General features: G+C 43.7%; 3 protein-coding genes across 8 annotated transcripts in view; 2 read left to right on the top strand and 1 right to left on the bottom strand.

The window, feature by feature from the left end:
- FUT10 (fucosyltransferase 10) overlaps positions 1-15,446 on the bottom strand; it is a 20,330-nt gene extending 4,884 nt beyond the window's left edge. For all 3 annotated transcript variants that reach the window (XR_012159234.1, XR_012159235.1, XM_073346324.1), the window contains exons 1-4: positions 15,359-15,446; positions 10,199-10,547; positions 7,820-8,111; positions 1-16 (exon numbers count right to left, since the gene is read on the bottom strand). The exon at positions 1-16 is cut by the window's left edge and continues 820 nt beyond it. Coding sequence is in view for 1 of the 3 variants with exons in the window: in XM_073346324.1 (XP_073202425.1) it covers positions 1-16; positions 7,820-8,111; positions 10,199-10,279 (389 nt within the window). In the remaining 2 variants the exon portion in view is untranslated. The remainder of the gene's footprint in view (positions 17-7,819; positions 8,112-10,198; positions 10,548-15,358) is intronic.
- A 7,330-nt stretch (positions 15,447-22,776) lies between these two features.
- On the top strand, positions 22,777-40,034 carry FNTA (farnesyltransferase, CAAX box, subunit alpha). Of its 3 annotated transcripts, none has more exons than XM_073345916.1 (10): positions 22,837-22,926; positions 23,460-23,571; positions 23,663-23,748; positions 24,899-25,013; positions 25,865-25,969; positions 29,334-29,460; positions 30,649-30,797; positions 35,303-35,365; positions 36,555-36,726; positions 39,327-40,034. In XM_073345916.1, the coding sequence occupies exons 2-10, from the start codon at positions 23,501-23,503 to the stop codon at positions 39,453-39,455; spliced, it is 1,017 nt and encodes a 338-aa protein (XP_073202017.1). In that variant the 5' UTR covers positions 22,837-22,926; positions 23,460-23,500; the 3' UTR covers positions 39,456-40,034. The 3 variants fall into 3 exon arrangements, with proteins under 3 accessions (XP_073202015.1, XP_073202017.1, XP_073202016.1); XM_073345915.1 differs by having other exon boundaries at positions 22,839-22,926; positions 23,387-23,571; XM_073345914.1 differs by lacking the exon at positions 23,460-23,571 and having other exon boundaries at positions 22,777-22,926.
- An 11,310-nt stretch (positions 40,035-51,344) lies between these two features.
- KCMF1 (potassium channel modulatory factor 1) lies at positions 51,345-119,429 on the top strand. 2 transcript variants are annotated; one of them, XM_073345911.1, is made up of 7 exons: positions 51,347-51,666; positions 79,521-79,688; positions 96,214-96,353; positions 105,654-105,755; positions 108,483-108,657; positions 111,739-112,021; positions 118,797-119,429. In XM_073345911.1, the coding sequence occupies exons 1-7, from the start codon at positions 51,651-51,653 to the stop codon at positions 119,056-119,058; spliced, it is 1,146 nt and encodes a 381-aa protein (XP_073202012.1). In that variant the 5' UTR covers positions 51,347-51,650; the 3' UTR covers positions 119,059-119,429. The 2 variants fall into 2 exon arrangements, with proteins under 2 accessions (XP_073202013.1, XP_073202012.1); XM_073345912.1 differs by lacking the exon at positions 108,483-108,657 and having other exon boundaries at positions 51,345-51,666; positions 105,654-105,783.
- The last annotated feature ends 1,058 nt before the right edge of the window (positions 119,430-120,487 follow it).

Here is a 120,487-nt window from a genome sequence, read left to right as displayed (position 1 = left end):
ATATTAAAGTCAGTACCTAGACAAACACAAATAATGTTACTAGCCAAATCCTTAATCATAGAATCATAGAATCTCAGGGTTGGAAGGGACCCCTGAAGGTCATCTAGTCCAACCCCCTGCTCAAAGCAGGACCAATTCCCAGTTAAATCATCCCAGCCAGGGCTTTGTCAAGCCTGACCTTAAAAACCTCTAAGGAAGGAGATTCTACCACCTCCCTAGGTAACGCATTCCAGTGTTTCACCACCCTCTTAGTGAAAAAGTTTTTCCTAATATCCAATCTAAACCTCCCCCACTTCCTATATTCAATATATTGAACTAGGAAAAATATGACAGGTTTCAGAGTAACAGCCGTGTTAGTCTGTATTCGCAAAAAGAAAAGGAGGACTTGTGGCACCTTAGAGACTAACCAATTTATTTGAGCATGAGCTTTCGTGAGCTACAGCTCACTTCATCGGCTGTAGCTCACGAAAGCTCATGCTCAAATAAATTGGTTAGTCTCTAAGGTGCCACAAGTACTCCTTTTCTTTTTAGGAAAAATATATATATTTAAATCACTGTAAAAGGCCCTTGTTATTTACTTCGGGCCTACCTGTGCCACTCTTACTCACAATGAATACGATTGTATGTGTAGTAAGGTTCTGTTGACTGCAAAAGGACTAGTCCTGTAGTAAGGTACTACTCACCATAAGTAAAGGTGGCACAACTGGCCTCTTAATATTTCCAGTAAACTCTGTAATGGAATAGCAGTGTTTTAGCTTACAGTTAGGCCAAAAAGGGTTGTGTTAATTTTGCGTTTTAGTGGACTCATTATTATTTTTAATTGTTGTAAGACACTTTGAAATAACAGGATTGCTTCCTTCTCTGGAACGAAGGGCCACAGAGTCAAAATAAAATTCCAGATACAATAGTCATAATTATTAAACCAATAATTACCGCACAACAATAAACACCAGTGTGGGGATGTGGGGATCTGTACCACACGTTCTCGTGTAACCAAATTCTCAGATTATGGGCCTTGGAGAATATGAGTTACCATTAAGATGAATCATGTGTGATGGATCTGCAAAGCTAGGGGCTTCAACTCCCATGAGCCTCCTCCTCACTGTGCATCCCCTTCCCCTGGCCAGGTAAGGTCCTGAACGAGGATGTGCCAGGGCCCTGTTTGGGACTTAGGAGTGGGAGCCACTTAGCAGCAGGAAGCTGGAGAGAAGCCTCGGGAACTGTGCTGCAAATGGACAGGCTGTGACTGCTGGACATCATAGCTGGGTGCAGGTCTCTGTGGGGCTTTTGGGCAAGCAGCAACAGCTGGGCAGGGAGCCTGTGCAAAGGGGACCCCCAATGAGAGACACTAACTGAGCCTGGCTTGGAAGCCTGCAGATGCTTATTTGCTTGAGTACAGATTGGACTGGAGAGGGCACCCCAGGCACTAGGCCTGAAGTGCCCTGCCTCTCGATTGGACTGCCCCAGGGGCCCAAACGAGAACCACTATTGCTCACTTCGAACTGTAACTAAGCTTCTGTATCCAGGGTATCGGCGACCTTTCTCCTTTCCTGCCAGCCCTAGTAGCCATGTGTCTGATTGGCTATTGGGACCCACCAGGGCTAGCGCCTACAAGACCTACCTGCTGTGCCTGCCTTCAAAATGGGGTACATTAGGCATGCTAGTGGCACCCCTAGAGGTTTGGGGTACACAGTAACCCCAATAATTACACATGCTTATCGGAGCTTGGGCCCATTTACCTTTAAAGTAACCTTACTTCCACTCCCCTCCCCCGGATAAGAAGAAGAAAGACATTATTCCAAAAAGCTTTAGTAACCAAATATCAAGGTGTTATAACAGGTAAGAGAATTAAACCAGACAAATGGATATTTGGTATGGATTCACTCAGACCACTCCAGCAATGCAAAGTGGCCATAAACTTGGCCATTCAACTGTCCCCTTAGACTGGGTTTTTGGCTGCTTTGCATCACTAGAATGGCCCAAAGCAGCCAGAGCGTGGTGGTAAATCATACACTGTAGCTCAGTGGTTCTCAAACTAGGGCCACCACTTGTTCAGGGAAAGCCCCCAGCGGGCCGGGCTGGTTTGTTTACCTGCCGTGTCCGTAGGTTCCGCTGATCGTGGCTCCCACTGGCCGCAGTTCACCGCTCCAGGCCAATGGGGGCTGCAGGAAGGGCGGCCAGCACATCCCTCGGCCCACGCCACTTCCCACAGCCCCCATTGGCCTGGATCGGCGAGGGAGGGATAACTGGGGGGAGGGATAGCTCAGTGGTTTGAACATTGGCCTGCTAAACCCAGAGTTGTGAGTTCAATCCTTGAGGGGGCCATTTAGGGATCTGGGGCAAAAATTGGGGGGTTGGTCCTGCTTTGAGCAGGGGGTTGGACTAGATGACCTCCTGAGGTCCCTTCCAACCCTGATATTCTGTGATTCTACGAACCTGCAGACGCGGCAGGTAAACAAACCGGCCCGGCCGGCGAGGGGCTTTCCCTGAACAAGCAGCGGCCCTAGTTTGAGAACCACTGCTGTATCTCCAGTACTTTTTGCGTGAAGTTCATTTGATTAGTCTGTGATTTGTGTCTTGGGATTAACTGCAAAGTGCTTAAAAAAATTATATCAGGACAATTTATTGGCTGGGGACTACGGTATATATTATTTGATTGTAGTTTAAGTACTAGTACAGTACTTTGGATGTGATATTTTAATCATTATTCTCAATCAAGGGGATCTGGCCATGAAACAAACTTTCAGAGGTCATCGGGCGAAGCCAAAGTCTGACCATCTTTAGGAAATGCAGCAAGACCTAATTCTTTGGAAAAGACTTCCCATCATAAGAATGACACTCCCTTCAATCCAACCAGCTCCTACAATGATGGGTGGAGGTATAAAATCCTAATACCACTACTGCAAGAGTCATAAAGGACACGGATGGTATTTGGGGGAGTTAAAGCATTCTGTATCCTCTTCTTTTTACATGTGATTCTGTGTGGTGACTGTATGTTCCCATGATGAGGCATCATACCGCATATAGGAAAATGACCCTTGTTTTTTCTGTTTTCGCTGTGTTATTGCGATGTGAGCTGCTAGCAGTGGAGGTGAATTATTAGAACAGTAGCTCATGAGGGCTATTTTCTTTTTAAAACATGCTTTTAAGTGGTGTTAGGAAGAGATAAAGAGTAGAGGATAGTGAAATACCATAGACTTCAGAGTAACCTTGACTTTTACATGTACACTTCCTCTTGGAGGAGGTGTCAAGAAAAATGAGACTACAGAGAGGATGCAAGAAAGCAGAGTGAGATGAGGGACTGTAAATGGGAGTGTAAAACTGACTAACTGAGAAGAGGAGGATTGGGCAAAGGGAAGCCTGTAGAAATACGCAGTCGAGGTAAAAGCCCTAAAATGATTCCAATACCACACACATAATCTTGGTCTAGCTGGTAGACAAAGATCTTTTAAGGATTAAAGAGATGATGACAGTACCTGCCACTGTGGAACAAAGGGGAATTAATAAGATTATGATGAGATAAAGAAGGTGGAACAAGATTCATAGATTCATAGATATTAAGGTCAGAAGGGACCATTATGATCATCTAGTCTGACCTCCCACACAATGCAGGCCACTGAATCTCACCCACCCACTCCTGCAATAAACCTCTCACCTATGTCTGAGCTATTGAAATCCTCAAATCATGGTTTAAAGACTTCAAGGTGCAGAGAATCCTCCAGCAAGTGACCCGTGCCCCATGCTGCAGAGGAAGGTGAAAAACCCCCAGGGCCTCTTCCAATCTGCCCTGGAGGAAAATTCCTTCCCGACCCCAAATTTGGCGATCAGCTGAACCCTGAGCATGTGGGCAAGATTCACCAGCCAGATACCCAGGAAAGAATTCTCTGTAATAACTCAGATCCCACCCCATTTAACATTCCATCACAGGCCATTAGGCCTATTTACCATGAATAGTTAAAGATCAATTAATTGCCAAAATCGTGTTATCCCATCATACCTTCTCCTCCATAAATTTATCGAGTTTAATCTTGAAGCCAGATAGGTCTTTTGCCCCCACTGTTTCCCTTGGAAGGCTGTTCCAGAACTTCACTCCTTGAGTGGTTAGAAACCTTCATCTAATTTCAAGTCTAAACTTCCTGATGGCCAGTTTATATCCATTTGTTCTTGTGTCCACATTGGTACTGAGCTTAAATAATTCCTCTCCCTCTCCGGTATTTATCCCTCTGATATATTTATAGAGAGCAATCATATCTCCCCTCAGCCTTCTTTTGGTTAGGCTAAACAAGCCAGGCTCCTTGAGTCTCCTTTCATAAGACAGGTTTTTCATTCCTCGGATCATCCTAGTAGCCCTTCTCTGTACCTGTTCCAGTTTGCATTCATCTTTCTTAAACATGGGAGACCAGAACTGCACACAGTATTCCAGATGAGGTCTCACCAGTGCCTTGTATAACGGTACTAATACCTCCTTATCTCTACTGGAAATACCTCGCCTGATGCATCCCAAGACCGCATTAGCTTTTTTCATGGCCATATCACATTGGCGGCTCATAGTCAACCTGTGATGCACCAATACTCCAAAGTCCTTCTCCTCCTCCGTTACTTCTAATTGATGCGTCCCCAGCTTATAACTAAAATTCTTGTTATTAATCCCTACATGCATGACCTTACACTTCTCACTATTAAATTTCATCTTATTACTATTACTCCAGTTTACAAGGTCATCCAAATCCTCCTGTACGATATCCCGGTCCTTCTCTAAATTGGCAATACCTCCCAGCTTTGTATCATCCGCAAACTTTATTAGCACACTCCAACTTTTTGATGGAAAGCACTCATAATTATAGTCTCCAAAGTATTAATTAGGAAACCTGTGATACGTGGCAAAGTACAGAGGGGAATGGGGGATGTGAAAAGGCTCTGCTCCTTTGAAAGCACCTTGCACGCAGGGTCTCATCTCCCAGGGGTAGAGAGGGTAGAACTCCCCTGGCTCTTAAGGTATGTGTACACTGCAGTCACAGGGTGCGATTTCAGCTTGTGCAGACATACCCGAGCTAGATTTCATCTGCCTAGCTCAGCTACTAGAGCAGCGAAGCTGCATGGCCAGCTTATACTGAGCATGCACTGCCTGGTTTCTCTGCTCCAGTGTTCAAGCCAGCTGGATTAAAGCTGGTTTGGGCATGTCCACATCATAGAATCATAGAAGATCAGGGTTGGAAGAGACCTCAGGAGGTCATCTAGTCCAACCCCCTGCTTAAAGCAGAACCAACACCAGCTAAATCATCCCAGCCAGGGTTTTGTCAAGCCGGGCTTTGCATCAGCTGCAATCACACTCCATGACTGCCGTGTAGACATACCCTTCAAATTCTCATGTCTGCAGCTTTGATAGTTGGGACACCATCCCCTGCCAAGAGGTTCACTTCTAGCAGCTGCTGCCTTGGCTCCTGGCAGAACCTTCTGAGGGTTTGGCTCCACTGCAATCCGGGGTGTGATGGAAGCTAAGAGAGATATACCTGAGCTAGCTTTCTAGTGTGGCTAAAAATAGCAATGTAAATGCAACAGCACGGGTTTCAGCACAGATGGGACCCTAGGTACATAGTCACATTACTAGCCCATGCTGGGGTCCGTGCCCCCACATCTATACCGCTATTTTTGTCATTCTAGCTAGATTAAAGCTAGGCAGAATGGCTACCCTAGCTTCAATCACATCTCTGACTGCAGTGGAGACATACATTCCTAAATCCAGAGGAAGCAGGAGCTCTCCCTGCAAATGTAAACGCTGTGATCCCAGTTTTTAAAAAGGAACTGCCTGGAAACCTTCCCAAGGGCAGGAGCAAAATCCACTGTTGGAGGCAACACTTCACCTTTGAACAGAACCCTGAACTCTGAGGAGAGGATGGGCCTCTGGTGATACTTTTCAAAGAAGAAAAATTACAGGTCAGCAGTGCCTCTGTAGAGACATCACCCACACAGAATGCCTGGGAGAGTAAACAGGGATGATTCACCGTAAACAAAAGCAAGTATTGCTAGTAAAACAATCCCACCGAAAAGCACCTTCTTCTTTTACTTTAAGGCACGAAACCTTCTGAATATCCATAGGCAAAAATTTCAGAGGCAGAGCAGGGAAGCTTCTCCCTTGGGGATGCAATTCCCTGGCAGGAATCTAGGGCAGTGGTTCTCAACCTATTTACCATTGTGGGCCGCATCCAATACTACCCATATGTCCCTGAGGATGTCACGTGGGCCACAGCTCTGTGCTGATTGGGCTGCAAGCGGCCCACAGGTTGAGATCTTGAGATGCAAACACCCAGATCTCCACCCATAAGACAATGGCAGGTGCAAACTTCACAGGAGCAAACTGCACTCTCCAGGAGATGGCTGACCTTCTGAAAAGCTTATCCATAATGTACAATAAAGGCAAGTTAATGCTAATATGAGAGCTTGCTTTATGAATTCCTTAACTTTGCTGTGTTTAAATATGTAACAGCCTTGCATTAATATAGGGTTTCTTTTTCGCATTTAATATAATATACGAGCTTTGAGTCTGCCTTTACTGGCAGTGATAAATCATTCCCTGCTATTGTAAAAACTAACATTTTTGACTTTGCCTTTCAAAAAGTTTCAAAATGTGCACTGTCATTGTGATTAAAAAAAAGTACTTGGAGGGTCTTTTTGCTAATATATGCATTCCAGTTTAATTAAGTATATTTAATCATTTCCTCAAGCTTGGTACAATGAGCAAATTGTACTTCTGCTAGAGCTGGGGGTGGCAAACAGAAGCACTGTCATAGGCCAGAAATATCACAGACTTTATAGTATCCATGTGATGTAAGCTTTGGTTTCCTTTTATTTAAAATGGGTCAGCTTTTTATTCCTTTGCTATTTTTTCTTCCCATTCATGCTTCAGCACAGGCTCACCAATAAACTAAACTGACCCACTTACCCTTTGGAATTGGGTGTAATTTAGAGCTCTCAGAATGGAAGAGGTGGGAAGTTTGCAGTTCAGTGTTAAATAAAGCTCACTGATTATCAAAAGCCATTTGTTTTCTGTGGTTCACATTTTGTTTAAAAAAAAAATAAACCACATGTGCCCCTCTGAGCTAATGAATCAAGGTGCTGAACCCAGAAATAATCTTCTAATATCAGACATTTTAGTTGATGGCTGCTTACAGTCAGAGAATAAAAAAATCTTCCTCGCACTGAATGCATAAAATGCAGTTTTTCTCTAAAAAGAAACTGTGTAAAAATTGCAGCTTCTTAACTGATGCACTTCGAGTTATATCTGCTTACTTTAGTGACAAAAATTGTTTCTGCTTTTTACTTCTGCTACCCTGCAAAGCCAACACTGCTCAGAGAGAGAGGTAGATTCTACTCTTTGGGCATCGTCAATGGCAACTGTTTACTGAGTTCCACTCACAGTCAACTAGTTACCCCTTTGGCATGGAAGGGAATGGGGCTGTTATCACATAAGGCAAATTGGCGAGGCTAGGAAAGAAACAAGCTTGACTCTCAGATCTGAGGCTGGCTTTTCAGGGTGGGCAGGGAGAAGAATGTCCATGTCACATGTAAACCAAGCACATTTGATCTAGAAGTCAGCCAGAGACAATGCACAAGTAATTCCATAATGCCATTTCCCAGGATCACTTTTCAGAGTAGAACTACACTTTATGTGCAAGTAGAGATACTTGCTGGTGCACTTTGTCACCAGACAGACTTTAACAACTTCTGCTGTGGAGGGTTACAGTTGCTCTGTACTTGATCTATAACAGAGAAATAGCAGAGGGGAGGGAACTCACTCATTTAAAATGACTCAGTTCCTTACCATAGAAGAGAAAGGCTTTTGTCATGTGATTATGCTGGTAGGTCCTCTTGATAGTAAAGAAACAGACATCCTGTCCACACTGACCTAACCTCCCAGTCTCGCCAGTCAGCGGGGACCACCAGAGCAGGATAGGGTATCTGGCCGCATCTAAAACTCTCCTGGTATAGCTGTAGAGTTCCTGTTTATTAAAAAACTGATATGCATGTTTCCGCTGCTCCTCCAGTTTTAATGAACCATCTTGTAAACTGGAGACTTTTATCTTCCTTTCAGACTTGCCCAGTTCAAGAACCACCTTTGGAGAAAAACACATACATCATAACTTGCATGGCCAGGGACATACAGTTTAGCTAGCAGATGCTAATTTCCTTGTGTTTGTCAGTGAAATGCAGCCATCTCTTGGGAGACTTTGGCAGCTGTTTAGTAGCATTAAGCAGCACTTCATGGCTGTTTTAGTATAGAAGTGAAAAATACTATACCCATTTGAAACTGTAAAGGGAATTTAAGTAGACAAAGTAATTTATTCACCTTGAAACTGGTGAGGGCACCGTAGTTTATAATATACCTTCTGCTGTCTGTCTCATAAAGACTTACAAAATGGAGGAAGGCCCATTTTTAAAATTAGCCCTGCCTAGGGTTACCAGATAGCAACTGTGAAAAAACGGGGCGGGGGATGGGGGGTAATTGGCACCTATATAAGAAAAAGTCCCAAAAAACGGGACTGTCCCTTTAAAAACAGGACATCTGGTCATCCAAGCCCTGCCTGTTACAGGCATGCTCTAGAAAAGGGAGGTGTCAGTAAACAGTGAAAATACAAGAGAAGAGGCGCTCAAGAATACACAAAATTGCCCCGGGTTTTGTAGGATCACTAAAACCTTCTTGTTACGTTGCACACTGTAAATGGTTCTTTGTGTGCAGGGCGAAGGATGAGTGCTTAATAGTTGGGGGCAGGGGGGAGGGTTACACTCTGATATCTATGATTATATCATCCAACTCTTGGCCGGACCAAATGAACCCGCTTAGCTTGTGAGAGCTATTGAGATTGCAGTCTAGAGGAGTCTGTCAGCAAGCCAAGACTGACTTACATGAGCCATGGTTGCTATCTATTAATAAAGGCCAGTCTGGTCTAAAACAGCAGCAAATTAAGATACCTCCAAGCTGGTTTAGCTGTGCTGGCTGGCATGCTGTGGGGCAGAGCCGAGTCCCACTGCTTTCCTCCCAGCTGCTCTGGGTGGAAGTAAGTGGGCACATAGCAGACAGAGAGAGACCCTGGGGGCTGGGGAGGAGGGGCTCAGACTTCAGGAGAAGAAGATCAGCAAAATGCAGGACAAAGGACAATTCTGGGGTGGGAAAGGGGAAATGAAGCCCCAGCCTCCTCCAGGGGAAGAGGAGAAACTGCCCTGAAGATACCGCAGGAGGAATGGGCCTGTTTTCTTCTGCCCAAAGATATGCTAATTAAATATACTCTGCAATGGGTATGCTTATTTATATATTATGGAAAAAGATGAACATATTTATCTTTCATATCAGACTTTTTTGCTGGCCTGACGCTGTGCTTCCTACCACCATAAATGGCCATTGGGTCAGTACAGACTTGGAAGGAAGAATGCCACTTACTGAGTCACCATCACCATTCGTGGCAGCACCTAGGTTTCCCTGGTGGTCTATACTTTCCCAAGTATTGAACAGGTGGCCAGACAAGTCCCGGGCTACTATGGAATGGCTGCAGGTCCAAACAGCTGGGATTTAGGAGTTTTGTGATATTATGATCAAAGGACAATGCGTTGGAGACAATGCTCCAGGAGACACCCAGCTCTGAGAACACTTTCTCAACTCTGTCAACTGTCTCAGGGCTTCCTGGCCATAGTTTGCAGTCAGTAGCTCAGTCCAAAATTATTAATGATTTTAGACATCTTTAAACATGCATCAAAATTTCATTTGTCTGGAAGAGAAGGGCTACTGATGAATGCCTATAAATAATAATTTTAAAAAAGGAGAAAGATCAGACTTTGAAGTAATTGTGGACTTTTGTTTTCATTTTTTATATATGATTAGTATTACTAAAAGTTTTCTAAGCCCTTATTACCCACATTGATTTTTTGCCTTTGGGTTTTGTCTTTTCTCCTTATTTTGTAAGGAAGTTATTAATTCATTTACCTTTCCCCTCTAGCCCTGTGCTCTCAGTGAAGTACACAACTAATAGAAATTCTTTACAAAGATTCTTCTTAAAGTGTTATTTATTAATGAAAATATTTAGGGCCTTTAATGACATCTTTGTCCTGCCGGAATTGTGTAACAGTTGGAGTGCAACCACGTGCATCTCTTTTCCCTCCCTTCCACGACTAGAACTCTTCAGCTACCCAATCCGAGGATTAACTGTACCTGGAGTGTAACAAGAAGAAAAAAGAAGGCCGTAAAGCAGAATAAAGATGCCCAAAGTTTCTTCCTTCCAATTCTAATCATGCTGTGCTGCCAGGCCCACAGAGTGCCAAGTGGTGGTCAAGGCCTGTTATCAGGGATACCAGCTCCTCCTACAGCTTCAGTCATTCCTGCTGTGCTTTCCCATTCTGTCATTGTTTTTCTCAATGGCCACAGCTGCTCAGAAGGAGACTCCATCAAGGACTGTATTCCAAGCTCAGTGTTTGGTTCAATGTCTAGACAGGACTGTGTTCTTCTGTAGACATCAGAGCAACGTTTTGAACCAAAGATACCTTGGAGGTGGATGGACTGACTAAATCAAACACAGAGTGAAGGGGCAAATATTAGAAACATATGTGCTGTCAACAAAAGTGCAGTTAAAATTAGTACCAAGTGGAACACTGAGATGCACTTAGCAGATACCGTTACTACATACGTTCCAGATAGACGCCAGGCCTGCTAAGCACACTAACAACCTAGACAGGGCCTCATTCTCCACTGACATGAACCTCCTAGGCATTGACCCTTGTGAAAAATGGGTATAAAATACCTGTAAAAACACCTGTGTCGCTGAGCGGAGGATTCTGATTTGCACTCACTGTACACAGGTGTAAATGATCAGAGCCTGACAATTTACCTAACACTTATGAGTCTGAGAACTCAGTCTAATAACAAGAGTGAGAAATACCTCTATCCGCCCCATCAGAAACCATTTATTATTACTCGTCCTTGCTATCAAGACAGTGCCTAGAGACCCCCTTGTGGACATCACCAGCTGGAGAGGATTAGAGCACCCACTAGGTTGCTCTAATCTATGCCTGGCTGGCCTCAAACTGGCCTTAGAACCGTGGAGCTGCGACCGGCTCCTTTGTGATTCCCCCTCTCAACTGTGCCCCACAGAAGCTAGTTGCAGCAGCAGCAAATGTTGCCCAATGAGTTTGCCACCATGTTCTACATCTGTGCAGCATAGGGCTGAAATATTAGCCTGCTGGTGTGGGTGTGTTTTACATGCCCTTTGCGTGGTATAATGGGCTGCACACATCAGCATGGGAAGTAGGGGTGTGGGGGTTGCTGTAGCACTCCCAGGTTGTATGCGGGGCCACTGACCCCACACCCAGGGATCCACTCCCTGGCTCCGGTCCCGGGGGCTAGCCCCATGCCCCGCTCCCCAGCCACTGGCTCCATGTATAAAACTGGGGGTGCTTCCCATGCCTATGCCCTGCTCCCGGCCCTCCGCCCGCACTCCACCCCTCAACCCCTCATCTGGGACTCGGGTCCTGGCTGCCAGCCCCACTCCTGGCCCCGCGCCCAGGGCTCTGTTCCTGCAGCCCCACTCCCTGGCTGCTGGCCCTGTGCCTGGCCCCGCCCCACCCCCCACTCCCAGGTCTCCTCTCCCGAGGCCCGCCCTGCACCTGGTCCCCTGCTCCCAGGGCTCCACTCCCAGAGCCCCACGGCTGGCCCCACAGCTGGGGCTCTGCTCTTGGTCCCGCACGTGGTGTCCTGGCTGCTGGCCCCTGCCCGAGGCTCTGCTCCTGGCCCCACGCCCACCCCTAGCTGTGGCCTTGGCCCCCTTACCCCTTATCCGGGTCCCCCACTTCCAGAGACACAGCCCTGCTCCCAGCCTCAGCTCAGGGAGGCCGGGGGGGGGCAGAAAGGTGTAAGGGGGCTGGCTTTCAGCACCCCAATTACTAAAAACTTTCCAGCGCCACTAGCTACACAAGGTGCAAGGCAGGAGGTGTAAGGCCTGTATTTTGTAACTCCCAATAAGATCTGAAATACAGGGCCAAACTAACAGTTCAGTCCCAGTTGCTTTGCCTGGATCCAGCGTGTCTGCAAGTCTGGCCTGGAATGAATTATGGAAGATATATGGAAAGTAGCTACGAAGCATGCACAAAAATAACCCCACTGTCCAGACTTAAACATTTGTTTAAATTGAAAAGAGAAGTCCCCTTTCACTTACAATGCATTGCCCCAGTCCAAATAATACACATCTGGGTCCCAAGGCTATATTGGGCCATGGCCTCTTATTACCACATGACACAGGACCAGGATTTGGCCTATGCGTCTTTAAGAAATGAACTATGGAAACAGTTAAGTCATCCCTGTCCCTGTTTCAATGGCAGTGAGAGATGCCATTTTGCTAATGCTGGATCTCCTGCATGGTACCAGACTGAGCCAGAGGACACACATCTCCGCATTGTGATGAATGGGAAACTAGAAGGTTTCAAAGCTGTTGGAGGCAAATTACACCAGGAGTTCCGCTGGTAGACCCTATCAACATAAGTCTGTAGTGTAGATCAAGCCTTACGTATTTCATATACTAAGATTAATATTTAAGTGGTCCAATAATTTTATATTTAAGATATGAGACGGAAAGCAAAATGTCTTCAACCATATCTGCTTACAAGGGTACCATACCTGCTTACTCTTGAGTGCGTTAGACTTTTTGTACCTTTCTGTTAACAAAACACATTCAAATGAATTCCTCATTAATATTTTCATTGTGCACAACAGTTAATATTAATATAAAACATCCAAAAACACTACATTCAAAGCATATTAACATTACAAAGTTCAGCACTCTAAAGTTAGGAAATGCCAGAATTAAGGCTGCCTGTGCAAACTTAATGCAGCCCCCTTACTTGCATGTATTTTATGAAACAGTCTTTAATTACATGATCACATGCTATTTTTCCACGGGACCCGGCCGCCTTCAGTGAATAGGTAGTTATTCAATAACTCTATTATCATCATTCAATATGTGGCCTTAGCCCTTATTTACCACACACCATTCAAACCCAGCACTGAATACAAAATTTCCTCCTGAGTCGGGGGATTTTAACTACCTGACCAAGGCCTCTGACACAATGAATCACTAGGGCCTATGGAAACTCCTTCATACATTTAGTGGCCTGGAGAAGATGATTGCTGTTATCCACTTATTCCACGGTGGCCAGGGTGATGGAGTGTGTTGACTCATCAGAAGCCTTCGCTCTCACCAACAGCACCAAGCAAGGAGGTGTAATGGCTCCGGCCCATGCAGGACTTTGATGGAGGTGTACGCATCTAGTTCAGGTTGGATGGGGGCCTATTGAATCTACAGCGACTCAGGGTCCAAACCAACAGGGGCAGTACTGGGGGGGCCTTGTGGGGCTATAGTCACCCCAAAATTTGCCTTAGCCCCCCTATAGCCACCCTTCCCCAATCAGGAAGGGCTCCCGCCACCGGGCTGCTCATGTTCCCACAGGCGCTGCTCGCTGTCCCCTGCCATGCTGCTCGCACCGCTGTTTTCAGTTCTCAGACTGGGGGGCACAGAATGTATTTGGGGTGGGGTGAGCTCTGAAGGAAGAGCAGAGAGAAGCAGCTGCTGGCTGCGCACCCAGCTCTGAAGGCAGCGCCGCCTAGCCACAGTGGAGCAGTAAGGGTGGCATGGTAAGACTGCCAGGTGAGTACCCTAACCACGGGGTTAAATGTTATAAGGGTTTGTCATCACTGTGAACTTGCCTCAGAGACCTGATCCAGTAGGCAGCCCTGGTTTGTGAATCTCTCGGAGGGTTAGATGGGAGCTAAGCACCCAGACACCCACAAGGAGGCAGCAACGCACATGCTCAGAGGCAGAAACATAAGTGCCTAAGGAACTGAGGAGCTGAGGGAGGTTAGGCACCTATAGCATTTTAGCTGGAGTTGTTTGCATGTCAGTGGTGCCCGAAACTGGGACCTGGATGCCTAACTCCTTTGGGGCATTCACAGCTCTGTGCTTCATCTCACAATAGTAAGGGCCAGATTGTCAGAAGAGCTAAGCTCCCATTTAGGTACCTAAATGAACCAGCCTTTTTCAAATGTGCTCAGTGCCTCAACAGCTCCTGTTATTCTGTGTGAGCTGCTGGCTGCTGAGCGCTCTTGGAAATCTGGCACTGTGTTCCCTTGAGAAGGGAGGGGAAAGCAGTTAAATATGCTATGCCATGACTTTTTAAAAATGGATGGCGAGAGTTGGCAACACTGGATTTTTATTACATGCCTTGTGGATTTGACATTTTTATTAAAGCCGCAGCTCCCGATGTCACATGAATACATGCCAATCTCAGCTTCTGTTTTTAAAAACTTAGGTTTCAAATAATCTTTATCACTGCGGAGAAGATTTTGAAAACATGAGTCCACTCTGAAAGCTGAGAAACCAGAAGACAAAGAACACAAAATGTATTTTTTTAGGCCTGTCTCATGAGTTTTGAATGCTTTGGGGTTGGCAATACGGCCTAGGTGCTCAGCACTTTTGGAAATCAAGCCACGTGTTCTGGTGGTTCACTGCAGTGCTTGAAGTGCACAGGAAACATAGTGCACATATATAGTGGACCAAATTCTACCTTCTGTTAGACTGGTGTAAACCCAGAATATCTACATTCAGAGCACAACAGAACTCAGTTCAGTGCCTTTAATACAATGGACCATTTCTTTTCCTGCTTAGATCAAAACTAAGAATCTGACTGAGTAAAAATTTCCAGCCAGAAATTAGACTAGAGTTGCTAATTTTGGAGGATGGGGGTGACATTTACTTTCTTCACATATTGGCATGTTGTGTCTGCCGTCGGTGATGATATTACAGGATCATGTGCTGATGCACTGCCAGCATACTGAATTTGCAATGCCCAAAGTAAGTTCAGAACTTTCAAATAGTGGTAACAGTAAATATTTGTTTTATGGTAGCACCCCTAGTTATTTTGAAAGCTTAGCTGGCCACCTATGACTATCAGGACTGTCCATGAATTTCAAAATGGGTGGAGATGTTTGGGATTTGAGCAATGATTGGAATACATTACAAACTTTTAGTCTCTTATGGAGCGAAACAACCTCATTTAAATTCACACAAATGCATTTTGGAAACCTCATCTATTCAAAATGCCAGATTGTACAGCCCAGCAACACACAGATTATTTGTTTTCCAACATCGAACTACATCTGCTTAAACAGTTCATAACAGCAATCAAAGGCTCTAGGGTTTGCTGATCCCGTTCTCCATCTCAGCCCTTTACGGGTTGCAGACAGCTCTTTGCATCTTTCTCAGCATCACTGCATCCTATGCTGTTAGATAACCAAGAAATCCACACCAGTGATGATTTTTCCCCTTACCTCAGGAAAACTGCAGGGCTCTTAGGCCATTGTTGCTATGCTCTTTTTACTTTCAGTTTGTGCAGCTGTTCGAGATCAGGATAAAAACCTGGAGCTCAGAATATTTCTCTTAGCAAAATAAATATGCAGAGAATCCCTCTGAGTTCCTGGGAATCCAGTATCCATAGTTTCACGAATCCTATTGCCAAGCAGAGCTTCAGCCAGGATTGGAATCCAATCTTTCCTAGGTCCTGAATGTTCTGCAAAGGAAAACTAACTACATTAATTGTGCTATCATTTTTGTGAAGATTGCGCTTCCTGGAAGTCCCTGACAAGGAGATCTCAGCAAAAATCTGTTCTCTGTGCTGACTTCTTTTTTTTTATAACAGTGCAGTTATTGTAGCCAGTCCTGCTCTCCTAACGGGACTTAGATTCACTGTGTTCTGGCAGTGGAGTGCTGTTCAGTTGTAAAAAGAAATGCGTCATAAAAGTTTGGAGTGTGCAGTGAGCTCTGTGCTTCTCTAGCCAAGGGCCGGCTAAAATGCATCCACTTGGCGAAGTCTGTGATCAGATGTGTCACTTGGAAATAAAGTTGACATGTGGAGTATAAAAATGGCGAGGCTGATTCTCTCTTGCCTGCTGCATCACTCTGCGTGGGCATCTCTCTACTCCTGTGCAAAGTGAATGTAAAGCAGGACCATTCCAAGCGGCTAGCACTCTGTGTAGGTGGAAGTGCCACACACAGGCAAAGTGGACTCAGGCCCTCTGGGTCGAAGAAGCTTATGGAAGCTGCTTCCATTATTTGGATTAAAGATGTGCTTGTTTTTGAAAGCAGGTTACTTTGGCCCGAGTCAGGTTTCTTTTGTATAAATTAGAAAAATCTCATGTTTTATGCCTGGAACATCAAAGGGGCAAGTGGATTGTGTTTGGGGGGAAATTAGAATTCTCTGCTCCCCCAGAATATAGGTGTCTTGTTCTGCAACTGATGGCCCAAGATGAGCCCAGCCTGCGTGTGATGTAATTAATGTGGGGGAGAGGGGGTCAATGATGGAGGAGAATGGAGAAACGGGTAGTAGTGGAAGGGAAGATTCATGGGCTATGGTGGAGGAGACTGGAATGGCAGAGCAGTGTAAAAGTGTGCAGAAGAGTTTGGGTGGGACTTGGGGGGGGCTGGTGGTGTTGGGGAGGTGGGAGGGATAGTAGGGGAACATGGATGGTTTGGGAAAGGAAGGTGGGGATGGAGACAGGGAGACAGGGTCACTATAAGAGGGGAATGGAAGGGTATAAATGACAGCTTACCCCAGCAGAGGCATTTTTAAGGACTGGCTATAGAACTGTATGAATAGACATGGACATTGTTGTAGGGCAGAGCATTAACTTATGAAATCTAATGTTAATTGGATGGTGCATGCTCCTGACCCCACCTGGTTTTAGATAGAGCTTGTGGCGATATGGTGTAGCAAACAGTGCCAGCATCATTTATAATGTTCCTGTCAGTCATCTACTGCATGGCATAGAGCATGCAATAACCACAAGATATATGTAGATTCTTAGATGGGGTCTAGTGGCTAGAGCACTGGACTAGGAACCAGGAAGCCTATAGTCTATTCCCAGCTCTGCCTCTGACCAGCTATGTGGCCTTCAAAAATTCACTTCCTCTCTCTCTGCCTCTTTTTCCCCTTCTACCCTTTGTCTTATCTGTTTTGACTGTAAGCTCTCTGGGTCAGGGCTTGTCTTGCTACGTGTATGGATAGTTCCTACCACAATGGAGCTCTGTCTTCTCTTGGGGCTTCTGGGTGCCACTATTATGCACACCATAATTGCCACCGGACTATTAGGACATATTTTAAGAGTCTGAATAACATCAGTGCACCTCTCCATTGATTGTTCCCAGTCTATGGTGCTACCTTTCACAAATTTATCACGTGTCTGAAATACTTGGTGTTTTTCTTAAGGGCCCTGCTCCCGGAGTCCTATTATTGGCTGGAAATCTCAGCTTTCATGGTTTTTTTCAGTAAGTTTCTAGCCTTCATGGTTGCGGAGACTGAAAATATGATCCGAGTGCACCCTAAATGCTCAGGAACAGAAGACAAAATGAACTCAAAATTTGTTTTAAATCTCATGATTTTTAAGTCTCTCGTGATTTTTGAATACGATGAGTAGTCCAGGGTGCAGCAGACAGAATTAGAATTTAGGGGCGGATTCAAAGTCCACTGAAGTCAATGAAGGTCACATTGATTTCAAGGGCTTTAGATTAGGCCCTCATTATGCAGCTAGATGGTCATGAGACTGTCAGTGTTTTGCTTCTTAAATAACACCTCCCCATATTTTCTAGTCTGACAACGGGGAGGGATAGCTCAGTGGTTTGAGCACTGGCCTGCTAAACCCAGGGTTGTTGTGAGTTCAATCACTGAGGGGGCCATTTAGGGATCTGGGGCAAAAATTGGGGATTGGTCCTGCTTTGAGCAGGGGGTTGGACGAGATGACCTCCTGAGGTCCCTTCCAACCCTGATATTCTATGACAACATTCATTCTGGACAGAGTATCCCTTGTAGTTAATGCTGATAGTGATATGGTATCACACCATTATAGAGTCTGGAAAGAGAAAGTGGGTATGTGGGTAGTCCAGCTGTGCCATCCAGAGGAATTAAGCTGCTACTGCAGCCTGTCAGCTGACCAGTTTGCACAACATAAAACATTTAGCAATGATTGTATAGACATGAGCAAAGTATGCATTATATACAACACGCTCAGCATTAGGGGGGGTTAATTCTGCTGGAAGCAGAATGATCAAGAAAGAATAAACATCATGGTTAGACGCTATATCCCTCAATTCCCAGTAAAAACCTGCAGTGGTAGATTCAAACTAATGTGAGAGATGAGGGTATAACTGAGTGTGAGGGTGTTAGGATATAGATATTCAGGCCTGTCTGCAAAGGTCTATACTTTAAGAATTTAGGTGTATTCTTATCACTTAGATAGTTATAGAGGTACAAAACAAGAATCAAAATCACAGTCTGCTTGTTTATAGGCCTTCTCTCACTGTGATAGTCTAAGGCTGTGTTCTTAGGTTAAGACCTTTGGCTAAGCAGCAGGGACAGCCATAAGCTGGGAAGTGGAGGGTCACATACATCCTTACATTCCAAACTAGTCACATTGAAATAAGGTGCTATTGGGCTGTTAGGCATTATCAGGACAGGATTGTATTCCTATCACCTCAAGAGAAAGGGAAGAGCCTAGAAGATATAAAGAAAACTTGGTTTGATAGCATCCCGTCTGGCAAGAACTCACTTATCAATAGCTGGGATGTGAAATCCTCATTTCTTTGTTGTTCTATCATTGTAGTCTCCACTTCCCTATTGTTTGTCTGTATAATCTCTGTCTGGTTCTGTGATTGTTTCTGTCTGCTGTATAATTAATTTTGTTGGGTGTAAACCAATTAAGGTGGTGGGATATAATTGGTTAAATAATCGTGGTACAATATGTTAGGATTGGTTAGTTAAATTTCAGGAAAATGATTGGTTAAGGTATAGCTAAGTAGAACTCAAGTTTTACTATACAGTCTGCAGTCAATCAGGAAGTAAGAGGGGGAATGGGAACAGGGAATGGGGGTGGGGGAATTGGAATTATGTTTTGCTAAAGGGGGGAATGGGAATGGGGAATGGGAACAGGGACACAGGTAAGGCTCTGTGGTGTCAGAGCTGGGAAGGGGGACACTAAGGAAGGAAATTGGAATCATCGCTTGCTGAAAGTTCACCCCAATAAACACTGAATTGTTTGCACCTTCGGACTTCGGGGATTGTTGCTCTCTGTTCATGCGAGAAGGACCAGGGAAGTAAGCAGGTGAAGAAATAAGCTATCTAACAGAGGGGTGCAATTAAGAAAAAGAAAATGTGGTCCAAGCATCCTGAAAAGCCTGACAAAGTGGTACATGAGGCTGTAGAATAGTCTCCCCAGGGAAGTGGTGGAAACCCTTTTGCTTAGGACTTCTAAAATAGGAAACATACTGTAGGAAGCACTGGTATTGGCAGAGAAAAACTGGATGATGTAGTAATATTCTAATTTAATTTCTATGGTTCCATATCCATATCCTCCTTATATTTTCCGCTGCCTTTCCCTCAGTGTAGGATCTATTACCTTTATCTTCTTCACGTCATTCATTTTTGATCTTGAAATGTCATTGAATGTGTCATCTTTCGTTATCCCAAAGTGTAATGAGCCAGATCCTCAGCTGGTGTAAAGCAGCATAGCTCAGGATCTGGCCCAATAACATCATTGCATGATACAATATCTCTACTTCTATTTTGCTTTATATTTTCTTTATATTTCTCTGGTTAAGTTTTGTCTAAAAACCAAGAATTATTTTGCTTGTGCTCATTTTTCCCCTTCTGCATTTCTATGTGCTTTTGTATGCTTCCCCCTGGTTATGTTCCATTTCTCTTGACTGTGTCATGTCAGTTGCATGATGGAAATTTTTCTCCATCCCTTGTATCACTCTCTTCCAGTGTATGTTACATTTTCTCAGTGCTGTCTATAACTTTTATCTCTTGTTTTTCTGGAGTTCATGTTTTATTATTTTATATGCTGCATTTTGTAACAATTATTTTAGCTATTTCAGGTTATCCGGCTCTCCCATTTTGTATGCTGTTCTGTTTTCTTTGTGTGTCTATTCATAATCCTATAGTTCAGAACAGCCTTTCTTTACATTACACTGGTTAGTCCCTTACTACATTATATTATTTGTATTACAGTCATGCCTATAGGCACCTACTGAGATGAGCACTCCATTGTTCTATGAGCTGTACAAACCCAGTGTGAGAGAGAATCTATGGCCAGAGCACTTGCAGCCTAAATAGACAAGACAGATGAAGAATGGGAGGGGAAACAAAGGCACAAGTAATCTGACCAAGGATGTGCATTAGTTCAGTGGCAGAGCTTGGAATGGAACCAAGGGCCCAGAGTCTCCATTGCGCTACGCCTTGTATTGTCATTTATATCAGTGCAAAGTGAAGTAGCATTTTACAGCCACCTCACTTTGCACTGGTGTAAATGACCACACAAGGTGCATGGCAATGGAGAATCAGGCCCTGCTGTCCCTGGCTCCCAGTTGGGTACCCTACACTATGCTTTGGCCTTCATATGGAATATACTTAAATGCCTCTTCTCCCCAGTGCTCAAGCATTTATCTCCCTTCTGTAGGTTGAATTCACTATAAAATAATATTTGGCATTTCTGTAACACTTTTCACTGAGGGACCTCAAAACGCTTTACAAACATTAGAATTAACCCTTTGAACCCCTTCTGAATGAACAGTGTCCCACTCCACTGGTGACGCAGCACAGACACACCCAACCCTTGGCATGCTTCGCACCCCAGCAATCCACACACGCTAGCCAGTGAACACCACCAGTGAACAACAACCCCCAGACATCACAGCCCACCCCTGCCTGGACTACATCTAATGCCCTACACATCCAGCTACCCCAGAACTCCACCCCACCAGGCACCATCATCTGCCACCTAGAACCCCCAATCCAGAGGCCTGGCTCCACCCCCACTATCAACATCACTGCCAAGCTGCTATGGAGCCTTGTAAGGAGGGACATGGGGCTGCTGCTGCTGGGGAGCTCCTAAGGCCTGGCTCCGCCCCGGGAAGTGATAGACTACAGGGGGTATCTGTGTGCTATACTGGCTGCCACTGGGGTTTTGCTGTTGTTGGGGGTCACTTGCTACCTCATCCCTGTCTTCCTGGGGCCACTGAAATGCTGCTGTCCTTACTTCCCTGCCCAGGCTTCTGGGTAGTGGGAGGGATTTAAAAACCACTTGCTCCTCACAAATCTTGGGAGACAGGCCAGTCCTTGCCTACAGACAGCCCCGCAACCTGAAGCAAATACTCACCAACAACCACATACCATACAACAGAACCACTAACCCAGGAACTTATCCTTGCAACAAAGCCCGTTGCCAACTGTGCCCACATATCTATTCAGGGGACACCATCACAGGGCCTAATAACATCAGCCACACTATCAGAGGCTCGTTCACCTGCACATCCACCAATGTGATATATGCCATCATGTGCCAGCAATGCCCCTCTGCCATGTACATTGGTCAAACTGGACAGTCTCTACGTAAAAGAATAAATGGACACAAATCAGATGTCAAGAATTATAACATTCATAAACCAGTCGGAGATCACTACAATCTCTCTGGTCACGCAATCACAGACATGAAGGTCGCTATCTTAAAACAAAAAAACTTCAAATCCAGACTCCAGCGAGAAACTGCTGAATTGGAATTCATTTGCAAATTGGATACTATTAATTTAGGCTTAAATAGAGACTGGGAGTGGCTAAGTCATTATGCAAGGTAGCCTGTGTCCTCTTGTTTTTTCCTACCCCCCCCCCCAGATGTTCTGGTTTAACTTGGATTTAAACTTGGAGAGTGGTCAGTTTGGATGAGCTATTACCAGCAGGAGAGTGAGTTTGTGTGTGTATGGGGGTGGGGGGATGTAAGAAAACCTGGATTTGTGCAGGAAATAGCCCAACTTGATTGTCATGCACATTGTGTAAAGAGTTGTCACTTTGGATGGGCTATCACCAGCAGGAGAGTGAATTTGTGGGGGGGGAGGGGGGGGGAGGGTGAGAAAACCAGGATTTGTGCTGGAAATGGCCCACCTGATGATCACTTTAGATAAGCTATTACCAGCAGGACAGTGGGGTGGGAGGGGGTATTGGTTCATATTCTCTGTGTATATATAAAGTCTGCTGCAGTTTCCACTGAATGCATCCGATGAAGGGAGCTGTAGCTCACGAAAGCTCATGCTCAAATAAATTGGTTAGTCTCTAAGGTGCCACAAGTCCTCCTTTTCTTTTTGGGGAAAGCCGTGATCTATCACCTGACACGGCCCCCATCGCTGAAGCGTCCGGCCATCGCGAGGGAAGTTGGGCATCATCACACCCCTGTGAGGCAGGGCACTGCTCTTATCCCCATGTTACAGATGGGGAACAGGGGCACAGGCAGACTATGCAACTGTCCTAAAATCACCCAAAAATGGAACTCGCGTCTCCCCATTTATCACAAGACCAGCACCCTTCCTCCCCAGGTCGTTGGGGCTCCCCTCCCTTTGGGACACTGGGAATAGCTTCTCTGAGGCGCCATTGGAAGGCTGTTCCGCGCGTATGTAACACGATTTTATCGCCTTTTCTGCCCTGAGGCCTCCGTTTCCTTGTGGTTGCTGCAAGAGCCCACGTTTTATACCCGAACAGCAGCGGCGGCCGCCCCGAGCCGGGCTCTTCCCGCGCCCAGCAGCCGAGCGGCCCCGCGCTGCCCGGGGAGCGGCCCCGCCCCCGCTCTGTGACGCGGGGGGGGACCGGAAGGGCCGAGTCTCGGCGCACCGCCTGGAGGAGACTCTCTAGCTGGCCCCGGTCTCCTCTCTATGGTGTGCGGAGCTGTCCCCGGAAGCGTCCCTGCCCTCTCCCGGCTGCTGCGGCGATGGCGGAGGTGGAGGGCCCGGAGGCGCGGGACGGGGAGCCCCAGGAGCCGGAGGACGGGGAGCCCCTGGAGCCGGGCGGCTACCTCCTGTACAGGTAGCGGTCCCCCTCCGGCCGGGTCGCCCCGCTGCCTTCCCCCGGAGATCGGAGCAGCTCCGCGGGGGCCCGGTCCGCCCGCCAGGGCCGGGGGCCTCCCGCCGCCGCGCGGCGCGCCCAGCGGGACGGGGCAAGGGGCCCGCTGGGCCTGGCCGGGTCTCGGCGCTGGGGGTCAGGGGAGAGCGCTCGGCAGGGGCGGCCCAGCCAGGGGGGGGACCCTAGGGGGAAGGGGAGAGCCTCAGGCGGGGAGGGAGGCACGGGGCGCTCCGCGGCTGGGCGCTGACGGCGCGCCGCAAGAGCCGTTCGCGGCGGCGGCTGCCAACGCACCTGGCCGGCGTCGGGGTTCCGGGTGGCCGGCCGAGTCACCCGCCTTGGCCCAAACGCTGAGCTGCGTTGAGAGCTCGGCCTTTGAGTTGGCGCAGCTTGTGGCCGAAAAAGCTTGTCTCTGTCTCACCCATAGAAGTTGGTCAATAGACGGTGTTATCTCAGCCACCTTGTTCCTCCTATTACCTCACCCACCTTGTTCCTCCAAGATCAAGGAACATAGTCCTAGGCTAGAACATGACCCGCGGATATGGCTTACCCTGTGACTTATGTCTGTATCCTGCAACTCTGTGGCAAAGATCATGACCACCATGAAGAATGGTACAACTGAATACATGTGGGGGTTTTTTTCGGGGGGGGCTTGGGTCGTTTTTCCTAATAAAACACTGAAAAGAAAATGTAAATTTTACAGGCACAGAAAAGAATGGGCTGACATTGAACCAGTACCTCAAAATGACGGGCCAAATCCTGTGGTTCAGATCATCTATAGTGAAAAATGTAAGTTTAAAAAAAAAAAGATTTTAAGTATAATTAAACCTTGGTAAGGTGAAAACATCTGTGTAATATGTCAGTGGCTCCATTGAAGCTAGAGTTTAGTTTTCAATAATATACGCTTTTGTGTTGGGTGTCACTGCTAGTAACTATATAAAAACATGTTTTAAGGTTCCTGTAGTCCTCTAGAAGTGAATTTTAAATGTTGAGAATTTAATATTAAAATGGTAAATACACCAGGTAAAATTACCATACACATTTGTTTTTTGACAGGTTTCAGAGTAACAGCCGTGTTAGTCTGTATTCACAAAAAGAAAAGGAGTACTTGTGGCACCTTAGAGACTAACCAATTTATTTGAGCATAAGCTTTTGTGAGCTACAGCTCACTTCCTCAGATGCATATCCATGTTTTTTGAGAATTTATTTGTAAACCAACTTGAGCCTAGAACAAAGCTTAAGTATTTCACTTTGTCAAAATTACTGGGTATTATTGAAACTAAAAAAACTGAAGCATGGAAATGGCCTTAATACTGTCCCTGTTTTTAAAGGAACAATTCCATAAACTTGCATTTTTCTAGAGACTGGAGAATCTTGAGTTTCTCAAAGTTCCAAGGATAATGTTTGCCTGCTTTACAACCTTCACATCCTGGAGTGCCCACGCTTTTAAAAACAAAAACAAAACCCTCCTGTTTCTTTTCAGATTTTTAGAAATGATCTTTTAAAAATTATAGAATTAAGTCTGTTAAATAAAGGAAGTATTAAAACTCCTTGGTAGACGGCCACATTCCAGGTAATGCAAGCAATTAGGATGGTGTGGCTAGGCCTAGAGAAAAATGCAATAATGGATGTCAAGAATGTAGAGAAATAGCATGACTCCTAGTGCTCTCATAACTATTTTGGACATTATCTAGATGATGTGTTGAAAGATGTTTTGGGAGTTTTCTAGTATGAGAGATGTAAAGCATCCCACCACAATGATTCTAGTAAACAGTGCTGTTGTATCAGTATGCAGACTGTTAGGCCCAAACACCTTCAAACAGGGTTTTAGGGAACAGTATTTTACACACACAAAGTAGCATCCATGGGTTGCCAGTCTTAAATCCTCTATTCGGGATTTCTTCTAGTTGTTTTGAGTAACACACTGTCATCTATCCAGTCAGAGATGTCTACGATTACTTTCGGGCTGTTCTGCAGCGGGATGAAAGGAGTGAAAGAGCTTTTCAGTTAACCGGGGATGCCATTGAACTGAATGCTGCAAATTACACAGTGTGGTAAGTAATGGTAATTAAAATTAGCTGATTAGATTACCTGGTTTCTCTTTCAACTATTCTGGCAGAGTATTATTCAAAATATGACTGGCCTTGCTTGCTTTCTGGGAGGCTGGGGATTATTGGAAAGCTGCAGCAGGCTCATAAATTAAGATTTTAATGCAGTATCGCTAATTTCTGGGAAATGCTATCTGATAGTCTAAACTTTCCAACAAGATTAGCCTAGCCATTAAAAACCACCACTGATTAAGATGACATGACAAATCATATTGAAAGTGTCTCTCTGATGACACACATTCCTAGTGAAAAGACTGGAACTATTTCCTGCTTGTTTCAAAGGAAGTTCTTATCATAGCTAAATATATTAGCTGATAGTTTTTTTGTAGTAAATATTACTGAAGTAATTCTATAATCCCCTTTGCAATACCCGCCAGTTTAATTTTCAAGTAAATACTAAACTTGTAAGGCCTTCTGAATTCACAGAATTAGATTTCTCAACCAATAGGTACTGTCAAATACTTCCCTGTGTATTTTTCCTATTAATATGATTGCATTGATTTATACCAGTTATTTTCATATCAGGAAGACTATGTTCGGTGAAATTGCAACAGATGTGGGGTATACAAGTCTTCAGTAGAAACTTAAAGTTGCTAAGATCTTGGATAGCAATATGTTTGTAACCTTACCTATTTTGGTTACTACCAGCTACCCAATAATGAATACGTCTTCAGAATTAGTTGTGTTCTTAAAAATTGGTTTAATTCTTAAAGTATTTTTAACTGAATTTACTCCAGCTTTTTTTTAAAAAAAAAACAACCTCCTAAATGGTGTGTGTGTTTTTTATTTTTCTTTAGGCATTTCCGGAGAGTCCTCCTGCATTCATTGAAAAAGGACCTACATGAGGAAATTAACTATATTACAGCTATCATTGAAGACCAGCCAAAGAATTACCAAGTCTGGTAAAAATCTTTTTGATTTCTAGAGACAAACTGTCTTACCTTTTACCACCTCAGAAATGGACATGGCTGCCAGTTCTAAAAGTGGGACGGTAAGGATTCACCCTTACTCCTTGGATGGAGCCAGTTTCAGAGGTGTTAAACAGGACTGCCCCCAGGCAGAGTTCTCCATAACTCTCTACTCCAATGCTAGGAGTACTGAGTAATGTAGTTAGGCATTTGAAAAGTTTTAAAACTACCAGACTTATTCTGACGCAACAAAAATAAAGAAAATACAACTGAAGAATTTTTAGCTTTCAGCAGCTCTTGGATGTTGCTTTTTTTGTTGTAGAAATCCTCCCAAATGAAATAATGGAGAGGGATGACTGTGTTCTCTAAAGGCTCTGGCTATGAATTCTAACAGGGAGTGGATGTATCTGGTAGTAGTGTATACAGAAATATGTCTGCCAAAGATAAATTACATATCACAGCAGTTTCCAACCATGTAAAATAAATATACAAAAGTGTCTCATCTAAAAAGTGTCTCAGCTTTCCACTATCTGGAAGCCTGGAGAGAGAACCTACAGAACAGTTATGTTGCTGGTCTGCAGATCTTCCAGTCTAGGGCAGAGCCATTGTCAGCACGTTGCAGAACAAACCAGGGGACAAGCTGGCTGACCCTCCCAGAGGCTTTGAATGCTTCAGATATGCTGGCCTTCAGCTATTCTAGTCTCATGAGACTTCATCCAAGGTGAAAAGCACCAAACAGGGCAGGAGATTAGCAATATGTTTTATTCATGTTCATAGGGCCTTGAATTTAACTTGTAACTTTATTCTTAGTGGAAATTTTGGATTAGAACAAAAAATGTCAGGTTAGCCCCTAGATTTTATACTAGAGGCTCATTTGGGCAAAATCTGCAAAACTCTGTGGAAAAATACAATAGAAAGGGCTTCCAGCACTCAATACCTTCCTGGACAGAGTGATTACTAAAATGGATACTTTAATAGAGGAAATACAAGGAATCCACAGGCCTGAAGGGATTACTCTTTAGCTCACAAAAGACCAAACTGAGTTTTCTTCTTGGGTATTTCATACATTTGGGTGGGCTGGCCAACTGCTTTGAGAATTATTGATATGAACATGAGTGAAACCTATTGTGTTCAGGGAACTGAGGACACATCTTATTGCTGTAGGATGAGTTTCTAAGGGCTGAGCCAGACCTATAGCCTTGGTTTTATTTATAGGGAGTATCTGTGATGTATTCCAGCTTTATATAGGGTGTCCAAATTTTCAGTGTAGAACTGTGCAGATCATCCCCAGAACCTAGGACTTTGTGGCACGGTAGAGTGCTTCCTGGACCTCTGTATCTTGACCAGCTTAGGGATATTTCGATTGAGGGCAAGTCTACGCTACAGTGCTATATATTCACACCCTTGAGTGATGTAAGTTATATCAACTTAGGCTGTAGCATAGACCTGCCCAAAGAGAGAGACTTTGTGGCGAGCCTTAGCCACAAAGGAAAGAAGAGGGAAAATACAGGTGAGGTGCCTTGGCCAGTGTTAAGACAAGGAACCCACTGCTCTTAGTTTTTTGTGCTTGCATCTTGGAAAATTAACCATGAGTCTTTGCATTGAGCTTTAATGCAAATGAATCAAACTTTGGGACTCCCCATAGGACTACTAACATGTGAGCACATGTTTGAGATCCTACACCACCTAGTAAGGTTGTCCAGGTTTAGTGATACTTTGATGTGAACCTCCTCAAGTGAGTGAAAGAAGATGCAGCTGAGCCTACTGAAAAGGAAACAGGTCATGTTTGTGGAGACGAGTTTCTGGTGCCTCCCTTTTCAGATGTGCTGTGGTCAAGGAGTTGTCTGGTATGACTAGAAGATGTTTCTGGAGTGGCCTCTGGAAAAGAGCAAAGGTAATTAATGAATCCTGCTCCTCAGCCCAGGAAGACTTTGGGTGGAAGTGTCTGAGCTGACTGGAAAAAGAGCCAAGAATAGCTGGAGAGATGTATAAAGGAAGACAGCTAGCCAGTCCCTTGGAAACAGGAGTTGAAACCCATGGTCGTTTTATTTGTCCACTCTTTTCCTGAGATTTTCTGGTAGTCTGCACATGCTGCTTCCCTCCATTTGGGTGGTGTGGGAAGGAGAAGCTTGTATGCTGCTCGAATAGCATATTTGTTATGGAGGAAGTCCATCTGCCCATTCTTTTTAGCCTCTGAAACTGACAGCTGACAAGGATTGGATAAATTAGGGTCTCACTGGCACCTCTGTCCTCAGATACAGAGGAGGACAGGTTGCAGGAGCAAGCAGAACGTTTGCAAGCTTTTGTGCTCTCATCTTTAGCTGGAGACAGACCAACAATATGAATGCCTGAGCAAGCAGCAAGAAACTAATTGGGTGTCACCTCTGCCAACCCTGACCCAAAGGGTTCATGGCAACCCAAATGTTGCCATGAAGAGGCCTCTGAAATCTAAACGCTGGCTCCCAAGAAAAGGAAAAGCCATATTAGAGCTACAGCGTAATAGGAGTATCTGAAATGTTGTTCGCTGCCTGACAGAGGCCAAAGAATTGAACTGAAGAATTTATGCTGCAGATCGTTGCAAAGGTTCTGACTGGCTCTGCTTTCTGACATTTGAGAAACTTTGATTTGAAATTAGTACTTGTGTCCTTGCTCCAGTTTCCTAGAAATGAAGTGGTGGGACAAATAAGGCATTAATAGAATGTTTACAACACTTACTTTAGAAGTTGGGAGTGACAATGGGCAGGTTTTCATGTGTACTGGAACACACTGAATCTGAAAGCTTAGGAAGGCATTCTAAATTCAGTGACAAATGACAATGTAAAAGAGATGGGGAAAATATTTTGAAAAAAATAAGTGATAGAGAACTTCAGTGTTCATAGGGGAAAAATTGTTAGGTTTTTAGGGGGGTTTCTATTCAAACGATGGGTCTAACCGTGAAAATCACTTGTTGGCGATCTGGCAAGTTTCTAAGTGTGATACTGTCTCAAGCATGACCCAACTTGTGTACTCAAACTCAGTTCTATTTAAATGATTATACCCTCATTCTGTGTGGCTTTTCTCACCCACTTCTCAAGCATGTCAGACATAGCAATGATCCTTCTTTAAGAGGTTATGTACTAATATGTAGATACATTTCTGGCATTTTCTTGTTGCAAGTTTACACTATAGCAATCCCTAGAAAAGCTAGGTGAAATGTTTCATGGTTCTTTTAAAAAGTACTACTCTGGTGATGGGTTGGTGTCTTGGTGTTTTTTGTTTGTCCTGGTAAGTATTGTAATCAGGTGGTATTTTAATAAAGTCTAATGGTCAAGCAAATATTGGAAGGAAAATTTTTTAAATTCTTGTACTTTATCTTTAGGCACCACAGACGGGTGTTGGTAGAGTGGCTGAAGGATCCATCTCAAGAGCTTGAGTTTATAGCTGAAATTCTTAACCAGGATGCCAAGAATTACCATGCTTGGCAGCACAGACAGTGGGTTATTCAGGTATTGTATCCAGGTCTGCTGCTTTCTCTGTAAGGAGAATCCTCCCAAAATCGTAGAGGTTTGTTTCTTAAATGGAACTTTACACATTGACTTGTGTAGATGGAGTGAAAACAATTAAGTGGGTGTGAACTCAGAATTAACCAGTTCAAAATTTGCCTTTGTGCCTTTTGTTACAGGAAGCACTAGTAGCACCCTCTATATCAGCGTTTCTCAAATGCGGCCACCAGCTGCTTTTCTTGCAGCCACAGCCTCCTGGGCTGTGATTGGGGGGATGGGGTAAAAGCAGTAGCCCCTCCCCCTACGTGTTGCTCCTGGATGCACCACCGTGGTGTTGTCTGCTGCCCCTCTGGACACAGCTGGGGCACAAAGCTGGAGGAGCAGGCAGCCAGTGAGTTTCCCAGCTTCCCTGGGGCGGTGGAGCAGCAGGCTGTGGTCACACAGCTTCAGGCTCCATCCCCATCTCCCAGCCACGAGGCTTCGGGCTCTGGCTATGAGGCTTCGGGCTCTGGCTATGAGGCTTCGGGCTCTGGCTATGAGGCTTCAGGCCACCATTGTCTCCCCCTGGACTGCCCTCAATTGCCCCGGCTCCTACTGCCTGTCCTGCCCCCAGGGCTGGCTCCAAGCACCAGCGTTCAAGCAGATGCTTGGGGCAGCAGTCAGAAAGGGCAGAAGAGTTTCCATGGCAGTGGCAATTCGGCGGCAGCTTCTCCATTCCTCCAGCCGTGGCGGCAATTTGGCAGCAGCTTCTCTCTCTCCTGCTGGCCGTGGCAGCAATTCAGCGGCGACTTGGTAGCTAGCAATAAATAAATTACAATGATCTGAATCTGTATAGGTGCATATTTATTTGTTTTTCCTAAAGCTAGCTAAGTATTTTAGGAAAAAGTGTGAGAGTGACCACCAGCAAGAGTTCATGGCTTCACTTTGAGGCCACCAAAAAGTTTGTCCTGAGAACTCCTTCTATATAATGAGGGTTGCCTAACACTTGCCATTATACCTCCTGTTTTTCCCCAAAATTAACTAATTTCACAATTTACTACATTGATTTCTTCAACTCGGTCTAATCTTGGGGTCCAGTGTGAGAGAAGTTAGGTTGGAATTCTTCAAATGAAGAAGGAAGTAACTAGAATTTGTTAAAACGTGTTTAAATGTGAGGTTTTTTATTTTGTTTTTTTCTTCTCACCATTGTAGGAGTTCAAACTGTGGGATAATGAACTGGAGTATGTAGACCAGCTTCTGAAAGAGGATGTGAGAAACAACTCTGTCTGGAACCAAAGATACTTTGTAATTTCCAACACCACAGGCTACAACGATCCTGCTGTTCTAGAGAGAGAAGTCCAGTTAGTAATGCTGTGCACAATTACATTTGGTGCCCTCCATTTCTCATAGGCAAAAGAAGTGAGGCATGCTCTTGAATGCTTCAGAGGCTTCAGCTCCCCTTGACCTTTCCCTGGGTACAGAATAAAAGCTACACTGCTGGCATTGGTAGAAGATTTTGAACCATAATCAGGAGATCAAACATCCATGCTCATGTTAGATCTATCAGATGCCTTTTGATACCATTGATAATGAGGTGATGACTTGTCTGCAAGCTACGTTTGAGTTGGAGAAGCCGATCTTGAGTAGCTCTCTTACTTGCTGAGCATTCTGAAAGGTTGATAGTGGGTAACTTCTTTTCCTCCCCCAGAGCACTTATGAAGGGTTCTATCTTGTGTCCCCTCTTGTTGAATGTATATCTGGATCTATTGGGAGGGTTAGTGTAGAGATATGGATTGCAGTATCCTAAGTATGTGGATGACACTCAGCTTTGCCTCCATTTCCTCTGACCAGAGTAAAGCGGTCAATGGATGCACCTAGTGCTTGGTTGAGATTGGGGCATGAATGAGAACTAGGTAGCTAAGGCTCAGGCGAGGTGAGGTTGGTCATGAGAAAAAAGCAGAAAAATGGATGGTGATATCTGTCCTTTTGGGTTTTGTTTGTTCAAGTTTGCAATTTAGGGGACTTATTAGATTCTCAGCTGCCACTGGCTGATCAGAGATCAGCAATAGCCAGGATGGCTTTTGTGGGAGTCCAACAGGTAGAACCTGTTTCTTGATGCAGACCTTACTACTGCTTTCCGTGCTTTTGTCACCTCCAGGTTACCTTACTGCCGGGCAGTTTATATGAAACTATGTATTGGAACTATGTATTGAACCCATCTGGAAACAGAAGTTGATACAATATTTGGCAGCCTGCTAGTTTAAGCTAAATATCCTGCTGCGAGCATATTCTGACAGTGCTCCATGATCTGCGCTGGCTGCCTATTGATTTCTGGGTAGAATTTAAGGTTTTGGTACTGACCTATAAAGCACATTATTAGCTAGGGCCCCATCTCCTTGAGAAAACACATCTCTCTCCATGCAGTACTGCCATGAGATTGATCAGCACGGATGCTTGGGGCTGGAGCCCCTAGTATAAAGCAGTGAGTTTCTGGATATGAGGGCCCCTCAACTTTGGAATCTCTTCAGAAATAGCACTGGTGTAACTGAGGGCCTGCTTTGGTTTTCAGAAATGCTTATTACTGAAGATGATGCAAGAAGGAAAGCAACAGCTTGACTTTCAGATCCCAAGGGAGAAGACTGGGCTAACAGTTATTTAAAAAAAAAAAAAAAGTTCTTTCTGCCTAAACTAAGCACATTACAATAAGGAAATATTTTGGATAAAAATCTGGGTGTTTTTAAAAACAAAAAAATCCCAGATTTTTATTTTAAATAGGTTTATTTTTTAAAAGAAAAAATATTTGAAATTGACATCCTACACTAAGGTCTAGACTTAGTATAATCTATTAAAATCATTTACATCGATTAAACAAAAAATTCAAGTAGAATGTTTGCTGCTGAAGTTTTAAAGAAAGTCAGACCACTGAACTGAGAGAAGTCGCTGACTGAGCACCTGAAACCGGCGTTTGAGGCCTAAAGCAGCCTTTGGTAGAAATAGCTACTTCTGCAAGTGCACAGGGAATATTGTCTTTTCACTTTTTTCAACTAGTTCAGCTCAATGACTAGCTCATTTAGAAAAGCGACTGGGCGTTGAAAAAGCAGGAAAGCTCTTCTGGTCTATGAACAAAAACTAGGGGTGAGAGGAGGAGATGTACTAGTTCTAAAATCATAGAATCATAGAATATCAGGGTTGGAAGGGACCCCAGAAGGTCATCTAGTCCAACCCCCTGCTCAAAGCAGGACCAATTCCCAGTTAAATCATCCCAGCCAGGGCTTTGTCAAGCCTGACCTTAAAAACCTCTAAGGAAGGAGATTCTACCACCTCCCTAGGTAACACATTCCAGTGTTTCACCACCCTCTTAGTGAAAAAGTTTTTCCTAATATCCAATCTAAACCTCCCCCACTGCAACTTGAGACCATTACTCCTCGTTCTGTCATCTGCTACCATTGAGAACAGTCTAGAGCCATCCTCTTTGGAACCCCCTTTCAGGTAGTTGAAAGCAGCTATCAAATCCCCCCTCATTCTTCTCTTCTGCAGGCTAAACAATCCCAGCTCCCTCAGCCTCTCCTCATAACTCATGTGTTCCAGTCTCCTAATCATTTTTGTTGCCCTTCGCTGGACTCGCTCCAATTTATCCACATCCTTCTTGAAGTGTGGGGCCCAAAACTGGACACAGTACTCCAGATGAGGCCTCACCAATGTCGAATAGAGGGGAACGATCACGTCCCTCGATCTGCTCGCTATGCCCCTACTTATACATCCCAAAATGCCATTGGCCTTCTTGGCAACAAGGGCACACTGCTGACTCATATCCAGCTTCTCGTCCACTGTCACCCTTAGGTCCTTTTCCGCAGAACTGCTGCCTAGCCATTCGGTCCCTAGTCTGTAGCTGTGCATTGGGTTCTTCCGTCCTAAGTGCAGGACCCTGCACTTACCCTTATTGAACCTCATCAGATTCCTTTTGGCCCAATCTTCCAATTGGTCTAGGTCCTTCTGTATCCTATCCCTCCCCTCCAGCGTATCTACCACTCCTCCCAGGACAGGTTAAAGGACAGGTTGACCAGAAACAATCAGTTCGATTGACTAACTATAGAGAATACTTCCTTTGGTTAATAAATTAGTTCACTTTAAATACAAAACAAGTTTTGATAAACTTAACTTTTTTATTATGTATCTAGCACATTTAAGGTAATTATATTTAATTAGTGGAAAAACAATTCTAAAAGAATTCCTATTGCCATCCAAATAGAGCTTGACACACACCATGAGTAAAAAATTAGTAAATAAGAAGTTAGTCGTTCACCATGTTCTAACATAAAAAAATAAAAATTACCCATATGAATAAATGTATGTTAAGTTGTATAATTAAGTGTGTATAGATACAGTGTATCCTCCTGGTTAGCAAAAACAAATATCAAATCTAGTGCAAAGGCTATAGTTAGCTGCAAATCCAATATTTTTTAATGGTTACTAACCAATGAGAATCAACCCCTCTTTAAGGAAATAAGTAAAAAGTACAAATGCAAAACAAAATTAAAATGAAGGTTTCCTTCTTTCTGATTTAATTCATAATTAAAATTGGTGATAGAAATAATGTTGATTTCAATCCGTTCACTCTGCGTGGAATGACCCAGTGCCTCTTCAGAGCACATCCTAAGCCCTTGAAGCAGTCCAACTGGGTGCTCATCAAGAGGGTTGAAAGACTTTAAATGAAAGCAATAAGAAAAAAACATTCATTTTTGTTTTCTCACAGATACCTCTTTCTTGAATGTTACTGAATCTATACCACTTCTATGCCTGTGAGACTAGGCATTTCCAGATTAATTCTCCAGAGCTAGGGATTGGACACCTTCTTAGATTTATTTGTGAAGGATGACCCTGTGTTCAGAACTCAAATTGACATAAATTTAATCTGACTCCTACTCCAGAACCAGATTTGAAGGGTTAATCTTTCTAGATTTCAGCATAGACCTTAGCCTACCCGCTGTTGCCAAAATTTCTTATGGCGGTGGTAAGCTCTGTTCCTCTGCTAGTGACTGTAAAAAGGCTGCTCCAGAAGGGCGAGAAGGTTCAAATATTTTGAGATTGAAAACTGGTTGCAAAACTGCTCATTGCTCTCACCCGTTTCTGGAAATGAGTCTCACTGCTTGGGGATTTAGTGGAGGGAGAGGAACGTGAAGGCTTTTTTGGTAGAGCTGGAAACATGACATTTTCTTTAATACTCTGCTTGGTGGATGACCCTCCTGACCATGTGCTTGAAGAAGCTGCTTCTCTTCACTTTAACTCTGCCACTGAACTAGGAAGGAACAGCCCATGTCCTCATTGGCACCGGTGCTATATGCCTCCAGTGAGTTTGCACAGGTGCAACTGATTGACCTTGTAAGTGGAGTTTTGCAAACAGTGCTGTGGATGCGCACAAAGAAATGGAATCCAGCATCTGTGGATTCTGCAGTCCTAGCACGTGCCCCTCTTCAACATACCATCAAATTGCATATTCTGTTATAGGTTTATTATGTCATACTGTGTGGGAGAGTTACCCTCTCCTGAAATAAACTACAAAATAATTGTAGGAATTCATATATTGTAAATTGAAGGTAAGTGCTTCCGGGCACATAACCGCTATCCTGCAGTGGCTTGTCCTGTCATGACAACTGCAGTTAAGTTGCATGGCAGTTGTATTTTATGCCACCATCTGAGATGATCAGCAAAATGTCTGCTTTAGTCTGTATTTTAAAAAGAGGAGGGCTGAGACCAGTGAGATGGGGAGGAGGCTGCAAAGGAGATCTGAGTCTGGGTAAAGAAAACATGTTTCTCTTTTTGGCTCGTTGACCTCTGACAGAAGTGTAACCTGTGTTTTCCCTCACAGGTACACTCTAGAAATGATCAAGACAGTGCCACATAATGAAAGTGCATGGAACTATCTAAAAGGGTGAGACTTGTATTTCATATCTGTGGGGTGAGGGCTTCTGGTAAGGGGGATTGTTGCAGGTTGGTGTTACTTGCAGGCCATTTCACATTGAATGTTTCATGCCTAGACGTGTTTACAGCTCTGAGGGAACAACTGAAAAGCAATGATCCAGATAAGCCTGAGGTTATACCCACTTTAAGGGCTAATATAGTAACCTAATCTCCTGGCCCACTTTCCGTATAATTACTGATTCGGTAGCTTTGGCAGGGGATCATCAATACTGGTCACATTTGAAAATGCACAGCAGGTTGCTTCTATTTACTGGATCCAAAAAAAAAGTCTTAAGTATTTAGAATACCATATACATTATTTTTATTCATGGAGTCCTGACAGTGTGCTAGCCCCTCTGCAAAACACAAGATGGTGCTTTGTAGAGAAATGAAAAGTCTTTGATAGTACAGAACTCGGGAAGAGAAATGAAAGCCCCATTAGTTCATTGACTGGAGTCAAGATGCAGTAAAGAGAAAAGGACTTTCCCCTGACTTTGAAGGGTTAAGAGTTCTGCATTATATAGTGCCACCCTGCTCCTATCATCTCTCTCACACACTTTCCACCTCTCCTTCCTAGCTGTGCTGAAACATTCAGTTTAAGAAACTGAGTTCAGAGTCCCAACAACTTAAAATATTTTCATAATAGTAGAGGAAAGCAGTTTATAACCTTTTTGCTTGATCTTGCTCATCTCGCTGTGAGCCATACTTAATAATGGAAGGATATGTGGCATAAAACCACCAAAAGTTGACTTTAAAAAAGGGGGGGTGGGAAATAAATGTATTAGGCTACACCAGCTATGCATTAGGAGGTTGTTGGTTAAATGCACCCTGCCTCATGTCTCACTGTGCACTTGAGATGTTCATCAATAGCTTACTACAGCAGTGGTTTTCAACTTGTGGGCTACAGGGGTCTGCAGGCTGCCTAAGATTTCCAAAGGGGTCTGCATCTCTATTCTAGGAGTCTGCAAATGAAAAAAGGTTGAAAACCACTGCTACAGCAATGCTGACTTGTTGCTATATTGAACTACATCTATTACCCTCTGCCTCTTTTATATTTATAGCTCCTGTTAGATTAAAATCTTCAGATCAATCTATCAAAGCCAGAACTTGCTTAATTCTTTGTCAAAGCTGCCAGCAGTACTTACTAATCTCTGTTTTAGGATTCTGCAGGATCATGGTGTTTCCAAATATCAAAATCTATTAGAGCAACTGCTGGATTTACAGCCAAGCCACAGTTCTCCCTATCTGATTGCCTTCCTTGTGGATATATATGAAGACATGCTAGAAAACCAGTGTGAGGACAAGGAAGAAACACTAAACAAAGCATTAGAGGTGAGTTGAGAACTCACTTTCTCTACCTCAGGGAGTTTGTCTAGCTGAATCTGTTGCCACACAGAGCAAAGACTGGATTATTTTAATGGAAAAGCTCTCTTGTAAAACAGAGTTGTACATTAATTGCACAGTTATTGGAGATGACGGCATTAAGTAGTTGTTTCCGTTACTGTGCACTGTGGTTAATAAATTGTTAGTGTGCACTATCAGTCTACTACTTCTCATTATACTGAAGAGAAATCCTCTGAGCCACTCAGAAGTTCAGGGATGTTGGTGAGTTGTTTTTTCCCTGCACTCAGAAGGCATTTGACTTCCATTAGCAGTGTCCTGTTCTTAATAATCGTACAGTATGTGAATCCTTGGCCTTTTAGTGTCAATCAGTCTGTATGCAAGAATTTCCATAGTAGCTTGCCAACAACAGAGGCCACCTCTGCTTCACTTGACAGAAGTGAAAAGCAGAAAGATCCCAAACATTACACACAAGAAAAGGAGGAAATGCCAATAAGTAAAGAAAATAAATGAGCTTTCAAATTGCTGAAAGAACAGATTTTTTTTGTTTTTTAAAAACACCTTTGTGTAAGTTCCTAACATGCTCTTACTTCCTTCTACCTAGTTTAGCAGAGGGCTCTTGTCCTCAAAATAACTGATATGTATAGGGAGAATCCTTTAGCTTCTTGGTCCACAAGACTGGTAGAGCAGAACTCAACATGGTTCTTAAAGAGCTTTTTTTAAAACCTCTGAGGGTAACAGTAATGGAATTTAGCATGAGGTAGATTGAGGGACCTGTCCTGCATGAATTTATCCGGTTCTTTTTTGAACCGTTATAATCTTGGCCTTCACAGCATCCTCTGGCAATGAGTTCCAAAGGTTGACTGTGCATTGTGTGAAGAAATCCTTCCTTTTATTGGTTTTAAACTTGCTGCCTATTTTCATTTGGTGACCGCTTGTTCTTCATAGAATCATAGAATAGAATCATAGAATATCAGGGTTGGAAGGGACCTCAGTAGGTCATCTAGTCCAACCCCCTGCTCAAAGCAGGGCCAATCCCCAATTTTTGGCCCAGATCCCTAAATGGCCCCCTCAATGATTGAACTCATAACAACCCTGGGTTTAGCAGGCCAATGTTCAAACCACTGAGCTATCCCTCCCTCCCCCCCCCCACTTGTTCTTGTGTTAGGAGGAGGAGTAAATAACACTTCCTTATTTACTTTCTCCACACCAGTCATGATTTTATAGACCTCTGTCATATCCCCCCTTAGTCGTCTCTTTTCCAAGCTGAAAAGTCCCAGTCTTATTATTCTCTCCTCATATGTAAGCTGTTCCATACCCCTAATCCTTTTTGTTGCCCTTTTCTAAGCCTTTTCCAATTCTAATGTACTTTTTTTTGAGATGGGGCAACCAGATCTGCATGTAGTATTCAAGATGTGGGCATACCATGGCTTTATACCATTCATCCTTCACAGTCCACCAGCACCAAAATTTGCCTTGATGCCTTAAAATTTCATGCCTCTTAAGTGTCAGCACTGTTCTGCTAAGCATTGGTTCTTTAATATACGTGGGGCTTGAAGTTGGTGGTACTGAGCTCTGGCTCATCAAACAAGAGGCAGTGTTCTGCTTAACAAAAAGAACTGAATGGAACATTTGAAGGGCAATATTTATACCCCGGGGATGGAGCAAAATATCCAGATATCCTGTAAGGTGGTCAGGGGAAGATTTAACCTAGGACTGGAGAGTCACAGGAGACAAACTTCTGTTTGGCATCCAGGGCCGGACTAATGCAGGGGCTTTAGGGGCTGCAGCCCAGGGCCTCGGGCTAAGGGGGGCCCCGCAGGCCAGGTGCAGCCCGCTGCTTTTCATCTGGCCCCTGAGCCTTGCGCGCTTCCCCCCTGCCCCCGGTGAGGCTGGAGCCACGAGCACCGGGTCACCGGCATGCCGCTGCGGCCCCTAGGCGACGGGTGTTCAAGGAATCTCTGCGCACTGCCCCCAGGGCCGGCTGTGCAGCTCCCATTGGCTGGGAGCTGTGGGGACAGCACCTGCAGGCACTGCACAGAGCAGCCTGGCCCCTCCATCTAGGGGCTGGACATGCTGGGGAGCAGAGCAGAGAAGATCCTGCCTTAGCTCTGCTGCACCGCTGACCAGGAGCCGCCCAAGGTAAGCGCCTCCGGGCTGGAGCCTGCACCCCAACCCCCCACACCCAAACTCCCACCCAGAGCCTGCACCCTGGACCTCCTGCCACACCCAACCCCCCTGTCCCATCTCTGGCCCCACCCCCCAGCTAAAGCTGCACCCCCTCTCACACCCCAAACCCCTGCCCCAGCCCTGAGGCCCTTCCTGTACTCCAAACCCCCAGGCACCCCACAAAATCTAATAGCCCCGGGCCCACAGGACAGTTAATCCGGCCCTGTTGGCATAAACTATAGAGATAATTGATTTGCTTTTAGGAAGATGCATTTACCAGAAGTCTGGATACTAGTGCAAAACTTGTGCATGAAAAACCATGCTTTGCTTGCTGAAGAGAAGGCCGTGCTTAATGTGTGTTTTTTAAAGACTGTTAAGCTTTTGGTTTAATATATGACAACTTTGTAATTTTTCCTTCTTAGTTATGTGACATTCTGGCTAATGAAAAAGACACAATCCGAAAGGAATACTGGAAGTATATTGGAAGGTCCCTTCAGAACAAGCACAGCACAGGCACTGAACAAGACTTGCGGACAGATCAGCAGCAGTAACTGCAAGTGGCAGAAGATGGTGTCAAGCTCTAAGATACTTATAAAGGAACTCCAAGTAGAGGGGCACAAGCCAGTAGTATAAGCTTAGATGTACTATTCCCCTCTGCCTGAGTGTGATGTAACTTTATGTGCACTGCACAGGTGTTGCTTTTAACAGGAACTGAGTGCGAAGTGTTCAATATAACACAATCCCCTTGGGTCACTGCTGCTACTGACAATAGCTATAGGTAGATCCAAAATGAATTTAAGACTTAATTACTTGAAGTATGCCAAAATAAAGGACTTATTTCTTAATAGGAAATACATAATGCTCTGCTATTTAAGGCACTGAATCAATTTCTCACACTCTAGCCTAATCCACTCCACGCCCCCCCTTTTCCTAATGCAGTACTTATAAGATTCATTGCAGATCACTTGTATGTAATGGTTATAAAGCAACTTAATTTTAATTACTTTAAGCAGCGAATGTAATTGTTGCCATAGGCCAGAACAGCTCTGCAGCAGCAACAAAACTGCTATTATTGTACCCAACTAATGCCAACAACCTGGTTTTGTAATAAAAGCGTAGATATATTTCAAGTGCTCGTATGTGTTTTAGCACGTTTCTCTCTTCTTTTCACAATGTCTTGTAGCACCAAGACAATGCTTCCTATCATTAACATCTCTTACCATAAATTAAAAGACATGCCTCGGACAGGTACACACTCCAGGACACACATGCTTTTTAGTATTGGGATAGCCGTGTTAGTCTGTCCACAAAAGCAACAAGGAGGCTGGTGGCACCTTAAAGACTAACAGATTTATTTGGGCATAAGCTTTCGTGGGTTAAAAAAAAACCCCACTTCTTCAGATGCATCTGTAATTTTCACTCCAGGCATCTGAAGAAGTGGGTTTTTTACCCACGAAAGCTTATGCCCAAATAAATCTGTTAGTCTTTAAGGTGCTTTTTAGGTGTCAGTCCCTGGGTTAGGAGTTTTAAACTCCCATATTGCTTTAATGCATCTTGTGCCTTGGAGCATTCTGATCCGGACAGCAGCGGGGAGCTTTCATCATACTTGACGTAAAGAGCAGCCTTGAGTTATTTGTATGGGACGGCAACAGTGGTGAGTACCTTGAACTCAGAGAGCCAGCCTCTCAGTGGAACATCCAGACCCGTCTTCATTTCAAAATGTCTGGGGTTTTTTCCTCCAGCTTCACCCAACCTCAGCTTTGTGGCAAATGGAGAAGCAATTTTGCATCAGACAGATCAAAACAAATGTAGTCAACATAGTGTAGCTCTTACCTTAACTAGATCTGGATGGGCTGAAGAAACGTTCTTGTTGGTGGCCTTCCTGCAGAAAAATACCCAGACCTGTTCGTCCTTTACCCTTCCTCCACACTTACGATTCAGCCCTACAAAACAACCATTCCCCTACCAGCTGAAAAAATACAATGCAACTGAAGTGCAGAACAGCTAAAGATTTGTGTAGTAGTTTAGAGGAATCTAAAATCTGTCTTACCTTTCACTAATTGTTCTGTTGTTTGCAATAGTAAAACAATGGAGTTAACACCAGATGTATATCAGATGGAGGCCTTGTGTGCCATGAAATCAGTGAAACACATACTGTACTTTACAGATAGGCACAAGTATCCAAATAACTATTGGTATTTCTCCTATAACTTAAACAATTTTTAGCATGCAAGACAAAATTTGTTCTATGATTTTATTAAATTTATAGTCTCCAAATTTGAGAGCTTTTTAGGGGGCAATAAACTTGTATTTAAATTTTATTTTAATAAATGCTTTTTAATGTATTTTTCCCCTCTGTTGAAAAATAAGTTTAATAGAAATCTGAGAGGGTCCCTGAAATCAAATTTATTCTGAAAAACTACAGTGTCATCAGAGAGACTTTATATGCAAGTATTTCCATTGAGCTTGATGTTCCATCACAGATTTAAAACTTTTACCTTCTACTGGCAGTTAAACAATTTCCAACCATAATTAAACTACAGAATAAATGCAGAAAATTACCAGGACATGAGTAAGTCCAGGCTCTTCAAGGCAAGTCATGTATTTGTCTATCAATTCAGGAAAACAAATACTTCTGTACACATACATGAGCTATTGTCTAATGCAATCCTTGGCTGTATGAACAGCTGCATAGCACATGTGAGCACAGAAGTGATATTATTTCTGTATGGTACTGATGAGCACTCTCCCGGACTATTGTGTCCAGTTTTGAGGTTTACACTTCACAGGGTGTGTTGAAAAACTGGAGGGAGTTCAGAAAAGAGATACAAGAATGATTAAAGGTCTGGAAAACTTGCCTTAAGCCAAATAGACTGAACTGCCTATCAAGGAGAAGGTAAGAGGTGACTGGATCAGCCAAGAACACTATCCATACAAAGTGCTCCTATGTGGCCTGTTGAAACCCTCCCATGTTCAGGAAGGTGCTCTCAGTGAGGGTACCCTACCTGAGACAGCTGGGAGTCAGTCAGTCTTTCCCTTCCTGGATGACTGACTCCTTTGAATTTCATAAGATAGACCTATAGACAGCAATAAACAAAGCTCTGCACTTGTTCAAGGGACTGAGGCTAACACATCTTGAACTCGTTACTTCTTTTAACATGGGCAAAACAATGTATTTTTCCCTAATCTTGTTCTCATAAACTGCTTAATTTTAACTGAAACTTAAAAAATCAGCCTGAAACAGATACCTGCCCTAGGTAATTTCAACCCCAACAATTAGCTTGACAAAGTGATAAGCAACTAAAATAGGGTCTTACCATGCATGGGGTAACCTTTGCTATATGTGTTGCTACCCCCTCTGCCTATAATCAAATGAAACAGGAAACTGATCAGCCACTCAGGGCTTTACTACAGAGAGAAATTTACCGTGAGCCTAATTATACTGGTATAACTTCCCATATGGTCATTCTGATTCTAGTATAAACTAAACTGGAAAAAGATACTCTTTCTAGAATAAGTGTCTATACAGGGAGTTATACCAGTATAAACTATAGAGGTATAATTATACTGGTAAATTTCCCCTATAGACAAGCAACCAGTGTCTGAGCGGGAAAAATCAATATAACATCTTCATTTACTAGACTTGTTTTTCCCATGGGAGTGCACAGGTGCAGTGGTGACTACATATAGATGAGGATGAGCCAAGTTAGGTGCTTTGCAGCAATGTGCAGAAAAAATGGGGTTAAAGAGATGTAGAATTTATTCTTTCTAGGTTCTGACAGTGGTGACAAAGTGGATTAGCGAATCAGTCGTCCATGGTTAATGAACTGGTCAGATTCAAAATATACAGGGGAGCAGCTGCAACTGTTATTTTAGTCTACATATAAAAGTCTGTTATCAGCCTGAGGTAAACTCCCAAAATGTTATCCTGGATAGTTGGGGTGTAGGGCGGGACAGGGAAAGAAGGGGAAGGGAATGAACTGAAACATTTGCCATGGAAATGCTGCTTTTCAGCATAGATTAATAGGAGTTCTGAGCACCCATCAATTTAAAGTCAACAGGCGCTGGTGGCCACATGTGAAAATCAGGTCACTTATTTAGGAACTTAACAAGATCTTAAGGTTTCTTGTCATATGTTTAGATGTAGGCTCTTTGGGGCAGGGACTGTCCTCTTCTTGCCTCCCTGATTGGGGCCTCCAGCTGCTACTATAATGTAAATCAAAACAATGCTGTTAAACTCCCATTCTTGAATCTTTGCCTCAATCCCAGATCTGTAAAGGTGATTAGGTGTTGTTGCACTCAGCATTGTAACACCTGACTGATTTAGGAGCCACACTGCACTTTTAAAAGGGATTTAGGAGTTTAAATTTCATCAATTATAGGATTTAGACTCCCAAGTGCTTAAATCCCTTCTGACAATGAGATTAGGCTCCAAAGTTTCAACTATGACTGCAGCAGATTTTAAAATCTGGCCCATAGTGTTTAATTGCAATTTTCCTTGCTGAAAAATCTTTTGTATCATCTCTGCATTAATGGAAACTAGTGTGTGGGGAGGGGGAGCAGGCAGGGATTTATTGTTTAAAGTTCCCTGCCATATATTACAAAAACACTAGTTAGCAGTCTGAAAATCACCATTCCTTCATTCATGCCTGGGCAAATACAATATACAAAAGGCATTAGTTCATCTGGTCCCCATTCTAACCAGCTGGTTTCACACTTGCTAGCTAAATTGCAAAGAGCAGCTGCCTGTGAGTCAGTGCATACCTCAACATAACCTATATGCAAAGTCCCTGGCAGAGTCTTTATGCGGAGTAATCTTAGTTGGAAACTAACAATGGTAAGCAGAAGCGCAGTTTTTAGCTAATGGATTAAAACTTTGATGCATATCCTGGCACTTCTGAAAATCCCAAAAGCCCCAGCACCTCCAAAAATTCCAAAACCACAAGTCCCTGACACCTCAGAAGATCCCCAAAGCCCTGGCACTTCTGAAAATCGCATAAGTCCCAGCATCTCCAAAAATCCTGATATATCTGGCGCCTCCAAAAACAAAAAAAAGACTTGGCTCCTCTGAAAAATTGTGAGCCCACCTCTGAAAACCCAGAAGCATCGGCACTTCCAAAACTTCAAGTACCTCCAAAAATCCCAAAAGCCCCAGCACCTGTCAGAACCCCAAAAGCCTCTGTATCTCTGAAAAAGCCAAAAGTCATAGCACCTTCAAAAATCCTGAAACCTCAAAAGCCATGGCACCTCTGAAAATCCTCAAACCCCCCAAAACCCCAGCACCTCCAAAAATCCCCAAACCACAAAAGCACCAGCACCTCTGCAAAATAAAAAAAAAAAAAAACCCTCACTCCTCCGAAAATACCAAATTCCAAGGCACCTCCCAAAATCCTGAAAATCCCAAAAGTCCTGGCAATTCCAAAAATCCCAAAAGCCCAGGTACTCTGAAAATCCCCAAAGCTCCGGCAACTCCCAAAATCCAAAACCCTCAAAATGCACGAAACCTCTGAAAACCTCTAAAGCGCTGGCACCTCTGAAAATCCCCAATCCCAAGCACCTCTGGAAATCCCAAAACACAAAAATCCCTGACACCTGTGAAAATTCTGAAAATCAAAAAAAACCCAAAAAACCCAGCACCTTCAAAAATCCTTAAAAATTCCAAAAGACCCAATGTCTCCAAAAACCACCAAATCTCCAACGCATCTGAAAATCCCCAAATCCCAGGCACATCCCCAAAACTCTGGAACCTCCAAAAACACCCTAAACCCTAACACTTAAAAAAAAAACCTAAAGCACCAGCACTTCCAAAAAAAACCCAAACCCTGTCATTTCTGAAAAGCACAAACCCCAGCACCTCTGGAAACTCCAAAAGCCCCTGTATATCCAAAAAACCCACCAAAGTCCCACACCTCCAAAAAACCTGAAAGCCTCAGAATCTGAGCAAATCCTCAAAAGGCCAGGCACCTCAGGAAATCCCAAAAGCCTCATGTGATGGGATGTTCACCCCACACAAGAGTGGAAGGGACTAATGAAGGCCTCATGGGCCCACTACACCTCATTACAGAAAGGAGCAGTGGAGTGGAGGTGAGTCCTCCAAGTGGCCTAGAGAGTCTGTGCGGCATGCAGCCAACTGGCCAAGAGGCTGCACGGAGCAGCCAATCAGGGCCCAGCAGGCTAATACAAAAGGAGCTGCAGGGCAGAGCAGAGTTAGTAACTGTGGGGGAGCTGATAGAAGTGGGGACTTTGTTTTTAGCAGGTTGCAGAAAGGGTAGCACCTTGGACTGTGCGGTTACTGGCAAGGAGCAAGAGGGAGCTTCTGGCTGACTGTTAGGACTCACTGGCTGAATACCCTGTGAAGAAGGTGCTGGGGCCTCAGGAAAGTGGCCTAGAGAATTGATGCCACATTGAGTTTAAAGAGACACAGTAGGAGCCTGCTGTCTACAGAGTCCTTTAGTTAGGATCTAGAGTAGTGAGCAGGCCTGGGACACCCCCTTGCCTCATTCACTACTGGGAAACTGGCCAGAATAATGGACTGAACCCCAGAAGCAGGGAAATATGGACAATGACAAAACCAGAGGTTGGAGTCATGAAGAGGACAGTGTGGTTCCTAGACTGAGGTGGGTCTGCAGGTGGAGAGGATGGTAGGAGAGGCACCAGCTAGAGAGGGTGTACAGGCTGGCAGAGCTAATCCCCAGGATGGCCTGCAGGAGGCACCACTGTGGTGAGTAGACCCCAGCATATCTAAAAATCTGAAGCCCCAAAAGCCACAGAACACTTTCTAGGAAATACCTGATACCCCAAAAGCCCTAGTACCTCTAAAAATCCTGAAACCCCAAAAACCCAGGAACCTCTAAAAATAATGAAAATTGGAGGGTGTTAGGATTTTTGGGAAAGAAGTAAGACTTGTACCTATGATTAATAATATCAAACTCCTTCTCTCTTCTTCCCACCACCAGTATAGACGTCCAACTATGCTTATGTTGGAGGGAGTCCCTTGGCACGACACTGCTCTCCAGCCCCAGCCATGGTGAGTATGGCCTGCCAAGGCCAAGGAGGGGCTTTCAGTCCCTATGCCGTGTGTAGGGCAATACAGTACTGGTGCTATTTTCCACAGGTGGTGGTGGTTTGAGCTGATGTCTCACTCCTGAGGGTAAAGGCCTAAAGAAGTCAGTTGCTACTGGCATCCCAAAGCTGCCCTGGCCTCTATACCACTAGCCTATCTACTGAAATGGCTCCTGTTGAACTCACAGCAGAGTAGTGTGGGAAAATGCCCTACCATGGAGGAAGAAATAAGGCAGCCATCCCTGGAAACCTGCGGGAGAGGATTTCCGAGGATCTCCGTGAATGTCCTGAGATCTCTCAGGAGGGTATAAGGTACAGCTCTCTGGACATAAACTGCTGTGCATGCCCCACTTCCCACCTAACCCAACAGGGGAATGAAAAGCAGATGCCAACTCTGCCTGTGTTTGTACCTCTTCTTGAATGAGTAAAACAATGAGAAGTTGATACCTTTGTCTTGTTAGCTTGGGGTGGGGCTGGGTGCTATCTTTACATTTAAACTTTGTATGGAAAAATGCATTTACACATTTACCAGAGTTCCTTTCCCCTTCATCAGGTTTATCCATGCCCAGCTGGCAGGACTGGCTAGACTGGCAGAGTCTCAAACAGATCCTGGTTCTCAGCATAACTGGAGTCGTGTCCTGTCCCCGCCCCCCCCCCCCATGTCTCCCTACTTCTTCTCTTCCACTTACTCCTCATTGTTCATGGCAGGGATCTGTCTTGGGCTCCTCCAAGGTATACACAATGATCTGTGAGGTGCTGACAAGTATGGCATGCAGTTTCTTGTAGAAACGGCATGTTTGCAGGACAGCACCAGATCTATTGTGCTCCCTGGCCTTGTGGTATCCCTGGCAAAGTTTCTTTGCTTTCATGTGTCACTGCGGCTGATCCCTGTTGTACCACTTTGCCTATGGCCCCTGTGTAAACTGTTTATAGATGCCCTCGTTTCTACACATGGTCTGTAACTGTGATTACCCAGTCTCTTCTCCCACACAGGCCCAGGAGATCAATACCTCCTGTCCACTCCAGGCCAGAGTGAATGGTGTGTGTGTGTGGAGCCACCATGTTTCGTTGGGAAGTTGCACACAACAAGGGAGAGCTGCTAGGTGTGCTCGCTAATGAGAAAGATATTTGAAAAACATGCAGAGGGCTTAAGGGGGAGGGCTTCTCTGACCTGTGGGCCGCGTGAAGTTTAAAATTGTGACCAGAGGGGTCACTGTTGCAGGGAATGCGGCATTGTAGGACAGCATCTGGAAAACTGTTAGGGTTGACACAGATAATGCCTTGTCTACGCTCATACTGCATTGACCTTGGTAGGTTGGCTGTGAATCTACACCATTCAGGGAGGTGAAACCAAGCACTTACGTCCGCTGGAGACACATATGAGTGCAGATAAAAACACAGGATGACACAAGACTCTACCTAACTTTGTAGCCTAGAGCAGGCCTTGGTGACTTAGGAGCACTGCAAACCCAAATTGAATAGTATAGCCTAGTGGAAGCATTTTGGCTTTCTTGATTTGTGGATGTTCAATATAGCTAACAGTGGTGTTGGCTGCAAATATAGCGCAGGCTAATTCCTGATTTTTGTTTTTGTGGCGTTCTCATAGCAAGGATGTTAATGAACTCCTGAACCTGTCTTTGGGGATCTAATGCTCTAAATGTGAAACCTCTTAGTACAGAAAGTCTCTGTGTAAGAGCTGACATTCTACTGACCATTAGAGCTAGTTCCCCTCTCCTTTGGGAGAGGAGATTGTAGCAGAGCATTCTGTGTGGGGCCCTCTGCTCTGGAACAGTCTTCCCCTCCTGGTTCAAAATTGTTCAAGTCTATTGACCATCAGAACAAGATGCACTTTTCTATGTGATTTGCTGCAGGGAGTGCTTTGAGTGGTATTAGAGGTGCAGGTCAGAAGGAAATGTGGAGTTCTGTGAACAACTTAATTTTGTCTTCATAATTTATGGCAGGGGCCTCTTGAGCCTTGTGCAGGCATGCCTCTTGATTTGTTCTTAATAGTTATACAATTAGAAAAGTGAAGAGACAAGTACAAAACAGCCCCTTTAGCAATTTAAGAAACTAATGAACTAGCAACATACAATATTTTTATTTCAGTTGATTTGCAATATAAATGAAATATTTAGCCCTCTGCCTAAAATAGCAAAGATACTGCTATGAGGGCAGGAAAGTGTTTTAACAGTATCTAACAATACTAAACTGAACTAACTACTGGAAATAGTTTTAATTTCAGAATCTTCTACAGGGAGTGGGGTGGACATCACCGAGACCTGGTTTATGCTAGAAAATTAACTTTGTTTAAATACGTTGGTTAGGGGTGTGGAAAAATCCACACCCTTGAGCAGAGTAGTTAAACTGACCTAAATCTCTGCATATAAAGTGCTAGGTGTTGCTGTAGCGTTTTAAGCATAGATGAGCCCTGAGTTCTGATGCAGGTGGTGAGAGGGAACTGAATATTGGGTGGGGCTGCACTTTCCTTACCCCCCTGGGTGGGGTGTGAGGACAGCTCCACTGGACATTGCTGGCCAAAAAGTTTCTGGACCCACATATGAGGGGTGTGTGTATATATATATATACCATGAGTGGGATCCACATGATTAGTATTCAAAGAAACTGGAAGGATTATTAATCTCCATTTTACAGATGAGGAATTGAGGCCTAGAGAGATTAAATGACCTTTCCTAAGGTCACCTAGTGAACCTGTGGCAGAGTCAAGAACTGAACCCAAATCTCCTGAGGCCCAGTGCGATGTCTCGGCCACAAGACTATGTTAGAGATACACAGAGCAGCTCCTTCAGGTGGCCGATGTGTTGACAAAATGTAGGACAAAACACCATTTGATGTAAAATTGACACATGGGTCCTGGAATCCTGGTTTTAAGGGACATCTGGTTACCCCTGAGCCATCAACTCTCATTTGGCTCACCTTTTGTGTTTGTGGTTTTGTGTGTGTGTGTGTGAGAGAGAGAGAGAGAAGTTCATAACTTTCTTCAGGGTCCTGGCAGATTTTTGCATTTGACAGGGACCACCACCTCCCATCATTTCAAAGAGCACTGAAGCCTGAGGCTGCCCTCAGTCAAAATGGCCACCATTTCCCTTGAGCTTCTGCATGTGGCTGAGGATGCCCGATGGGCACCATTCTGTCCCTCTCCCCCCCCCCATTGTTTTCAGTGAGACTGAAGCTAAGCTACCTTTAGGGAGGATGGCCAGTAGGGTGATGGAGAATACAGGAGGGAGTGCAGGAGAATAAATGAGGAGGAAAGGGGAAGTAGGGCATATTGATGGGCATTGCTGGACAATGTGGGGTGTAGGGGTATTTAGGGCAGGAAGTAAACAGAAGGAACAGGAGAATGTGAGGTTGACTGGGGTGCCAGAGAATGTGGGGTACAGAAGGGAGACTGACTCAAAAGTATGAGGGGAAAGGAGCAAAGGAGACTTTGGGGGAGATGGCTATAGGTATAGTGGGTGGGAGATATTCAGGGATGGGCCAGAACAGAGAGACAGGACTGTGCTAAAATACTCAATGGGGAGGCTTTGCATTTCTGGTTGTATTTTTAAAAGGTTAATTGTATGTCAAAGTTTGGAAATGAGATGATCATGCAAATTAAGTGTAGGTGCCTCCTTCTAAAGACAAAGTGATCATTATAATGTAATTCTTTGCAAGCCAATTATTTTGGGCATCTGACTCATGACTTAATGTTTGGGGTTGGCAATATATATTTAATTTATAAATATTTGGGATATTCAGCTTAATGCATAGTGGTACATGACCATGGAGGACAAGAAACAGTTAAAAATGGTTTTGTTTTTGGAGATGGTTGACAGAAAGATTTTGCTCACTTCTCCCCCTACCACTATGGCTGGCCCTGTGTCCTTGACCAAGTGTGATTAAAAATTGGTTGGAATGAATAATAAAATTAACTGATTAAAAAAAATCAGTTTTCAGCATGCTCAGTAGTATTTGCTAGGTTTTTTTAAACTGAGATTAATGATTCCCCACCCTCTTTATGACATCACTGCATATTTCACTGCTCAAGAGCCAAGAAAGAAGACTGGTAGACTAGGCACAAGGACACAGCTACTATCAGGCTGTTTTGGGTGTACCACTGAGATGTACAATCATCCAAACATAATGCCTTACTAGCAGAGAAAGAAGGATGTCACAGATGTGAAAAAAAACTGTGCGTCTAACACTTTGGGGGTTTATTTTTAACTTTTCCAGCATTCTGCAACGTCTAAATTTTTTTATTTAAAAAAAAAAAGCGCCTTGTTTTCGGTTCCCAAGATTGGAAACCACCTCAGTGTAAAGGGATGTGTTGTTGCCCTGTTAACTCTGCTTTGCAGAAAACTGTCTGCAAGTCCAAATCTGAACCCACCCTCCCATTAACAAAAGGTCACTTTGAATGATTGATGCTACTATTAATCAGAGGCGTTTTCCTTTTCTCTGAAAAATGCAAAGTTAAAGGCAAAAGCTACGTTAATGTTACATTAAAGCTACTCAGCAGCGTTTATTTTATTTTATTTTTTAAATATCAGAACATGCCCCAGTTAAGGTTGCTGCGGCATCAGCCTGTGTAGTTGCCAACGTACGCCTAACAACCAGCAATACTGAGCTCCCTAGCTGAGAAACACCACAGCAAGGGGCTTTTGCTATGTGCATCATAGCACAGGGACCAGGAGCCTTAACTTCCCCCTTTCTGGCTTGTTAAAGGTTAACGTTACATTGCATCAGCCCAGCCGCTGGGTTATAAGAAAGAGGAAAGTTTCAGGCAGGGAGCCATGTGGGTCGGGGGGGGGGCTCCGTGTTCTCCACTCCACCTGCACTTCCGGAGGTGCACCCGGGCTTCTCAGGCTTCCCGCAGGCTGGTGTATCACATGGCTGGGCCCAACGATCATGGAAAGTACAAGACCCCCTCCCCCTCCCTCCCCAAAGCCTGGCTGCCGCCGGGTTTCGCACTTTGCTTGAAGGGGCTTTCATCCCAGCCCCCCTCGAGCCCTGGCCGCCTGGCGGGGGGGCTCTGCAGCGCGGGCTCTGGCTGGGCCCTTCTCCAGCCCGGGCCCCCCCTGCTTGCGGCCAGCCCCAGCCCCGTTGCTCCCGCCGCGCAAGGCGACTGTGTCCTGGCCCCGGCGGGGGAGTCAGGGGAGCCCAGGCTGGGCTCGAGGCTGCCGCAGCCCGGCCGCCGCCCTGGGGCAGGGGCGGAAGCTGGCCGCGGGCGGGGAGCTCGGGCTGCGCGGGGCGGTGCCGGCGCTCCCGGCCCCCCTCGCTGCCGTGCATTTCCTCTTCCTCCCTGCATGCAGCGGCCGCCGGGCGGGCGGGGGGAGGGAGGGGGCTGGGCGGAGGCGGCGGCGGCGGCGGCGCTGTGGCCGGGAGCGGGAGCGGGAGGCGCCCAGACCCAGCCCGGGGACGCGAGCGGCCGCGGCGCAGCGGAAGCGGGGGCCAGGGGAAGGAGGCGGGGGGCGGCGCTAGGAGCCGGCGGGGCCCGACGAGAGTCACCGTGTCACGGCGCCCGGGAAGCTGCTGGATCCGCCCCCTGGAGAGGCCGGGGCCGCCGCAACCGACCCCCCGCGCCCGCCGCCCCCTGCCCGCGCCGGGCTTAGCGCGCGGGGCCCAGGCCGAGCGGCGCCGAGCAGCCAGGGGAGCCCGGGACGGGCCTGGGCCGCCGCCTCTGAACTAGGATGTCCCGACATGAAGGTGAGGGCCGGGGCCTGCCGGCTGCGGGCACCCGCCGGCCAGCGGGATCGTCATGGCGGCGCCGCCGAGAGCGGGGGGGCCGGCGGCGGCGGAGGCCCCGGGGCGGCCGGGGCCAGGGCGGCGGCCGGGCAGCTTTGCAGTGTCATGGGGGAGGGGGCCGTGGCCGTTACGGGCAGGCCCCGGCCGCCGGCGGCTCCCGGCCCCGCACAGGGCAGGCGGAGGGGCCTGCCGCGGCCTAGCGCCGCCCGGCCCGGCCGCCAGGAACGGGGCTGGGGCTGGTTACCCCGCTGCTGAGCGCAGCGGCCTGGGGCCTGATGGGGCGAAAACTCCCTGCCTGGGGTTTGGTCCCGGCCTCCTTCCTCGCTGTGCCGGGACGGGGCGGGGGCTGCAGCCGCCTGGCGGCGGGGGGCCCAGGCCGGGCAGGGAGAGGGGACGTAGGGGCGGGGGCATCCGGGGCTGGGGACGGGGGCCAGGCGTGTCCGTGGGGGTGGAGGGCTGGGAGGGCGCGGGTGGAGCTTGGGGGGGCGGCGTGTTGGGGTCGGTAGGTCCCTGTGGGGGAGGGGAATGTGGGGGTGTGGATGTCAGAGGGCTGGTGGGACTGGGTGTGGGGGGGGGGTTGTAGGTAAAGGCAGGGGAAGGAGAGTCACACATGGCGTGTGGCGGGGAGACAGAGCTGTTCGTGCCTATGTCACAGTGGGAAGGGTCCAGGCAGAGGAGAGGGGGTGTGTTGTAGGTGGCTCAGAGGAGGGGAGCAATGTGTCAGGGCCGGGACTGTGTGGCGGCAGGAGGGTGGCAGGCTTCTGTGAGGAGGATGCAGGCGTGTTTTGGAGATGTTTGGAGAGTGGTTTCTTGCGACTGTGAGGGGTGGAAGATGAAGAACAGGTTCAAGCGAATGTTTGGTTCAGGGAGAGGTCTTCATGTCTTTTTCTGCATTGGGACTAGTGTTTGGGGATATGATTAGTAGCTGTGGTCTTGCTTCGGGACGAGCTGACGTTTTGGCAACTTTGGCAGGTTATGAACTTTTAATATTTGAATCTTTAGTGTAGAAAAGGAAATGAATGCAGCTGTATTAACAAATCACTGCAAACATTTTGAAAGGTTAAGAAAAGTTACGTACGTAAGTAGAGAAAATGCTTTAGATATGTACTCTTGTCATTCTGTATTTTTTATTGTTGTAAGGGAGGTAAGTGGATAGTTAAGGATTAATCAAAAATAGCAATGAGAAGGAAGGAGACAAGAACACAGGCAAAACGGAATGTATCTGGGAAGAAAAGAAAAATGTAATAGCGTGTATGTCTGTATGGAGAGGTTTTTTCTCACTTTGGCAAGTGAATAGTTGGTTTAGAATGTAAGATCTTGAAGAAGCTCCTTGTAATAAGAGATTTCATCCAGGTTATTGTTTCTTGAGGGGATAACCTCAGCACCTAACCTGGCAAAAAGTTATCTTCTATCTCCCTTTGCTTAAAGAGGGATGATCTTTGTTGTCCCAGTGATATAGAAGTAATCTTTTTAAATTAGGCAGATCTCTGAAGATATACTGGAATAGAGGTGTCTACATCCAGTCTTGACAGACATAGACAACACAGTAGGAAAGTTCAGAATTTGGGGAATAATGTTACAGGCTTCCAGCCAGAGGGTAGGTAACTTTGATGCAGGACTAGAGTATGTGGGATGGAGACTGGTGTCCACACTCCTCACTCTGCCTTAAGGTTTGCTAATTTAGCTGAGTTGTCTTATAGGAGTCCATTAGTATTGAGATTTTTTTTATTTTGAGTAAGAGGACGGATTGTTAAACACTGGAACAAGTTTCCTAGGGAGGTTGTGGAATCTCTGTCTTTGGAGGTTTTTAAGAACAAGTCAGACACCTGTCAGGAATAGTCTAGTTATTATGTGGTCCTGCATTGGGTGCAGGCAGGACTAGATGACCTCTCAAGGTCCCTTCCAATCCTACACTTCTATGATTCTATGACTGTTGCCAAACTTTTAGTCTGTCACACCAGATCCTAGCTCAGTCTCCTCATGTGATACAATAAATTCTTCTTATCTTTCTCTAGATTTGGGTGGGTTTGTATAGAAGTAATTAAGCAAACAGCAAAATGAGGGTTAATCTCACAGTTGCTTTGTGTATTGTATTTGTTGGAGGATATATTCTGTAAATTGGTTCTCAAACTGTGGTGCACGTACCACATGACGGTATGCGGGTTTAAACTATAGTATCAGGGTAAGAACTCATAACTGCACTGATTAACATTGCAAAGGTGGTATGCTAACTGCTTTTGAATTCTATTTGTTACACACTAAGTCTTAAAGTGAGAAATATTGTAAATGTTTGTAATATTTGATAAAAAAGGTATTTCACTCTTGAAGTTAGTATTTTACTGGGAGACAGGAATCTTAGAAACTGAATTTTTATAAGCATGTCTCTCGTGGTGTATATTGTGAAATTCCTAAGCTGGAAAGAACATGTATGGAAGAACATGTTTTTTTCAATGTGGGATTTTGGTGATGAGTAGGGAGAATTATTTTAACTAAACAAGGTTAATATTTGGGTTGTCAGATTTTAAGAAAATGTTCCTTCTTTCAAGTTATAATGGGTTAGTTTTGAAAATGGAAATTCACCTTTTCCTGTTAGGTTGCAGGGTGATGTGAAGTTTGGTAACTTCACATTATGGATGTATTCTTTCCAAAGTAAAAACAACAAGATAGAACAGGGGTTCTCAACCTTTTTCTTTCTGAGCCCCTCTTCCCCCCCCCCCCCCCCCCCCCAACATGCTTTAAAAATTTCACAGCCCACCAGTGTCACAACTGTTTTTCTGCATATAAAAGCCAGGGCCAGCATTAGGGGGTAGCAGACAAGGCAATTGCCCAGAGCCCCATGCCACAGGGGTCCCCACAAAGCTAAGTTGCTCAGGCTTCGGCTTCAGCCCCCAGTGGCAGGGCTGGGAGCCCTGGGCTTCAGCCCTACACTGCGAGGCTTCAGCTTTCTTGCCCTGAGCCCCAGCAAGTCTAACACTGGCCCTGCTTTGCGCCCCCCCAAAACCTGCTTGCGGCCCCCTAAAGGACCCCAGAACCCTGGTTGAGAACCAGCTTGAGATAGAAAATGCTGCTGCTGCAACTTGGTATGATACATTTTATAGGAACCTGGTTAGTCTTTCTATTGGTTGTCTCTTTATCCAGGACTTCGCACCATGTATTCAAATTGTTTTATTATATTGATAGTCCAAATTCGAAATTAGTTGTAGGATTGAAAATAGTGGATTTCTTTTCACTGTATTACAGACTGAGACTTGGTTTCCATTATAAGCCTGATGTGACAGTACCACCCCCTCTAAAATCCTCAAAATATGTCATTCCCACTTCAGATCTTCCATGTGTGGTCTGTGGTCAGCAAACAATTTTTGGCCCAAATGTGCGTTGATTGAAAGAAGTTGTTTTTGAGTTATAAGACTCAGGAAAAAACAACAACCCAGGCTTTAATCATGTTTAGAAAATTATATCTTTGCTGTTTTCTCTTCAGAATCATTTTGTACTAGAAATTTCAAATGAGATTTATTTGAGAGCTCTTGGTAAAATCTAGAACACTGGGCTAATTCTGAAATGGGGAAGGGCATGTTTGGGAACTAGCTGCTGTAGAACTTAGAATGGTTCCCAGTGCATTCATAAACAATGTAAATACATAAATCCAAGACACACCAACTTTGTTGAGGTTAAGGACATACCAATAACTTAAAGGTAAACAAATACATTGAAAAAAAGGCACTATGTAGCTTTTTATGTGTGTGTATGTATGTGTATATATATATATATATATATATATATATTAAAAACACTTAGAAATTGAGGAAATGTTAAGATTAAACATACATTTGAAAATCTCATAAGGCATAGGTAAATCATCACCAGAACAACCTTAACTGGTCTGGGACAACCAGAAACGTTGAGACAGTTAGGTGAGAATGATATAAAAGCATAAATAGATTTGATCTCTTCTGTTGGAGATGATAAGAACTGGAATGGTTTCCCTTTACGTGTACAATGGCTGTGCCATACACAATCCACAAAAAGACTTTACAATTCCTGACTAGACAAATAGCACATTGGAGGCAGTCGTTCTCTGCTCTGTATTAAGATTTCATGTGCCATCAATTATACAAATCTCATTAAACACAGAATTAGTGTACCTTTGTATGCAAATCTCTGAGACCCAGATAAGGAATCTATAGCAGTTTATATGAATAAGGCAAAGCTAGTGTGTTGAAGCATCAATTTACTAACAGAAATATGTATGCATGAAACCAATTGTAAAATCAGTACTTTGTGGTGCACATTTTCAATTCTTCATGTACCTCTTCCTCAAATATAAGGTTGTTATTCCAGAAGTACATCTTCCCAAAATTAGCCATATAGCCTGCAAATTTCTTAAAACCCTTTTGTAGGAAAATTTAAGAGATGAGGGTAGTAGTTATACAGCCTACTGTATTAGCACAGTGACTTTTCTGAATTTAATGGTAATGCTTTGATTTGTATATCTCAAAATACTTGATATTGGTGGGTTCATATTACTCAGTGAGAACATGTTTAGGCCTATAATCAAAGTTAAGTGCAGTATCTGAAAATGGGTCACCGTTGTAGTTCAGGTAATGAGAATTATGGTTGGGGCAGAGGCAATGTAGTGCTAAACCTAAATAACTACAAAATTAATTAGAAATATGGGAAACAGAATAAGCTTTTGTATAATAAAAATGTTTGCGTTCAGTGGAAAACTGAATCCGCTTTGGGAATATACATTTGACAAATGCACTTGCCAATAATATTTTCATTGGCAAGTGGGCCTTACCTATTAGGTTAGCAGAATTTTTTTTTTTTAAATCTACATTTTTGGCCCTTTGGCTGTCACAGAAAACTTCTGAATGTGAACCAGTGCAGTGTGGTCTTCCTGAGTCTGCAGAAAGGGACTTAAAATAACAGAAGGCTGTGAGAAGACTTTCTTTCAGATCTGGGATGAGAAACAAAGTGTTGTTATGGATCAAAAACTGGCGAGGAGACAGAAAACAAAGAATAGGATTAAATCAGCAACCCCCTCTTATAAATTAAAAACACTTTTTTATATATTTAACACCATTATAAATGCTGGAGGCAAAGTGGGGTTTGGGGTGGAGGCTGACAGCTCGTGACCCCCCATGTAATAACCACGTGACCCCCTGAAGGGTCCAGACCCCCAGTTTAAGACCCGTGGATTAAATGGTCAATTTTCATGCAGGCAAAAGGTTAACAGCAGAATGTCTCAATGTTCGGTACTAGGTCCAGTGTTGTTTAATATGCTTATGAATGATCAGGGAAGGGGAATAGGTACTGAGGTGGCAAAATTTTCAGATGAGACATTATTTAGATGAGTTAAGAATGGAGCTGTCCCAGAAGAACTTCATTGAGACCTAAAGAAGCTGATATAATGCTGTGCATTCAGGCAAATGAAGTTCCTTACCAATAAATGAAAAGAATGCACAATGAAGGGGAAAAGTTAAGCTACTAACACACTTTCCAAGGTTCTAAATTAGTTGTATCAACTCAAGAAAGGGACCTGGCTTTCATTGTAGATAGCTCAGTGAAGACGTTTGCTGTGTGGCTGTGGTCAAAAAAGCAAGTGATGCACAAGGAATGGGATGGAGAATAATATGGAAAATATTACACACAAATACAGAGAAATCATTAAAGTAGCAAAGTCAGCACTCAGAAGTTAGGAACTGCCAGATTTTAAGTTAACTGTGCAAGCTTGTCATCTTCTTTGTGTAAATTAATTAAGATAGTCTTTAATTACATGATGACATTCTACTTTTTCCCCAGGACCCCTGCCTCATTGAATGCACTGGATAGATGGTACTCACTGAATGAGCAGCTATCGAGTATTTTATCCTCGTTCAGTGTGTGAAATCATACTCTATTTAGTGCACCCCATCCAAACCCTGCTCTGACTACAGATTCATTTCCTCGTTGGCTTTCTCTGTGGCACTCATTACTAAAGTATCTGGGTGCTTTACGAACATTAATGAATTTATTTTCACAGCACCCATATGAGACAAGGTGGTGGTATTATCCCCATTTTACAGATAGTGTCTGAGGCACAGAGAAATTAAGGCCAAAAGTTCTTATGTGAAGAGCAGTGAAAAGATTGGGATTGTTTACCTTAGCAGTGAAATAAATAAGAGGGGGCATGAAACAGTATGTTAGAATGGAATAGAGAAGGTAGATTAGGAGCTTCTGTTTTTCCTCTCTCATAACGTAAGAACAAAGGAAACATTCAATGAAATTAAAAAGTGGCCGTTTCAAAACTGATAAAAGGAAATATTTTATTCACACAACATGTACTTAAACTATGGAACTCATTGCCCCCGGTGGTCACTGATGCCAAGAATTTAGCAAGATTCATAAAGGGATTGGGCATTTTATATGGACCAGGATGAGTCCTAATTGGCAGCAGACTATCCTGCCTCTGCCTAATGTGGAGGTGCAAATCAAGGTTTTGGTTTTGACCTGCTGTATAAAGCTTTAAATGACTTGGTTTCTAGCTACTTCGTCAGTTGACTTCACCTAGTTGTGATGTTCAGGCTGACAGCCTCCTAGTTCAGATGGCAACTGAAGTGCCTTTGAGTCCAGTAATATTTTATATCATTTATATAGTATATCTATAGATCTCAAAATACCTTTTTAAGGGTGAGTACACATTATTGTCCTCATTGGATAGATGAGAAGCTGAGGCCCAGAGTGTGTGTTCATTTTGTTTATGCTCAGTAGGGAGCCCAAATCTGTTGGGCCCTTCAGGGTACTCTGCAAAGCTCACCTAGTTTCCCAGGCTTTCTCTGAGGGACGTAGGTAAAGTTGCTCTGGGGAGGAGGTTCACATTTGGCTTTTGGGGGGCAAGGGGGTTATGTTGATATGTCTTCCAGTTAAATTCTTTAGTTTGTATATTTTAAAAATTAAATTGTGCCTAGACTGTATCTTGGCTAGGCATGTTGTATAAACTCTCATTCGTCTCAGTGTAGTAGTTTTTACTGCCTTATTCATCTCAATGTGGTGGTTTTTACTTCCTTATTCATCTTATTGGGATGGTTTTTATGTGTATGTCTGAACTGTTTCCCTCAAAACTGCTTTGTTTAGAACTTCCAGGACTTCTTCCTCTTCTCCATAAAACTTTCTCCTACTTCTTGAGCTCTGGTGGACAGCAGGGTAAATCTTTTATTATTTGCATTGTGGTAGTGCCTAGAGGTTGTAACAGACATTTGGGCTACCATTACGGTAATCACTGTACATATGCATAGTAAGACTCATTCCCTGTCCCAAACAGCTTGCTGTGTAACCAGACAAGACAGACTGAGGATTGGAGAAAGGAAGCATTATTATTCCCATACCCTTTTATTTTTGTTTTAACGGATGGAGAATTGAGGCACAGAGAAATTAAGTCACTTGACTGAGGTCACACAAGGGAATTGGTGACAGAGCTAGGAATTGAACCCAGATCTGTCAAATCGCAGTACAGTGCCTTATAATCACAAGCCCATGCTTCCAATCTCCTTTTTTCTAATTTCAGTTATATCATGCAAATCTACATTACTATTTAGTATTTTAGATTTGGAATCTACTTTTAGTAATAACTTGAGCTTCAAATTTTGGTGAAAATAGTGTTATGTGACTGCATTCGGTTTTGATCACCATACTCACGATCATAAATAAATAAAAATGAGGGCGGACACGTAATTTCAGAAATTTGTCAGAGTGAGTGCATCCTACCAGTAACAGAGTAGATGACGACACTTGGTCTGGGTTGTAATTTCATTTTTTTTCTTACCTCAGGTCAGATTTGGTCCTCCCCCATCACTTTCACCATTTCCTGGTGCCTGAATTGTCTTTTTGGGAGGCAGTGTTTCTTGTCTTGAGTGACGAGAGGTGCTGTCTCTGGTATGATAAATTGTCATCTTTCTCTGATATTTTCTCTCGCCTCTTGTTTTCCCCAAATTCTCTTTGCCACTATCTCTTTTTTCCTTCCTCTCCTTTGCTGTGCTTCCCCTTCTTCTCCTTCATCCCCACAAGGTCTTCTAAGGTGGGGTTTTCAAAGGAGCCTAAGGGTTTTAGGCACCTAAGTCCCATTGAAATTCAACTAGGCCCCTTTGAATAGCTCTGCTGGAAGCACAACTAAACCTGGTGAATATTAGGAAATGTTGCACAAAATTTTCCTAAGGTTCCCTTGCCCCTTTGTTTATAAAATGGTTTAAATACTAGTATGGCGTAGAGAAAATGGTGTTAGGGTTGAAAACTGTCTTGTCCATTCTGCACTACCACTGAAACAATCTTAAATACTAGTTTGTGGGAATTATTTTGATGAAAACCATTTTCTGCAATAGATATACTTCCTAGCATAGACAAGGCTCCTGGGGCCTCACCAACGTTAGCCTAATGAGAGTAACACCAATAACATTCTTGGCTAAGCCTCCGTTGGCCAACTATCTTAGACTTTGTCTCTGTTCGGAAATGGAACGGGTGGGACAGAAACGGTCTAGGCACAAAAAGTTCAGTATGCCTGATTAGCGTCCTGAACCATTTTAGTTTTGTCCTACATCTATACTAGTGCTCTTCTAAAGAGTTTCAGTTGTAACCTTCTGTGGGTGCCTATCCCATATTTACCAGTACAGCTTCCAGAAGCAATGGGTTCTTGGAGATTTCAAAGTCCATAGATGTATTGAGAGATACTAATGGAAGGACTGGTGCACTGTTTGTGCTATTATGCCAGTAACTTCTGTCTACACTGGCAAAGAAATGGCTGTGATGGAAACAGTATTCAGATTTGCTGGCTATTTTTGAGAAATTAAAAAAAAAACAAACCCAAATCCTCTGACTGGTTTTAACACCTGTTCATCTGAATTGGTATTAAAACTGCTGGGAGCCCTAGCGTAGACAAGGCATCAGTGGTTGGATCTGTTTTTGTCACCTTTTTAGTGAAATCTTCTGGAAAGCAATTCTAATGATAGCTGTGGTTAAAAACTGGTCTTGCTGCTTGAACCTGTCTACACTAGGGTTTCCAGCAGTTTTATCTCCAGCTCAACAAAGCTGGTATTAGAATTGTTGAGACTCTTTAGTAAACTTTCCCAGCGTAGACCAGCCAGGCTAATCTAAACACTATTTGGCACATGTCTACATTTTTTTAAGTACTTGTATGTGGATGCATGTGGTGTTTTACCAGCATGTTGGAGTAACAGGGTTTTTTTAGAGGAGTTGTAAATATATCTATTGTATGCAAGATCTTAATGAGAGGGGGGACAGACTTCTGGCTTATTGGAGGCTGGCAGAAATCAGGTCTATAATTCACCAGTAAAGTTGTTCCAGTGGTACCTGTGGTGGAATCTATGTAAACAGGGCACAGGTGTGTTATTGTCATGATGTAAAACCCTCTCTCCCCCTTCTCCCACATACTTATAGACAGGGTCAGTGAGCATTTGTTGTTTTTTCCCGTACCCCCAGTGTACTGATTCCCATACCTCCCTAAATGTACTCATGGATTGATTACGGTAGGTACGGGATTCAGTATGCAGAGAAATATGGAAAGAAATTTTAAAGGAATTGTTAGAGGGTATAATTCAAGACCAAAAATAAATTTTTAAGATGTAAATAAGTATTGATGACTTAAGGACAGTGAAGCTTTATAAAAGAAAACGTTAGAGCAGTAGTGATCAACCTTCCAGACTACTGTATCCTTTGCGGGAGTCTGATTTGTCTTGTGTACCCCAAGTTTCACCTCACTTAAAACTACTTGCTTAAAAATCAGACCTAAAAATACAAAAATGTCAGTCACACTATTACTGAAAAATAGCTGACTTTCTCATTTTTACCATGTAATTATAAAATAAATCAATTGGAATATAAATATTGTACTTATATTTTAGTGTATAGTATATAGAGCAGTATAAACAAGTCACACTTTAGATAAGCTATTACCAACAGGAGAGTGGGTTTGTGTGTGTGGGAAAAAAAAAGGGGGGGGGGGGGAAGAAATCCTGGATTTGTGCTGGAAATGGCCCACCTTGATTATCATACACATTGTAAGGAGAGTGATCACTTTAGATAAGCTATTATCAGCAGGAGAGTGGGGTGGGGGGAGAGAGAACCTTTTGTAGTGGTAAACACCCATTTTTTCATGGTTTGTATGTATAAGAACATCTTCTGTATTTTCCACAGTATGCATCCGATGAAGTGAGCTGTAGCTCACGAAAGCTTGTGCTCAAATAAATTGGTTAGTCTCTAAGGTGCCACAAGCACTCCTTTTCTTTTTGCGAATACAGACTAACACGGCTGTTACTCTGAAACAAGTCACAGTATGACATTTTAGTTTGTACTGACTTTGCTAGTGCTTTTTATGTAGCCTGTTGTAAAACTAGGCAAATATCTAGATTAGTTGATGTACCCCCTGGTAGATCTCTGCATACCCCTGGTTGAGAGCCACAGCTTTAGAAAGCCATGAAATTCTCTGTTACATCTTAAAATTTTTGAAAAGTGTGGAAATGCAATTATGATACCTCAAACAATGCTAACTTGGCCACTGTCCACTGCTATTGTGGGCATTGTGTAAGATGAAAATACCTATGCTAAGTTGATACCTCAACACTATATATCTGGGTGATTTTGGTCACAATCTATCGCAGCTGCTATTGACTAACCATCTCTTCCTCTGTTTTAAGAAGTTTGTATTTGTAAACATCTTCAGTTAGTTCCATTGTGGACTGAAGTTGCATGATGTATGTAGTTGAATTGCAAGCTGACTGGTCCCTGGTATAGGTCACTCACCAGGACTTTAGGTATATTTTCCAGCACCCTGCTCTTAATTCTTTGGTATCTGCAGCTTTAGAACAATCCGAGTGAAAACGCTTCTTGGTCTGCGCCAGTGGATAGAGAAAGCAGAAGAATGAGTGCTCTGGGCTGCAAAGTATACTCTTCCAGGTCTCTTGAGATGCGAGTACCAAATTACCAAATTGTTATGGCACAGTATCAATATGGCCTGTAGGGTGCTGTTTTCCCCCATCCTAGATGCCTTGCATGAGGAGCAGGAAAAGGCTGCTCAGGACTTTGTTATATAGAGGATTGTTTGTAGCAAAGGGTGCCCTTAGAGCATCTGATGCTTCTGATTCATGGGCCAGGCCAGTAAGGATAGGTATTGTTATAAAATACTATTCCTACATTCTCGACTGTCCTCTGAAGCTCAGTCAGAAATAGAGGATTTACCTTTTAAGGAGATGCCTCTTCTCTTGAAGACTGAGTGAAACTGAAAATTACCAATGCCACTGTTTGCTCCTGGGGACTTAGAGTCTGCTACAACACAAGAGAGTTCGCCTGTCCTGCTTTTAGGTATTAGAGGTAGTTACCAAATACATCAGAGGTTCTCCTTCTACTATGGACCTCAGACACAGCCTTGTCATCCATATCCCACCAAGAAGGAGGGATAATCCAAGCAGGACCACTGGAGATTTAGCTCAGGAGCTCATCAGCTTCTAGAGCTCAGATCTGATGGGATTATTGAGAATCCTGTGCCAGAGTCTTGTTAATATTGCACCTCTTCTACTACTGTGTCCCTTCCCTTTTCAAGTTTCGTTTCTCAGCATTAGGGTTTCTGGCATGCAATTACTTAAGGTCAATGAGTGTTGAATATTGTTTGCAGTGGTTACATTCAATTTAACACCAAATCTCCTTCAGAACCCACTTCTTCATTCCTCTTCATGGATCCTCCTCACAAGACAGCTTTTGGAGAAAACTGAATGTCTCCTTAACAAAGGAGCTGTATAGGATGGTGCCACAGCGCCACCAGATCTTTCTAAAAGATTTTCAAACCTGTTGGATACCACCTGAGTTAACCGAAGTCACTTCATATTTAGAGACTATGGCTAAAAGGGAGGTGTGGACCCTCACAACTGCCTCAATTTCTTCCAGCAAACCCAGGAGCTTTACGAGAAGTGCCAGGAATGTGAGGAAGTGGGGAAGGTGAGTGTGAATGTGCAGAAGCAGCACCCTAGAAGGGCCAAATATATATATTCTGTGCCAAAGCAGAAGTTAAAACCATGGGAGGCTAGAAGAGCCAGATATGAGAAATGGTGTTTGGAAACCTTTTGTTATGCTGTATGTAGATAGGTCATGGTGCAGCAGTTTTAGTGCTATGTCACATTTGTATCCCATTTTTCTTGACCATTTAAGGCAGGATTGCAACTGTTGGAGTAAACCATTGACATAGTTAGGGTGCTGGCATGAGCTGCTGGGCTGTTGACTGTTGCATTGCTCTGTGAAGAAATACTGGCAGCACAGTAAGGTGACAGGCCACGCTGGCACATGCATGGAGGATCCTGGGAAGAGAAGAATTTGGGTGTACCATTTCCTGCAGACACCGACTATTTGGAATGTCTGCTGGCATATGCAGGTGGGCAGTGTAGGCTGATCAAATGTGGGCACATTGTCCACTGATGATTATTGTTCTGTTGGAAAGGCTGTTTTGTCTGACAGAATCTGATCCCATAAACCAGTACTGCTTATTCTATAAACGTAGCTAAATGTATTGTCAAACCATCTGTGTGGATGTTGACTTTTTTCTTAGAAAAGAAACTGTACCTGTTAATATGAGTATAATGAGCCCATGCAGTGTTGGTAGAAGTACTTAATGATTGTTGCCCCTCTTTTTTTTTCTTTAAACAAGTCAGTGTCTTGCTTGCTTTGCACCAAGATCAGCCCCATTATCAAGCGTTACTTAATTAAACTAACCCAAAATTTTATTTTGGGCCCTCAGTCAGTTAGTGTTGTCAATGTATATTTCTTTGCTAATGTTATTCGGAGCAGCATGGGCAGTCTTCTCCTTTGCATTCTTTGCTTGTGTGATGGGTTGTACAAACCCCACACTGGACACTAAGGGGTTAAGGAACTGCTCTGCGTCCAGGCAGCCCCACCAAACCTGTAGCAAGTGCACCAACATGAGGAGGAGGAGTTAAAAGGCAGGGGAGCAGGTCATTTGGTGTCTGCTCAGAGAAGAGAGCAGACCTGCGACCTGCAGCTCCAGGAGCAAAAAGCTGAGGAAAGGCGGACTCCCTCCCTAAACAGCTGCCCAGTAGTCCCTCCCTGAGGTGAAGGGAGGACCTGCTGCAGAGACAGCCTGAGAGGGAAGCATTCCCCTCTCCCTTTCATATAAACTCTGGACTTAGTTAATCCCCCTTTATTTTTGTTCAGATTACCCCAGCAGGGGAAAGCCCTTGGCCTAAACTGGCCCAGGAGGCTGGGCCATACTGCTAGAGGAGGCAATTGCTGCCCGCGAGAAAAGAGAGCGACCTCGCTACACTCAGGTGCCAGAAGGTGCCTTTTGGTGAGCAGACATCCCTTACGCTGCCTAAACCCAGACGGTGACTTTCGGACAATTGCAGGGAGGTAGTAGGAAATGGCGCAGGGAGAACGGGCAGTCCCGGCTGTCAGAGCACTGATAGTTCTCAAAGGGCCCTGGGTCAGAGCCAGGTGGAGTAAAGGAGCCTGGGCTCCCATACCAACAACCCCCCTTGCAAGTCAGGGGCCTAAGCCCTGACCATTAGGCTATGCTCCCTTAACAACCACCCCAAGTGAGGACTGTCACAGCTTGCTTGTAAAGTATATAGCTATGGTAGTATTTCTGTGTACAAGTGGTACACAAACTTTTCCAGCTGCTGCCCCCCCCCCATTAAAGAAATCTGTCTCTTCTCTCCCCCCCTTACTGCAAAGTCACGGCTTCCTCAGCAGCAGAGGTTGGGTTGAAGGCAGAGCTGGGGATGGAATTGAGGATGAGGAAGAGCTGGGGCTAGAGGTGGAGCTGGACTGGGCTACGGGGAGAGGGAATGAGGGCTGGGCTGGGGTGGAGCAGGAGTGGGGGCTGAATGGGGATGAGAGAAGAGCGAGGCTGGGGGTGGAGCAGGGCTGGAAGTGTGGTGCTCCCTTCCCACCCTCTGTGGGGCCTAGCATGAGCCCTGTCGTGACCCCCCCTCCGACTGTGGGGTGCACCCCCTGCAGGTGTGTGGAGGAACAGTTTGGGGACCGTTGCTATATATGTTCCAGAGAGCTTTGGGAGTAAATGGCTCTTTTCCCCTAATGTGAATTACAGTTAATATCTTTCTCAATAAGAAGAAAAAAATTCAGATTAAAGGATCCTATCAGTAGAAAAAGGGGAGTCCTGTTAGGAAATGTATTCTGAGTGCCATGCTAATTTCCACAGCTGTTCCTTCATTTTATTCAGATTAGTAGTTTTGAATGATATTGTCCAAGACTCCTTCAAGTGTGCTGCTAAAATCATAGAATATCAGGGTTGGAAGGGACCTCAGGAGGTCATCTAGTCCAACCCCCTGCTCAAAACAGGACCAATCCCCAATTAAATCATCCCAGCCAGGGCTTTGTCAAGCCTGACCTTAAAAACTTCTAAGGAAGGAGATTCTACCACCTCCCTAGGTAACGCATTCCAGTGTTTCACCACCCTCCTAGTGAAAAAGTTTTTCCTAATATCCAACCTAACCTCCCTCACTGCAACTTGAGACCATTACTCCTTGTCCTGTCCTCTTCTACCACTGAGAATAGTCTAGAACCATCCTCTCTGGAACCACCTCTCAGGTAGTTGAAAGCAGCTATCAGATCCCCCCCTCATTCTTCTCTTCTGCAGACTAAACAATCCCAGTTCCCTCAGCCTCTCCTCATAACTCATGTGTTCCAGACCCCTAATCATTTTTGTTGCCCTTCGCTGGACTCGCTCCAATTTATCCACATCCTTCTTGTAGTGTGGGGCCCAAAACTGGACACAGTCCTGCAGATGAGGCCTCACCAATGTCGAATAGAGGGGGATGATCACGTCCCTCGATCTCCTGGCAATGCCCCTACTTATACATCCCGAAATGCCATTGGCCTTCTTGGCAACAAGGGCACACTGCTGACTCATATCCAGCTTCTCGTCCACTGTCACCCCTAGTTCCTATTCCGCAGAACTGCTGCCTAGCCATTCGGTCCCTAGTCTGTAGCTGTGCATTGGGTTCTTCTGTCCTAAGTGCAGGACCCTGCACTTATCCTTATTGAACCTCATCAGATTTCTTTTGGCCCAATCCTCCAATTTGTCTAGGTCCCTCTGTATCCTATCCCTGCCCTCCAGCGTATCTACCACTCCTCCTAGTTTAGTATCATCCACAAATTTGCTGAGAGTGCAATCCACACCATCCTCCAGATCATTTATGAAGATATTGAACAAAACCGACCCTGGGGCACTCCACTTGACACCGGCTGCCAACTAGACATGGAGCCATTGATCACTACCCGTTGAGCCCGACAATCTAGCCAACTTTCTACCCACCTTATAGTCCATTCATCCAGCCCATACTTCTTTAACTTGCTGACAAGAATACTGTGGGAGACCGTGTCAAAAGCTTTGCTAAAGTCAAGAAACAATACATCCACTGCTTTCCCTTCATCCACAGAACCAGTAATCTCATCATAAAAGGCGATTAGATTAGTCAGGCATGACCTTCCCTTGGTGAATCCATGCTGACTGTTCCTGATCACTTTCCTCTCATGTAAGTGCTTCAGGATTGATTCTTTGAGGACCTGCTCCATGATTTTTCCGGGGACTTAGGTGAGGCTGACTGGCCTGTAGTTCCCAGGATCCTCCTTCTTCCCTTTTTTAAAGATTGGCACTACATTAACCTTTTTCTAGTCATCCGGGACTTCCCCCGTTCGCCACGAGTTTTCAGAGATAATGGCCAATGGCTCTGCAATCACAGCCGCCAATTCCTTTAGCACTCTTGGATGCAAGGCGTCTGGCCCCATGGACTTGTGCACGTCCAGCTTTTCTAAATAGTCCCTAACCACCTCTTTCTGCACAGAGGGCTGGCCATCTACTCCCCATGCTGTGATGCCCAGTGCAGCAGTCTGGGAGCTGACCTTGTTAGTGAAGACAGAGGCAAAAAAAGCATTGAGTACATTAGCTTTTTCCACATCCTCTGTCACTAGGTTGCCTCCCTCATTCATTAAGGGGCCCACACTTTTCTTGGCTTTCTTCTTGTTGCCAGCATACCTGAAGAAACCCTTCTTGTTACTCTTGACATCTCTTGCTAGCTGCAGCTCCAGGTGTGATTTGGCCCTCCTGATTTCATTCCTACATGCCCAAGCAATATTTTTATACTCTTCCCTGGTCATATGTCCAACCTACCAGTTCTTGTAAGCTTCTTTTTTATGTTTAAGGTCTGCTAGGATTTCACCATTAAGCCAAGCTGGTCGTCTGCCATATTTACTATTCATTCGACACATCGGGATGGTTTGTCCCTGTAACCTCAAGAGGGATTCCTTGAAATACAGCCAGCTCTCCTGGACTCCTTTCCCGTTCATGTTAGTCCTCCAGGGGATCCTACCCATCCCTTCCCTGAGGGAGTTGAAGTCTGCTTTCCTGAAGTCCAGGGTCCGTATCCTGCTGCTTACCTTTCTTCCCTCAGCTCCTACAAACTTGCTCGTTGAACTTTCTGGATTTGCCAATGAGGGTGTGATATTTTATCTGATAGCTCTTCTCTTCAGAATGGATGTAGTATTTTTTCTTTTATTTTTTTCAATAGAGTTGAATCTGGGGTTCTCAATCTGATTTGTCAGGAAATGTAGTTATGTAGGATTATAGGCCATATAACGATCCATGATCAAACGCAGAGGTTTATTTCAGTAAAAAGAGACTGTCAGTACTTTTTGGCTTATTAACTGTCTAGGAAGCATTTTAGAAACTGGAAGCTTCCTGACTGAGATAATTGAATAAGACCAAAACTATCAGAAGTGGACATTAATTTTGTGTGCCTCGTTTTTTGAGAGCCCAACTGGAGGATCCTCTGCCTGATTTTCAGCTACAGACCCACAGCTACAGTTAAGGAGCTGAACATTTCTGAAGATTTGGCTGTAAATCAATAATAAAGAAATGATTGTGCTTCCCCTTCCTGGCACACCGTAGGAAAATTAAATGTTGATAAATACTAATCAGAATTAGACTCATGTAGTGTGTGAATGTAGAACGTACTTTCTTCTGAATTCACTTGGGAGTAAACAGATAAAATGTTAAATACTTCTGTAGGTGACAGTTAAGTAATATGGTGACTTATGGTTTGGTTCCTATGATAATGAACAGCACAACATCAGCAGTTTAGCACCTAGATCTTTGGATTGGGCACAATTGAACTGAAACGAGCCTTGGTTTTTGGGTTTTTTTCTTTTAAATGTCACCTGCTTTGTCACAAAATAACTGTATTTCCTATAGATTACAAGTGGACACAATATATCAGGGGTTCTCAAACTGGGGGTCAGGACTCCTCAGGGAGTCACAAGGTTATTACAGTGGGGGTCGCAAGCTGTCAGCCTCCACCCCAACCCCTGCTTTGTCTCCAGCATTTATAATGGTGTTAACTACATAAAAACATGTTTTTAATTTATAAGGGGGGTCTCACTCAGAGCCTTTTTATGTGAAAGGGGTCAGTCACCAGTACAGAAGTTTGAGAACCACTGCAGTATATCATTCAGCTACACAGTACCAATAAAATGCCATCTTCCTCAGCTGACAAACCGTTCATGATTAGGGAGCTAGTGAAACAGTGTCGTGTTTCTAAGAACGTTTTTTAAAAAAGTATAAAATCTTGGTGATTTTCATTAATGGTGGTGGAGAGGCCCAGAGTGTGCTTTAGCATGTTTTAGAGGTGGACTTTGTGTTTGTGATGTCATGCCCCTTGCTAGCCAGTCTGGCAGGTGCTATATTAGGCATAGGTTCTGCATGTTACACTGGTTAAGTCCCTGAAACATAGCTGCTTTGAAGATCTTTGGATGAAAACTTCTGTAGAAGTGCAGAGTTACTATGTTTTTATGATTGTTTTTGTTGTTACTGGATTGAGTTCATTGGTGCTCCAGAGAAGAATGGTTGGGCCAGGCTATCCAACTCTTCTCACTTCTGCTGCCCCAGTGGAAAGTCTTGAGTTAGAAGAATATGTAAGATTCAAGTGAGCCTTTAAAGAGGTTCCCCTGTTATGTTGCATTACTCTCTCAGGTGGTTCTAGGGAGAGCAGCTACCATTGCTTTGGCAGTGTTGAGGCCTGCTACTGGAGTAAATTAGATGAATGTCTTCAGGCTGTGCTTTGGGGGGGGGGGGGAGAGAAAAGAAGAAACAGACTGAAAACAACTGAAGAAAAGAGACCCCATGATCTGCATTAGGAAAGAAAATCAGAGTTAAGCTGGGAAGGTACAAAAATGAGAGCCGTCATAAGTAGAATTGGTAAAAAGTACACAGTGAATGCGTTACTTGATTTTATTTGACAAATACTGTTTTTTGTATTATTTAAACAACTATAGAGCCAGTCGTGGCCTTTGGCAAACACATTGTTGGATAAAATACATATGTAATTAATCTAATGTATTTTAATGTTTTTCTGCTGTTTGGGCAGCCCTAGTAGGTACATTGTCAGACGGCTTCCATTTAATTACACACAAAAACGCTGTTAAAAACATTAAGGTTGCAGACCCAAGCACTCCAAAATTAGGAAATGCCAGCATTAAGGTTGCCTGTACAAGCTTACTTTGTTTTCCTTCAGTGTATGCATTATGATACTGTCTTTAATTACATGATCACAGATAATTTTTCCATAGGACCCATGCTTCATTTAGCGCACAGGATGGATAGTGCTCACTTAGTGAGCAGCTATTCAATATTTTTGTTTTCTCATTGTTCAGTGTGTGGCCCCAGGCCACAGCGCACTATTCAAAACCTGCTCTGAAGAAAGAATTATGAATTTCCTCATGGGCTTTTCTGTGATGCTCATCACTATAGTATTTGATTGCTTCACAACAATAATGCATTTATTTTCGTAACACTCCTGTGAGCTGAGCGGGATGATAGCCTCATTTTACAGATGGGTAACTGGGGCACAGAGAGATTATGGCCAAAAGTATCCACTAATTTTGAATGCTCAATTTGAGACAACCAGGAGCTGATTTTTCTGAGTATTTAGCATCATACAGCACTTCATTATATGTTCAAATCACGGCTCCCATTGACTCCATTTGCAGCTAAGAGTGCTCAGCACTTCTGCAAGTCAGACCCCAGGGTAGCAAGGCAGGCACCCAGAAAATGAGGAACATGAATGACCATTGAGAAAAGTTTGGTTTTAAGTGACCTGGCAACTCTGACACTGATAAAATCCAAGAGCCTCCTTTGTCTTCCTGCAGTTCCATGCCTCATTCACTACACATCTTCCAACTTCTGCAACAAATGAAGCATGGGTTCTCCAAACCACACTCTCCTGTTCTCTGAAAATATCTTCTCAATATGCAGTGCCAGTCAAAAAAAGCTAACAGAATGTTAGGAACCATTAGGAAAGAGAGAGATAAGACAGTAAATGCCACTGTGTAAATCCATGGTATTGAATACTGCATGCTCAAAAAAGAGATATTAGAATAGGAAAAGATACAGAGAAGGGCTCCACAAATGATTAGGGGTCTAGAAGAGCTTCCATGTGAGGAGAGATTAAAAAGACTGGGACTTTTCTGCTTGGAAAAGAGACAGCTAAGGGGGGATATGATAGACGTCTATAAAATCATGAATGATATGGAGAAAGTGAATGGGGAAATGTTCATTACCTCTTCACATACCACAAGAACTAGGGGTCACCCTTTTGAAATTAATAGGTAGCAGGTTTGAAACAAACAAAAGGAAGTACTTCTTCACACAACACACAGTTAGCTCTGTGGAACTTGTTACCAGGGGATGTTTTGAAGGGCAAAAGTATAACTGGGTTCAAAAAAGAATTAAAGTTCTTGGAGGATAGATTCATTAATGGCTATTAACCAAGATAGTCAAGGATGCAACCCCATGCTCTGGTTGTTCCTAAGCCTCTTACTGTCAGATGCTGGGGCTGTATGACAGGAAATGGATCACTTGATAATTGCCCTGTTCTGTTTATTCCCCCTAAACTGTCTGGCATTGGCCATTGTCGAAAGACAGCATACTGGGCTAGATGACAATACTGTGTCAGATCAATGGTCTGTTCTTATGTTCTCCTTTACTACACAACCCTGATTCATCCTCGGAGTGGGTCCATCCTGTGTTGCAGGGAGAGTCCTTTGTAAAAAATAGACTTTAATTACATGGTCCCATTCTATCACAATGCATAAGGGGGCCGAATTAAGATTGCATGGACAACCTTAATTCTGGCATTTTCTAACTTTGGAGTGCTTGATTTTGCTAGAGCTTTTCAAAGAAAAGGTTACCAGAATTGTTTTTAACACCGTAAACCTACCTGTTTTTCTCTAGTCTAGTTCTCTGACGTGGCTGAATTGTTTTGGCTACAATTTTCCAAAAAAAAAACAAAAAAAACCCCACCCTTGGGCCTGAGGCAGATATTATCTAGCATGGGAAATTTCAGCCCAGTGGTTAACATTTGGTGATGTTATAAGCAAATAAAAACACTTCTCTTTAAAAGGCCCTATCAGGGTAATAGGTGCTACCAGCCAGGCCTACAATATTCTTCAGAATGTAACATTTAAATACAGTACAGACTGTGTTTTTCCTTTTATGTTGCAGGGTTGTGGCTTTGAGGGAGCAAGCCCAGAACAGTTATTTTTTTAAAAAACTCTGGTTTGTAGGCTGATGCTGTGATAGTCAAAGGGGCCTGAGGGAAGTAGATGACCAGCTCCCATTGAATTTCAAAGGGATTTGGCTGCCCAACTTGCCTTTTGAAGCACTCAGTCTTAGTTGTTAGGTTAGTAGATGTCAGGTAAATTTGTCCAGCACCCCATGTAACTCATGAAGTAAAGCTGGTGTAAATGAGCATCTTCATTCTAAAGAAGGGAAGGCCCTCACTCCTGGCTGCAGCTTGGCTGCCAGCCCCCACTTTTGCCCCCTGTCTGTGGCTCTGCTCCCGGCCCGAGGGAGCATGGACACATTCCATTACTGGTAAGGGGCCACATGAGATGGAAAGTTTGGGTATCACTGCCCTACTGAATCCATTCCATTTCCATTGTGAAGCTGTACGCTTTTTTCCCATTATTTCACATTGTGTATGACATGACAAGTAGCTCGTATGAGTTTTACAGTCCTGCCTTATTCTCATCCAGTATGATATTTACACCATCCCACTGGGAGGGATCTTTCCTTTTTAGCTGTGACCTCAAACTTTGCTACTTCACCCAGATACAGAATTGCTACACCTGGCTACTTGGAATCCTACCTAGGTTCTTAACTTTAGATAATGTAATTTGTCTCAAGGAAGTCTAGAAGGCGCTATTGGAATCCTGCTAGCTTCTTTTTGGTTTTGGTTTTTTTGGAGTCCTGTCCATTGAAACGGGCACGTCTTTTAATTTGTTTTTTTGTAGGGATGGATTACCTTGAGTATGCTATCTATCTTCTCTTTTGAAACTGTTACTTTCCCTAAAAAAATCTATTAACCATCCCCAGTATTCAAGTGTACTTGGAGCTAATTGTGGTTTACCACACTTGTGTGAATGAAAAATTTGTCTTTACTCATTTACTGCAGAAGCATTTACTTATAGGGATTTTGTATGTATACCTTCAGATTAGACATCTCACTGCTTCATGGAATTTTAATTTGGTTTTAAATAAACTCAAGAACCATTTTGGGTGTAAACTATATTACTTTTTAAAGTGACTTTTCTGGTTAGTTCTATTTTGGCCAGACAGGTAGGTGAAATTCAGACGCCTTTTCTCCTGCTTGCAGTATTTCACAAAAATAAGCCACTCCTGTTTAATCTAAGAGATTGTTAGCCAAATTGGTCTACAAATTTCATCTCACATAGACTATTGCCCTTCCAATCTTACACTTTGAGATCTCATGCTTTGTTGGATGAGGCTTGGCTACATACACTGAATTTATCTGGGCAGGACTAAGCTTTTTTCATAGCTCATCTTGGTGGTTCATTGCATTTGGAGAGAACTCAAAGGGGGAGTCTGTTCATTCAGAGACAGGCCAAGTGGCTATTTCTGTGTATCCAGAGTAGTTATTCTTTATTCTCAGAGAGAACTTCAGGTCATTCTACAAGATGTGTGGCAGCCTCAGCAGCTTGTCTCTGTAAAAATATATATTTTCAAACCCCAAATTTGCAAGGTAGTCAAGTGGCATTTGAGCCATACTTTTATCCTGTATTTTCTTCCTCTGTTGAAATCAGATCAGATGCTCACTTCAGTCTCATCAATTAAATACTACTTAGCTCTCCTGTTATGAGTGTTGCTTCTGTAGGTTAATTCCTAGTAGAAAGAATTCCATAAAAGAAGAAGGAATTTTACTTATGACTCACTTGATTTGGAGGAGAGGAATCTACAGGCACAAATGTGAAAGTGGCATTTTAAAAATACTTTAAGCCTGAGCATAGTTTTTCATCTAAAGTATCTATGCTAAAATATTTGTGTAGAAATTTCTTGTGTAAAGTGTTTTCATGCATCAATAAGCAAAAACTTAATGTGAAAATACTGCGTTCTTTATACTGAAGGAGAGAGAATTTTGTCCATAGATGCTAGTATGTATGTTCTGATTTGTCTCATTGAAAAAAAAATTTGTTTTATGTTAGTATTATTAATAGATATCAAGAAACCTTAACCTTTTATGAACTGAGAGGATTGCTAGTGAGGTAAAATATTACCAAAAAAGGGTTTAGGACTGCTGTTTAATCAATTAAAAGTACTGTCTTAGGCTTTTAGCACACTGCTACCCTCTAGTGGAGCTATCCTGTATTAAAAAAAAGACAGTCCTATTTCCATTGGCTTGTCAAAAGGGCAGGGGTGGGAAATAAAGCAGAAAGGAGAGAAGAGAGGTAAGAATAGACTAGAACAAATTCTGATTCTGAAAACAGTAACAAGGGGTTGAGACTAGGGTCTCAGAAGTTTAAAGAATCTGATTCAAAGATCCCAGCCGTAAGACTAAGAGGGGAATTGAGTTGAATTGTTTTCCTTTGCCTTTAAGCAAAGAGAATTGACTAGGAGGGGAGAGGTATGTGCTCATGAAGTGTAGGTGTCATTCCAAACTGGAATGTAACTATTTCTTTGGACCTGCTCTCATTGCACATTCATATTTTAGTAATAATTTAGTAGGACTCAGTGATTTAAAAAAAAAAGTTATTCATTTTGCTCAGCCCACCCAGTAGAAAGTTTAAAACATCTACAAATGCTTTCCTGTTAAGATAAATTTATAAAATGCATTGAAAATACAATTTTAAAATCCGCATTTGAGCACGTTTCAGTTGTCTCACTGAAAGGGGCATGTTGTAACACTATTAGGGGAATACAGTGGTGGAGACTGGAGGGCAATTTTCAGTTCAGGTGGAGATTCATAAATGTATATTTAAAAAACACTGTCATTAATGCTAGAGGGCCTGCTTTGCATTTACATCAAACGCCCTTTAACACTAAGGCACCTGCCAAAAGCGGCGTAATCAGAATTGCTTTCAGAGTGTCTAGATTCTTGCCATACATGGTCTAGTGGTTCTCAACCTTTCCAGATTACTATACTCCTTTCAGGAGTCCAATTCATCTTGCGTACCCCCCAAGTTTCACCTCACTTAAAAACTACTTGCTTACAAAATCAGAAATAAAAATACAGAAGTGTCACCGCACACTATCACTGTGAAATAGCTGACTTTCTCATTTTTACCATATAATTATAAATCAACTGGAATATAAATATTGTACTTACATTTCAGTGTATAGTATATAGAGCAGTATAAACAAGTCACTATGAAATTTTAGTTTGTACTGACTTCACTAGTGCTTATTATGTAGCCTCTTATAAAACTAGGCAAATATCTAGATGAGTTGACGTACCCCTGGGAAGACCTCTGCGTATACCCCTGGTTGAGAGCCTCTGGTCTACAGAATTGTCCCTCTTATTATCCTCTTTTATATTGTGGTCCTTCCCCATGCTCATTTTCTCTGTAAATGTCAAACTTGTATTCTGAGAATTTGTTTGCAATGTTTAAAGTAAATGGGGAAAAGGATTGGACACAGGAGATAAGCTGACAGACCTGCTGTGCTCACTCTCCTGTCATATTATCATTAAGATTTTTAGATAGTCTGGATGTAGTGTTGAATTCCGTATGCAGTGCAAAAATTTGTTAATAGATTGTGGGGATTAAAAATTGAAAAAATCTAAGAAATTAAGCTGCTAGCACAACCAGGTTTTTGATTTCCAAAGGTTGAAAAACTTTTCTTAAGACCTACCCAAGAAAGGGAATGCAGTTGCTGTGAGGGGGATAATCGTTTGCAGGAGGATCTGAGCAATATCAGTGGGTTGGCAGTGTGAGATTTTGGGTTGCTCTGTGGTAGGCTTTGACCAAAAATGGGAATAATCATAGAAGAGCCAAATCCAGGGTAAAGAGTTTAAAAAATGGGAGTATAGAATGAGTCTTCAAGTCAATAATTTGGAGCCTAAATAACCTGATTATCAAAAGTGCTGAGCACCCAGCAGGTTCTGCTGGTTTTAATGGGAGCTCTGGGTATTCAGCTCTTATTTAGGTGATTAAATTGGCTTAGGTGTCTAACTTTAGGTTCTCATTTTAAAAATGTCGGCTCAGGATCCTTGTATGGAACTAAGAGATATAAAAATAGTAATGTTATACCATCGGTTGCAATGTGTTAGAAAAGTGAGGTGATAACTGACCGGGAGTGAAGTGAAGAAATACTGGCATGCAGAGTTGTGGAGATATCTGTGTTTTGGATGATTTAATGATTACATAAGAACGGTCATACTGGGTCACACCAAAGGTCCACCTAGCCCAGATCCTGTCTTCCGACAGTGGTCAATGCCAGGTGCTTCAGAGGGAATGAACAGAAGAGGTGATCCTATTGCCCATGTTGTGTTCTGGACCTAGAATTCCAAGTAGTAGTGATGTGATATAAGTCTTTAGATTTTTTATTTTATTTTATTTTTTTTTGCAGCTTTAGTGTATACATTTTGTAGTTGAAATTTATGAATGGATCATAGCATGTCCCAAAGCTTTCTATTTGCAAAAGTGGTGTATAAACATTTTTGAGTGCATAAATGTGTATGTAGTTAATATTTTAACAAAGCTTTAAAAATAACCCGCAAGCTGTGTTTTCATTTATATTCTCAATTAAGGGAAACCCAGGTATTTTTCCCAGAAAGAATACCCAATGAGTTCTTTCTTTCTCTTCTGTGTCATTTTGAAATATTTGTGAAGAAAACAGTTTTTAACACTAGAAAGTTTATTTTCCCACTTAAATCTGTGAATGAGTACTCTAAAGAGTTAAAAAGACCGTGATAACTTAAGGGTTCTTATTGTGACATAAGAAAGTGACAGAATTGTCTAAAAGCCTACAAGGGAAGAGTAATGGGTGGAATCGTTTGGTGATTGGAGGGAGGTGCATGTCTGGTGGGTAGAATAAACTGTCATTGAATGTTGAAGGAAGAGGAGCGAATGAAATTATGAACTGTTGGGGGGACTGGACTTAAAATTTAGAGGCGTGGGCAGAGCATTTGATGTGGTTCTCTATAAAGCTGGCTATTTTATATATTTTTCACTCTTCACTGTATTGAACTCTGAAGGTGGTGGTTATCTTTCTAACTGTACTAAGTGTTAAAGGTACTGACAGTAACCAACCTCTGGCATTAGTGTTCACTGATCATCAAACATCAGGATGTGAATTTATCTGACTGTATGTACCTGAAGTTGAAGAAAGTGGTAGGAAGCAAGCAAAATTGAGTGAACTAAAATAATGAAAACAGATGATTCTTCACAATCATTGTGTAAACATTATCAAAAGTTAAATAGCAATATTGAAAGGATTCTTGCTTGTCTCAAAAAGTGTAGGAAATAAGTTTCTTCAGCTCCTTCGAGATCAAATGTACCTACCACTGAATGGGATTTCATCTATTGAAGGAGAAAGTCAAAATATTCATGAGTTTGATACTGAGACATTGATACCATCATCTTCATTGAAATATAAGATATGATGAAACGCTTAAACACTGTTCCAGGCCACGAGCAGTTTAAAGAAATGATTGAAGCACTTTCCTATGGATATACTCTTCCAGACAGATTTAAATTCACAGGTCCACTAGTAGAATGTGGCAAGTGAAGAAATGAAGGAAAAATTAAAGGAAGAACTAAAAAAACCACTATTCATACTAATGCACAATGTCAAACAAATGACCAGATAATGGCTACAAGTATCCATATGGGGGAAATCCATTCCTATTTAGTCCTATTGATTCTGCGTCTAAAAAGAAAACCACAGAATGCTGTTTAAGTTGTTGAAGACCTCACTTGAGAGAAAAGTCTGACAAGGAGATCTTTGCCATTTGCTTAGACGATGAAAAGCTTCTGAAGTGTCGTTGTACTAAAATTCTGATGTATAGATGTTGAGTATGCTATTGAAACCTGATTGACCATGGAGTAACACCTAACAGAGCTCTAAAACAGACTGGAAATTCAAACGTTAGTCAGCAGGCACCATCATTCTTATGGATGATAGGATTGGTTGTCCCAGTTTTCCCAGTGGCTCCTGATGGAACTCCCAGGAAGAGGGTGTCTGCACTTGCAGCCGACTATGAAAAGCACGTACAAATTTGCACTGAGCATGAGAAGGACTTTGATCAACATATGGCACACATTTACACTAGATCCTTTCTATAGACTCCTGTAATTTACAAAAGCAATTGAAGGAAATTTAGAGATTTGACAGATTACAAGCAGATGACACTCCTGATGCAGTCTGTGACTTTATCTAATTAACAACAAAAAATTGAAACCACATGGATAACATCACAAAATGCTTAGGAGAAGCTATGAAACCTTTCCATGACATAGCCAGCGTGACTAATCCCAAATACAAAGTTAGAGCTCAGAATAAGGAAGAAACTGAAAAGTGACTGATGGAACATAATTCTGCTTTTTTTCTTCTTTCCGAGTGTTTTGAAATAGGAGATCCAGATGGCTATTGCAGATATGTTTTGTGAATATGATTTTGTCAAACTGTTGCATCAAAAAAACAGAACATTGTGGAAGTAAAATCACAAAAGACAGAGAATGATTTAATTCAGGATTTTGTCAGGTTTTTAAAAGACCTGCATTCTGGACTAGCTACATCATCACTTGACTATAGTTTTTAGCATCTTCAGATTGTTTTAGTCAACACTTCATTTCAGGCAGTGTTCTGAAAAAAATCAAATTACTAAAATTGTGTCTGTATTTAAAAGCACATACAAAAGATTGTACAGTAGAACCTCAGAGTTACAAACACCTCAGAAATGGAGGTTGTTCGTAACACTGAAATGTTCATAACTGAACAAAACGTTATGGTGGTTCGCTGAAGTTTACAACTGAACATTGACTTAATACAGCTTTGAAACTTTACTATGCAGAAGAAAAATGCTGCTTTCCCTTTATTTTTTAGTAGTCTATGTTTAACACAGTACTGTACTGTATTTGCTTTTTAAATTTTTTTTCTCTCTCTCTGCTACTGCCTGTTTGTGTACTAGCGGTTCCAGATGAGGTGTGTGGTTGACTGGTCAGCTCATAACTCTGAGGTTCTACTGTAGTCTTAACTAGTTAGTAAGCTAGTGATTTGATTGTGTTCTTGTGCTTCACTTGCAGAATTCAGGCTTTTCATTTTGGACCCTATGTGCCTTTTTATGTTTGAGGCGTAAATGTGCTTAGTCCTATAATATGTTTTATTTGCATAAAACCTTCCTCGGTTTTTCTCTGGTGTTGCGTTCAGGTGGAGGACAAATAGAGACAAGCCTGCTTTCTTTCAAAACGAAGTGCAATTACCACTGTTTATGAGCAATTTTCTTTGTTTACAGGTGTCAGCTGCGATGCATGTTTAAAAGGAAATTTTCGAGGTCGCAGATACAAGTGTTTAATTTGCTACGATTACGATCTGTGTGCATCCTGTTATGAAAGTGGTGCAACGACAACAAGGCATACAACTGACCATCCAATGCAGTGCATACTAACAAGGGTAGATTTTGGTAAGTGACATCTCATTGAAATTGTGGTGGTTATTTTGAAGTATATCTAAGCATAGTATGTATTGTCATTTTCTGTTTTATCAATGTGGGCTTTTGAGCAGCATCATTGAAAAACAAGTCTACAGAATTTAGCTTTTTCTTTTAAAAGCATTCTACTGAGGCTTGTCTTTGGTGGCAGCATATGAAACTTATTTCTTTAGAAGGTCTTTATTTCTGCTTTCTCTTCATTTGACTCTTAGGTTATCTGCTCAGATATTTGAATACATCTGTTAAGGACATCTATCAGCATAAAACAAACTGAATTTTATGACAAGTTATAGCAAGGCTAAATGGAAAAGTGAATACTCTGCTGTAAAGCAGGGGTGGCCAACCTGAGCCTGAGAAGGAGTCAGAATTTATCAATGTACATTGCCAGAGAGCCACAGTAATATATCAGAAGCCCCCTCATCAGCTCCCCCAACTCCCCTGCTCCCAGCACCTTCCATCCACTATCAGCCCCGCTGATCAGCGTCTCCCCCGCCCTCCCCGCACCTCCCGATCAGTTGTTTCATGGCATGCAGGAGGCTCTTAGGGGGAAGAGGAAGGAGCGAGGGCATGGTAGGCTCAGGGGAGGGGGCGGGAAGGGGTGGAGTAGGGGCAGGGCCTGTGGCAGAGCCAGAGGTTGAGCAGTGAGCACCTCCTGGCACATTGGAAAGTTGGCGCCTGTAGTGCCAGCCCCGGAGTCGGTGCCTAGACAAGGAGCTGCATCTTAACTTCTGAAAAGCCGCATGTGGCTTCAGAGCCCCAGGTTGGCCACCCTGGCTGTAAAGTGTCACTGGCTAGAATTAATGTAGTGACAAAGATGAGATGGGGAGGGCTGTTATCTTTGGTTGTTGCTCTGGGGTTGTTAACACATCAGTGGCAATGCTAGGTTGCTCCTGAATACTGGAAAATTAACATCAAGTCCTTTTGCTTGGAATACACTTGAGTACAACTATTCTAATTAAGTACAGAACCATTAAATATAAAGATTGGCTTCCGTTCCTTTGTTTCACAATCGTGATTCCATAGCACCTGTGACAGGGTCAGGCCAGATGGCTACAGGAAGAGTGATAGAAGGCAGATATATTAGCCCCAGGTTAAGTAGGTCTCTTTACCCTGGGTAAGGTAACAGGGAAGGTTCCAGAACAATCAGGAACTTTGTGGAAACAATTGAGGCAGACAGGCTGATTTGAACACCTGCAACCAATCAAGAAGCTGCTAGAATCAATTAAGGCAGGCTAATAAGGGCACCTGGGTTTAAAAAGGAGCTCACTTCAGTTTGTTATGCTTGCGGGGAGCTGGGAGCAGGAGGCGCAAGAAGCTGAGAGTGAGAAGGCGTACTACTGGAAGACTGAGAAGTACAAGCATTATCAGACATTGGGAGGAAGGTCCTGTGGTGAGAATAAAGAAGGTGTTGGGAGGAGGCCATGGGGAAGTAGCCCAAGGAGTTGTAGCTGTCACGCAGCTGTTACAGGAGCCACTGTAGACAGCTGCAGTCCAAAGTGCCCTGGGCTGGAACCCAGAATAGCGGGTGGGCCCGGGTTCCCTCCATCCCCCCAACTCCCTACTTGATACCGGAGGAGTTGAACTGGACTGTGGGTTCCACCAGAGGGGAAGGTCTCTGGCCTGTTCCCCGATCCACTAGGTGGATCAGCAGAGACTGCAGGGATTGTTAGTTTTCTTTTCCCCATGCTGGCCAGTGATAAGGCTAACTGCGTGAATGGCAGATTTGAGCCAGGAAAGTGGCCAAACTGAGGGCTGCCGTGAACCCCTGAGGCGAGAAAATCTGCCAGTAAGCTCAGGACCCACCAAGGCAGAGGAGGAACTTTGTCACAACTGGTGTGAGAAGTGGGATTCGAGCCCACGCCTCCATAAGGAGACCAGAAGGCCTACTATGATCTTCCTGAAGAAGCTGCAGCAGATTACCCCCAGCTGAAAGCAGAGATCCTGGCCAGATCTGGGGTAACAACTGCAGTGCGTGCCAGCGGTATCGCGAGTGGAGGTACCAGGAAAACAAAACCCCGCGGTCCCAATTGTTTGACCTCATCCATTTCACATGAAAGTGGTTGCGAACTGAGTCCCGGAGTCCGGAGGAGATACTAGAGGTTCTGGTCATTGACCGGTACATGAGAGGACTACCGCCAGACCTTCGTGCCTGGGTAAGCCAGAACAAACCCTCCACCTACAACGAGGTTGTTGCACTGGTAGAAAGGCGAAGGACGGTGAGGGAGCTGACCTGACCAGTTAAGGAAGAAGCACCCCGGGTTAAACTAGCAGCACCAAGCCCTAGAGCTCAGGTGAGTGGGCCACCAGGAGAGCCCAGGTGGAAAAAGAGAGGGGCTGAAGGCCCACCAGAAGCCACAAAGAGTCGGAGCACTGAGGGGGAAGAGGATCGTGATGTTAGACTGCCCAAACCAAGAGACCAGGGAACTCCTAGGTCTCCATACAGATGTTACGCTTGCGGGGAGTGGGGACACATAGCTGCACAGTGTCCCAATGCTGAGAAGCCGATGCAGTGTAACCTGGGGAACTGGGCAGACCCATGCTACCTAATTCACCTTGTGGGGGTCTCATTAACCCCACATATGTACACCAGACCAGTGAAGCTAAATGGGGTAGAGACCCCACTGGTTGATTCGGGGAGTGCTATCACACTTGTCTCGGGAAAGCACGTGAAGTGTAGTCAGCTGCTGTGGGCTAAGTGTATAGGGGTAACATGCATCCATGGGACAGTTGGTTATTACCCCGTGATCCCAGTAAAAATCGAGATTCAGGGGAACACTACTGAGGTAGCAGTAAGTGTCGTCCCTAAGCTCCCATACCTGGTGCTCATAGGGAGGGACTTCCCAGGGTTTGGAGACGTACTCCTGGTAGGGGAATTAGAGAAAGGGGAAAACCCTGAAGTCAGTGAGGCATCCACAGTAGACTGTCAACCCCCAATCTTCTCTGAAATATCCCCAGATTTGTTCTCCACTCCCAGACAGGGTAGAAAGTCAAAAAGGGAAAGGAAGGCAGCTAAGGCCTTGGGAACCCGAATACTGACCCAAAACCAGAGGGTTGCTTTCGTAGGTAGGCGGACCCGAGCAGCTGAAAAGGAGGCCACCCAGGAGGGAGAAGCACCCGAGTCTGACCCACACCCTAACGACTCTGAACCAGTAGAGGCAACAGAGACTGGCCCCCTAGATCTCGGGCCAATTACCCCTGGGAGAGGAAATTTTGGATGGGATCAGGCTGAAGACCCAAGGTACGACAACTTTAGGAAGGAGGTGACTGAAATAGATGGGGTCCCCGTGGAAGGGAAAACCCAGGGACCAGGACCCTACTTCATAATGAAGTGCGGAGGTACTGTGCATCCTGCCCAGACTGCCAGCTGCACAGTTCCCGTCCCCACTTGAGGGCACCTTTAGTACCCCTTCCCATCACAGAGGTCCCCTTCGAGCGAATAGCCACTGACCTAGTGGAACCCCTGGAGAAGACAGCCCTGGGCCACCAATATATACTTGTCGTTCTGGATTATGCTACTCGCTACCCAGAAGCTGTCCCCCTGCAGAAGACAGCCTCTAAAACAATAGCTAAAGAGTTGGTGGGGATCTTTGCCCGAGTGGGGATACCAAAGGAGATATTAATAGACCAAAGTACCCTATTTATGTCGAAGCTAATGAAGGACCTCTGTACGCTGCTCCATATCCATACCCTGAGAACTTCAGTCTATCATCTGCAGACCGATGGGCTGGTAGAAAGGTTTAACCGAACCCTCAAGGCAATGATAAGGAAAGTGGTAAGTCAGGACGGGAACGATTGGGACACCATACTACCCTACCTTATGTTTGCAATCTGGGAGGTACCTCAGGTCTCAACTGGGTTTTCCCCCTTTGAGTTATTATACGGACACCACCCCCGTGGCATACTAGATATCGCAAAAGAAATCTGGGAAGAGGAACCCAATGAGGGGAGAAATATAATTGACCATGTGTTGCAGATGCGAGAACGGATAGCCCGGGTCACCCCTATTGTACGGGAACATTTGGAAAAGGTGCATGAGGCCCAGCAAACCCATTACAATCGCCAGGCAAAAGTCCAACAGTTCCATCCACGGGATCGGGTGATAGTGTTGGTACCCACGGCAGAAAGCAAGCTTTTGGCCCAATGGCAGGGGCCCTATGAGGTGGTTGAACCCGTGGGGGAAGTAACCTACAAGGTGCGGCAGCCAGGACGCCGGAAACAAGAACAAATTTATCACATTAACCTCTTAAGGCCTTGGCACCAACAAGAGGTGTGTGTAGTGGCCCAAGAGACCCCGATCCAGGGAAATAACATGCAGGAGCAGATTAGGATATCCACTGATCTGACACCAAACCAGAAGAAGGACGTAACTGAGATGATCAACTGGTACCAGGATGTGTTTTCAACCAAACCAGGTCAGACCACAGAAGCATATCACCACATTATCACAGACCCTGGGGCAAAGGTAACTTTAAGGCCCTATCAGGTCCCAGCAGCAAAAAGGGAGGAGATCAAGGCAGAGGTAAAAAGGATGATGGAGCTGAGCGTCATCAGAGTCCCACAGTCAGTGATCAAGCCCGATAGTGTTGGTGCCCAAACCCGATGACACCACTAGGTTTTGTAATGACTTTCGCCAGCTGAATGAGAGATCCAGATTCAATGCATACCCCATGTCCAGAATCGATGAGTTAGTTGACCACCTGGGCAATGCCCGATTTTTTGACCACCTTTGATTTAACAAAGGGATACTGGCAGATTCCCCTTGCCAAAGATACGAAAGAAAAGACTGCATTCTCTACCCCAGAGGATCTGTTTCAATATACTCTTCTTCCTTTTGGACTGCATGGGGCACCTGCCACCTTCCAGCGTCTTATGGACAAGCTCCTATGGCCCCATACCAGTTATGCAGCGGCATATCTGGATGATGTGATTATTCATTTTACAGACAGATGCATCTGAAGTAGGATTGGGAGCTGTCCTATCGCAGATGGTCGGAGATGAAGAACACCCAATCCTCTACCTCAGCAGGAAACTCCTCCCGAAAGAGCAGAAGTATACCATGGTTGAAAGAGAGTGCCCAGCTGTGAAATGGGCCATGGAAACACTATGTTGTTACCTTCTGGGATGATGGTTTACCCTTGTGACCAACCATGCACCCCTCCAGTGGATGTAGCGAAATAAAAAGAACGCAAGGGTGACCAGATGGGGTTCCTGTCCCTACAACCTTTCCAATTCACCATACAACACCAGGCTGGAAGCCACTATGACGATGCAGATGGCTTGTCACGGGTACACTGCCTGTCCCAAGTTGCCCAACCCTGTGGTGTTGAGCAGAGGTGGGGGATATGTGACAGGGTCAGGCCAGATGGCTACAGGAGAGTGATAGAAGGCAGATGTATTAGCCCCAGGTTAAGTAGGTCCTTTTCCCTGAGTAAGGTAACAGGGAAGGTTCCAGAACAATCAGGAACTTTGTGGAAACAATTAAGGCAGACAGGCTGATTTGAACACCTGCAGCCAATCAAGAAGCTGCTAGAATCAATTAAGGCAGGCTAATAAGGGCACCTGGGTTTAAAAAGGAGCTCACTTCAGTTTGTTATGCTTGCGGGGAGCTGGGAGCAGGAGGCGCAAGAAGCTGAGAGTGAGAAGGCGTACTACTGGAAGACTGAGAAGTACAAGCATTATCAGACATTGGGAGGAAGGTCCTGTGGTGAGAATAAAGAAGGTGTTGGGAGGAGGCCATGGGGAAGTAGCCCAAGGAGTTGTAGCTGTCACGCAGCTGTTACAGGAGCCACTGTAGACAGCTGCAGTCCAAAGTGCCCTGGGCTGGAACCCGGAATAGCGGGTGGGCCCGGGTTCCCTCCATCCCCCCAACTCCCTACTTGATACCGGAGGAGTTGAACTGGACTGTGGGTTCCACCAGAGGGGAAGGTCTCTGGCCTGTTCCCCGATCCACTAGGTGGATCAGCAGAGACTGCAGGGATTGTTCTTTTTCTTTCCCCATGCTGGTCACTGATGAGGCTAACTGCGTGAATGGCAGTTTTGAGCCAGGAAAGTGGCCAAACTGAGGGCTGCCGTGAACCCCTGAGGCGAGAAAATCCACCAATAAGCACAGGACCAACCAAGGCAGAGGAGCAACTTAGTCACAAACCATATTTGAAATGCTACAGATATGGCTAAGGAGGTACTTTCATGTTCTTTGGATTAACTTTTTCAGGCTTGTTCTAAACCTTCAGCGTAAATTTTGTATAATTTGATGATATTCCACTTGGCTGTTATCCATTATCTAAACATGAAAAATCACCCAGCAAGAAAGTAGTGGAAACATGGTGAAAGTAGGAAAGAAAATACTCCTGTAGGGAGAAAGTTCAGCCACATTTTTTAAAAAAAAAAAAAGCCTTAGGGGCACTGAGTTCTGCTACATTTCTGCCTGCAAATGCAGCAACATAGAAAACATGAGAAGTGAATGTCTTTGTAGCCAGTGGAAGAACGTGCAGGAAATGAAAGAATAAAGGATGCTAGGGAAAATGTCTGTTGAAGTAAAGGTTACAGGGTGGTAGCCCAGCAATAAACTGGTGCTACTTCCTGGGATCTGTCTTCAGGGACATTTGAACACAGTTGTTTTAAAAAATTAAAAAATCAAAAAATCAGTCACTTACTGTGACCAGAGTCCTAGTGGGGGACAGCTGAGGTCACTCAGTTAAGGTGAACCCCAAAGAATGGGGCAGAGAATCCCCAAGCCAGCACAAAACAGCTTCTTTATTACCTTCTGGTTACTCAGAAGTCCAAACAACACAGTTCCCTTAAAGTGATCCAGCCTCAGACCTCCATCCAGATACCTAAGTCAAATATGATGTCTGAAAATCTTATTTCATCATATAAAATAAAAGGATCGGACACATTACCTCCCAGGTTAATCAATGTTTCAAATCTACCCAAATAAACACTATAGCAAATTCTTATTAACTACACTAAAATTTATTAAAACCAACAGAGAGAGAGTGTGGTTAAAAGATCAATATACATACAGACATAGGCTCAATTCATTGAGGTGCATATTCAGAGCAGAGATGTTGAGCTCTGTAGTTGCAAAGAGTTCTTTCAGAAATAGTTCATAAGCTATAGTCCAATGTCCAGATAGCCTATTCAGGGCATACCAGCATAACTGGAACGTCAGGTCTTGCGACTCAAACTTCCCCTGATGAAGCTGAAGCAGATCTGAGATGACAGAATCAGACCCAAGGATCTTTTATATAATTTCAGGTCTTTTGGCAAGTTGGAGTTCAAAAGGTAATTGGCATGACTTTGAAGGAGGTCCATCACCGGTACTTAGCATTTTTCATCCATAGATCTGAAAGTGCTTTACAAAGGAGAAAAGTACTATAGCTGTTTTACAGATGGGGGAACTGAAGCACAGAAATGAAGTGATTTGACCAAGATTTCCCAACTGCCAGTGGCAGAGCTGGAAAATAAAACCCAAGTCTACTGAGTCCCTGTCCAGAGCTCTAGTCTTAGGTCACACTGCCATGTGAGATGTTCACAAGGTCTTGCACAACTTCAAACTTTTGACAGACAAGCCATACATATCATTAATGAAAAATAAAGACTTGGATACGGTGCTCTTAGATGTCAGGGATTGCTTATGCATTTGAAATTAATGTATTGCAGACTATACACCTGACACCTTTATGGAGGAACCCTACTGATCATCCAGATTTTCCAGAGGCTCAGGATGATCTAGAAGCCCACATGAGAGGCATCAGAACTGAATAAGATAGACAGTAGTGCTGATTCACTATGTTCAAATTTATAAAGTCTGGTTGTCCCTTTTACTGTTCAGAGGTCCCACAGGCAACCTGGAACTTCTTTTCAGTGAGAAGGGAACTCTCTGAAGCTGAAGATCTGATCACCTATGGCAATTGTGCGGGGAGGGATAGCTCAGTGGTTTGAGCATTGGCCTGCTAAACCCAGGGTTGTGAGTTCAATCCTTGAGGGGGCCATTTAGGGATCTAGGGCAAAAATTGGGGATTGGTCCTGCTTTGAGCAGAGGGTTGAACTAGATGACCTCCTGAGGTCCCTTCCAACCCCTGATAGTCTATGATTCTAATTGTATTGTAGTTCTTCAGTCCTTACAGGATGACATTGGTAAGGAAGCTTGATGGACGCCAGAGCCTTAAAATGCTGAGAGCAAGTCCAGCCATCTGTGTGCTGGCCCAGCATAGGGCAAGGACTTGAAATAGAAGGTAGAATCATATAGATCTTGAAAGATACAGCTGAAAGAATCTCTTATTTCCTGAGAGGTCTCAGAAGATAACACTAGACCTGTGTAAAGGAGGAGGATGTGCATATCTAGTAACAGGTTTCAGAGTAACAGCCGTGTTAATCTGTATTCGCAAAAAGAAAAGGAGTACTTGTGGCACCTTAGAGACTAACCAATTTATTTGAGCATGAGCTTTCGTGAGCTACAGCTCACTTCATCGGATGCATACTAACCAATTTATTTGAGCATGAGCTTTCGTGAGCTACAGCTCACGAAAGCTCATGCTCAAATAAATTGGTTAGTCTCTAAGGTGCCACAAGTACTCCTTTTCTTTTTGCATATCTAGTAGTTATTGGCTATTTTTTAGATTGTAGAAATTCTGCTTCTTACTAGATCTTACAGGTCATAGAGTAGTACAAGACATATTTCCTCATTTTGGCATTCCAGAAGAGAGAATCACCACCCATCAAGGACTTGTCTACAGAGCTGTAGTGTTTCAGTGTAGACACTGTCTGTGCCAGGGGAAGGGTTCTTCGTCAGCATAGGTATTCCATCTCCTCGAGAGCTGGAAGCTAGGTCGATGGAAGCATTCTTCTGTCAGTTTAGCTCAATCTACACCAGAGTTTAGGTCAGCTTAACTATGTTGCTCAGGAGTGTTAATTTTTCACACCCCTGAATGACGGAGCTGGGTCATTTACCTTTTAGCCACTATTTACTAGCTCTCAATTCCAAGCTTTCAGGATGCATTGTGATTTCAAGCATGTTAATTCCACCCAACTCCCACCCCATCTAAACCCAAGGGAATGGACTTGCAGAGAGAGAGGTATAAATTCTTAATAGAATTCTACAAGAAGATGATCTCTCATTAACTGTGCTGAGCTGTAGGGTAACTGTCACATCAATCACCAGAGTAATCTCAGCTCAGATGCGTATGGGGCAACAGATCCAAACAATCCTGCCATCCTTCGAGACAAACGTTTATGCTAAGTGTCTCTGCTTAAAGAATGTGAGGCTTAGGCCATGTCTATATGTGCAGCACTTCAGCAGCACAGCTGTGCCCATGCAGCACGTCTGGTGAAGACACACTATGCTGTTGGCATAATAAAACCACCTCGGGGAGCAGCAGAAGCTATGTCAGTGGGAGAAGGTCTCCTACCAACATAGCACTGTGTACATTTATGTTTTATCACACCCCTGAAAGACTCAAATTATGCCAACATAGGCTGTAGTGTAGACAACGCCTTAGAGATACAAAACTCTAAGAAGTCTCAGGCTTCAGTGACTGGATTTCAGCGTGAAGCTTACCCAAGCTAAAACCAGAAGAACAGAAACTGATAAAACAAGAAAAATACTGAACAATACTAGCTGTTGCCAGTGGACATAGCTGTACCCAGAGACCCTCCTACACGAATGAAATTGATCGCTGATGAGTATAGAAGAAAGTAGCAACATCTTCAACTGGTTCTAAATCTAGTTGTTGGCATATGACTCTAGTAGCAGTGGTACTTGCACCAGAGCTTTAGTGAGAAGCGATAACCCTGTTAAGAACAATCCTAAAGTTGAATAAGAGTCTGTTCCTTTTGGGGTTTGATTATTTATATTAATCAAGTGGACAAGTCCTTCTCCAGCCACAAGATTAGATTTGGGGGTGTGGTGAATCTTCATTGCTAAATATTTTTGTTACAGATAGTGGTCTCTGTCTCTCTCTCTCACTCACACACTCACACACACACACACACACACACACACACACACGAGTAAAGATGTAAGGGCATGTACGTTTCTTCTTTAGGGCTGTAAGAGGAAGCCAGACAAGAGGACGGGGAAAGTTTTAGCCAAAAACTCTGCTGTGAAGTAGGAAGTATGTCTGTAGGGATAACACTGCCTTATTCTAATAAAGCTCCTTAAGATAAGTGTGAGAAGAAAGTTACTTTTTTGATCCTTTGGGTCAAATGTCAATGTAATAATCTGACAACTAACCTCATACTGGTATCTGTTCAGTGGCAAAATTTTAATTTACATGCACGTTTCTTTGCAACACTCATAGAAAAATAACTAAGAAAAAGAAAATAAAATGTAAATTTCCCCTATGTCCTGTGGGTCAGTCCAGACAAAGTATTATGTTGTCTTACCGGTAGACAAAGGGAAGAAAATGTCACTTTGTTTGTTTGTTTGTTTGTTTGGTTTTTTTTACATTAGTCCATTATAGCAAGACTGGTTTTGTCTGAGCAATCCTATGGTCTGTCTACATAGCAACTAGACATCTGCAGTTGGCCCATGCCAGCCAACTCGGATTCAGGGCTTGGGCTGCGGGGCTGTTTCGCTGCAGTGTGGACTTCTGGGCTTGGGCTGGAGCCTGGGCTCGGGGACCCACCCATCTCCCACGGGAGGGCTGAGATTCATGATTGGGCTGCATTAGACAGTCTTGAAGGATGAGGGTTGGAAGCTTGGCATTCGTGCTGAATCTCTTATCTCAGTACTTTCCCTGTTTGTGTCAGGACATGGGATACTATTGCTGGAGTTTTCACTGTGTGGACACAGCTGTGGCATGTAGGGGAGATTTTGGTTTTTCCTAACCTCAGATAGGTCCAGATACCCAGGTCTGAGTTAGCTCAACTGAAAAGCTGGGAATTGTCCCTCAGTTCCCTCCCTCTTGTTTTTAAATACTTCGATTTTGAAATTTGTTTTGTAGATGGCAGCTGTAACAAGCAAGCATATCTTATATCCTTATTTTTTCACTTACATCCTGCTACCTGTGGGAAGAGTTTTGCGTGGACTTCCCTTTTTTTCCACTACACTTTGCCCTTCTGATTAATTTACTGTTCGTGTTTTTGTTTAATGATTTGTAGCAAGATCTGTGTACAGTGTGTTACTACTTCGGAAGTTTCTGGAACTGGATTGATAAACTGGAAGCAGCCCTTATAGATGAGTCTGACATAAAATTTGTTTGTGTGGGAGGGAGGAAAGGGAAGGAGTTCCCTGTCATTCAGTCAGTAGATGGATATTTATCCACTGTCTGGGAAGACCTACCAAAAGTTAGAAGTAATCAAACTAGCATGTAAGGAAACAATTGTTAATGCCATTGATTTGAGCTTGTTTGATGGTATTTCAAAGTTCCTATAGGACTCCAGAATATTTTGCATGTCCGCCTGCTGAAGTGCTGAACCTTAAATGACATCACCGTACTCTGTGAACTCATGAACTCAGTAAAGTGAAAGCAATAGGACTAGTTAAGGAGGAAAGAAGATTACATTTGGATTTTTCTGAATTTTTTTGAAAATTGGAATCTGTCCCTTTTGTTTACCTCTTATATCTAAAATCTTTATGTAGTTTCCTAGACGTGCAAAATTATTAGGACCAAAAAGAGAACTCTGGTTTACACTTTCACATCACTGCCCTGCAGAGTCCTGTTGTTGGAGGAGTTGCATGTCTAACCATAAAACCACTGACCATTTATAAGCAGTAGTCCAGATCCCTTGAGCTCCACATTCTGAGCACTAAGGGTATAATTACCCCCTCTGCAGCCTGAACTCCTCTCTGGCCATCTAGTGGAGTAGCCATAGAGCCAAGCTAACCATAATAGAGGTAGCTTTAATACAAACACAAAACATTTAGTTTAATTTTTGTAATTTTTCTGCTATTTATGTCAACTTTTTGCTGTTTATGGGGTCACCTTGAACTTTACTCAAAATGGTGGCGATATTTCTCTAGTCCTGCAAAGTTCTGCAATGCAGATGAGCATAAAAACTTGCACGTGTTCTCAGAGAGCCCAGAGCCTTAAGAAGGCTCAGGGCTTTCATTCCTAGTGTTTCCTTATTCCAAAAGGAAACTTTGTGGCCTTTGTTCTGCATCTCTCAGTATTGAACAGATTATTTCTGGGCACCATAATCCCTGCTTTCAGCTCTCACAATGGATATGGTGAATTTTAATCTTCAGAATGCCTACTTCCTCACCTCAAAAAGGTTAAAGCACACGTACCTCAGGTTCATGGAAGGCAGCAACCGCTACCAGACAGAAGTACTAACTTTTGGGTTAGAAGCAGCCGCATACTTTGCTGTGGTTGTGCCTCATCAGCAGCATCGGGGCCTGCAGATGGAGAGAGATCTTACGATAGTTCCCCTTGTTCCCCATTCTAACTTCCATAGGGGTCACATTAGATTTCACAAGGCTCTAGCTTGGTTGCTAGAAGACCGGTTCCAATATGTCTTCTAGTCAGTGGGTTTAGCCAGATGCAGGGTAGAAGTGAAGTTTTATTTGATACCTTGGCCTGATGGCAGTCTGTGTCTTTGTGACTCTTTCTGAGATGGTTGAATCTGGTGGACCAACCAAATAGTCACAGTTTGAATGTGATGGCATTTCCTCTCCAGCAAGGATAAGTCCCTGTAGTGCAGAGGTGGGCAAACTGTGACCCGTGGGCCACATCTGGCCTGCAGGACCCTCCTGCCCGGCCCCTGAGCTCCTAGAATCATAGAATATCAGGGTTGGAAGGGACCCCAGAAGGTCATCTAGTCCAACCCCCTGCTCGAAGCAGGACCAATTCCCAGTTAAATCATCCCAGCCAGGGCTTTGTCAAGCCTGACCTTAAAAACCTCTAAGGAAGGAGATTCTACCACCTCCCTAGGTAACGCATTCCAGTGTTTCACCACCCTCTTAGTGAAAAAGTTTTTCCTAATATCCAACCTAAATCTCCCCCACTGCAACTTGAGACCATTACTCCTCGTTCTGTCATCTGCTACCATTGAGAACAGTCTAGAGCCATCCTCTTTGGAACCCCCTTTCAGGTAGTTGAAAGCAGCTATCAAATCCCCCCTCATTCTTCTCTTCTGCAGGCTAAACAATCCCAGCTCCCTCAGCCTCTCCTCATAACTCATGTGTTCCAGACCCCTAATCATTTTTGTTGCCCTTCGCTGGACTCTCTCCAATTTATCCACATCCTTCTTGTAGTGTGGGGCCCAAAACTGGACACAGTCCTGCAGATGAGGCCTCACCAATGTCGAATAGAGGGGAACGATCACGTCCCTCGATCTGCTCGCTATGCCCCTACTTATACATCCCAAAATGCCATTGGCCTTCTTGGCAACAAGGGCACACTGCTGACTCATATCCAGCTTCTCATCTACTGTCACCCCTAGGTCCTTTTCCGCAGAACTGCTGCCTAGCCATTCGGCCCCTAGTCTGTAGCGGTGCATTGGATTCTTCCGTCCTAAGTGCAGGACCCTGCACTTATCCTTATTGAACCTCATCAGATTTCTTTTGGCCCAAACCTCCAATTTGTCTAGGTCCTTCTGTATCCTATCCCTCCCCTCCAGCGTATCTACCACTCCTCCCAGTTTAGTATCATCCGCAAATTTGCTGAGAGTGCAATCCACACCATCCTCCAGATCATTTATGAAGATATTGAACAAAACCGGCCCCAGGACCGACCCCTGGGGCACTCCACTTGACACCGGCTGCCAACTAGACATGGAGCCATTGATCATTACCCGTTGAGCCCGACAATCTAGCCAGCTTTCTACCCACCTTATAGTGCATTCATCCAGCCCATACTTCCTTAACTTGCTGACAAGAATACTGTGGGAGACCGTGTCAAAAGCTTTGCTAAAGTCAAGAAACAATACATCCACTGCTTTCCCTTCATCCACAGAACCAGTAATCTCATCATAAAAGGCGATTAGATTAGTCAGGCATGACCTTCCCTTGGTGAATCCATGCTGGCTGTTCCTGATCACTTTCCTCTCATGCAAGTGCTTCAGGATTGATTCTTTGAGGACCTGCTCCATGATTTTTCCAGGGACTGAAGTGAGGCTGACTGGCCTGTAGTTCCCAGGATCCTCCTTCTTCCCTTTTTTAAAGATTGGCACTACATTAACCTTTTTCCAGTCATCCGGGACTTCCCCCATTCGCCACGAATTTTCAAAGATAATGGCCAATGGCTCTGCAATCACAGCCGCCAATTCGTTCAGCACTCTCGGATGCAACTCGTCCGGCCCCATGGACTTGTGCACGTCCAACTTTTCTAAATAGTCCCTAACCACCTCTATCTCCACAGAGGGCTGGTCATCTCTTCCCCATTTTGTGATGCCCAGCGCAGCAGTCTGGGAGCTGACCTTGTTAGTGAAGACAGAGGCAAAAAAAGCATTGAGTACATTAGCTTTTTCCACATCCTCTGTCACTAGGTTGCCTCCCTCATTCAGTAAGGGGCCCACACTTTCCTTGGCTTTCTTCTTGTTGCCAACATACCTGAAGAAACCCCTCTTGTTACTCTTAACATCTCTTGCTAGCTGCAGCTCCAGGTGCGATTTGGCCCTCCTGATATCATTCCTACATGCCCGAGCAATATTTTTATACTCTTCCCTGGTCATATGTCCAACCTTCCACTTCTTGTAAGATTCTTTTTTATGTTTAAGATCCGCTAGGATTTCACCATTAAGCCAAGCTGGTCGCCTGCCATATTTACTATTCTTTCGACTCATCGGGGTGGTTTGTCCCTGTAACCTCAACAGGGATTCCTTGAAATACAGCCAGCTCTCCTGGACTCCTTTCCCGTTCATGTTAGTCCCCCAGGGGATCCTGGCCATCCGTTCCCTGAGGGAGTCGAAGTCTGCTTTCCTGAAGTCCAGGGTCCGTATCCTGCTGCTTACCTTTCTTCCCTGTGTCAGGATCCTGAACTCAACCAACTCATGGTCACTGCCTCCCACATTCCCATCCACTTTTGCTTCCCCCACTAATTCTACCCGGTTTGTGAGTTTGTTTCTTAGCCTCCTACTTAGAGCCCTATGGGAACAATGTCATGAATTAGAGAGAGACTTTTTGGGAAGTAATCCAACTCTTGTTCTGCAATATGTTGCTTCCACAGAACCTCTTTGCCTCTCCTTAGTAACTATGTGCAAATAAGACTTAATGAAACAGTCAGGAATAGAAAGACCAGTAGAGGAGGCTTCTTTTTAATGCCATAGGTCTTGAAATATTGGGCTCTAGGGCATGCAAACACACTATAACTGCTAATTATTGTTCAAAAATGGTTCAGTGTCTGTGGGGTTAGGTGTGTGATTCCTGCAGTGAGGCTCTGTGCATGTGCTAATTTGGAGCACAAGAGTTCCTATTGATAACAGCTTTTGAATTATTCTAAACCAGTGCTCTGTCTAGCCCCGTATCCTGTCTGACGGAGGCCAATAGCGGAAGTTTCAGAAGGTGCAAGGAACTCTGTACAAGACAGTTATGAAATAACGTGCCCACAGGGAAGTTCCTTCTTAACCCCCATCATTTTGAGGTTGGCTTATGCTCTGGAGCATGAAGATTTATATTTTTTTTCCAAAACTTGTTCAGTTTTTTAATCCTTTATTATTTAGAACTGTGTATTCTTTATCCATATAAATGTCAATCACTCTTTGACTATCAACAAGCCCAAGGAAGAAGAATGGTGGAAAAGAGTTGAATCTATGTGCTCAGGAAAAATACCTCTTTTAAGCCTGCAAGTAAATTACAAGCTTTATTCGTTTTATAGTCATCATAGTGAAGAAGGAATGAGTTCATTTTTTTTTTTTTTTAGTACAGGTGGTTACATTTTCATGACAGGTTTGCAGGGGTGCATTTTAATGTAGCTGTTTGTTCAGGAGTCGAACTATATAAATTCTACAGGTGTAGGTGCTTGAAAAGGAAACTAGAACATAACAGCTTTCAAGTGTTATTTGCTTCGGTAAATAGACCAAGTTTGAGCTTTGTCTGCACTAGGCTTTTTCTCTCTCCAGTTTCCCATTGTTGCAAAGGTTGGTTCATTTCCAACAGTGGTAGAAAGAGTGCCATTGTAGACAAGACACATTTAAATACTGTTTTGTGTAGATTTGCTGTGACCAAGCTATCCTCCTGGAGACCTGCCTACCCCCACATTTCTATTATAGTGAACTTACATTAGGGGAAATGATTTGGGAGTGGAGTTGGGGGGACAAGTTAGGGTAGAAAGTGGCACATGAGGCACTTGCAGTTACTGGATGATGTTTTGTTGTATTTGATAGCATGAAATTAGCATAATCCATTTATTCCTTTGAGTGTTTAATTCGTTGAACACCTTTATAAATATCAAGTTCTCCTTATGTTTTCAGACATATAACCAAGTGCCTGAGTTAAAATTCCGCTTGACCAAAGGACTAGTGTAACATAGTTGACAGTACCATACATATTTTAACTACAGTGTATTTAGTAATGCTCCTTCGTGAATGAAGTCTACCCACTGGTTTTCTTTCCCAGATTTGTACTATGGTGGAGAAGCTTTCTCTGTAGAGCAGCCACAGTCTTTTACTTGTCCTTACTGTGGAAAAATGGGTTACACGGAAACATCTCTTCAAGAACATGTTACTTCCGAGCATGCAGAAACATCAACAGAAGTGGTAAGCAGAATCATTATTGCTTTTGAATTATGGTGAAAACATGAGAAATTAAAGCTCAACTGTGTCTTTCATTTTAGTTTGTGTATGTATTCTAAAAATGGTGTGTGTGTGTATACACACACACAAACACTTGAGAGATTAGAATGTTTGTCATATTTTAAAAACAATTGAAGTAATCTCATAAGTGATTTTACTAAACTACATATATGCAACATGATCAAGTCACCATTGCTGTTGGAACCTTAACTGTTGCATTACCCGACTTTCTTTATTTTAACCAGCCAGCTTTAATGTTGCATTAACATAGTTTTGTGTTTTTAATTTCTACATAGCTTATTTCTTTCTAAATATGAAAGGGGAAGAGAAGAAGTCTTTTAAAAATAATGTTAATATTTGTATTATTTTAGTTAAAGTTCTAAAGTTGAGGAGAATTGAGCAGTGAGTTCACACCTTTGCTGATGTCATATTGGTTGGATAGAGTTTTCTATCAAGTTTACATTATGCCACCTGTATCTTTGCAATAGAAAAGATTAACTTAACTTTTTTTTTAAATGAAAGCTTAGAAATTGCTGAATATTGTACAATGCAGAAAAACTCAGGAGGGAGCCTAATATCATGGAATTTACTTTTTGTGACCACAAATCTCATTCCTAATGTTGACTATAGTTTTGGGGGGGGCGGTGGGATGTTTTTGATGCATATTATGGGACATTTAGAACCTGCCACATGCTAATTGTCCCAACAGCACTTCTCTGAGCCCAGCCACCAAATCTGCACACTGTCTATATTCTGTAGATTGGAGTAACTATATGGTTTTTATTCTGTGGAATTGGGAGGTAGACAAGGGTTTGCACCTGACTTACAACAGCCTATTTTAAACTACTTTTTCTCTTTTCAATGAATCTGGCATTGTTTGTAGAAATACTTCAAAAAGTTTTTCTGTTAATACTTATTAAAAGTTATCAGACACATTCTTCTGGCTGTTAAAATGGATAGTACAATTCCATAGAACCATGGAAGGGACCTCAGTAGGTCATCTAATCCAATCCCTGCACTGAAGGCAGGACAAAGTAATAACAAGACCATTCCTGACAGGTATTTGTCTAACCTGTTCTTTTCCAGTGTCAAGTCAGTATGGCACATTTTGGATTTCTAACTCCAGAATCATCTAGGGCATTATCACAACATCCTTTCTTTTCTGAAATTCCAGGCATTACCAGAACAAGGTTATACCACCAAATGACTGCTCTTGAGATTACTGTATATATGCGCAGTGTCTTAAAGTGCTTCATTCTTATGAAGATAGGGTTAATGGATAGCCCACTACACTGTTTTAAAAAAACAAATGTGTAGCAGAGAGTCTCAAAGCCCAGGTCACCTGACTCAGACTCGTGCTATGGGACTGAAAATAGCAGTGTGGCTGTTTCTGTGCAGGCTTGAGCCCAGACTCTGAGACCCACCCTCCTTGTTGGTTTTCAGAGCCCAGACTTTAGCCCAAGCAGGAACATCTACACTGCTAATTTTAGCTCTGTAGTGTGAGCCTAAGTCAGTTGACCTGGGCTCTGAGACTTGCTGCTGAGGTGTTTGGGGCTGTTTTTTTCCCCCCAGTGTAGATGTAGCCAGTGTGGCCTTCCCTTCAAGGAAGCTGGATCCTGCTGAGGAACTTTGAATTTGACTATCACTTGTTCAATGGTCCATAAAATTAAAATGCTATGGTATATTGGTCCTGTAAGGTGGGTTTTGCTTTTTCTCTATCATTGATCACTTGAGTTCCTGTTCATTTCAATAGTAGTAATCAGTTCACAGCAGGTAGGGGCTGGTCTGTACTACAGAGTTAGGTCGGCTTAACTACATCGCTCAGGACTGTGAAGTTCTGGTATACACACTGCTAAGTCAAGGGAAGAATTCTATGATCAACCTACCTCTCAGAGAGGTGGAATTACTACTAATCGCCGCCACTGTGCCAGTCTAGCATTTCTAGTGTAGGCCTACCCTGTGGTATTCAATTGCACATTATACAGTAGAGTTCTGGAAGACCTATTTTGCTTCTGCTGTTTGTTGGCAAGTAACTGATAACCAAGCCTTTGTAGCTAGGTGTGATTATTGCCTGTGGCGGAATATGTTACCATTTCTGAAACTTTTTCTGAACATGGGAAATACCCCTCTTTACTATGTCTAGGAAGGCTTGGATCTGTTCAAGAACACTTTGCAATCTGTCTTTGATGCCTTATAAATGCTATGTTCTTGACCTTGGTCTGAAACTAATGATTATACACCTCAGCTATTTAGGAACTGATGAGCTCTAAATTATTTTTGTCTTAGAAAAGTCCACAGCTCTTCACTACTTGATTTAAACAAAATTGCCTACTAGACAATTTTTGGAACACAGTTCTTAAGCTATTCTAGATTAAGTTCGCCCAGGAATCAAACTGTTCAAGAAATCTTCAGATTTGGATGCTTTTTATGCTTCAGGAATATGGGGGATATGGAGTGAATGTATTTGTTGCTCCGTTTTATCTTTGTTTGCTATTGGTTAATGTAATCCATTTCAAGCTTTCATACTTTTATATCAGACCTAATGTATGATAGAGAAATAACTCTCATCGTTTCAGATTTCCTCCTCCCTTTTGACTCCTTTATTTTATTTTAGTTTTTCATATTTCAAAGAAGAATGTAACATATTTGACCTTTGGTGGATTTAAGAGTTAGAATGTGGATGTTGATTCTGTTTAGACCGAGACACTGGTATCAAGGGCAGATGAACATCACTTTCTTTTTCCTGCTTCCCCCTCCCCCACCAAGGGCTGGTCTCTTTTAGGTAATTTCAGGTTTAACTGTAATTGCTACATTTAAATAAAGTGATTGCAATAAAACCCCTAAATTTAGATGCGTTTTTGTCATTGGTATGGTAATGTAATTCTGATTCATGCCACTTGATGTCAGTGAAACTTTGCAGATATAGATTATTGTGTGAGTCTGAGTTTCTCCAATTGGCACATTTTTGGTCTGCAGCTATGTTTAAAAATGTCTTTTTTTTTCTCATTTGCACTTGAGGCCAAAGTTTGTAGTATTGAGCAGCTGCCTCTCTGTTGATTTTGGTGGGAGTTTTGGTGCTCCACCTGTTGGAAAATGGAACTCTTGTTCTTTATTTGCAGATCAGTCTCCAGTATTTTTATACCCATATCTTTGTTCCTAGCTTGTGGTGGTGAAGGATATTTTCATCCATAGTACTGTATTCATAGCACCGGTGCACATTTGTATGATGTGATAGTAAAGAGCTGAATTTAGCATTGGCTATAAAGTCTCTTATAGGTACATATAAAACTTTGTTTCAATATTGTGGTGTTGCTGCAGTTGAGCAAAGAATATAAGCACATGACTCAGGAGAAAGTCATTCAGGTTTATAATCGCTTTATGAGCCCATGTTTTGAAACAATTATCCTTGCTTAGATGCTGATATTAAGCAAGTACTTACAATAGCGATGGTAATCAAAATACGCTTGTGTATATATAAAAGCTTTCTGACTTTCAGCCAGATTTGCAGGGCTAATTGTGGGTTGTTTTTACCTGTATCTGGTAATTTTTATTTTAGGCAGTAAGTTAAAGAACTCAGTTCAACGGAATAAATCTGATCCGGTTCAAACATTGCCATGTTAATGTGTATGACAGGCTAGAAAACTGAAGTTTTTTGCCTTTCCTTATATGCAGCGATTGCATAGTTGGAAGCTTCCAGTTCAGAAGGGCAACACACACCCAATTTCCTTGGACATTTGTAGTATTGTAATAATTGGTGGTATTTCCCTTGATGTTTAAACTTAGTAGTGAGGCTGGCTGGAAAACAAGAGTTCTGTTTCATGAAAAATGTTCAGAGTTTCAGAATTTGTTTTCATTCCAATGTGGAGCAAAATCAACATCTTTCAAGTTGTTCTCCCCTCTCCTGCCCTCCCCCTCCCCCCCCCACCGAAAAAAAAACAAAACATGGACCACCCCCCCCCCACCCCACCCCAACTGGAATAACCAATAGTCAGAGTGCTCACCAGGGATGTGAGAGACCTAGGTTCAAGTCCCCTTCTCTGTCCGATTCAGAGCGGGGACATTACCCTGGAGCTCCCACATCCCAGGTGAGTGCCCAGAGCACCAGGCTAGTAGCTATTCTGGGCTCACGCTCTCTCTCTCACCAAAAATTCCATCCTCGATCTTTCCAACACGACCTTTGTCAAAGCTGATGCATTTTTATGAATCAGCATTTTCTGAGCACCCTTCTCGCACAAAAAAAAAAAAGTTGAAAAATTCTTGACCTGCTCTGCTTATTATGTGCTCATTGTACTTGAAAAATATATGGTAGTATCTTTGTAATATATTTTCAAAATTTAGACTGCACAGCTTCCCAAAATAAGGAACAGATTTTATACCTGTTGTACAAAGTTTTGGTGAGAAGTTAAATCTGTTTGTGGTTGCCAATTTTAATTTCTACAATAGATGAAGACAATTAAAGGGCAGTGGTCAGGAATTGAATGGCTAGTGCATATACTAAAGGGCAGGTTTGTTTGGTCCCTCTTCCAAGTTCAAAGGACTCTGACTGGTACGTTAACCATTATTGTTGCTGATGGATTTTCATAAAATAGACTGGTCCATGTGTAAAGACAAGTTCTGACTGGAGCTCAAGGGTTGCACATAACCTGATTTATTAGGTTGCTCGTGGTACGAAACCTGTCCCTTGGTAGATAAGCTCTCACTGTGACTGAATCTAGGGTGGCCCCTAAGAAGTCTGTTGTCTGTATCCGAGTGAGGACAGACTTTTCCAGGTTCACTCTTATTCCTAGGGAAGAAAGTAGTTGAAGCATTGATGAGGTCAGCTTGTGGGCTTCCAGGTGTGTCTTGGCAACAAGTAGGGGAAAACAGTGAAGCCATTCCATCTGAAATAAGCTGCTGCTACCAGAAAGACTTTGGTAAAAGCTCTGGGTACAGTAGCATGGCTAAATGGGTGCATCCTGCATTGAAAGTGGATGGTGCCCATCGCAGAGCTCTGAGAAAATGCCTCTGGGTGGAGCGAATATAAAGTAAATCCTACAAAAAGTGGAAACTAGGTCAAATTACAATGGATGAATATAAACAAATAACACAAGTACGTAGGGACAAAATTAGAAAGGCCAAGGAACAAAAGGAGATCAAACTAATTAGAGACATAAATGGTAACAAGAAAACATTCTATGAGTACACTAGAAGCAAGAGGAAGACCCAAGGACAGGGTAGGCCCGTTACTCAATGGGGTGGGGGCCGGGGGGGAACAGTAACAGAAAATGTGGAAATGGCAGAGGTGCTTAATGACTTCTTTGTTTCGGTTTTCATCATGAAGGTTGATGGTGATTGGACCTCTAACATAGTGAATGCCAGTGAAAATGAGGTAGGATCAGAGGCTAAAATAGGGAAAGAACAAGTTAAAAATTACTTAGACAAATTAGGTTTCAGAGTAACAGCCGTGTTAGTCTGTATTCGCAAAAAGAAAAGGAGTACTTGTGGCACCTTAGAGACTAACCAATTTATTTGAGCATGAGCTTTCGTGAGCTACAGCTCACTTCATCGGATGCATACCGTGGAAACTGCAGCAGACTTTATATACACACAGAGAACATGAAACAATACCTCCTGGTAATCAAGGTGGGCCATGTCCAGCACAAATCCAGGCTTTCTCACCCCCCCCCCTTTTTTTTTTTCCAAAAGGGGGTGAGGGTGAGAGAGCCTGGATTTGTGCTGGACATGGCCCACCTTGATTACCATGCACATTGTAGGGAGAGTGGTCACTTTGGATGAGCTATTACCAGCAGGAGAGTGAGTTTGTGTGTGTGTGTTTTGGAGGGGGATGAGGGGGTGAGAGAACCTGGATTTGTGCAGGAAATGGCCCACCTTGATTATCATGCACATTGTGTAGAGAGTTGTCACTTTGGATGGGCTATTACCAGCAGGAGAGTGAGTTTGGGGGGGGGGGGGGAGGGTGAGAAAACCTGGATTTGTGCTGGAAATGGCCCAACTTGATGATCGCTTTAGATAAGCTATTACCAGCAGGACAGTGGGATGGGAGGAGGTATTGTTTCATGTTCTCTGTGTGTATATAAAGTCTGCTGCAGTTTCCACGGTATGCATCCGATGAAGTGAGCTGTAGCTCACGAAAGCTCATGCTCAGATAAATTGGTTAGTCTCTAAGGTGCCACAAGTACTCCTTTTTCTTTTAGACAAATTAGATATCTTCAAGTCACCAGGGCCTGATGAAATGCATCCTGGAATACTCAAGGAGTTGACTGAGGAGATAGCCATTAGTGATTATCTTTGAAAAGTCATGGAAGACGGGAGAGATTCCAGAAGGCTGGAAAAGGGCAAATATAGTGCCCATCTATAAAAAGGGAAATAAAGACAACCTGGGGAATTACAGACCAGTCAGCTTAACTTCAGTAGCCAGAAAGATAATGGAGCAAATAATTAAGCAATCAATTTGCAAACATCTAGAAGATAATAAGGTGATAAGTAACAGTTAGCATGGATTTTTCAAGAACAAATCGTGTCAAATCCACTTGATACCTTTCTTTGACAGGGTAACAAGCCTTGTGGATGGGGAAGCGGTAGATGTGGTATATCTTGACTTCAGTAAAGCTTCTGATACTCTCACATGAACTTCTCATAAACTAGGGAAATGCAACCTAGATGGAGCTACTATAAGATGGGTGCAAAACCAGTTGGAAAACCATTCCCAGAGAGTAGTTATCAGTGGTTCACAGTCATGCTGGAAGGACATAACGAGTGAGGTCCTGCAGGGATCAGTTCTGGGTCTGGTTCAGTTCAATATCTTCATCCATGATTTCGGGAGTACTCTGGAGGATAGAATTAAAATTCAAAATTGTCTGGACAAACTGGAGAAATGGTCTGAAGTAAATAGAATGAAATTCAATAAGGACAAATGCAAAGTACTCCACTTAGGAAGGAAGAATCAGTTGCACGCATACAAAATGGGAAATGACTGCCTAGGAAGGAGTATTGCGGAAAGGGATCTGGGGGTCATAGTGGATCACAAACTAAGTATGAGTCAACAGTGTAACACTGTTGCAAAAAAACAAAAAGTGCTAACTTCATTCTGGGATGTATTAGCAGGAGTGTTGTAGGTAAGACACGAGAAGTAATTTTTCCGCTCTACTCTGTGCTGATTAGGCCTCAACTGGAGTATTGTGTCCAGTTTTGGGCACCACATTTCAGGAAGGATGTGGACAAATTGGAGGAAGTCCAGAGAAGAGCAACAAAAATGATTCAAGGTCTAGAAAACATGACCTATGAGGGAAGATTGAAAAAACTGGGTTTGCTTAGTCTGGAAAAGAGAAGACTGAGAGGGGCCATAACAGTTTTCAAATACATAAGAGGTTGTTACAAAGAGGAGGGAGAAGAACAAGGACAAGAAGCAATAGGCTTAAATTGCAGCGAGGGATGTTTAGGATAGACATTAGGAAAAACTTCCTGTCAGGGTGGCTAAGCACTGGAATAAATTGCCTAGGGAGGTTGTAGAATCTCCGTCATTGGCGGTTTTTAAGAACAGGTTAGACAAACACCTGTCAGGGATGGTCTACTTAATACTTAGTCCTGCCATGAGCGCAGGGGACTAGACTAAATGACCTCTCAATGTCCCTTCCAGTCCTGTGATTCATATTGAGAGCTATAAACCATGTGTCTTTCTCCAGGGATGCGATTATTCAAGAGTGACAATGCAAAATCACATTTTGCAAATAAAGTGGTTGAGATTGTGGAGATCAAGGATAGGTTTCTAACCTCCCATCTTCTTGAGGACTAGGAAGTATGAAGAGTAAAAACCTTTCCCTTGGTGTTGAAGATATACGTGCTCCATTGCGCCTTGCTGGAAGAGTTCCAGGGGATTCCTGCTCTTCAGCTATCCTGTTACCCTGCCCCCTCCCCCTTCCCGCCGCCCCTTTTACTACTTGTAAAAATAGTCGGTGTGCATAATTACAGTCAAGCTACTGGGGCAGCTTCATGCTGTTTTTATTGAAGCAGTTTTGTATTTTCCAAAGTAGTTTTTGTTTAAACCCCCTCTCTCCCCTCCTCCCGTGTTGTTCCCCTCCCCCCCTCCCCCCATTAATTGTGCTTCCCTGAGCACAACCACTTATGCAACAGCATGAAGGTGAGCAATCCAGTCTAGACATAAGCTGGTTGATATATGTAGCCCAAAAGCAAAGCTCTGATTTAAAGCCCTGGAAACAGTCAACTTAAATTTATTATTTTTTAATTGTTTTTTAGAATCCCTGCACTAGGAGCAATTTGATCTGGTCTATTTTTGAATCTTTATTTTCCTCTTAAATGTATGCATTCAGCAGGTGTAAAACATGAGACTGATGATTTAAGGTGACCTGCAAAGGTGTAAAAGTGGACTTGTGCCAGTTGTATGTATGAGGCCTGCATCGTGGTTTTTGTTTCTCATGATTTCCATGAGAAACTCAGGTCTGCCTTAAAAAGTCTGTCTACACTTGACTACTTTCTACCTAAAATTTCCCACGGTTGCTAACACCATTGATGTACCACCCTTGGTAGCAATGGTGGGAGCACTCATGTAGACAAGACATGGTATGCAGCCTGGGGTTTCCCCACCCAATCAATCACAGTAAAATACTTGTGTCTGGTGTGTGGACATGCTAATATTTCCACTGTTGCTGCAATGGTGGGGAAAAAATTGGGATGGGGGAGTCTAGAATAGATAGTTTGAAGATCCTTGGACTCTCTAAATGTTGTTATGGGAGGCAGCTTGTTCAGATGCTATCAAATATTCACTTTCGGAGTAGTTCTCTTCTCAGTCTACATATAGAATGTATGTGAGAGTGTGCCTCTGGCTTTCAAGAGCAAAGAATGAATAAGATGATGTCACCATGTTTGGTGCATGTGAGCTGTTAGCAACATGTGTAAACAGACCCTTTCTATCTGCATAGAAATTAGCATATTAAGACAAATTGTAAAACCAGAGAGTTACAAATCTGATTTGAAAATAAATTTCACTTTGGGTTTCCAGGGTGTTACTAAAAACATAAGTAAGACGGGAAGACAGTATTGATTTTTAAAAAAACTAGTTAAGCTAATAGTTCTTCTTGAACACTTTTTTTAAACTACTTTTTACCTGTGACTACAAATATGCAGCATTAGAATTTGATTATTAAAACATAGTAATTTCTAATTGTTAAGAGATCAGCCCAGAACGATGAATGCATGTTGTTGTTTTGTGAAGTTGTTAAACTTGTTTTTCTGACTTTGTCATTTCAGATTTGTCCAATATGTGCAGCGTTACCTGGAGGGGATCCTAATCATGTCACAGATGACTTTGCAGCACATCTTACACTGGAACACAGAGCTCCTAGAGATTTAATATCCTTTCTCAAGTCAAGTAAAAAAGGCAGGATTGTATGACATATAATATTAACTACTTGTTTTAATTTTACAAGCAGGTTGTGGCATTTTAATTCCACTAGCCTCTTAGAACTGCCATTTAGTTTAGTTGTTGGAAAACCAGTATATGAAAAAGTTACTGTAGAACCAAATGTCATAATTCATTGTACTACTAATAAAATACCTAAGTTGCTAGTGTTTTTGAAAACCAACAAATAGATGCAAATAAAGTTGCCTGCTGACAGTATCTGTCTAAAGCAGTGGTTTTCAACCTTTTTTATTTGTGGAGCCCTAAAAAATTTCAAATGGGGGTGCAGACCGCTTTGGAAATCTTAGACATAGTCTGTGGACCCCCAGAGGTCTGCGTACCACATGTTGAAAACCACTGGTCCAATGCAGTAATATAAATGCACCAGTACATAGCAGATAATTACACACCAAACATGATGAATCAGTTTATACCATAAACAATTTTTTGAGGGGTGGTTGTGGGTTGGTTTTGATGAGTGACTTTTAAAAATTTTACTTCAGCTATATACTGCCATTTTAAATGGGATACTTTCATTGATGGCATTTTTATGATAATTAGAGAAGTTAACAGGAGATTCCTTGAAACTTTGGGCTGATTTTTCATTAGCTTGGATATAGATTGTAAGGATTTATCCTGTTCTGCTGACTGAAGAGCTGAAATGGCTCTCAATACATACTGCTCTGTAGAAACATATTTCTATTTATTTTCTTTTGCATCAATTAATGTGATAATTTTGTTCTAATTTAAATTTTTTGCTGGGCAACTTCCTACAGCATATTGAGAGTTCATTATAATTACTCTATACAGTGAAACCCACATAGAATAATTGCTGATAATAGGATTAAAGCATTTATAATATATTATCATAAAATGTTTCTATCTCAATTAAAACGTGATTATTAAATGTCTTTTAAAGAGTGAATTTATGTCACTTATCCATTTTTCCAGGTTAGGTATTCTTTCTAAAAACTATCAAAAGTTTCTCATTCTGAAGGAGAGTAGATGGTGTTTTGAGATAATAGTTGAAATTCCGTTGTGATTTTATTTGATTTCCTATAGTGTTAGCATTTAAATGGTCCCAGTTGCACATTGAAGTTAACTTCTTATTGTGGTGATTAAGGGATTGAATTAGAATGTACATCTTTGGTATTCTTCTTTCGCCTCTCCGCTCCCTCCCACCCCCTCCCCCCCCCCCAGCTGATCTAAAGAGTATTTGGGGCTGCCTCACATATTGATGAAACTGTTCAATTAAAGAATATTTTTTACTAGCAGCGAAGAAGAGCCAGAAAAATCAGAGCTTGCTTTTAAGATACTAAGATAAAGTTGCAGTGCTAACCATTACAAAATAAATATTTTGGTTTCTAAACTAATAGTCCATATCTGATATGGAAGGTGTTAGACATTAAGAAAATTAAAGATGGAAGCTCATACTGCCTTATGATGCACTTACACCCACAACAGCTTGGGGAGCATTATGGAGGCTTACTGGAGCATTGGGTTCCCTTTCTTTATTGCTCAATAACTAAGGGTTTGGGAGAGAGGGTCATTGAGGAGAAACATCTATTTCTTCAAGCAGTTTGCAGTGGAAAAGAGGGAGGACAGCTATCAAATTCAAGGAGCTATTAAAACACTGCTGTGTGATGTCCTGATATTACTTTGCTACACTTGTATCTGAGCATGCGCTCTTAACACCTGTGGACTCTGGGAGAGTTAAGATACAGATCTGAGCTTTAGAGTGTTATCAGTTTACATCGAAGGCTAATTCCCAAAATATTGTGCCTTTTGTCACCAAAAAGCAAGCATGTGAAATCCATGGCTCCTGTTTGCACTCTGAATCCCTTATTGGACACCTGTATCATCTGGAGGATCTTTAGTATAGGGCTGTGTTTAATATAGACTTTATATGTAGTGGTGTTGTAGCTGTGTTGGTCCTAGGCTATTAGAGAGACAAGGTGGGTGAGGTAATATCTTTTATAGGACCAACTTCTATTGGTGAGAGAAACAAACTTTCAAGCTTGCACTGAGTGTCTATGCTAGAAACGTAAGTCGACCTAACATAGGTAATTACTGCAGCGGTTCGTGTCCACACTACCCGCCTTCTGTCAGTGGTGTGCATCCTCACCAGTAGCGTTTCCACCTACTTAAGGGCGGGGGGAGGGGGCTGAGAGCCTGGGCTCTCAGCTCCAAATGCAGCTCTGTGCCAGGAGCCCAATTGCCCACACCCTTCAGGTTCTCAGCTCCCCACTCCCCGCTGCAGCCAGAAAGTTTCTTGGATCAATGTTCGGTACTCAGTATCCAGAACTTGGGGATTGTAACTTCCCATGCATCTGCTGAGTACTAAATATAGCGAAACAATCAACAGAGGTTCTTAAATTATCTAGAAAATACCTTTATGATCTAGCAAATAAGAAGTCTCAGGGAGGATTCCCTGCAGACAAGGAGGAACTGATAGTGAATGTGAGAATAATAGTGAAGCTTGGTGCAAATAACTATAGAAGTCTTGAGTTCCATGTACTATGGCACTACAGGCTCTGGTTGCATAGTTAAGATTGAGTTGTTTTATACTTGACTTGTACAAAGAATACAGTGCACCATCCCCACAGCCCATTCTACTGGTTAAGCTCTCGCATTTAACACTCTATCACAGTTTGGTATTTTCTTAACTGTTTGGTTATGATGAGTCCAGCGGTGTTCGGCATGTGCGTAGAATGTTTCACCCAGGCCGGGGGTTGGGAGGCCCTCGCGCACGTAGATCAAACATGCACTTTACTAGCAGTTCCACTGGTGGGCTTTCATCTTCGCAGAGTTCATATTCTCCAAGCAATAGGGAAGCTATGGATCCTATAGCTGGTAAGAGTCATAATTCCTTATTTTCCCTTTAGAGTTTTTCTCCACACTCAGTGACAAAATCCAAGAGAATGGTTGCTCTGCTTGTCCATATTTATTGTGTGTGTATTTGTGTGTGCTTGTATGCATGAGCACGCGCTAGGACCAGAAATTCTCTCCCTTCCCCCAAATGAGAAGATTTTATTGATAGCAATGTGCCTTCTTCCAAGGTAAAGTTGAAAGTTAAAAACAGGTTGTCATATGAGGTGATGCTTCCAAATCTATCAGTCTTAAAAAGTAGTTTACTAAAAGTTCAGTAACAAGCCATTGATTGAATTGTACAGAAGGATTGAATCGAGGATCTCTGAATCTAAAAACTCTGGTCCTTTACATTCCAAAGGTCTCTGGTCCAGTCCCCTCGGACAGCCTACCTGCATGCATTGTTATATATTTTAAAAGTGAACAGTGTTCTCAAAATCCATTATCTACCTCAGTGCTTCTAATGTGTATTTGTCACATGTATAGAATTACTCATGGGGAAGATTAGGTATCTGAATCTTTACTCCACACAAAAACGCTATACTTCAGCGTTAATCAAGATTAAATGAGCTACATTTTGATATTATTGATAAACATTACGAAATGTCTTCTGTTTGCATTCAGACTGCAGACTGAATGGCAGACTTGCTAATTTTAATATAAATTTTAAAAGATTACCAAGCACTTACAAAGATGGTCTGTTGTAATTGTAAGCATTTGTGGCAGCTTCTGGTCAAAACAGTTTGGGAGAGGAAAGTCTCTTATTTTCAAGTTCCAAATATTAATTTGTGGATTTTTAGGGTGTACATGGATACCCTTTAAGTATTATTTTTCCACTTGTATGATTCTGGGGGTGGGGAAAACTTGTCTATAATGAGATAGTGACATACTAGGGTACAATCCAGACTAATGAGCAGCAGTGTCACCCCAGCCATGCAGCCTTGGGTGCCTTGCTGAAGTAGCTCCCACCTGGGCTGCTCACAAACAGCCTTCCAGCATGCAAATCACACCCCGAGTGTGTGTGTGTAACTGCAGCCTGCCAACTACACTTGGGTTACACTCTGGCTCTTCCCAGCCTGGGTTATCATTACAGGGTTAACCCCAACACACCCCCAGTCTTAGATTTTCTTTCCAGAAATGTATGTCCCTCTCCTGGACAATACAGTAAAGAAAGATGGAAGAAAATTGACCTGTAATATGAAAGGGCATTAGAAGTTACTTGGGGGGAAAAAACAAAAAACCTGAAATGCAATTATTCTGTTTCAAGAATTAAGGGCTTTGTTTTTGTAACCACATTTCCATAGCAAAATGGGTACATTTAAAAATAGCAATGTTAAAATTAAGTGAATCGAGTCCAGGATTTAGTTGCTTGGAGCCACCCTCATGAGTTTGGAGAGTCCCCTTGTTTCAGTCATGCCACTTGCTTCCAACTACCAAAACCTTTGTGGGACTAATACAAATGTATAAATATTTCAGAGGGATAATTGTATGCAAAAGACAAAATTTCCCCTCCTCCCTCCCCAAACAAAACACAACAAATTAACGCTTCCCACAAGCTTTTTGAATGCAGATAGGTTCTACCATAACATATGGGCAGTATTTCTTCTTACACTGTTTATTTTTGAAATACTTTTTCGTACAGGCAAAACTCACCACAGTTCCCACTCTGATCCCCCTAAAACTGAACAAGTCTATATTAGCCCTGTCCAAAGCCAGACATGTCTTTATCTAGGCAGATCTTTACTGCTCTTGTAGCAGTAGGCATCTTTATCAGGCCAGTATGAGGGAAGTCATACTAACACCTGCCAGGCAAATGTAAGTATATTATTTATCCAAATTCAGGGAAAACTAGTTTACTGTCTATCTTGTGAACCCAACAGAAATTACACAATGTACGGTATGGTGGAAATCTATGTTCTGAATTGAATATTCCCCAAAACTAATTGACAGAAGTGTCAGTAGTGTCATTTTTTTTTTTCTACAGTACACCTTCCCTTGTGTATAGCATGGAGATAGTGAGCCGGGGGGGCGGGAGGAGAGCACCTATGAAAAGACAAAATGGAAATGGTTGCTGAGGCAACAGCCATTTTGCCTAGAAGATAACACTTTAGGGAGCTAGCAACTGAAGATATCACCTTGTAGTCAATCCAGTCTAGGAGATGCCCTTTCTTTTTACTGTTCAAATGATTCAGACTGAATTGCTTCATCCTAATAAAGAAATTAATAGTATAAATGATGCTTTGATCTTGGGGAATGGAATGTGTCTTAAGTGTTTTGTAAAGCACTATGTGCCCATCTGGCAGTTTGAGCTAGATCAGGGGTGGGCAAACTTTTTGGCCTGAGGGCCACATTAGGGTTGCAAAACTGTATGGAGGGCTGGATAGGGAAGGCGGTGCCCCTGAAACAGCCTGGCACTGCCCCCCTCAGAACCTCCGACCCATCCAGCCCTCCCAGCTCCTTGTTCCCTGACCGTCCACTCCTGGGACTCCCTGCCCCTAACACCGCCCCCAGCACCACCCTCGATCCAGGCCCCTCTGGACTCCCATGCCTATCCAACCCCCTCCTGCTCCCTGTCCCCTGACCGCCGCGCCCCCTTCATCCCCCCAAAACCTCCGCCCCAACCAACTGCCCTCTGACAGGTCCCCTGGGACTCCCACACCTATCCAACCACGCCCTGTCCCCTGACTGCCCCCTGGCCCCCTTACTATGCCGCTCAGAGCAACATGTCTGGCAGCCGCGACGCCTGGCCAGAGCCAGACGCACTGCCCTGCAGGAGCGCGCAGCCCTGCTGCCCAGAGCGCTGCCCACGTGGCTGCGGGGAAGGGGGACAGCCGGGGTGGGGCTGGACTAGCCTCCCTGGCGGGAAGCTCAAGGGCCAGGCAGGACGGTCCCGCAGCCCGGTTGTGGCCCGCAGGCCACAGTTTGCCCACCTCTGACATAGATAATGATGAAGTATTTTAAAAGAAATAAGAGATGGGGAGATTGATGCACAGGAAATACTTGTACTCTCATTTGTTAGTATTAATTTAAGGAAATTTCACTGTAGTACTTTTCTCCTCTTTGCAGAGCTTTTATCTCAGTTATCAGGCGTGAGGCGTTCTGCAGGAGGACAGCTCAATTCCTCTGGCCCTTCCGCTTCTCAGTTACAGCAGTTGCAGATGCAACTGCAGTTAGAACGACAACACGCACAGGCAGCACGACAACAGCTGGAGACAGCACGCAACGCAACCAGACGCACCAATACGAGCAGTGTCACCACCACTATTACACAATCTACAGCAACAACCAACACATCCAACACAGAAAATAGTCAGCAGGCTATCCAGAACTCTCAGTTTCTTCTTACAAGGTAACTCATTCTAAAAATGTATTCCGATTACTTTTATTACATGCACTAACCCTATTCTTGACCCTGATTTGACAAGGTGCTTAAGCATGTAGCTAACTTTAAGCCCATAAATTGTTGCATTAAGTTCAATAGGACTACTCATATGCTTAAAGTTAAGCACATGCTTAAGTGCCATGCCTAGTTGGGGTATTTAATTGCAGCTTAATGTCCCATATCCCCCCAGTTGCCAATGCCCAACATAATTTGTTTAGCCAATAGGTGATCATGCAAAATGCATACGCTAGTGTTCAGCAGATCTTTAGGTACCACAGAGTTCTGAATTGTAGACACTTGAAATCTTGGCAAAATGATTTTGCACTTTGACTTAGTGCTAGTAATGGATGATCGTCAGTAGAGCATTAGTTATATTTATTCTGTTAAACATGCAAGTGCTTGGTCTGAATGCAGTGTTTTTCATATAGCCTGTAAAACTGCACTGCATTATACGCCATCTGTTCTGCCCAAAAAGTTAGAATGAAGTTAAATATTATTTATATATATGCTATAAGAGTAATTAATTTAGTTCAGTTTATTGTTTGTAATTGATATCAGCTATTTTCCATGACAGTTAATCACTTAGGTACAAAATGAAAACATTGGGTGCAGAAACGCAAGCCGTAGTGAATGGCTTTTAACTGCTATTGCTGAATCCATGTTGTCAGGAGTAAAGATGAGACTAAAGTGAAAAGCCAACCTAGGAACTAAAGTCAAACAGATGTTGCTTGCAGTCAGCTTCCAGCTTTTGCAGACTGCCATGGAGAGAGCCCTCCTACTGCTCCTGGAAGCTACTGTCCCAAGAAGTTGCCAGCAAGAGTATCCAGTTAGCTTTCGTGCTGGGTATAGGTGAGAGGCAGTCTCTCACATAACCTTGTTGCTTTTCTTCCACACAGTTGTGGGGTAGTTAAAGGTTTGTGTAGTCACAAGGTTTACAACCATTTTTACCACTTAAAAATTCATTTTCTGCTGACTTTGTAGAGGAATTGATTCTAACAGTTGTCTTAGCCACTGCAGTGCTCGAAGTATAGCTGTGGAATTTTTGACTGGATCCCTACAGTATAAATGCAAACAGAAAATTTTTGTTTCATCTCATTTTAAACACCAGTGTTTGTCCACTCGCTGTATCCATGTTAACACTGTTCGCTGCTTCTTGAGTTCTTTAACATCAGTTTGAGAGGCATAAAGGGATTTTACTTTATAGATAATTTCCTGTTGATTGTGCTTGTTTACATTACTCCTTCCGGGAACGTAAGAGCATTTCCAGTTATATCAGCCTGTCTGTTTGAGCTCTAATATAGAGAAAGAGAACCTGGAAGTTAACATTAAATGGTATTTCATCCTAACTGGAGGTTGAATAGTGTTTCTTCTTCGAATGCTTGCTTATGTCAATTCCATTTCAGATGTGTGCATGCCAATGTGCGTGGCCCTTGGAGATTTTTGCCTTAGCGATATCCGTCGGGTTGGCTGTGATGCCCTCTTGAGTGCCACGCCTATGCGTCGGTATATTAGGCGCCGCAAGCCCTACGCCCTCTCAGTTCGTTCTGACCACCCGGGGTGGGTAGTTGGAGCACCTCTTTCCCTTGCCTCGTGAGGGCTAGCAGTTCTTCTACTTCAGTCTTTGAGCCTTAGGGCTTCGTAAATAGTTTGTTTATAGTGGTTAGTTAAAAAGTAGTTGTTAAATAGTGTAGTTAGAGTCCTAGCGGGACGCCCCCACAGTGGGGCATGCCCCGGTCTTTGGGTTTAAGCCCTGCTCTGACTATAATAGGCCTCTATGCCTGTTAGTGACCTCCATAACAGCTGCCTCAAATGCTTGGGGGAATGACATGTGAAGAAGTGTTGCATCTGTAAGAACTTTCATCCCAGAGCTCAGAAAGAGCGAGACATCCGTTTGGAAACCCTCCTCTGGGAGGCTGCTCTCTATCTGACATCTGAGCCTTCCCGGTCAGACTCTTCCCTAAGCACCCCAGCCTCGGTGCGCAGCACACCCGCGGCACTGGGCTCTGCCCGTTGCTGCTCCCCAGCACTGCCTAAGAAGAGATTGAAGAAGAGTGACCCCCCAGCACCAAGCAAGAAGGGAAAAGGACCGATTCAGGCCAACAGCCCACACCGGAGCCAGATGGGGACCCCACCTGATGGAGCCTCCTGCCCCCTGAGGGATCTGCCACCAACTCCAGGGAGCAGTAAAGGACCCACACTGATGGCAGTACCGAAGCCTTCCCAGGCTGTCCTGGTGCCCAGAGAGCAGAGGTCTCTGCCGGCACCGCGTGTGTCACAGGTCACAGCAAAGGCTCCTGGTGAGGGCAAGCCAGCCGCAAAGACCCCTCAAAGGGCGGGTGAACGACACTGGTCTCTGGAGATGAGACAACGATCCCTGTCTCCATGCCCAAGGTCTCTGTCTTCTGTGGGACGTCCTACATCACTGGCACCACACTCACGGTCTCTGCCCTCTCCACGTGGGTTGCCTAGAGGAAGGCACCAGTCACTGTATTGCTGGCACCGTTCATCCTCCTGCCGGCTGTCTCCTCAGTGCAGATCCCCATGGTGAGAGCAGACTCAGTCGTGGTACTTCAACTTATGGGACTCCCTCCGTAAATTCAAGGACTCACTGCCCTAGGACTCAGACCAGGAATTCGGGGCAGTTCCTCAACTGTCTTTGTCCCTACTGTTCTGCCTGGTCACAGGTCACCTCGGACCGTTGAGTGCTAGAGATTGTATCTCAGGGCTACACCCTGCAAATCTTGGCCGCCCCTACACGCGCACGCATGCCCATCTATCCCTCTTCAGGGACCCTTCTCACAAGCAATTCTTCATTCAGGTGGTCGAGAACCTCATGCAGCTGGGGGCAGTGAAGGAGGTCCGCTGGGACATGAGGGGAAAAGGGTTCTACTCCTGTTATTTCCTAATCCTGAAAGTGAAGGGGGGTCTAAGACCCATTCTGGACCTGCAGCAACAAGTCTCTCAAAAAGTTGAAGTTCCACATGGTCTCCCTAGCCTCCTTCATCCCCTCCTTGGATCCAGGAGATTGGTACGCCGCCCTTGATCTGAAGGATCTACAGCCAGGGAGAAGGTTAAGGTGATAAACATTTTGGATTGGGAAAATGGGTTTAGTTTAGAACTATGTTCCATATCTCCATCTTCGAAGGTTGCAGACAATTCTTCCGTTTTGTGGTGGGTGGGCACCATTTCCAGTCATAGCGTTGTCCTTTGGTCTCTCATCTTCCCCAAGGGTGTTTACAAAAGGTATGGCACCAGTGGCCACTTACCTCAGGTGTCGAGGGGTTCAGGTCTATCCATATCTCGACAACTGGTGCATAAAGGGCAGGTCTCAAGATCAGAAGCAAAGAAGCCTCGATCTTGTTTGTTCCACCTGTCGTGACCCGGGCCTGTTGATAAATGAAAAGAAATCAACCGTAAGGTCCCTGCAACGAATAGAGTTCATTGGGGCGGTTCTTGACTCCACATGAGCCAGAGTCTTCCTTCCGGAGGCGCGATTACAGGCCATATCAGACTTGATCTCCCACGTGAAAAACTTCCCACTCACCACTGCTCACACTGACATGTAGTTGTTAGGCCACATGGCCGCATGTACATACATGGACCAGCATGCCTGGCTCCATCTCCAGCCACTGCAAGCGTGGTTGGCATTGGTGTACATCCCCAACAGACACGATCTAGACTGGATGATCAGGGTTTCGGTTCACATCCAATCATCTCTAGATTGGCAGCTGAGCCCCAAATCTGTGTTGGAGGGAGGTCCACATCGCTGACCCTGGTTTCTGATGCGTCAGACCTGGGTTGGGGAGCCCACCTAGGCGAGCTCAGCATGCAAGGCTGCTGGTCGTGGGACAGTCTGTCCCTCCACATAAACGTCAGGGAGCTCAAAGTGCTTCGCCTGGCTTTCCTGCCCCACGTGAAGGGCAAAGTTGTGCAGGTCCTGACAGACAATACCACAGCGATGTATTACATCAACAGGTGGGGCCAGGGCCAGGTCATCGGCCCTTTGCCAAGATGCTCTCTGCCTTTGGGACTTCTGTGTGCAGCATACCGTCCATCTGGTGGCTGCACATCTGCCCAGGCCCAAGAACATGGTAGCAGATCACCTCAGCAGGACCTTCTCATCTCACCACGAGTGGTCATTCTACCCACCCACGTGTGATCTTCCGGCTGTGGGGGACTCCCCAGGTGAACCTATTCACATCTTGTCAGAACAGGAAATGCCACGTGTTCTGCTCATTCTGGGGATTGAACAAGGACTCCCTGTCAGATGCCTTTCTGCTCCTGAGGTTGGGGGGTCTGATGTATGCCTTCCCACCAGTGATGCTAATCCACAAGGTCCTTATGAAGATCAAACAGGACAAACGAAGGTGATCCTGTTAGCTCCCGTGTGGCCTCAGCAGCACTGGTTCGGCACACTGATGGACCTTTCGGTAGCTGCCCCACAGCAGTTGCCTCTCTGGCCAGATCTGCTGTCCCAGAACCATGGCAGTCTTCTGCATCCGAACCTGACGGCGCTACACCTGACAGCGTGACTTCCACATGGCCAAATGCGGAAAAACAGGAATACTTGGTCTGGGTCCAACAGGTCTTGTGGGTAGCAGAAAGCCCTCCACCAGAGCAACCGACCTGGCCAAGTGGAAGAGGTTCATGGGCTGGGCCTTGGACTGGAGTATCTGGGCTGAGCAGGCCTCGCTGCAGGCGATCCTGGACCATCTTCTGCACTTCAGGCTCCAGGGGTTGTTCCTGTCATCGATCAAAGATCACTTGGCCGCTATTTTGGCCTTCCAGCCTCTGCTCCAGGGCAGATCGGTCTTCACTCACAACATGATGGTCTAGTTTTTGAAAGGTCTGGAGTGTCTCTACCTGCATGTCAGGGATCCCATCATTCCCTGGGACTTGAATCTTGTGCTCTTGCAGCTCATGGGTCCTCCCTTCGAGCCTCTAGCTTCCTGCTCCCTTCTCCTCCTCCTCTGAAAAGTTTCTTTCCTGGTCGCAATAACATCTGCCTGTAGGTCTCTGAGATCAGGGCACTTTCTTCAGAGTCACCCTATGCGGTTTCCTAAAAGGACAGGGTCCAGCAGTGGCCACGGCCAGCGTTCCTGCACAAGGTAGTTTCACAGTTCTTTACTGGCCAAGACTTTTTCTCCCTGTCTTCTTTCTGAAGCCTCATAAATTGGAAGAGGAGCACAAATTGCATGCCCTGGACATCAGGAGGACACTTACTTGCCTTTTACATTGACAGGACCAAGCCATTTCGTAAGTCAACACAGTTGTTCATTGCGGTGGCAGAAAGGATGAAAGGTCCCCCAGTGTCTGCATGGAGGATTTCGTCTTGGATCACAGCCTGCATCCGTTACTGCTATGACCTGCAAACATACCTCCACCGGCGACCGTGCATGCCCACTTGACTAGGGCACAGGCTTCGTCAGCAGCCTTCCTGGCCCAGGTGCCGATTCAGGATATCTCCAGGGCCGCTACCTGGTCGTCTGTCCATATGTTTACGTCTCGTTGTGTGCTCACCCAGCAAGCCCAAGACAATGCTGGCTTTGTGAATTCCGAGCCTGCGACCAGGGATACTGCTTGTGAGTCTCCTAGAATGGAATTGACAAGAGCAAGCACTTGAAGAAAAAACAGTTACCTACCTTTTGTAACTGTTGTTCTCCTAGATGTGTTGCTCATGTCCATTCCGTTACCGGCTCTCCTGGCACTCTGTTGGAGTTGTTGGTAAGAAGGAACTGAGAGCGCATAGGGTCAGTGGCTCTGGATATACCGCAGCATGAGTGCGGCACTCAAGGGGATGCCACAGTCAACCCTAGGGATGCCGCTAAGGCAAAAATCTCCGACCGCGCACGTGGGCGAATGCACAGCTAGAATAGAATGGACATGAGCAACACGTCTCAAAGAGCAGCCGTTATGAAAGGTAGGTAACCGGGTTTTTTTTATATATACATCAGATATTTTTTTACATTTTAGGCGAGAATAGAAGAAAAATGTAGTAAACAAAGATGTCATTAATAAATACTACTGCTTTAGAAAACATTAAACTCCGGGGTGGTTCTGTTAAAAAGGCCCATCATCTTTGTGATTCCAGCTCTCTTGGGATGCTCGAGGCATTGTAATATGCATGCCTTCTGGATTTTAAAGTTCCTGTTACTTTTTTCATCTTTTGGCTTCAAGTGATACATTCTCCTCTACAGCATTTCCTCAGCTTCTGTCTGCTGGAAAACTATGGCAGAAACTTGAAGTTTATATCAAATAATTTATTGCTGTCATGCTGAGTTTTACCTAAATTACCAAAAATCTGACCTCCAGAGATCAAATGTATGTGACATAAATTAAAATCTTTTAGAAATAATCCAGGGGCTGGTATTTACAGACTTTTCAGTTACAGACTTTCAGAGAGTGTGTAGAATAGAATATTTTACATTTAGTGGTGCAAGTTTTCATGTTGTTTGCATTCAGAATTTAATTTCTCCATTTTATCAATCCAATCTGCGCAGACTTGAAGCAGAAGGTTTTTGAAATGTCTTTTTTAGTTGGATCAGGTATATCAGTCATTGTCAGATCTGTCCGCCTCCAAAGCGCAGGATAGCAATACACATACTGGTTCCCAAGTTGTGGTCACAAACACCTTCCAGTGTGTGTCAGTCCAGCAGATGAGAGCATTCTTGCAGTGTAATAGCTTCAGCCCAGTGGGCTTTTATCAACTGTCTGTCTTGTCTCTCCCTTCACTGTTGTGCAGGTTGAATGATCCTAAGATGTCAGAAGCAGAGCGTCAGTCAATGGAAAGCGAACGGGCAGACCGTAGCCTATTTGTTCAAGAGCTTCTACTGTCCACTTTGATGCGGGAAGAAAGTTCCTCCTCAGATGAGGATGAGAGGGGGGAAATTGCCGATTTTGGTGCTATGGGCTGTGTAGATATTATGCCTTTAGATGTTGCTTTAGAAAACCTAAATTTAAAAGAGAGTAATAAAGGAAACGAGCCTCCTCCACCTCCTCTTTGATGACATCCCACTTCGCAGACAATGTCCTCTGTGCTGTATTTGCCAATGAAAGTGGACAACTACTATCTTGGGTTTGTTTTGGTGATTGTAATTTCAGGTCTGTCACTCTTGTTACATTGTGTACATTCAAAAGGAAGAGAGAAAAGATATATATGATAATCATTTCCACTTAACTAATTTTTACTTCTAGCAGGTAAATGTAGGTTGCAGTGCAGAGGAGAAACCTCTGTGTTCTGTACCTTGACATGCAAAAGGCTCTCCTAATACTCCACGTTCAAACTGAAGAGGAAAAAATGAAAAATCTCTAATGAAGCTGCTGTGTGTATTTATGAATATTAATGAATAAAAACTGCTTGGATGGTTTACCTTAACTACTGCATGAGGTTTTTTGCAGCGTGCATGAGTTTTAGTGACCTTGTCATTTAAAAAATTAAATACAAGGAGTAAAACTATAAAAACCCAAAGCTTCTCCCATTATTCAAAGGTTACATGACAAAAAGGTTTGTGTTCACTAGCAGTTTGTAGCCATGAAGTAGCTTTTGAATAATATGTGACTGAATCACCTATTTCCTATGTGCTTCCAGCACATAAAGCAAGCTCTGCAGTGGGATATATTGTGGTTTCCAGGGTTTGGCATTTCGCTATATGTGACTATTATGTTGCCCTATTAGTCATCGCGTCCATGTGGAGTTCAGCTTCTCTTTTATGCATCTGTAGGAGACACAACAGTAATGCCACTGCTGGAATCTACTGCAAAGGGCTTTTGTGTGCCCTAAAATCAAATCTTGTTCATCTTTGTTTAAAGTTTTTCCTTTTTGTGGTTGTTAAAATTTTTCAACTGTTAAACATGTTTTATTCAGGTGTAGATGATTCATTTATTCACTGTCTTAAAGGAAAAAAAAAAAAGTTAACCTGGATTATTATGTTTTAGTTTTAAAAGCCTTCACAGTCTCAATCATATTTCTGAGTTATTTATGTATTTGCTTCATAGTTTGCAGAGACTTGTCAGTATCAGGAGAGCTTGAGGATTTGACTTCCCAGACTTTGTCAATATATTACAACTGAATTCTTAATGCTAACTTTAGCACCTTTTATTTATTATTTCTCTTTGATTATTTTTCTGGCATTAAAAAAAAAAGTAAAGAGCCTTTTAATCGAATCATGCCACCTACATGCCTATACTATTAATCCTATATGTAAAAAAAAATGTACAGTGTTTTTTGTGCATAGACTTTCATAATAGCCCCAATGCAAAGACAGCAGGGGTTTGGTTTTTTTGGAATGTAAAGTTAGACTATAAAGACAAAAGTGCACACAGCTTCTGATAAATTTAAAATAGGCTTATACTATAATCATGTCTCTTTCCAGTTCTCTAACCTCGCCCGCTTTCTCTTGCTCTGTATCTTCCATTCCTGCAGCATTACAAGCA

This window comes from Lepidochelys kempii, chromosome 5 (assembly GCF_965140265.1).
Source record: "Lepidochelys kempii isolate rLepKem1 chromosome 5, rLepKem1.hap2, whole genome shotgun sequence".
Classification (NCBI taxonomy): Eukaryota; Metazoa; Chordata; order Testudines; family Cheloniidae; genus Lepidochelys; species Lepidochelys kempii.
The sequence above is the reverse complement of the archived record's forward strand: the minus strand, read 5'-3'. Positions and strand labels throughout refer to the sequence as shown.

Bases quoted from the DNA above. Each gene is read 5' to 3' on its own strand.
- FNTA (XM_073345914.1), top strand. From the start codon at position 22,832: ATGGCGGAGGTGGAGGGCCCGGAGGCGCGGGACGGGGAGCCCCAGGAG. The intron at 22,927-23,662 runs GTAGCGGTCCCC...TAAATTTTACAG, and splicing joins GGCGGCTACCTCCTGTACAG to GCACAGAAAAGAATGGGCTG. The intron at 36,727-39,326 runs GTGAGTTGAGAA...TTTCCTTCTTAG, and splicing joins CACTAAACAAAGCATTAGAG to TTATGTGACATTCTGGCTAA.
- KCMF1 (XM_073345911.1), top strand. The intron at 96,354-105,653 runs GTAAGCAGAATC...TTGTCATTTCAG, and splicing joins CAGAAACATCAACAGAAGTG to ATTTGTCCAATATGTGCAGC. The intron at 105,756-108,482 runs ATATCCTTTCTC...CTGTTTGGTTAT, and splicing joins ACAGAGCTCCTAGAGATTTA to GATGAGTCCAGCGGTGTTCG.